Raw genomic sequence first — 144,179 nt, 5'->3', positions numbered from 1 at the left:
AGCTACAACTCCAAAACGCCCGTAAAAATAGCTCGATCTAGACAAGCAGGATTGCAAGGCTCGAGTCTGACCTTTTGGAGATGAAAGCGAGGTCATGGATGCCCAAGCTGAAGCCGAAGAGATTCGGGCTAAAACTGACAGGAAAGTGGCCATCTATTTAAACACACGCTGCTGATGCTCGATCTAAGTTAAGAGGGGCTTCCGATCGGGAAGGCAGAAGCAATGAGTATGCTCGATGTAAATCCCGGAGGGAAACCCTTGAGGAAATCTATGCCAAGGGCTTCGATCTCTCAGAAGAGATTGAGCAGGCCAAGGCGGATGAATATGATGTCAAGTTCCTCGTATCTGATGCCGAAGATAATGAGGGAGAGGCCAACGAGGCCGCAATCCCCAAGGAGAAAGTAGAATATGCTATTCTTTTCTGATTCTGTGTATAGGGATCTCAGAGAGCATTGCATTATTTCACACATACATATATAAGGAAGCCTTTCGGTTTCATTTTTCATGCATTTCCCTTTGCTTGTGTGTGTCTTTCTTTGTCTTGTATTTCAACATTTGTCAATGATTATCCAGATGAATTACCTTCGAGTATAAAGGCCTGTGATTTTATGGCGACGGTCGGGAGTCCCGAGTCGCATTAGTTTGGCCGGAGCCTTGTGACCGGAGTCATTGTGTTTGGTCTTAGCCTTTTAGTCCCTGAGTGAAGTAGCTTCGTTGTCTATATCGAGGGTATGCCTTTTTAGGGGTCTTACAAGTTCGAATATATAGCCTTGACTTTTAGATCGAGACTATGCCTTTTGTAAGGTCTTATAAATTTGAGCATGCCTTGCTTGAGGTATTACAGATAGGTTACTTAGTATAAGTATAAATCATGCCTAGCTTGAGGTCTTAATGATTTTGGCATGCCCGGATGTCTTATAGCATTGAAGATGCCTCATGGAGGACTTACGTTGTTGATAATGCTTCATGGAGGTCTTATATTGTTGATAAAGCCTCATGGAGGTCTTACATTTTTAGGCATCTCCAGATGGAGGGCTTTCGAGCTCGAGGTTTCCTGCTTGGGGTCTTATGGCCTCAAGTTTTTGATAGTTCGATGGGGCAGCAGTCCCCGAGACATCGAGAGTTCTTGGCTCTAGAGCGGTTTTTTGACGTTACCTTATTGAGGGCTTTCGAGCTCAAGGTTTCTCGCTTGGGGTCTTATAGCTTCGAACTTTTGATGTCAGTTCCCGAGAGTTTGGGAATTTTCTGGCCCTAGGGCCGTTACTTGTAAAAATAGCAATCTTCGCTCGGAGCGCAAAGAGTTCTGATGGTAAAAGTCAAAATGTACTCCTTTATTACTTGGCACAAGTATTACATAGTTTTCGCCATTGAGGGTTAAATTGTTCTATTGCGGACACGGTTTTTTCGATCGTTTGGCCCGATACATCATTTTTCTATTGAGACCCTCTTTGGCTTGTCTTGATTTCTTCAGGGAGATGACCTCCCGGGGGGATGCCCCCCAGTATTCGAGGTTGATTGAAGAGAAGCCTCAAATACTTGTTGAGTTCTCCTTAGGTAGCATATAGATATTTCCTCGTTAAAAACCTTGCCGGTAAAACCTTTCTTAGGATAAAATCTGATAGAAAGAAAAGAGTGAAACACATGCTTTAAAACCTAAGGTCTTCAAGCTGGAAGGTACTTTGATTCTTCTAACTGGACGCCTTCACACAGGTTAGTGTAAGATGTAAATAAAAAAAGGGGGTGGTTATACCTTAGTTGTGATGGCATTTCGAGCCTCGACATGCTTCCACTGCTTGCTCTGGGGATGCGGTACAGTCCCTTATTTGTTCACTCGGGTGCAATCGAGGATGTAGCTTGTGATCGCTACTTCGTTGTTGTTTATCTTTTGGCTCCTTTGATGCTGAAGGTGCTGATACTGGTGCCACGTCATGCACCGCGAACATCTCCCTTGCTTCATGCTATTCCCCATATACCATTTTTATTCCATCCTTTGTTGGAAATTTCATCATTTGATGAAGGGTTGATGATACTGCTCTCATGCAGTGTATCCATGGCCTTTCGAGCAAGGCATTGTATCTCATGTCCCCTTCGATGACATGAAACTTGGCACTTTGGGTTATTCCGACCATGTTGACTGGGAGGGTGATTTCCCCTTTAGTTATCTCGCTCGCCATGTTGAATCCGTTGAGGACTCGAGAGGCGGGCATGATATGGTCGAGTAGTCCGAGCTGCTCCACCACCCTCGACCTGATAATGTTGGCCAAGCTACCTGGATCTACAAGTACACATTTAATTTAAAATTTATTCACAAGAAAACAAATTACCATTGCATCGTTATGAGGCTGAGATAGGGTCTCGATGTCCTCATCACTGAATGTAAGAGCATCCTCGGGTATGTAACCTCGAGTTTGCTCTTCCTTGATGATGTATATTTTTGTTCTTTTGATAGTGGGTTCCTGTGGGATGTCAACTTCCCCCATAATCATGTGGATGACATGTTGTGGTTCTTCTGTCTCATTTTTCCTGTTCGCCTCTCTTTCCTGGAATTGACTTTTGGCTCGGTCACTAAGGAACTCTTGGAGGTGCCCTTTGTTGGTTATTCGGGCTACTTCTTCTCAGAGTTGTCTGCAATCTTCGTTTCTATGACCGTGTGTGCCGTGGAATTCGCACACTAGGTTAGGGTTCCTCTACGATGGATCTGATTGTACTGGCCTTGGTCACCTAGTGTCTTTGATTTTACCTATGGCTGATACAATGTCCGAAACATCGACGTTGAAGTTGAACTCAGATAATCGGGGTGCCTCAGTCGACCCTGTATATCTGTCGAATCTAGCTCTATTTACGAGTCCCCGAGGATTTTGACCTCAATCTATCCTTTGGTCGTTTCGAGGTATATTATGCCTTGGGGCATTTCTTCGATCTTCAGTGTTTCCTTATTTTATTTTGGATCCTTTGCCAGGAGCCTTCAAGGATATACTGAGCTCGATGGGGCTCCCAGTTGGTCAACCTCGACCCTAATCTTTGACTGATATCGGTTGTGGACATCCGACAAAGTCACGACGAGATATTCAACCAAGTTCTGCTTTAGTTGCTTCGAAGCTACCGAGCTTCGTTCATTCAAACCTTGGGTGAAAACCTGCACTGCCCAGTCGTCGGAGACTGGTGGTAATTCCATACGCTCCATTTGAAAGCGAGATACAAACTCCCACAACATCTCGTTTTCACTCTGTTTGATTTTGAAGATGTCAGACTTTTTTGTATCGACCTTGATGGCACCGGCATGTGCCTTTATAAAAGAATTTGCTAGCATGGCGAATGAGTCTATCGAATTTGGGGATAGGTTGTGATACCACATCATGGCCTCTTTCGAAAGTGTTTCCCCGAATTTCTTCAATAGGACGGATTCAATTTCGTCGTCCTTCAGGTCATTTCCCTTTGTGGTGCAAGTGTAGGCGGTGATGTGCTCGTTGAGATTCGAGGTTCCGTTGTACTTCGGGAGATCAACCATTCTGAATTTCTTCGGGATGGGCTTTGGAGCCGCACTTGATGGGAATGGCTTTTGTATGAATTTCTTTGAATTGACACCCTTCAGGATTGGGGGTGCGCCCGGGATGTGATCGACCCTTGAATTGTAGGTCTCCACCTTTTATCATTAGCTTCTATCTTCTTATCGCCCGATTCAATCCTCTTTACGATATCCTCGAGTATCTTCATAATAGCGGGGTCGGTTGCTAACCCGTTGTTGCTCGATCTTTTAGGCACTTGTTCGGCTTGATGGGCCGTTTTCGGTGCTGCTATGCTTGGGGTTTTTGGGTGACTTTGCAGTTGAGCAATCACCAAATGTTGTGCCTGTAAGATTTCAAAATTTACGTGAAGGCTAACTTCTTATTCCCCCCGAGCTGGGGTTTTCTGAGCTTCTTGTTGATTTTCTTGGCTTATACTCCTGTTAGTGTGGGAGCTTATATCTACATGTTGGGCATTGCGCGAGATCACATCTACGGGAATTGGTTCTGGTGCATCCTCAAGGTTTTGTGGTGGTACACCAATAGCTGGAACAACTACACCATTCTCCCCATGGTCCTCAAGACCGTTGTTTTCATGTGCGTTCACTGAGTTAGACATTTTGACCTGAAATCAAAGATTCTTGGGCAAGAAAAAGTGTAAAGAATAACTTGCGTTATTTAGTAAACCAGCATGAAAACAATCACTATTATTTTTAGCCCCACGGTAGGCGCCAAACTATTTACCTTGAAAATGGTAATTACAATTAGATTTGATTTATTTTTATGCTAGTTGTTAGGCAATAAATGCTAAGTGGGAGTCAAGAAAATGAGATAAGAGCTTGAGAATAGTATGTTGTGCAAATCGAGTGGTCGAGAGTCGGGGTCTCAAGCCGGACTATACGGGGCCTCGGGGCCAAGCTAAGAGTTAGGCTGTGGATAGCCGATGAAGGACTAGCGGCTCCAAGAGCTTTAATGAGGGCTCTTTATGATCAATGATGAGTAATAAATGAAGAACAATCAATGAAATACAATAAATGTATGCAATGTAGTAAATACGAGCAATAAAATCAAGGGAGAATATGTTTAAGTTAGGGAGCAGAGAATGTTCTTGTTCTTGTATTAAATATCATGTGTGCAAAAAATAATAAGGATTCCCTTTATATATGAGGGGGAATCCTAACATAGTATATATATATTTATTACAAAGATATGCGGCTGGTACAATCATTTAATGCCACGATACGGACTTGTACTATTCTTATGGACTTGGTCAGCTCTAACCACTCGCCTTGGGAATCTCCCACTTGTTCATCATAGCCACCGATTTGTACTGCCCCGAGGTTGAGCTGTGCCTCAAGCCTTCTGGTTCATCAAACCTCGAGTTGTGCCTCGAGCCTTCTGGCAACGAGCTATGGAATGCTATGATAACCCCAAAATCGGACTCTCCGATTTCAGCTGTATACATATATTATTTATGCGATTTTGGAAAGGAAGATGATTCGTCAAGGTTGTGATGCCTATCTTTCTCATACAGTCGATACACGATTGGGGATCCCAAGTCTTAAGGACATACCAACCGTGTGCGACTTTCCTGATGTATTTACTAATGATCAAACTAGGTTGACTCTAGAAAGGGAGATTGAATTTCCTATAGAGCTTGTCCCTAGAACTACTCCTATTTCTATCGCTCCTTATAGAATGGCTCCAGCTGAACTAAAAGAGTTAAAGGCTCAATGGCAAGAACTTCTTGAGAAAGGTTTTATCCGTCCTAATATTTCACCATGGGGAGCTCCTGTTTTATTTGTGAAAAAGAAATATGGCACTCTTAGGCTTTGCATTGATTACCGATAGATGAACAAGGTAACAATCAAGAACAGATAGCCACTGCCTAGAATGGATGACTTGTTTGACCAACTGAAGAGTGCTAGCTTGTTCTCAAAAATTGACTTGAGGTCTGGATATTATCAGGTGCGAGTGAGGAGCAAGATGTTCCTAAAACTGCTTTTAGGACCAGGTATGACCAGAATTTTTGATAATGCCATTTCGTTTGACAAATGCTCCTACTGCATTTATGAATCTAATGAACCATGTATTCAAGCCTTACCTTGATCAATTTGTGGTGGTCTTTGTTAATGACATTTTAGTCTATTCCAAGAATAGAGAAGATCATGATAAGCATCTCCGAATTGTCATGCAAATTCTGAAGGAGAGGCAACTCAATGCGTAGCTTTCCAAATGTGAATTTTGGCTGAGTGAAGTGGCTTTTTTGGGGCATATTGTATCTGCTGAAGGCGTGAAGGTTAATCCTAGAATTTCAAGCTATTATTGATTGGAAACCCCTAAAACTCCAACCGAGATCAGAAGTTTCTTGGGTTTAGCAGGATACTATAGGAGGTTCGTGAAGGGCTTCTCTCTTATAGCTTCTCCTTTGACCAAATTTTTGGGGAAAGACGCCAAGTTTGTGTGGGATGACAAGTGTCAAGAGAGTTTTGAAAAGCTCAAATCCTTGTTGACACAAGCTCCAATACTTTCTTTTCCAGTTAAAGGGAAATATTATGTGATATACAATGATGCATCTTAACGTTGCTTGGGTTGTGTTTTGATACAAGAAAGGAAAGTAATTTATGATGTCTCTCGAAAGTTGAAATCGCATAAGTTGAACTATCCCACTCACAATATTGAACTTCCTGCCATTGTTTTTGCCTTAAAAATTTGGAGGCATTACTTGTACAGGGAGAAGTTTTATATATTTACTGATCACAAGAGTTTGAAGTACTTGGGTACACAAAAGAGTTAAACTTGAGACAATGTAGATGGCTTGAACTCATCAAAGATTATATTTGCACGATTGATTATCATCCCGGTAAAGCCAATGTGGTTGCAGATGCGTTGAGTCGCAACTCCCTTTCAAGTTTAACTTTAAGTCCTTTGCCTTTGCTTTTTGAATTAAGAGTCATGAATGCTTGTCTTTCATTTAATTCTGATGGTTCTATCATTGCTAATTTGCAAGTTAACCAATCTTACTTGAGCAGGTCCAAGAAGCGCAGAAATTAAATTTGTTTCGTAAGTAGCACCCTCCCAAAGAGGTTGCTACAGGGTCGGGGAAACGACAGCGGATCTGGTAACAACAACAGGAATAATTCCTTTAAAATCGAGCTCATGCGATTTATGAGGGAAATAAACGCCCAAATGGACCAAATTCCAGGCGCACTGCCCGTGTTAAAAGGACCAGACTCAAAGAATTACACCCAATTGCCATTCAAATAGAGCACGATACCAGAGTTAATCCCGAAACGGTTCAAACATGTCCTCCCATAACTTGTTTTGAGTGTGATGACATACACCATATGGTGAGGGATTGCCCTAGACTTGGAAGGAGTGCACCTCCACAGACTTCTCAGCCACAACATGCCCCGCAGAGTTCTCAGGCTATGATTACAGCTCCAGTTGCTACCCTACCTACTCAACCAGCTAGAGGTAGAGGTTGGGGATGTAGAGGTCACTGTAGAGGGGGAGGCCAGGACAGATACTATGCCATTCCTTCTCGTAATGAGGCTGATGGTATATACGACGATGTTGCGTCCACCTAGCACGTTCGCATCCAATTCTTGCCGACCCTTGTTGACCCTTGTCACACCTCCTTTTTCCGCCCCCGCGAGGGTAGCAGAGGGAGTTCTCTCATAGGGCAAAAATCACGTGATTACAACCCTTATCGAGGTTGTTCCTTTTGTCTGCTTAAGGGCATCTGCGAGAGAGGTATTAGGGGTCTCGAACGGTGTCTCTGGTGGGCATAAAGGAGACTGGTGATTGAATGAAGTGGTCCAAGGTAAAGTGGAAGCGAAGAAGGTAGCATACATGAAGCTAGTGGGGAGCATATGTGAGGAGGAGAGGCTAAGGTAGCTAGGAAGGAAGCTAAACTGTCAGTCACAGAGGCTAAAACTGCGGTTTATGGTCATCTGTACAAGGAACTAGGGGAAAAGGGCGGTGAGAAGAAGTTATTCCGGCTGGACAAGTTGAGAGAGAGGAAGGCTCTGGATTTGGACCAAGTGAGATGCATCAAGGACGAAGATGGTAGGATACTGATGGAAGATGCCCAGATTAAGAGGAGATGACAAACTTACTTCCATAAACTTCTGAATGAAAAAGGGGAACAGGATATTGTGCTAGGTGAATTGGAGCATTCCGAGAGTCACCATGACTTCGGGCATTGCAGGCGTATCGAGGTTGAGGAGGTTGTGGGGGCTATGCGTAAGATGAGTAGGGACAAATCAACCGAGCTAGACGAGATTCCGGTGGAATTTTGGAAGTGTGTAGGGAGAGCGGGTTTGGAGTGGTTGACTAGGTTGTTTAAAGTTATTTTTAAGGCGAAGAGGATGTCGGATGAGTGGAGGTGGAGTACAGTGGTTCCATTGTATAAGAACAAAGGTGATATCCAAAGTTGTAACAATTATAGGGGTATTAAATTACTGAGTAATACCATGAAAGTATGGGAGGGAGTCATTGAAGCGAGGGTGAGGAGGACAGTGTCTATATTCGACAACCAGTTCGGGTTTATACCAGGTCATTCTACCACAGAAGCTATACACCTTGTTAGGAGATTGGTGGAACTGTACAGAGAGAGAAAGAAGGATCTTCACATGGTGTTTATTGACCTAGAGAATGTGGGCCTATTGAGGAGGTTAAACGACGCTTCTAGGAGGGGATAGATGAGATTGTGCGCCAGGTACCACCTACCGAGAAGCTATTCATAGGAGGGGACTTAAATGGTCATATTGGGGCGACCGCAGGTGGTTATGGCGAGGTGCATAGAGGCTTTGGTTTTGGGGAGAGGAACGGTGGAGGTACTATGCTGTTGGACTTTGCTAAGGCTTTCGGGTTGGTGATTGCGAACTCTAGATTTCCGAAGAGGAATAAGCATTTGGTTACTTTTCAGAATGCAGTAGCGAAGACTCAGATTGACTATATCCTCCTCAGGAGGTGTGACAGCGGGTTGTGCAAGGACTGCAAGGTGATTCCGCGTGAGACACTCGTGATGCAGCATAGACTATTGGTGATAGACGTTGGTATTAGGTTAAAGAGGAGGAAACAGACTGCTCGGGGAACACCGAGAATCAAGTGGGGAGCTTTGACTAAGGATAAAGCCCAAGAGTTGGAGTGGCAGCTGTCGGCTATGGGTTCTTGGAGGAGAAGTGGGGACACAAACACTATGTGGGCAGCAACAACAGACTTTACCCGTTCAATTGTGTTCTCCTTCCTGATGTTGTTTAAATCTTCCATTTTGCCTTTGTTCTTGCCTTTGATAGGACTAAGAGAAAGAGTGGGTGGAGGGGCCCTGGATCTTGTGAAATAAGATGATGATGCCAGAGTGCACGAACTAACCTTTGGGGAGGGAAATAATAAAAATAAAAAATAAAAACAAAAGGTAATCAAGTTAGTGAGGATTATAAAAAGTATTGCTATATTTAAACACATAGTGCGGGAATGTAAATCATATCCTAATTTGGGAACCTCTTTTTGCCCAAGGTAGGACTAGCGACAAATAGATTTGGAGAACTTTGAATGCCAATAAATGCTTCATTTCATAATATAAGAATAGACGAGTCCGAAAACGATACTAAGATAATAACAAATCACTACTGGCACTTGGCCTTATTACATTTTGGAAAGCGAGTAAACCTAATCTATTTGGCCTCAGAAGGACCTTCCTCAGGTTGAATTCTCTCGTTGATAAAGTCCTCCAGCTCGCGTAGGTTCACCTGTAAAAATGCCTTTGCCAGGTGTTCTCCTTCGTTTCCCTCAGTGTTCTGGCAGTCGGTGACTCTCTTCCTCACTTTTCCTTCCAATTCCAGCAGATTGTATTCCAGATATTCCAGCTTTTTGCTAGCTTTGGCATATGATGGGACTTCAGATCCTCAGGAGCACATTACCACCTACACAATGGTGGTGAAAGGAACGACTTAGCTCTGCACGAGATTGAGTCTGTCCTACTGAAGAAGTTCGGGAAAACCATCACGAAGGGGGCCCTAACATGGTATTCACTTTTACTGGAGCACTCAATAGATTTCTTTGAGATGCTCGCGGATTCTTTCATAAAGGCTCATGCCGGGGCCAGGAAGATACAGGTCCGAAAGGCTGACATATTCAGAATTGCACAAGGAGAGTCCGAGTTGCTACGAGAGTTCGAGACTAGATTTCATAAGGAAAAGATGATGCTACTGGTCGTGCTATATGAATGGGTAGCTGAGGTATTTAGGGGCTAAACCCGAGGAGTTCCGATGCTTCCCAAAAACTGAAAGAAAGTCTGCTCTAGTTTCAGGCAACTACATGGGCAGATGTCCACAACCGCTATGAAACAAAGATAAGAATAGAAGATGACCTGCTCGGTTTCCCTGCATCAACTAAGTACTTGGATTGAGAAAAGAATAAGTTGAATGATGATTTTGATGCAGATCGACGATCTTCTAAAGGTCAATTTTTGCCCTACAAAAGGGCCGAAGAACGAGGAAGAGGTTTCCTGTCAGCAGATAGGTTCGTTATCGATAGGATAACACCGTGGCCGGAATAAAGATCATTGTAGGACAAAGAGATATCAGGCTCCCAGGATTCCACCTACCCCAGACTGTCCGAATATAATTTCAACGTTAGCGTGGTGGAGCTGGTATCGACAATGAGGAATATTAAGGAAGCACGGTTCCCAAGGCCGACGAGATCCGATCCTAGTCCTAGAGATCATAACCTATAGTGTGATTATCATAGGACTAATGTCCACTGAATTGGGGACTGCCGATGTTTGCGAGAGGAGGTGGTAATATTATTGAAAAATTGCCATCTCGGTGAGTTCTTAAGTGACCGGGCCAAAAATAACTATGGCCGCAATCGGGATAACACAGAGCCCTCAAAGATAGGAGAAGATCCTCCTCTACTAACGATCAACATGATTTTTGGAGGGAACGAGATTAATGGTGTAACCTTTTCGATAACAAAAAAACAAAAATATCGCTAACTCATAGCAAGAGACTCATAGAAGTCACCGAGGACGATATTACCTTCACAGAGGAGGACCCCAATGGCCTCCTACTACCGCACTCCGGGAATTCCTAATTTCTCTTTGTGTTTTAGATTTTAAAATTAAACATGTTTTGGTGGACATAGGAAATTCAACCAATATTATTCAATGGAGAGTGCTGGAGCAACCCAAGCTAATCGAAAGCATCATTCTGGCACAAAGCTCCTCGTCGAGTTCAACTTAGCAAGTGTGACTACCCGAGTGGCGATCCTGCTGCCTACAAATACTGAAGGGGTCATGAAGACTACCTTGTTTGAAGTAGTAGACGGTAACATGAGCTACTTATTATTCTTGGCAGACCATGGATACACGAGATGAAGGATGTTCCATCAATATACCATCAACTTCTGAAATTCCTAAAATCCAGAGGGGATTAAATAAATAAGAAAAGATCAATTGGCAGCAAGGGAGATGAACACAATCTTGATTTCCAACAGTACATGCGGTATAGCAATTACAAGAACTGACGTCCGTTCCCGAACCAAACGAAGTCGACAAAGAAGAGGAGTCATAGAAATCTTATCAGGTACTAGAAGAAAAGGACGCAACCAAATCCACAATGGAAGAACTCGAACAAGTCACATTGTTCAAGAAGTCTTAGAGAGGAAGTTCTACTTGGGGACAAAATTAAACCCCGAGCTCAGGTTAGGATTTATAGAATTTCTTAAAATTAATGTTGATTGTTTTGCATGGTTGCATGCAGATATGACAGGTATTTTGCTAGAGATGGTCGTGTACAAGTTAATCTAGGACCCCAATAGCCCTCCAATAATGCAGAAGAAGCACTTGATTACCGAGGTCACAAATATGTTTGTCAAAGAAAAAGTAACTCGATTGCTTGATATCGGTTCAATCCGGGAGGTAAAGTATCCCGATTGGCTGGCTAACGTAGTGGCGTGCCCAAAAACTCATTCCCATTGCCAAATATTGATCAAATGATTAATGCAAAGGCCGCACGAGTTGATGATTTTCCTCGATGTCTATTCTGGGTACAACCAAATCAAAATGAACCCGGAGGATCAGGAAAAGACTTCGTTCATAATGAACTTTGGCACATATTGCTACAATGTAATACCTTTTGGGCTTAAAACTGCTGGATCCACTTACCAGAGGCTCGTGAACAAAATATCGAAAAGCAAATAGGGAAAACAAGGGAAGTTTACATAGGTAATATGTTGGTTAAGTCTTTGAACGCATGTGACCATCTGAAAACACCTCCAAGAAATCTTTGATATCCTAAGGAAGCACAACATGAAGCTTAATCCCGAAAAGTGTGCATTCATAGTCAGCTACAATAAATTTTTGGGTTTCTTGATGTCACAAAAGTGGATCGAAGTCAATTCCGATAAAATTAAATCCATCGAGGACATTCCCGACCAGCTGACAAATGTGAAGGAAGTCCAAAGTTTAACTAAGAGGTTGGCCGCTCTAAGCAGGTTATTCCTCGTCTTCAGAAAATGCCATTATTTCTTCTCAATTTTGAAGAAGAACAACAACTTTGAATGGACTTTGGAATGCCAACATGCCCTAAAACACCTGAAAAGGTACTTATCAAGCCCTCCGTTACTATCAAAACTAGAAGAAGGTGAATAATTGCTAATTTACTTAGCAGTCTCGGAGGTAGCGGTAAGTGCCGTTCTAGTCCGGGAAGACGAAGCTACGCAATATCCTATCTATTACGTTAACAAAATTTTAACAGGAGAGAAAACTCGCTACTCGTACCTCGAAAATTGGCTTTAGCTCTCGTAGTCCTCACTCGAAAACTTAGGCCGTATTTTTGATGCCACCCAATAGCAGTGGTGAAAACTATTCCCATATGGAATATTTTTCACAAACCTAAATTGTCAGGTCGACTGGCCAAGTGGGAAGTTGAAATGAGTAAAATTTAACATCGAGTATAAACCTAAAACTACGATCAAATCACAAGTTTTGACCAACTTCATGGCCGATTTTAGTCCTCGACTGCTGACTTTGGCCTCTAAAGAAGCGGTGATGGTGTCAGAAATGACATCAAGAGTCTGTACCTTGTTCACGGACGGGGCTTCCAACGTGAAATGATCAGCGCCCGGGGTAGTATTAATTACGCCTTCGGGAGAGACATTGAGGCGGGCCATAAAAATTGTTCCTTTGGCTAACAATGAAGCCGAGTATGAGGCTTTGATTGCAGGACTTGAATTTGCCCCGGGACTAGACTCCGAGGTCATGGAAATCAAATACTATTCTCAACTAGTGGTAAATTAGGTATACAAGATCTTCAACACCAAAGAGGAACACATGCAACAATATATGGTAAAAATTCAGACTTTGCTTGCACGGTTCAGGAAATGGTCAATCACCCACATCCCGAGAGAAGAAAGCGCAAAAGCAGACGCACTGGTCAATCTAGGCTCGTCTACAAAAATTAAAGGATTAGATTCCAGTACGATCATACTGCTAATGCATTCGGTATTGGATGTGGACGGTTATTATGAAGTAAATGCGATCAATTCGGTCTGGGACTGGAGAAATGAAATAATCGACTATCTTGAGTAGGGGTGGACATCGGTCGATTCATTCGGTTAGTATAAAAGTACGATTCGGTTTATCAATTTTTGATTTTTTAATAGTAATAACCAAACCAAACCAAAGTATTTACTGTTTGGTATGATTTTTCTAGGTTCGGTTTGATTATTTTCGGTTTAGTTTTTCTGTAATTAACGGTGCAAGATTTTTATGTGTTGACTCATGACTGCTCGTTTTCTTTTACATTATAACATTAGAATAAGCTATGATACATTGAAGATTTGGAATAATTCTTTTGGTTCCTCATTACCCATTATGCAAAAGCAGGCATCAACTAAAATCTTGCATACTAACACACATTATACGAACACACAAACCTCATGACAAAATGCAATCGAACAACAAAAAAGTAACCTTTTTCCTCATTTTAGTTATAATGTTGAGTTGTCCTTTGGAGCTTTGTCACTTCAATTTATATAACCTACATAATAGATTTATGTGTTTGCCCACAGTTTCATCACTCAATCATTGCATGTTTAAAATGTAGGCACCATATGTTGTATTCTACTCACTTAATAAAAATTTAGCTTTATATTAGTCTAATGCCTGCACAATTACCTGCTATCTCTCACTGCAAATGAGAAAACACCCTAGCTTTTTAAAAAATAATGTCAAACATAACATCGACCCACAACTACTGATATTGCCCCATTATACAGAAGCGAGCAGCAGCTACTCTATGCCTCCACACTCCATAGTCCACTCAATAAGAACATTTAAAGATGGGAAGCTGAAACTATCAGCAGACACCTACCCCTAAATGCACAGGCTAGACATTTCTGATTCAACATAGCAACTAGTAACTAGCAACTAGCAAGGCCTTTTACATTAAAGTCGAAAACAATAATATGCAAACCTAGTTTGGAAACTAGGAAAACATCAAAACAAGATCATGTAGAATTCAAGAGATAGCAAAAATAAGTCTAGAAATACCATCACCAAACAACAAAACAATGAAAAACTAATCACAACCCATACACCACAAAGCAAGTCTAGAAAAGGATACGTAAAGTCTTAAATACGAATCACTGGATGAGACATAAGACACTTCTTGATATGCTTCACTAAGCCAAAAGTGTCATTAGACTTCGGATGACAATTATAAACTCGCCCACAATGAACACACTTTGCTTTGCGAACTTCTTCATTTTTTTCAACTACCTCAAAATATTCCCAAATAGGCGATTTAGGACCACGAGGCATAGTTGAACCTGCTAAATAAGAAAAGATCACAAGTTAAATAAAATATTTTTAATTATAAATAACAAAAGGATATCATAAAACAAGCAAATCCTTAAACTTACCACTTGTTCAAACTATGCATCAACAATGCTAGTATCTCTTTCAATAATGCAAGTTTCTCTTCCACTCTTTGCCATATCTAAATATAATTTGATAAAGTGTGTCATATAAACTTACAAAGTAAATTAATTTTCACTAAAACACTCATAAACTGCAAAATCTTACCAAGTTCAATTTGCTCAAGAAACTCCAAATCCTTCTTCAACCTTAATAGGAGTACCCTTATATCTAAACCAATCTTGAACACAAACAAGACTTTGCACCAACCGAGGAGTCAATGAACTCCTAAATGAATCAAGAATGCGGCCTCTAGTGCTAAAGGTACATTCCGATGCAACACTAGAAAATGGAATGGCCAATACATCACGAGCTAGCTCAGATAGAACAGGAAATCTAGGCACATTAATTTTCTACCAATCTAAGATTTTAAAGTCATCAGAATCATCAGACACTAGCTCTTGTCCTTCACCAATATATCTTTCCAACTCAGATTTAGCACATCCACTTCCAAAGTCTTACTTTTGCCTTTTCAATTGAAACTTTTTTCTTACAAATTTTGTTCTCACATTTCCGCTAGATGAATCAGATGTGTCATAAGATGAAGTAGATCTTGATGGAGATGATTGAAGATAACATCTTCTTGAATATTTTTTTTTTTAGGGAAAAAGGTCTGATTTACCTCTCTACTTTAGAAAATAATACTATATTAGCCCTCGTTATACTATCAGTCCATTTGAACCCCTAACGTTAGTAAAATAATTGTATTCGCCCCTATTTTTAATAGATTTCCATAGTGGAAAGGGACCGGTTATTAAGTCCAACGTGGCCTGACATTTTGGATGAGGTGTACGATATGTGACATGCCACCTTACCAACTCTTAATTTTTCCTTATTTTTTCTTTTGCTTTTTCTTATTCGCGGACTCATATTTTAAATTGACACGGAGGACTGAGTATCAGTATACCTAGTACTAAACTCATATCCTACGAAATAACCCATTACCAAAAACCCATAACCCATTTAGCCCGTCAAATATATAAGAGGCAACCCAAATAATTTAAATTTCAGAACAAATTCTTTTGGAGGCTTCGAAATTGATCAAAGCAGAAACTGGGTTTTTAACCTCTACCATATATGTACGAGTCTAAGGCTTAGAAATCTAAGGTCTAAACCACTTAATCCTTCATTAGTATCTCTCTCTTGGTGTCTTCCTTTGCTTTCAAATTTATTTGTTTCAATTCTTAATTTCAATTTTCAACTTCATAATTCTTTAGTTTTAATTGGAACTCTTGAGATAGTTATGGATATGGGTCTTTCATAGTTTGCTATTTTATGCCAAAAGGCAACAAATTTTCGCAAGAGCATTGAGTCGCTTTACCGGATTTTTTTACTAGGCTCAATGAATAAGATTCTATCAAATTATTCAGTATCTTTGTATTTTTCGACATCTTCTATGTATTCTCTTTTTTTCCTATTGTAATTGAAGAGCTTCAAATTTTTGTTGCTTGAAAAGAACTTTCTTTTCTATGATGTTGTTTTGAAAGAAACTTTAGGTCCCGTCATGGAGTAAGCCAAATTTAGGGAAGACACAATGGTACATTAATAATAAAAAAATATATGGCTAAAAAAGTAGCCATGTCAGCAAAATATAATTTTTTAAAGTTTTTTCGCCCTGATTGGAAATCTATTAAAATTAGGGGCTAATGCGACTACTTCACTAACGGTAGGGGTTTAAATGGCGTGATAGTATATCGGGGGCTAATATAGTACTATATTTCAAAGTAAAGGGGTAAATCATGCCCCTTCCTCTTTTTTTGATACTCCCCAAACAAAAAATTCAAATAAGCATCCACTTCGACAGTTATTTTCTTCCCTGGTTCCTCCCCGAACATTTACTCAAGTGCCAGACCAATATACTCTAATTTGTTGTGAGGATCCAATATAGAAGCAATGAGTATCATCTTATTCATTTTTTTCAGGTTCAACTTAATATTTTTTAAACTTTTCTTTCATCTTCTCAGCCATCTTACTCAAATTAGTGTCATCACTAGCTAAACATACCTTCAAATAACTATCAAGCTCACATATATGACATAACGTGAACCTGAAACTTTTTCTATGAGCTCATAAAATCTTTCAAGAAACTTTATCATGTTTCTCACATTCACCCAATCATCACATACAAATGGACCTGCAACATCCCATCCTCAGAAACATGCGTACAAAGATGAGCAGAAATGTCATGCCCTGAACTTGGGGGCGAGATTGGCACCCCGTGCCTTACTTAACCTAGCGTACCAACTTATGACTGAGGGATTCTGAACATACAATGTCATACTTTGGCCATGAGGCCACATTGCAAGACAATTTACAAAGCAAAATATAAAACTGAATGGATACTAGCTTTGACTAAACATCAATAGAAAGTTGGGTCGACAAGGCCGTCATAACTACTACAACTGATAAACTAACAAAATATACATACAAGGCCTACAAGGCCAGCATACTGCACTAACTGACAGGATATATCTACAAGCCTCTACTGATGGATGTAGTATGATCGGAACATGGATCTAACCTACCCATAACATATATACACAATATGTACACAAAACCCTAGACTCGACAACACCGAAGGATGTAGAGCTTACTGATCAAGATAAACTCGGGCAACACCTACTGAGGAGGTCTACCTGTTTGTCTATCTAAACCTGCACGTATGAAATGTAGCGTCCCCAGAAAAGGGACGTCAGTACAAAATAATGTACCGAGTATGTAAGGCAATAAGATAACTGAAAGATGAAACTGAACTGATAATATAATAACTGAAAGTAACTGGGAGTCACAGATGATATGGAGATATACTTACTTACTGATACTGACTCAACTCTCTCAATATAGTAAGTAAAATAAATGCCCGGCCCTATAAGGCCCGATATGTGTAACTGCTCAACTGTAGAAGGCTAGCTCATAGGCGCTCGACCATACTAAGCTAGGTATCTCTGCCATCCTGGGCTCACTCATAGGCGCTCGGCCACAATAGGCTCGGTATATAACTTACCATCTATCTGAGGTTGCCCAATAGGGACCTGTCCACCGATTATATCTCGATGGTGGTGAAAATACTGTAATACTGTGAAATACTACAATACTTAACTGAATATAAAGTCCTGATAAGGAGAATAATATAACTTATGAGACTATGATAATGTACATAAGTTCAGGAATACGAACTTCTCTTTATGCTTCGTTATCAAATTCATGTAGTTACGGGATCATGCCAAAATGAAGAAAGATTTAGCCTTAACATACCTTATCACAATATTTCCATTCACCAAGTTGAACTTACCTCTTTGCACCTTAATCTACACAACGATAATAATACTATCATTAAGTCGCGAAAGGTACAACTATCGCACTACGAACGACAAGATTATTTTGTATTAAAATGGGCAGCATCTCCTCTATAATTCTTATTTCCTCCAAATTCAAGATAACACTAACACAAGAACACAACAATATCAACATATATACATTATTTTCCAACCTTATATACACCACAAAATACTACAAAATATCCCAACACACCCCAATCTCTTCATGCACAAAACGACCACTGTAGTATTGTCAAACAACCCAAAAATGTTATGACGAACGACCAGCCCACCATCCTGCATTTATGTGGTGTTTATCCATACCCTTACTCATCAAAAAATCCATAAAATAGCAGTAAAACATGCAATCCAATAACAACACAAAACAATCTACAAAATAGTCTGGTATAAGTGAATAACTCGAATCACGACTTTCGATCACCGTCTGGTATGTTCTTACAATTATATAAAGACTTTCCATAAATCTCCAACAGAAAAAATGGATGAAAGAGAGCAGTAAACTTACCTTATTTGTTGAATAACTCAACTCCTATCTTTGTTCTTCAAACTCTAGGTTTTACCTCCAACTAGAACTTGAAAAGGAGAGAAAATCAATTAGGGTTTGTGGGCAATTTTTGGTAGGATGTTTGTAGGGTTTAGGTATGGTTATTTTGTTATGTAATATGTGTTATATTGCAGGAGATAAGCTCTTAAATTGGTCTCTTTGACAGACCCGAAATATCCCCTTTTGGACTCTCATTTAAGCAAGTAGGTGACACACCTATTTGTCACCTAACAGCCTGTGCAGTCTCGCAAAAATGCATATATCTCTCTACTCCGATGTCATATTAACAAACAATATGCATTAGAAAATAGACTCATAGATCTTCAATTTGATGGGTGGAACACCCTGTAACTCTAAGTATATTGAGAGAAAATCACAGTTTCATTTGACACAAATTTCAGTAAAACTTATGAACGTAACTTGTGATGACTTTCATCGACTTTTGTTCCACAACCCACTTGACTTTAAAACACAAAACACGACTATCATACGACTAACATAACTCATAACATAACCTTCTTATCATGTTAAGCACCCTAGTCTCACCCCAAAATTACATGTTATAACATTCCTAACTTGTCAAATTTTGATGAAATATTATTTTCTTTAATTCCTTTAGCTTCTGAACCTTCCAACCCTCTTTGTACTTGTTGTTCATGATCTTCAATATTTGTAACCTCCGAGGTAACATGGTTAACTTACTTTATATTCTTTCAAAGATGATCTCATTTTTGGTCCTTCATTAGTTTTCTTATAACTCACTTTTAAGTTTGAAAATATAGGGTGTAACAAGAAAATCCATCATAAAAAAGATGAAGCTTGTCAAAGGCCTTCTCAAAGTTTTGTGCCGTTTCCAACATCAAGTAGGTGGAATTCCACCTAGTAGGAACATCCAAATATAATATTTTGCTACATTCTATCTCTTGATGTGCACAATATTCCCTAAACTTTAAGGTAGATCTCACATACCTCACAACTTGTCTAATACGTTTTTACAGAAATATCAATTTCTTTCAAATCATCTTGCACAATTAGATTAAGCATGTGGGCCATGCATATCACGTGAAGAAGCTTACCACTCATCGAATTTGTTTTCCACATATCTAAATTTTTAGATAATTCTTTGACCGTGACATCATTCGAAGAAGAATTATTAACAGTAACATTGAATACCTTATCCAATTTCCATTCAAGCAAACAGTTACCAATAACTTTTGCCATCTTGTCACCCTTATCACTAGAGATAGGGCAAAAATTTAGTATTTTATTTATGAAATAACCAATCTCTATCAATAAAATGATCCGTCAAATACATATAGCTAATTCGTTGTAACGAAGTCCATGTGTTTGTGGTAAGACAAATTTTTGGTTTTAATTCTCTGAAATTTTTCATTAGTTTAAGTCTCTCTTCACTGTAAACTTGAAAACAATCCCTTGTAATTGTCCTATGAGAAGGAACATTAAATAGAGGTTGGGCTACACTCATAAACTTCTTAAAGCCTTTTTTTATCAATAAAGCTAAAATGTAATTCCTCCGCAATTACAATCTCAATTAAATCCCTCCTAACTAGTTCTTGATCAAATTTCCAAAACACCCCACATAAGAAGCATTAGATTAGGTTTGAGCATAGAAGGATGGAGGAGATTCACATGGCGGCTATGATTCAAATGGTGCATCCTGGTTACTAGTAACTACCAAGATGTCCCCTTGAAAGCTCAATCGGATAATAATGTTTCATTTGGGCTAAACGCGATACAAACTTATCTTTTATGGGGATCTATACCCATTTTTGGGTCACGTTTTAACTTGTGCCTGCTTTGCAAAAAAATTTACAAACGTACCCACTTTTTCACGTAACTTCAGCATACGGGCATGAAGTAGAAAAGGCAATCACGCAAAACTTCATCATTCTAGTAGACGGGCCTAAAGTAGCAAAAATTGCTGAACCAAGTATGCTGAAGTTTTTGTTTGTAATTGCTGAACTTAAGCATAGTAGCTGAAGTTTTGTTCTCTATTTGATGAAGTTTTTGTTTGTAATTGTTGAACTTAAGCATAGTAGCTGAAGTTTTGTTCTCTATTTGCTGAAGTTTTTGTTTGTAATTGCTGAACTTAAGCATTCTAGTAGCTAGGGGTGTGCATTCGAATCGGTTTATCGATAAATCAAATCGATTATTTGTTATCGGTTTATCGATTTTTCGATTTCGAAATTTTCCTTATTGAGTTATCGATTTTGATTTTGATTTTTTCCTCTTCGGTTATTGGTTTATCGATAAACCGATAAGATATACTAAAAAGACAAATATGCCCTTATTTTATAATACTACCCTTTCTCTTCACTTAAGTCCCTAACTGGCTAACCCTATTTTCCTCCCTTCTTCAGCGCCACATCTCTTCAGTATTCACTGTGCGTAGACCCAAAACTAGGTGACTCTTCAGTCTTCACTTTCTGCTTACAAAGTACAAACCTAGCTCTGTTCTATCGCCACTCGCCATTGTCGCCGTTTCCGGAAAGCTCTTGGCAGGTACCATGTAGAAATTAGTTTTTGTTTTTGGTTAAGAATGATTTATTCTAGTCAGTTCACGCTACTCCTAATTGATTATATTACCTTCTTATTAGTCATTACTAGTTTTATGATTCATCAATTGAATATAGTACTCTACTTTGCCAGTATTGTTCTTCAGTTCTTGTACTTGTAAGAAATCTCCAATGTCTCCAACTACAATGAGACATGACATTAAAGTGAAGAGAAGAAGAAGAGTTAAAAGTGGAAAGCCATGACATTAAAGAAAGCCCTTCTTGATTTAAACCAGAAATGGCAGTAGGGAATAAAGATATGTTCAGAAACAAGATGAATAAGGTGAGTGTTAGTTTGATTTACATGATTATAATGCTGATGAGAGTGTGTATGTACTCTACTCTACTGGGATAGAGAAGTATTATTGTAGTGATGGTTTGGAAGATTTTTTTTGTACAAATATACCTTGTTGCTGTTTATTGTCTATATGTAATGTGATAAGTTGTTGTCTCCACACATGGCTACCTTTTGCTATTATACCCTTCAGTTCTCTCTACACTAATATCTTTATGAGACAAAAACATTGACCTTGACAATGGAGTATATAAATTGTCTCGACTTCAACTTCTACTAGTTTCGATCAAATTTGAAAGCCTGAAACTTTTAGTTCTTAATGTTTTTCTAAGTGGATAGAAACCAAATTTGACAGTGGAGTATATAAATTCCTTTTTAATTCTTAGTGTTCTTCTAAGTGGATACAAACCAAAGCTGAAAGCCTGAAACTTTTACTTGCAGTTGCGCTCACTTGATAGCTCTAAGACGAGATTCAATTGCGAGGAGTGCTGACTTCGCCTTGCTTTGCTTCATTCAACTCGTTTAAGACTGTAAGTTATATTCTTCATTCACTTCATATGGCTGAAAATGATAAAATTAATCAAGTGGTTGATGAAAGTAGAGGTTCTGAGTCTACTGCTGCAACCAGTCACTCGATAGTTACAAAACAAAGGAAAAACGATCTCGGGCATGAGATTTTTTTGAAGAAAAAGTTGACGCTAAAGGAAATAATAAATATGCATGTAGATTTTGTGGACAAGAATATTTTGAGACAAAAGGCAAAAGTACGACACAAATGAATAATCATATCAGTAAATGTCCAAGGAATCCTTATAAAGTTGAAAAAGGTCAAAAACTATTATCATATCAAACAGTGTCGGGGGGTAATAAAGGTGATCTTATTCCATGAAAATTTGATCAAGAAGAGTGTAGGATGGCTTTGTGTTGTATGGTGATTGTTGATGAACTTCCATTTAGTTTTGTTGAGAAGGAAGGCTTTAGAAACTTTATGAAAGTGACACAACCTTGTTTTCATATTCCTTCCCGTACTACTGTTACACGGGATTGTTTTGCTCTTTTTAATATGGAAAAAAATAAATTAATGAAGTTTCTTAAAGGAACAAGTCAAAGAGTAAGTCTTATCACTGATACATGAACTTCTATTCCAAAAATTAACTATATGTGCATCACAGCCCATTGGATTGATAGTGAATGGATTATGCACAAAAGAATTATTAACTTTTCTCCAATTACTAGTCATAAAGGTGAAGATATGACAAGGTGTATTATTGATTATTTGCGTGAGTAGGGTTTGCAAAAGATTTTCACTGTCACAGTTAATAATGCTAGTTCAAATGATGTGACCGTGGAGAAGTTGTCTGACAAATTAGATGATTGGGGAACCAATTCCATGAATGGTCAACACCTTCACATGAGATGCATGGCTCATATTGTAAATCTTATTGTGAAAGATGGTTTAAAAGAGTCAGATATTTCTATTGCTCGTGTTAGATGTGCAGTCAGATACAGTAGACAGTCTTCTGCTAGGTTGAGGAAGTTTCAGGAATGTTGTGAAAGTGAAAATATTGTCAAGAAGTCTTTATACTTAGGTGTTCCTACAAGGTGGAATTTCACCTACTTGATGTTGCGCAGGGCTATTGAATATGAGAGTGCAATTAAAGAATATTCTGATCGTGATGCCGACTTGTCACGTTATCTTATGTTTGATGCTATTTCAGATGGAAAGCCTGTAGGTTTTTTTACAAGAACCGATTGGGATGATGTAAAGAGAATTGCACAATTTCTTGAAATATTTTATAATCTCACTTTGAAGGTGTCCGGATCACTTTATGTAACATCAAATTCTCATTTTCTTGAAATTGGTCAAGTTGTTGTTTACTTAAATCAATTAATAACAACTGAAGATGTACTTTTGAGTGAGATGGCATCAAGTATGTGGAAAAAATTTGAGAAGTATTGGGGTGAACCAACAAAAATGAACAAAATGATTTTCATTGCTTGTGTTTTGGATCCTCGCTACAAGTTTACTATTGTTAGCTTTGTACTTAAGAAGATGTTTGGAGATGAAGGGACAATTATTGAAAAAGAGGTTCATAGTTATATGAGTTCATTGTTTAGTGAGTATGTCTCTAAGTTGGTTTCAAAAGATACTGGTGATAAAGTTTCTACCTCTTTGCCAAGCTCTTCATTCAGCATAATGGAAACTTCAACTCCTGGTTTAGGTGAACTTTTAGATGAAATAAGGAAACATAAAGTTGCAAGTGGAGGTGTAGATTCTAAAACAGAATTGGAAAAGTATCTTGCAGAAGATCCTGAAATTGAAAGACCGGACTTTGATATCTTGGCTTGGTGGAAGGTGAACTCACCTAGATTTCCTATTCTTGCTAAGATGGCTCGAGATGTGCTTGCTATTCCTATTCCAAGTGTGGCATCTGAAAGTGCATTTAGTACCGGAGGGCGTATTCTTGACCAATTTAGGAGTTCATTAACTCCTAAATTGGTTAAAACTCTAGTGTGCCTTCAAGATTGGCTTCGGAGTGAATCGCTTCCTGTAAATGTTGAGGAAGATTTAGATTTTCTCGAGACACTCGAGGAAGGTATGTATATTTTAGTTAATTTTATTGTATTGCTTAAGATAGTTAAATAATATATTAATTGTTTGACTTGCTAATATATATTCTTTTTAGATTTTACTAATCTTGGCAAAGAAGCTTCCACCGACGATGTTTGCTAGAGTTTGTTAGCTGATATGTAAGTTCTCCATTTTAAATAATATACTTGTAAAAGAATGTGATGTATTACAAAGTTCTTAATTTTTTTTTAATTTCTTCTAGGTTTAAAGCTTGGTAGAAACTATGCAATTAGTTGCATAGGGGTACCTTTATTTCTTGTGGTTCAATTCAAGCATACTTGCTCGATAGAGTGGTAAAAATTGCAACTTTGGAGCTGATTTTGTTCATTAGAGTTGTTTTGAGCTATTTCTTCTGTTCGACTTTGCTTCTACTTGTTTGTAGTATTTCTGAGCTTGTCTTTGTCAAGTTTCTTCTTTGAAAAGGATATGAGGTAACTCACCCTTTTGAGATTTAATTAAGAATTTATTTTGGTTCTGGTTGACTTGTTGTAGTATTGAAATTCCGGCCTCGCTGCTTCACTAAATTACTTTGAAGTGTTTGAAACCAGTTGGTACTTGGAATAAGCACTCCAATGTCAAAATATGTAATTTTGGGCTTTCAAAAATAATGACAGATGCAATTAGGAGAGATTCTACATCAGTTGGCACTTCTGAAGAAGTATCGATGGCTGCAAAATTGATTCCAAATGAACCTTTTAAAAATGTGACCTTTTAAGCTGGAACTCTATCTTTTTCTTTCTCTGAGTTTCTTTTAACTTTCTTCTGTTGATTTTGTTCCTTCTGTTTTAACCTATGAAACTATAAAACTCCCTAAACTTTGAGCAAGTCTAATCTACCTCTTTTACTATTGTTGCAGATTATAACGGAAGAAAACTGTCATTTGAGTATTGTAGTTACGATATACTTTCCATGAAATTCCGCAAATTTTCTTATTGGTGTAATCGATAACCGAATCGATAAGTCCCAAAAATCGATAAATCGAAACCTTATTGAAACGATAACGATAAACATATGTACAAATCGATAATCGATAAGGGTCAAAATCGAATCGATAAATCGAAAGCACACCCCTACTAGTAGCTGAAGTTTTGTTCTCTATTTGCTGAACTTCAGCATGTTTTAGCTGAAGTTTTGTTCTGTATTTGCTGAACTTCAACATGTTTTATGCTATCATGTAATTGATTTTTTGTACAAATAATAAGTTTATCATAAGTAGAATTAGTAACTTAAAAAGCTAGATAATGATTTAGCCCAACATGTTAAAATGCATTGATAATGTACAAAGCTGAATCCAAAAAAAATAATAGAATATGAATTAAAGGAAATGGACTTATATTTACATACATGTACGTACTTACTTTAGAAAGTTATTTATAATTTATTTTTAAATAATCTGATAAACATACTTATGGCAACATCATCCCTATGAACTGAAATTTCACAGCAGCACCAACAACATCCGAAGAAAGAAGAAGAAGAAGAAAACGAAGGAGGAGGAGAAAGGGGACTGAAGTTGTTTAAAAAGTGGATACAAGTTAAAACTTTAAAAAAAATGAGTATAAGTTAAATGAGGGCGACCAAATAGAGCGCCCGTGCAATTTTTACCTCTTTTACCTAAAGAAGAAAAAATAATACAAATTTAATCCGAATGATACAAGTTAATGCAATACAGGTCGTACCATTACTTTGAGTTAGGTTTCAACTTTCAACTAGGCAAAAGGAGAGCAAAATTATTGCGCTTAGCTGCACTAATTTCACATATAATCTTCCGATCAAAATCATAAAACTAAAATTTGTATATACATAAATAATTTAATATTGCTTATATATAAAAATATATAACAAAATAAAAAATATTAAACTCGATTAAAAATCATATATAAGCTGTCACATGTAAAAAGTTATTATGTAAAATATTAGTAATCACGTTTCTAATTCATCTCAGATAATAATTTACGAAAATGGGCCAGATATTTATTCAATTGGTAAGGCAGACACAGAAGTTTAACGTAAAAATAGCACGGTATAGCCAGTTTTCGGACTAGTCATTCAAAAATAACCAGCGTTTACGAAGTCAATGAAAAATAGCCACTATTTTGCTGCAATAGAGACCGATCCAGCATAATATACTGGAGTTCCGTGCACCTGTATACGAACTCCAACATATTATGCTGGATCGGTATACTTTGCTTACTCGATTATACTGGACAATTATATTTGCTAGAACTCCAGTATAATATGCTAGAATTCAAGCATACTTATGCTGGAACTCCAGTATAATATACTGGCGTATTTTTCGGGTTTTAAACAGTATTTTCGCTCAAATTTATCTTGGCTAAATTTCGATTATTTTTAAAACTGGACTATTTTTGAACGACTATTAAATGTTGTTGCCCTTTAACAGCGAACCACTATTGAAGCCTAGTGGTATAACTGCAGATAGCCGATAGGTGGGTATTCTCGAAACCCCTTTTCCTCTCTCGTCTCTTCGGAGCCTCATCTTCCGCTCTTTCCAGAAGCATAACTTCTCAATTACTGCTCTCAAGTCTCAACCACCACACTATCGCCGCCGTCTCCGTTGCCGCAGCGGCCACTCGCTGCACGTATTTATCACAGAGCTCCGGCCAAATAGCTCAGTCACAGGTCCGCTACCGAGTTCAGTCTTGTGTAGGTTATTGTACTCTAATTGTATTGAGTAAAGCCGTAGATAAAGGAACACACTATGCGTATTTGCTTTCTTTTTTTATGGTTGACAATTGGTGTTCTGTTTACGACGCTCTGCTTTAAAAAGCTGAACTTTATCCTAATTGCTTACTATATTATGCGTTTAATTTTGTGGTTTTTCTTTTCTTTTTTTCATTTAAGTCTGTGTTAATACCAGTTCTTTAGACGTCTTGTATTTGTTAGTAAATATATATACCAATGTGGAAAGTGTTTATATCCAAACCATGGGGTATGATAAATGACATCTAATTTCGATTTTCCCACAAATAACCATGAATTGGTGCAGAGTAATGTTTTACTTTAGGGAGTGGGGGTGGGGAAGGGCTGCTCTTCTATATCAAATTGTTCTTTGCTTAGGGGATTACTATCTGTATTTACATTATTCGTTAAATGGTGTTAGCAAATCGACTGTGCTAGTGTTACTGTGCGTGGCTATAGAATCTCAATCACTTCCACTTATTGTAAATTAAGGTGGATCTTTCCCCCTTTGCGGCTTTGCCTATCTTCTTGTGGATTAGCAGAAAAAAATCTGTCCTTTTTATTCTATTACCAGTTTACCACCTCTATCAGAAATTCAGAATGCTTTAAGTGTTGTACTTTAACTTGCAATGTGTTCCTCAATGAAACTTATTGGATGTTATGCTTGATGTACTTGCAGTAAATTGGATGGCAATCATACCTTGTGGAAGCACATGGGTCGCCCAGTGGGGAGTTCAGCCTCAGTTTCTGCCAAAATCTTATGTTACCAATAAATTAACAGCATCTCCATTTTGGTGCGTCGTGCTAGGGCATTCTTGAATGCAATCACTTATTTGTTGTATAAGAACTGTGCTTTCTTTCGAAATTTTATGGATTTTCTGGAAATGTTTCTGCTTTAGCTGTGACAACTGATATTTGTTATTTTTTGTGTATCTACCTGTTAAACCCCACACCTTTTTGCCGAATGTTCTCATTTCAACATTTTAAAACTCTCATACTCAAGTCATTCTTGCGCTGATCTTTTTATAATGCCTGGTTAACGTTACAGCCTATTCCCTAATGAATTATGCATGAAAGACAAATGAATCATGGATCCAGCCCAATCCCACGGCTGATCCAAAAAGTAAGGAGAAGTATGTCGTTCATGTGTTCTCGTTTGGAGGATGCCCCTCTGTAATTTGATCAGCCATGCTCGTTAGAACTTGACTTGTCTTTTTACGCACATAAGCGCATACTTGCTATTTTGGCCTTTATGACATAAGAGAGATGATTGAACATTGATTCTCACCTATTGTTAGGCGCAAGTTCAAATTCTTTTCCTAAATTGTACCTTTTCTACTTAAGAAGTTTATGGATAATTGGCATGTTTTCTACCTCAAGAGATGACTCCCGTATCTACCTGGTAAGTGTCCACACTTATTGACCTTGTTATCGTCTATGCAGTTTCTCAAGCAAGATAAGGGCATTGGCATCCCCAAGTTCAACCCTTTTTTGTCAAGATTCCCTGCAAGCACTTTTCAGTTCAGTGTCAAGCAAGAATCAATATCAACGGAGGGGGACCCGATTAGTTGTTAGAGCTGAAAAAGTAAGATGCTATGCAGTATGCAAAACCCATTCGTAGATTGTGATTCTGTGATCAGAATATGAGTTACATTTATGTGTGTGTGCGACTTGGTAAATAAATATGCATAGTAAAGCTGGTTGAATGTTGTTACATCTTTCACAGGATTACTATGATGTCCTTGGTGTATCTAAAAATGCTAGCAAGTCAGAAATAAAAAGTGGTGAGTACCACCTTCATTTACATACTCAAACTATTTTCTGCTTGTCACTTGTATCTTTGAATTGTGACTGTAGTTTAGAACTATTTATAGGTTGCTCTTAGAACCAAGTAGTTGAAAAACGTACATTGTTGGCTGTCATGTTATGTTCCTAATTCTCCCTTTTTTTCTTGTTTTAGCATATCGAAAGCTTGCAAGGAGTTATCATCCTGATGTGAACAAGTGAGTATAGTTCCTGGAATTCTGTTGTGATGCCTTTTACTGTGGTTTGTTGAAAGATGGTATAAAGTAGTACATATTTGGCCTTTTCTCTAGCTTTCACTTTACTTCTGTATCTTGTTGAAGAGTCATGTTTACCTATTCAAGATCAGTTGATTGAATTCTTTCATGGATTTTGCTTATAGTTCCTGTAAATCTGAGATGTGATGCCTTCTACTGTGGTCTTGTTGTTGAAAGATGATATGGAGTAGTTCATACTTAGCTTTTTCTCTAGCTTTAAATTTTACTTCTGTATCTTGTCGAAGGATCACATTTACCCGCTCAAGATCAGATGATTGACCTCTTTACAACTTTGTTTTTTCCCTTCTTTTGTGCGGAAAATAATAGTAGAAAGTGAAGGTTCAGAAATTAAGGTATAGTTATGGGGGAAGATGGACTTCATTGAGATTTTCTTAGGTTGGTCATTTTGGAGTGGACATGTGAATTTACCGTAAATTAGCAGATCTTGTCTAGAGAGAAGATCCAGGTTGTGTTTTTATCTTTGAGAGGGTAAATACTGAAATGCTGCAAGTTGCCGCTGCGAGGTATTGCCATGGTATTTGTCTCATCTTTATTTGAAAAACCACAATATTGTGTCCTTTCACTAATTGTTTGTCTCTATACATGAAAAGCCACTAATTGTTTTTTACTAGCATGCTTTTTACAATTTACCTGTATGGATTTTCCTCTTCCATTATGTACTATCTTTAACTAAGTCTGCATTGATTCCAAGGATTTGTAGGTCTTTTGACCTAGCTAAGTCTGCAGTGATTCCAAGGATTTGTAGGTCGCACAATTGAAGAGGAAAACCTATATAGGTGATACTTACTAGTTGGGAACTATGTTGCTCGGACTCTCCGAAAATGTAGCCGGATACGTGTCGGATCCTCCAAAAGTATGCATTTTTGAAGGATCCAACACGGGTGCGGCTACATTTTGGAGAGTCCGCGCAACATAGGTTGGGAATAGGTTTTAGACATGGTAGAGAACTTCTATTATTACTGTTGTTATTATTATCATTATTATTATTTTTATATATATTTTCTTTTTTTACGTGCACTTTATTTTAGTTTGGCGATGATGATGATATGAGTCGAGCTTAATGAAAGGCATGAAGATTCATATGGCCGACCCCAACTTGTTTGGGACTTAGGCATGCTTGTTGTTGTTGCTTCTGCAATATGTTTGAAATCCACGGAAATTAGCAGAACATATTCATATGATTCCAACCATGAAATCTAAGGGTTATTTTTTCGATTAGTAAAAAGAAAGGCAGGGCTGCAATAACAATTGAAGTATTTGGTCATTGATCACTGTAACTGACCAAAGAAATGAAATTGCTATGGAGCATTTTACTGGAAAGGTCACACCAGCTAGTGAAATGTATCTTCTGAAAAAGAATAAAAGTGAGACGTTCAAGATTACTATTAAGTGTTATTTGTTGTAAGTTACAAGCTTTAGTTTCCTATTGACATGTGTAAGTATATATTCATATGAAGGTGCACAGTTATTTTTAATGTAGTATTTTATTTTTACGGTATGTAAGATCCTTATGTGCATTCATGTTTATCGTGTTGTAGAGAAGCTGGAGCTGAACAGAAATTTAAGGAGATCAGCAATGCTTATGAGGTAGTTTTATTTCTCTTGATGCCTTGTGTGCTTTTAAAAGGTAACTGAATAGTGACGACCATGATGGAAGAATATTGCAATCACTTCTTATGGCATATATTATTTTGCTATAGGTTTTGTCCGATGATGAGAAACGTTCCATATATGACAAATACGGGGAGGCTGGCCTTAAAGGAGCTGGCATGGCTGGCATGGGGGTGAGAATTTCTTGTTTTATGGGAAAATTTAGCAATAGTAGCAGATGGTTATATTGCCCATGTAATCTTGACGTATTGTTCCTTATTCATAGGATTTTAGCAATGCCTTTGATTTGTTCGAGTCCTTGTTCGACGGCTTTGGTGGTATGGGTGGCATGGGTATGGGAGGCAGAGGTTCACGGAACCGAGCCACCGAAGGTGAAGACCAGGGCTATAATCTGGTGTTGAATTTCAAAGACGCTGTATTTGGTGTTGAGAAGGAGATCGAAATAAGCAGGCTTGAAACCTGTGGCACCTGTGATGGATCAGGTGCAAAACCTGGGACTAAACCATCGACATGTAATACTTGTGGTGGACAAGGGCAGGTTGTTTCGTCAGCAAGAACCCCACTGGGTGTTTTCCAGCAGGTGACAACATGCTCTGCTTGTGGAGGGACTGGAGAAATCTCTACTCCTTGCAGCACCTGCAATGGTGATGGCCGAGTGAGGAAGTCAAAGCGCATTAGTTTGAAAGTTCCACCTGGTGTAGATTCAGGTAGCCGTTTAAGGGTTCGTTCAGAAGGTAATGCAGGAAGGAGAGGTGGACCCCCTGGAGATCTTTTTGTCATGATTGAAGTTCTCCCAGATCCTGTACTAAAACGGGATGACACCAATATTCTCTATAATTGCAAAGTTTCTTACATTGATGCGATCTTGGGTACAACTATGAAGGTTCCTACAGTAGATGGGATGGTTGATCTAAAGATTCCATCAGGTACTCAGCCAGGGACGACATTGGTGATGGCCAAAAAAGGGGTGCCATACCTCAGCAAACCGAATATGAGGGGCGATCAATTGGTGAGAGTGCAAGTAGAGATTCCCAAACGGTTGAGCAGTGAAGAGAGAAAGCTCATAGAAGAACTTGCCAATCTAAACAAGGCTAAAACTCCCAACAGTGTGAGATAGCTCGTAGCTGAAGCAACTACTGAGTTGTTTTCACTTTTTGATACTCTTCCAAAATATTCTTGTGCTTTGGGTTTCAGATACTTCTGCTGTTTGCTCTACGTACATGCACGGACGATATGAGCTTTGATTCCTCAATGATTCTATGTAGCATAGTTGTAGTCATAGGCAATTTTGAGGGTTGATTATGTATAATGTACTATGTCAACACCCAGCGAAATGCGGGGTAAGAACAAGAGGGACAAATAATGATGTTCCAATATTTATTCTAGATTTAACCATTTGCTTCTCCATCAAAACTGATTTGAGGTTGAATTGTAATTCGTCTTCTGCAATAACTATCCAATTTCTGCATGTTACCTTGAAACTTCTCCTCAACTCCTAGCCCCATGTGGCTGTAATTTAACATTGCTGCTTGTCTTTGTATTGCCAGTTTTCGTTTCCAGTACAACCTATATAGGGACAATTGTCAACACTAAACTACTTGGAATTAGTAACGAGTGCGCAACGCTGTACGATGAAGAATCCCACATATGGGCAAGAGTTGGATTGAAATCTCATTATTTTCAGATCTCAACCTCATCATTGAAGGCAAAAGCAGAAGACAGCCATTTATCGGAATAAAAAGAATAAGGTATGGGAGGAAATTGAAAAAGATAAAAAAGGAAAAGGTGAAGCACTTTTAAGCAAAATAAAAAAAGGAATGGGGTGAGAGAGGCTTGAACTCTCGACCTCAGGATTACTCAGAAGCTATGAGACCTACGCGCTAGCCAACTGCGCCACCACCCCTACTGTTGCATTTTCTACATGATGAAATATAATTAATTAGTACAAGAACATATCTAGGTGTTCTTCCCTGTTTTGGAGATTCAACAATTCAGGGTAAGCGGAACAAGCCACGGATTTTAAAAGGCAAAGATTGTTGGAGACAAATAACATAGAATCTTGAAGATCTTCGATTATTTAAATATAGAGCAACTAAAGATGATGGTGTCTCGCTCACGTGCAAAAGACAGTAGCCAGGTCTTGAATGGATCATCCCTAACTAATGGGGGGGAAAACAAATTCCGAAATAGCCACATTTATAAGAGCCCGGAACCAAAATGTGGTTTTTTTTGACTCAAACTATACAAATAGGTGGTAAAAAAAAATGACATTTTTACCTGACGCTATGTACTAACAGTAACGGAACCGTTAAGGTATAACGCCAGGTATTGTGGCGCTATACTGTAAAAGCTGACATGGCCAGGTATAGCGCCACAATACCTGGCGCTATATATACAACATTAATGTATAGCGCTAGGTATAGTGGCGCTATACATAGATTTCCTGGCCCCACCAATAATTCGTGACTTCAATAATTCAAAAGCGTATAGTGCCAACCTTTTGGGCACTTCAACTTAGATATTGACTTGATTTCTCTTGTACTTATTCCGCATATCGAAGCGTCCATAAGGTATACAATCAAAGAGTGCATTACATCGGTCCACCAGGAATATGGCCATACCATTACGAAAAGAAAGGCATTTCTCAGGCGCAAACGAGCGTTTGAAATTGTCTACGGTAATTGGGATAAGTCATTTGCATCTCTGCCAAAGTACATGGCCGCACTGCAGCACTTTAACCCCGGGATAGTTGTTGAATGGAAGCTTGAGCAGAGTCCGGGAACACCAGAATACATATTCAATTACGTGTTCTGGGCGTTTAAGCCAGCAATTGATGGTTTTTCGCATTGCCGGCCAGTAATATCCATAAACGGAACTCATGTCTATGGAAAGTACGATATCAAGCTATTGATAGCTGTGGCAGTAGATGCTAATGGACAGATATTTCCTCTAGCTTTTGCTGTTTGTGCCAAAGAAAGCACAAAGACGTGGGCGCTGTTTTTGAACCACATGAAAGAGCACGTTGTCAAACAGCGTTCAGGTATTTGTCTAATATCTGATCGGCACGGTGGTATATTAAGTTCTGTGGAGTACTTGCCTGCATGGCAAGAACCTTATGCATACCACCGTTACTGTGTGAGGCACTTTAAGTCCAATTTCTAGAAGGCACATCCCAACAAGTATCTATATGATTTGATGTGGATGGCAGCAACAGACCACCACCAACATAAATTTCGGAGGCATATGGATTCTATCAGGCAAGAAGACAAGGCAGCCTATCGTTGGTTAATGCGACATGACCCTGAAAAGTGGACGTTGCATGCGGATGGTGGCAGATGATGGGGAATTCTTACTACAAACGTATCAGAGTCCTTCAACGGGTTATTGAAGTCGGCAAGAGGATTGCCCGTCACAGCCATGGTGCGGATGTCATTCAAGCAGATGTCGGAGAGGTTTGTTCAACGGTCTGCAACTGCAACAAAATTGATGGAGAGGGGTGTTGAATTTATGCCAGTGCCTATGAAGAGATTTGAGAAATACAGACGGCGAGCATATTGACATTCATTTTTGCAGTATGATAACGAAAGAGGTATTTTTGAAATTCGCACCGCTATCCATAATAATCGGGGTAATAATGTACATACTGTAAATGAATCTGTAAGGTTATGCTCCTGTGGGAAATGGTCCATCTACCACATGCCTTGCTCACATGCCATCAAGTGTTTTCAACGTGTTGGTTATGCGGAGACCAACTATGTTGATCAACAATATAGTGTTTCCAAGTACCTAAACACATATAGTTGTCACACCTCCTTTTTCCGTACCCGCGAGGGTACAAGGGAGTTTTTCCAATTAAAGGACAATCGAAACGGGATTTGTTTATTTATTTCAGAGTCGCCACTTGGGAGATTTAGGGTGTCCCAAGTCACCAATTTTAATCCCGAATCGAGGAAAAGAATGACTCCATATTACAGTCTGCGTACCAGAAATCCGGATAAGGAATTCTGTTAACCCGGGAGAAGGTGTTAGGCATTCCCGAGTTCCGTGGTTCTAGCACGGTCGCTCAACTGTTATATTCGGCTTGATTATCTGATTTTTTACAAATATGAACTTATGTGCAAATTTTATCTTTTAACCGCTTTATTATTATTGTTTTTTTTAAAAGAAATGTGAACATCGCTTAAAACACGTCTTTGGACTGCGTCACATGAAATGCACCCACAATCCGGAACACGTTTTATTTGGTGGTTTGGGATTTGGATACGGGTCACATGAAATGCACACCCAGGCTTTAGAAAGTAAAATATTAAACACGCGCCTAAAGAGACTATCGCGTTATTATTTTGGGAAGACCGTGAAATTCGCTAAACGGTCCTTCCGAATTCTAATTAAACCATACATTTTGTGAGGGCCCCGCAATCTATACGTTTTATTTGGCGAGGCTCGTCTCATTTTTATTTTAAAGAATAAACCTACAATGACTATATTTTCTATTAAGTTCGTCTCTAAAATAAAAGAAAATCTCTTAATTATCTACATGCTGAAAAACGTAACTTATTAGTTATTAGTTTACGACTAATGCGAATGGGAAAATTGCGATCGAATTTGTACAAAGAAAAACTGCTTTCATTTTATATTCTGTTATTCAATAATACTAGAACATGAGATTGACCATAATATCAAAACAAATTAATTATTCTCCGATTAATTTAAACTAACATTATTAGATGAAGAAAGTATACATATGCAACCTCATTATTCATTAATCATTCAACTACATCTTTATACGAAGAAAGAAAAATTATATTCAACCACAAATCTAAACAGGAGGAATTCAACAGGAACAAAGCCTGATTAATATTTCATTTTTGATTCAAGCCGAGATTGTACAAATGTGTACCTGGAAACAGCAGTACAAGAACAAAAGAAGTAGGAGTCAGCAGCAATAATACCACAGCAACAGCAGATTCGGCAACACCGCAAAACCAGTAACAACCAGTAGAATAACTCAGCAACAGATTGAAAACTCAGCAATACCAAAGTGCAATCACAATCAAAGCAGAGGAGAGAAAAGATACAAGATGCAGTAATTTCGGATTTTTGAATAACACCCGAGAAAAGCAAACGGAAATTATTCGAGTGAAAGTTCAAATTGTCTTTCTCTTTTACTCTCAAAATGTTTCAAGTCTGTCCGCTCTTAAGTGTAAAAATCTGTCAATAATCTCCACCCTTTTTGTCTCAATGTTCAAGTCCTAAAAACTCTCTCCAAAAATCCTCTCTATTTCAAGTCAAGAATGACTCTATATATAGCAAGACAAGTCTTCCATTCCCAACCCCAAAAATTATTCCCCCAATGGCATGCTTTGGCCCACTATTAAATGTCTTCTTTATTTTAAATTTTATCCCTCATGCCTACATTAAATAAATACCACATTCCCAACCCATTACAATATGTCCCTCATGCTTACATTAAATAAATACCACATTCCCAACCCATTACAATATGTCCCCCATGCCTACATTAAACAAGTACAAGATTCCTTCCCATTATGTTTTGTCTTATCCCCCATTATATTAAACAAGTACATCAAAAACCCCACCCCATTATATTTGTCCCCCATGTTTAACATAAAGAATCAAAATAATGTTCAATTACCAAACTACCCCTCCGACCTTATTGCAATTACAAATCTACCCCCGAATGCAATGCAATTTACCAAATTACCCCTCTGCTCTAAACAATCAATTAATCATAACTTGACCAAAATATAGTCAAGATGACCAATTTCTCAACAATCTTCAACAACAACTCACATGAACACGATGAACAACACAACTCAAAATTAACGGAATGAATTAACCATATCGGGAACCAATCCTGGTTAATTTAGACCATGAATGTATGAGCAAGGATACAACAATACAAACAACAATATGCATGATTCAAATTAAATCAACAAATCACAAACAAAACATAAACTCACATTAAATCACTGGATTTAAACATGAACTTCAAACCAAGACGAACATGAATTAAATCTATTTTTAAGCAACAAACATGACAGATTCATATGACTCAACCAACACTAATAATTTCTGGAAAATACATAACAACATGAAACAAATTGAAGAAATAATTAATTAAATTTCAATTTGAATCTAACAAACATTAAACTAACAAATATTCACTTAAACAATAATACAAACATGAAATAAACATGAAAAATAACTAATTAACTTCCATTTGAAATCTGAAAATTAATTCAACAAAAACACATGAACATGAACAAATCCAAAAATCAAATATCTAAACATAGACATGAACAAAACAAACATTTGCCGATTTTAGATTTGAAAATATCAAAACAAAATACGGACAAAATAAAACTCAAAAACTACCAACCGGAGATGAACAACGACGAACTCGATTGTATGAACTGTTTTGACGAACCTCAAATGGACGTAAATCTGTCCGGACTGAACGACGAACTCAACGACGAACTCGAACAGTGGTCGACGACATCGACCAAAGCTCGTCCATGTGCGCGAGGCAGAAGTGAAGAGGACGAAGGCAGTTGGGCCACCAGTAGACTTCTCCTTTATCGAAACGGAGCATCAGCTTCTGCGTAACTGAGGTCCATGGCGGAGCACCAGCATCAACTCCTGCTGGGTCCATGGCGGGACTGAGTTGCAGCGGCGAAACGGAGGAGCTGGAGACTGGCCATGGTTGTTCGATGAGGCAGCAGCAGTCGACGCAGCAGCGTGGAGAAGATGGCGACGGGGTTGTCGACTGAGTTTGGACGCCATGGTCGTGAAGCAAACGACGAAGGGCTGGATCTTGGAAGGAAACAAAAGTAGCGCGACAAAGCCGACGGGGAGGTCGACGGATAGCTGCTCGTCATTGAGGCGATGCCATGGTAGCCATGTCCATGCCGAAGCTGGAGCAACGACATCCGTTCGGAGCAGCCATGGTTGCTCGTCGTGACTGGACGCGGGCAGCAGGAAGGTAGTCGACGCAGAGGTCGTTCACGATGCAACTCGGATAAAATGAAGCGTTTGGATGGTGAAGCTAAGGGCAGCCATGGATGGAGTGGTTCTTGAGTTTTTGGGAAGAAGAAGATGGAGGGGGGAGGCAGATGTGTTTTTAGGTTTTTTAGGGTTTTGGTTTGTGTTTTGTTTTGTGTTGGATGAAAAAATGAAGGACGGGTGTTGGGTAAATGGGTTAGTGGGGCGGATCGGGTCGACCCAGTCTGAAGTGGACTGGGTCATGGGGAAGATTGGACAATTATTTGGGCCTGAGTTTGAAATTTGAAGAAGTGGCCCAGTCCGATTTTTCTTCGTATTTTTGTTATCTTTTCTTCTTTTATTTTCTAAAACTAAATTATAAAAATACTTAAATTATTATTAAGAAATAAATTAAGTTATAAAAGCGCAAATTAATTCCCAATAACAATTGACGCACAATTAAGTAATAATTAAGCATAAAATTGTATATTTGGACATTAAATGCTAAAGATGCAAAAGATGCCTATTTTTGTAAAATTTTTAATTTTTGTAAAACTAATTTAATTGCTAACAATTGTAGAATTAAATACTACATGCAAATGCGACATATTTTTATATTTTTTATTAATTTAACAAATAAGCAAACACAGACAAATACAAATAATTATCCAAAAATATCACAAAAATACTCAAAACTGCACACCAAGAAAAATCATTTTATTTTGAATTTTTTGGGAGTATTTCTCATATAGGGCAAAAATCACGTGCTTACAGCTGCCCCTCTTTGCCCGAAGACACGAAGGGTTTTCGTGCAAAGATAAAGCGAGCGATTTTTGCCCATCCGAGTACTCCGTGTGAAGCATTTTTTGAAAAAGATTTAACCGAACCTTTGCTTCAAAGGTTTCCTACATATCCCTGGCTAAAGGGGAATCAGGTTAATGTAGTTCGGGAAGTTTTGGTAGCTGGGACTACCGTGGGACTGCAATGTTACTGCTGTTGCATGCTGTTATCACTGCTTACCGATCTCCTTGTTACACCGTGCTTAAAAGAAAACAAGAAGCTAGGCTAGACTGAAATTTGTTCTTGTTGCCTTGCTTTCTTGTCGGCTTGTGTTTCCTCCGGTGCTTTTCTTCTGTGGACTTGGGAATGACATTAGCCCTTTGCTTTTCTGAATACCAGTTTTCGTCATTTTGCTTGGGTCCGCTAGGGACATGGCTTTCTTCATCAAGCTTTCGGCGGTTCCTCTGGTGGGTACAGCTCTCTTCATCAGACTTGTTATGCTGGGCATGATTTAATGTTCACCAGCTGCTTCTTTGAAGACGCGTCTTTTCTTCCTTTTGACTCATGCGCCTGAATTTGTGCTGGGACCTCTTGTTGCAACCTTCTGTTTCTTGGTGCTGGGGATTTTATTGTTTCCTGCTTGGGGATCTCTGTTGTAACCTTCCGCATTTTACTGGTGGGCGACCTAGAACATAAAGTATTCCCGCATTTTACTGGTGGGCGACCTAGAACATAAAGTATTCCCGCATTTTACTGGTGGGCGACCTAGAACATAAAGTATTCCCGCATTTTACTGGTGGGCGACCTAGAACATAAAGTATTCCCGCATTTTACTGGTGGGCGACCTAGAACATAAAGTATTCCCGCATTTTACTGGTGGGCGACCTAGAACATAAAGTATTCCCGCATTTTACTGGTGGGCGACCTAGAACATAAAGTATTCCCGCATTTTACTGGTGGGCGACCTAGAACATAAAGTATTCCCGCATTTTACTGGTGGGCGACCTAGAACATAAAGTATTCCCGCATTTTACTGGTGGGCGACCTAGAACATAAAGTATTCCCGCATTTTACTGGTGGGCGACCTAGAACATAAAGTATTCCCGCATTTTACTGGTGGGCGACCTAGAACATAAAGTATTCCCGCATTTTACTGGTGGGCGACCTAGAACATAAAGTATTCCCGCATTTTACTGGTGGGCGACCTAGAACATAAAGTATTCCCGCATTTTACTGGTGGGCGACCTAGAACATAAAGTATTCCCGCATTTTACTGGTGGGCGACCTAGAACATAAAGTATTCCCGCATTTTACTGGTGGGCGACCTAGAACATAATGTATTCCCGCATTTTACTGGTGGGCGACCTAGAACAGAATGTATTCCCGCATTTTACTGGTGGGCGACCTAGAACATAATGTATTCCCGCATTTTACTGGTGGGCGACCTAGAACAGAAAGTATTCCCGCATTTTACTGGTGGGCGACCTAGAACAGAAAGTATTCCCGCATTTTACTGGTGGGCGACCTAGAACTGAAATGTATTCCCGCATTTTACTGGTGGGCGACCTAGAACTGAAAGTATTGACTGAAAAGTATGCCTATGGGTAAAAGTAAACTTAGGAGGAAATGCGTCTCCTGTGGGTAAAAGTAAACTTAGGAGGAAATGCACCTCCTATGGGTAAAATGAACTTAGGAAGTGCTTCTCCTATCGGTAAAACTAAACTTAGGAGGAAATGCATCTCCTATGGGTAAAACTAAACTTTAGGAGGGAATGCATCTCCTATGGGTAAAAATAAACTTAGGAAGTGCGTCTCCTATTGGTAAAGGCGTGGAATGTATTCCCTTGTTATACAGGTGGGCGCCTAATATGTGAAATGAACAGACAAAAAAGTATTCCTCTCGTTATTCAGGTGGGCGCCTGTCTTCAACAACAATTTGAACCCGAAATATCCTATTCGAGGGCGGATGAACCCGAAATATCCTATTCGAGGGCGGATGAACCCGAAATATCCTATTCGAGGGCGGATGAACCCGAAATATCCTATTCGAGGGCGGATGAACCCGAAATATCCTATTCGAGGGCGGATGAACCCGAAATATCCTATTCGAGGGCGGATGAACCCGAAATATCCTATTCGAGGGCGGATGAACCCGAAATATCCTATTCGAGGGCGGATGAACCCGAAATATCCTATTCGAGGGCGGATGAACCCAAAATATCCTATTCGAGGGCGGATGAACCCAAAATATCCTATTCGAGGGCGGATGAACCCAAAATATCCTATTCGAGGGCGGATGAACCCAAAATATCCTATTCGAGGGCGGATGAACCCAAAATATTCTATTCGAGGGCGGATGAACCCAAAATATCCTATTCGAGGGCGGATGAACCCAAAATATCATATTCGAGGGCGGATGAACCCAAAATATCCTATTCGAGGGCGGATGAACCCAAAATATCCTATTCGAGGGCGGATGAACCCAAAATATCCTATTCGAGGGCGGATGAACCCAAAATATCCTATTCGAGGGCGGATGAACCCAAAATATCCTTAAGACTTGAAAATGTCTTACCTCGAATACTTGCTGGGGATAACACTGTTGGGGAATTATTTACTTACCTGTTGGGGGGGTAAAATGTTATCAGCTGGGGATAACGCTGTCGAGGATAACTCTGCTGAGTAAATATGTTATCTTACTCTTTCCAGAACTACTTCCTTTTGAGTAGGATATTTCATTCCTCTGCGAACTACTTCCTTATATATATATATATATATATATATATATATATATATATATATATATATATATTATTTATTATTATTATTGTTAGCTTCTTCCTTTGAAGACTAACTCCCTTAAGACTCGTTTTGCGTTTCCCCGAAAGGAACCGCTGAGAACACCGATTTTCACCAACTTGTGTTGGACTCCTCGAAACTGCTAGGGATAACACTGTTGGGGAATTATTTACTTACCTGTTGGGGGGGTAAAATGTTATCAGCTGGGGATAACGCTGTCGAGGATAACACTGCTGGGGGATTCTGATTCCTTCAGAACTAGTGTTTCACTCTTCGGAAGGCTGTTGGGAATGATGCTGGCCTCTTGCTTTTTCTGAGCTCAAGTTTCATCCCTTTGCTGGGGAACAACTTCCTCCATTGAAATTTATTATGTTGGGGCAACACTGGTTCTAAGACCACTTCCCTTGAGATTGGTGTTATCCTTATTTTACCCCGAACGAGTACATGACTTCCAGAAAATTTTCTAAATGAAAAGAAAATTTTCTGCCCCAGTTTGATAATATCCCTTGTGGCATGCAGTTCTAGAATCAATGCCATTTCCGTTACCTACTTCAAATCAAACAAAATTTGTTAGTTTAAAACATGGTGGTTGGTTGTGATACTCCTACTGGGATGGCTTTTCCTTTTCTCCTTCCTTGCTCTGCGTTCTACAGCCTGTTGGGGATGATATCATTTGCTGGGGATAATCCCTTTCTGCTGGGGATATCCCTCTTCTTTTGTGGCATAGCTCGGAAACTGGCATTTCCGAGGCCTTTTAGTCTAGCATGAATTTCCCCAAATCATGCTCACTGCTTTCCTTGCTTTGTTCATGGGCCTTGGCTTTGAGGTTTATAACCTTGGTTTTGGCAAGGATATCCCTCTTGACACTCGTCAATCCTTTTGTCAACTCCCTTTTGCTGGGGATATCTTTTTGATACTGGCCTTGCGCTTGTTCCTCGCTGACTATACCACTTGGATGTACTAGTCAGATCTTATCTTGCATAATTGGAAAGCTGATGGCATATTTTGAAGTCAATTCACACTTGTTCTGACCAGACAGACTCTATTAGGGAGTTTTTCTATGAAAGGACAAAGATAAAAGGGAACAAAATAAAAGGACAAAGGAAAAAGATGACTCTTTAACAAAAAAAACTATAAATAAAAATCTATCAAACGCAGATACCGACTCTAATGGCCATGACATGCGTATGTGGCCTATCCTCTACCGTCAATCATCTTTCAAGATCTTCAATTGGCGATTCCCCATCTGATTCTTAATCTTATTCGACTTGTAGTGCCCGAAGGGTTTTCACTATCAAGTCTCTCTCATTTTTGGTTCTTCTCTCAGCTTTCATCGCCTTATGGTACCTGTGAAGGTTTTCACCGATAAGACTCTCTCATTTGCATCACTTTCCGGCTGGGGATTTGGAGTGTTGCCGGTATGACTCTCTCTGCTGGAGATTAGAGTCCTTTTTGCTGTGGAACAGAATGTTATGTTCGCCGGTAAGACTCTCATTTGTCTAACTTGGCATCTTTTGAAGACTGGTCAGAAGGTCTTTCTTTGGACCGTAATGTGGGTTTTGGATAGGGCTAGAAAGAAAAGGGTATTAAAGGCTCAAAAGTGCATCGATTTTGGGTTATTAATTACAACCTTCAGAACCAGATTTATTTACAACGAACGCAACCTCTGCCCCAATTTCTTGCTTGGGGATATTTTAATTGATTTTTTTTATTTTTCAAAACTATGACCGAGCCGTGAAGCGCCTACGTATCCTCTTTGAGGAATCAGGTCAAACGTAGTTCCCAATTCCTCTTTTTCATTTGACTTTCCTTTGTTTTTTTTTGTTATCATTTTTCTCTTCTTTTTTTTTCGTTTTGTTGTTTTTTTTCTTTTTTCTTTTTTTTTTCTTCGTTTACCTGCCTCGCTTGTGTTTTCTAGTCGTTGCTACTGATTCCGAACGAGGGGTATGAAAGAAAAATAAGTAAGGCTCAAAAGGGGTAACGAAGGATAAAGTGTTTAGGTAGCAGAACAAAATGCCTTCGTCATTCCAGTCTTCAAAACATGCCAAATGCAAATAACACAATTTAAACAAGGATTTGTAGCCTCTTCCGATGGTGCTGGACTTGACAATTATATTCAACATTTGTTCATTGGTCCTTTCTAAAGCACCGTTGGGCGACACTCTCATTATCATGAACGACCCTCATGCCAATTTGGCGAATCTTGCTTTTAACGGTTTTCTTCATATTTTTCTTGCCCCAGTTCCATATGACTCGAGCTCTGAATAATCTCAACCGTCCTTATTTTCTTTAAATGGTCTGATCACCTTTTCGGGGTTTTATGATTAACTTTTAAGATTAGACCCAAACTGTGTGCGCATGTCATGTCACTAGCATCAGCGCTGAACAAAAATGATAAAAGGACTAAACAAACAGATGAATGGAAATAATAAAAGATCGGATTTTGCATGAGATTACCGGTGAAATGGTTTGAAAAAAAACAAAAACAAACCGGAATAAAATCCTAAACAACATGGACAAAACTTAAACAAACCGCTATGACAAAACAAATGGAAAGATAAGAAGGTTTGACAAAGGACAAAATCCGAATTACAATCCTAATAATCCGAACAACAGATATGACAACAAAATAAGCCACCACAAGCTTCTCTCTTGCTAACCAAGGAACGAAGCGTCCTCCCACTTTATCAAAACTGGCATCTTAGCCACTGAACTTCGCATCAATACTGCCAAGACCATTACCAGCTTCAATATCATCAACCTCCGTCAGCAAGTTCCCAATAGGATTCGAGTGCTTCTATTATCAGGCCTGATCCCAGCGGAGTGTGTATCATGAGGTGCAAGTAAAGGATTCTGAGTGTCATTGTCCGGCTTACCACAAACCAACCACCTTAACTTTATTGCGAAACAAACAGGTTAGAATGGACTCAGTCGGTCCTCATTATTAACAACATCTTTTTCCCTTTTCTCTTTTTTTCGATGTTTTTTTCTTTTTTTTTTCATTCTCTTTTTGCTTTTTTTTTGTTGTGGTCGAATCTTATAGAGATTGCCTACGTATCATGACCCTGCATGAATCAGACCTTGCGTAGTTCGGACAACAATGATAAACAATAATAAATATTTTTTCAATTTTCATATTAGAACAACCTGGGTTTCAAAGGTTTGAAGATGACCTACAAACTGGGAAAAAAAATCAAACAACCCGCATATTCTAATAAAAAGATTTACAAACTCAAAAACAAACGGCCAGCTTCCTTTCCCCGTTTGACAAATGCAACTGAACGATTATTTTTTGCAAGCGTGGCCCCCTCCAAATTTCACATGAATTTGAGGCCGGGGAGGATTATTTTGACACTTTACAAACTTGTCCATTCTTTTACGAAAATAACCTTTCGACAACTGAAAGATACTCTAAGGCTATTTCGGTAAGAACGGTTTAAGACGCGGCCGAAGCTGGCTCGGCTTATTTTGATTAAAAAAAAATTCAAACGGTATTCATCTAACCGCTGACTTTTTTTTTTAAATTATAGTGAAAACGTGGTGTTGCAAACACGGCCCTTCAGCGCCTCGGGGACGAAGATTTATAGGGTTGTGTGGGTCAACTAGACCAAAAATCCTAAACATGACCCAAAAGGTGGCTGTTTATGCAAAGTCAGCCTTCCGGCGTCTCTTTCGGGAACATTCGGCTATTTATGACAAAACAGCATCACCTGACTTATTTATGACTCTTTTGTTTTTTCGTTTTTCAAATTAGAAAACTCAATATTGCAAACACGACCTTTCAACATCTCGAGGACGAAGATTTTTAAGGCTGTGTGGGTCAACTGGACCAAATCTTAAAAAATGACCCAAAGGTGGCTGTTTATGCAAAGTCAGCCTTCCGGCGTCCCTTTCGGGAACATTCGGCTATTTATGACAAAACAGAATCACCTGGATTATTTATGACTCTTTTTATCGTTTTTCAAATTAGAAAACTCAATATTGCAAACACGGCCTTTCAACGTCTCGGGGACGAAGATTTTTTAAGGCTGTGGGGGTCAACTGGACCAAGTCTTAAAAAATGACCCAAAGGTGGCTGTTTATGCAAAGTCAGCCTTCCGGCGTCCCTGTCGGGAACATTCGGCTATGTTTTGACAAAACAGCGTCACCCGACTTCTTTATGACAAAAATAAAATTTGACATATTATTTTTATTTTTTATTTTTTATTGTTTTTGGCTTTTAGCAAAAGGTGGGGTTCGACCCGATGAGGGTTGCCTACGTATCTCACATCCGGTGAGAATCAAACCCGTGTAGTTCGGGCAAATAAACTATTTTTGAGAAGACCATTTTCTATTTTCTGTTTTTTTTTATTACTATTTTTTATTACAGCAAGTAAACAAACTATTATTTTTCATTCATATTTTCATTCATAACGAACAAACAAACTAACGTAAAACATAAAACATTCATTCTTTTTTTTTTTTTCAAAATTTTGGCAGAGTTTCACCACTTACTTGGACATTTTTTTTTCTTTTAAAAATAAGTAGTTAGATCTCTACACTGTTATTTTCTCATCTTTTTCACTATTTTCTAATTTGTGGAAAATGATGACAACATACAAAATCTTTTTTGAATTTTCATGCTTTTTTTCATTTTTTTTTATATATATTTTTAATTTATTATTATTTTCAAAAATGTGGCATGGGAGACATAGAGATTTCCAAGACTTCTTGGATTCCACAAATGTTCCACATGTGCTTTTCCCAAAATATGAAGCATGGGGGACATAGGGAATTCCAAGACTTCTTGGATTCCATAAATGTTCCCCATGTGCTTTTTCCCAAAAATGAAGCGTGGGGGACATATGAAATACCAAGGCTTCTTGAATTCCACAATGTTCCCCATGTGCTTAATTAACATAATAGTATGCTTACCTAAAAAATCGTGCAACTTTCTTATTTAACGTGATCAGCATGATAAGGAGTGTCATTTGTCTGCAAATATCATTGGTCCGCCAAATGACCCATTCACCCTTGAATAAATACAACATGTAGCACATAGGATGCCAAAAGATGGTCTATTATTTTCAGGTTGCTTGTCCTAGACGGACCCAACCTCTGTGTTGAGTCCCCTAAGTCAAATGCAAATGATGCAAATAAACGTTCCTACTAGGGATCCGGCATGAAGCTGAGTTATTCTAGGTTCAAAACCTGGGTGTTTGTTCTAGACCTGGCTTACCCGAGCGGACAGCTCGAGCCGGGGGGGGGGGGCAGCGTACCGGGAATACAGAAGCTTCACCGGCTTAGCAACTTGTCCGAACCTCGTTCTAAATTGGGATTTGACACTACACAGAAAAGAAGTCGTACGAAGTACGCCCTTCTTCATGATTTAGAAGACTCAGAAAAGATAGGGGTTTCGACACAGTTTATATACAGTTCACGTAATATCAAAGCGGTAAAAGTAGCATTTAGCACATTAGGCTCAAACATGTAAAAATCAGATAAAACCAAATATAACAATTTATCTAAGCTCGAATTTCTAACCCTGAACCAGTGGTTCTGGGTTTATCCCCAGTGGAGTCGCCAGAGCTGTCACACCTCCTTTTTTCGTACCCGCGAGGGTACAAGGGAGTTTTTCCAATTAAAGGACAATCGAAACGGGATTTGTTTATATATTTCAGAGTCGCCACTTGGGAGATTTAGGGTGTCCCAAGTCACCAATTTTAATCCCGAATCAAGGAAAAGAATGACTCCATATTACAGTCTGCGTACCAGAAATCCGGATAAGGAATTCTGTTAACCCGGGAGAAGGTGTTAGGCATTCCCGAGTTCCGTGGTTCTAGCACGGTCGCTCAACTGTTATATTCGGCTTGATTATCTAATTTTTTTACAAATATAAACTTATGTGCAAATTTTATCTTTTAACCGCTTTATTATTAGTGTTTTTTTTAAAAGAAATGTGAACATCGCTTAAAACACGTCTTTGGACTGCGTCACATGAAATGCACCCACAATCCGGAACACGTTTTATTTGGTGTTTTGGGATTTGGATACGGGTCGCATGAAATGCACACCCAGGCTTAAGAAAGTAAAATATTAAACACGCGCCTAAAGAGACTATCGCGTTATTATTTTGGGAAGACCGTGAAATTCGCTAAACGGTCCTTCCGAATTCTAATTAAACCATACATTTTGTGAGGGCCCCGCAATCTATACGTTTTATTTGGCGAGGCTCGTCTCATTTTTATTTTAAAGAATAAACCTACAATGACTATATTTTCTATTAAGTTCGTCTCTAAAATAAAAGAAAATCTCTTAATTATCTACATGCTGAAAAACGTAACTTATTAGTTATTAGTTTACGGCTAATGCGAATGGGAAAATTGCGATCGAATTTGTACAAAGAAAAACTGCTTTCATTTTATATTCTGTTATTCAATAATACTAGAACATGAGATTGGCCATAATATCAAAACAGATTAATTATTCTCCGATTAATTTAAACTAACATTATTAGATGAAGAAAGTATACATATGCAACCTCATTATTCATTAATCATTCAACTACATCTTTATGCGAAGAAAGAAAAATTATATTCAACCACAAATCTAAACAGGAGGAATTCAACAGGAACAAAGCCTGATTAATATTTCATTTTTGCTTCAAGCCGATATTGTACAAATGTGTACCTGGAAACAGCAGTGCAAGAACAAAAGAAGTAGGAGTCAGCAGCAATAATACCACAGCAACAGCAGATTCGACAACACCGCAAAACCAGTAATAACCAGTAGAATAACACAACAACAGATTGAAAACTCAGCAATACCAAAGTGCAATCACAATCAAAGCAGATGAGAGAAAAGATACAAGATGCAGTAATTTCGGATTTTTGAATAACACTCGAGAAAAGCAAACGGAAATTATTCGAGTGAAAGTTCAAATTGTCTTTCTCTTTTACTCTCAAAATGTTTCAAGTCTGTCCGCTCTTAAGTGTAAAAATCCGTCAATAATCTCCACCCTTTTTCTCTTAATGTTCAAGTCCTAAAAACTCTCTCCAAAAATCCTCCCTATTTCAAGTCAAGAATGACTCTATATATAGCAAGACAAGTCTTCCATTCCCAACCCCAAAATTATTCCCCCAATGGCATGCTTTGACCCACTATTAAATGTCTTCTTTATTTTAAATTTTGTCCCCCATGCCTACATTAAATAAATACCACATTCCCAACCCATTACAATATGTCCCCCATGCCTACATTAAACAAGTACAAGATTCCTCCCCATTATGTTTTGTCTTGTCCCCCATTATATTAAACAAGTACATCAAAAACCCCACCCCATTATATTTGTCCCCCATGCTTAACATAAAGAATCAAAATAATGTTCAATTACCAAACTACCCCTCCGACCTTATTGCAATTACAAATCTACCCCCGAATGCAATGCAATTTACCAAATTACCCATCTGCTCTAAACAATCAATTAATCATAACTTGACCAAAATATAGTCAAGATGACCAATTTCTCAACAACTCACATGAACACGATGAACAACACAACTCAAAATTAATGGAATGAATTAACCATATCGGGAACCAATCCTGGTTAATTTAGACCATGAATGTATGAGCAAGGATACAACAATACAAACAACAATATGCATGATTCAAATTAAATCAACAAATCACAAACAAAACATAAACTCACATTAAATCACTGGATTTAAACATGAACTTCAAACCAAGACGAACATGAATTAAATCTATTTTTAAGCAACAAACATGACAGATTCATATGACTCAAACAACACTAATAATTTCTGGAAAATACATAACAACATGAAACAAATTGAAGAAATAATTAATTAAATTTCAATTTGAATCTAACAAACATTAAACTAACAAATATTCACTTAAACAATAATACAAACATGAAATAAACATGAAAAATAACTAATTAACTTCCATTTGAAATCTGAAAATTAATTCAACAAAAACACATGAACATGAACAAATCCAAAAATCAAATATCTAAACATAGACATGAACAAAACAAACATTTGCCGATTTTAGATTTGAAAATATCAAAACAAAATACGGACAAAATAAAACTCAAAAACTACTAACCGGAGATGAACAACGACGAACTCGATTGTATGGACTATTTCGACGAACCTCAAATGGACGTAAATCTGTCCGGACTCAACGACGAACTCGGACAGTGGTCGACGACATCGACCAAAGGTCGTCCATGTGCGCGAGGCAGAAGTGAAGAGGACGAAGGTAGCTGGGCCACCAGTAGCCTTCTCCTTCATCGAAACGGAGCATCAGCTTCTGCGTAACTGAGGTCCATGGTGGAGCACCAGCATCAACTCCTGCTGGGTCCATGGCGGGACTGAGTTGCAGCGGCGAAACGGAGGAGCTGGAGACTGGCCATGGTTGTTCGATGAGGCAGCAGCAGTCAACGCAGCAGTGCGAGCAGTCGACGCAGCAGCGTGGAGAAGATGGCGACGGGGTTGTCGACTGAGTTTGGACGCCATGGTCGTGAAGCAAACGACGAAGGGCTGGATCTTGGAAGGAAACAAAAGCAGCGCGACAAAGCCGACGGGGAGGTCGACGGATAGCTGCTCTTCATTGAGGCGATGCCATGGTAGCCATGTCCATGCCGAAGCTGGAGCAACGACATCCGTTCGGAGCAGCCATGGTTGCTCGTCGTGACTGGACGCGGGCAGCAGGAAGGTAGTCGACGCAGAGGTCGTTCACGATGCAACTCGGAGAAAATGAAGCGTTTGGATGGTGAAGCTAAGGGCAGCCATGGATGGAGTGGTTCTTGAGTTTTTGGGAAGAAGAAGATGGAGGGGGGAGGCAGATGTGTTTTTAGGTTTTTTAGGGTTTTGGTTTGTGTTTTGTTTTGTGTTGGATGAAAAAATGAAGGATGGGTGTTGGGTAAATGGGTTAGTGGGGCGGACCGGGTCGACCCAGTCTGAAGTGGACTGGGTCATGGGGAAGATTGGGCAATTATTTGGGCCTGAGTTTGAAATTTGAAGAAGTGGCCCAGTTCGATTTTTCTTCGTATTTTTGTTATCTTTTCTTCTTTTATTTTCTAAAACTAAATTATAAAAATACTTAAATTATTATTAAGAAATAAATTAAGTTATAAAAGCGCAAATTAATTCCCAATAACAATTGACGCACAATTAAGTAATAATTAAGCATAAAATTATATATTTGGACATTAAATGCTAAAGATGCAAAAGATGCCTATTTTTGTAATTTTTAATTTTTGTAAAACTAATTTAATTGCTAACAATTGTAGAATTATATCCTACATGCAAATGCGACATATTTTTGTATTTTTTATTAATTTAACAAATAAGCAAACACAGACAAATACAAATAATTATCCAAAAATATCACAAAAATACTCAAAATTGCACACCAAGAAAAATCATTTTATTTTGCATTTTTTGGGAGTATTTCTCATATAGGGCAAAAATCACGTGCTTACAATAGTGGTCAGTTGCAGCCAGTGGATGCTGAGCATTATTGGCCCCCGGAATCCTTTAAAATGGTGTGTAAAAAGTCCTATTTTCGTAAAAGACAGGTGCAGAAGAGAACACGTATACGGAACCAAATGGATGTTAGTGACACCGTTTATGCACGCAAATGTGGTAGATGCTCGCAAACAGGACACAACCGTAGTAAATGTCCTTCAGCTGGTTTGGGTGACAAAACTAATCAAGCTCGTGGTGGGTGTTCTTCTAGTGTACCTAACTACCCATGAGTTGATGTTGTAATAATTAGTTGTTATATCTATGTTGCAAGATTTATGAAATAAAATTATGCTTGTTAACTATTATTTGTACTTTCCTATTTTACCTATTTAAATAATAATTTAATAAAATTATATGTATATTTATTATGTGTGTGTTGTCTTGTCGAACTGAAAAAGCTGACCAGCTGACATAAAGTTGTCTTGTCAACATCATGATATTTAACACGCAAAGTATAGTGCCATTAGATAGTCCGTTATGTGTGTGTTGTCTTGTCGAACTGAAAAAGCTGACCAGCTGACATAAAGTTGTCTTGTTAACATCATGATATTTAACACGCAAAGTATAGCGCCATTAGATAGTACGTTATGTGTGTGTTGTCTTGTCGAACTGAAAAAGCCGACCAACTAACATAAAGTTGTCTTGTCAACATCATGATATTTAACACGCAAAGTATAGCGCCATTAGATAGTACGTTATGTGTGTATTGTCTCGCCTATAAATAACGGGCTCATTGTAGTTATGTTGTGTGCTCAAAATTTACTAAAAGCAAATATTTTATTAAAGGTAAGGTTTTTTTACTAAAAGCAAATATTACACAAATGGCTCAACCTCTTCATCCACCAAAGTGCAACTGTGGAAAAGCATTCTTGATGCAAAATTGTTGGGAAGGTGGTGAAGTTGGACGCCACTACTGGCACTGTATGAACCAGTTTTACAAGGTTCCCGGCGAACCTATTTGTGATTTTCAAGAATGGGTTGATGAACCATGTTATCAGGAATGTTACAGAGAACAACTCCAGTTTCTTCATAATATGTATTTAAGACAACAGGAACATGAAAAAGAAAGCAATAAAATTATTGTAAACTTGAGGGCGAACCTGAAGGAGGTGGGAGAAGAAAAATGGAAAACACAATGGAATTGTGAAGCACAAAAGGATTGAAAAAAAATATAAACTGGAACTTGCGGAGGTGAAGGCGAAACTGAAGAGGTAGAAGAAGAAAAAGAACAACTGGAAGAACGATTTAAGTGGTTGGAGCGGAGAATAAATAGCAACCGGGGCTAAACATTGGCATGTATGTGTTTAGTGTATTTTTCATATTTCATGTATTTTTATTATGTTGGCCTGCTATATTTGTGTTTGTGATTGTGTTTGTACTGTAGTAATATTTTCCTTGTGTGTTCTACTAAATTTTATTTTAATTGAAGTAGAAGTTAAGTTTAAGTGCTTGTGTTGTACTAAATTTTATTTTATGAAACTATCAAACGAATGGAGAACTAAAAAAAGTAATGCACATATTAAATAATATTGTTAATGTATACAAAAATATTATTTATACCATGTCAATGTGTCCCGCATCCGGTGTGTCTCAATGCAGCCGCTGGACTGAGGCGCATCCCCTCCCGCCCGGGTACGCTATCAGGATCATCATCATCAAGTCGTCTCCTTATAGCTGGATGCGGCGCAGGATGACATGTATCGGTGGTGCTGTCAGCTCCAGTAGAAGGCTACATAATAATATGAAACTTAGTATAGAAAACTACATAACAATTCACAACAATTTATATTGTCTTACCATTATCGTCTCTAGATCCTGAATGTAATCATCTGTCGCTGCATCGCATGAAGCCTTAAAAAGGAAATTAATAAAGTTAAAGAAAATAAATAAGTTACAGTTGACACAAATTCATATTCAATACTAATAAACTCATACCTACGCATGTGATGTGGAGCCATAACTCAGTCGGCACCCACTATAAAAATCTCGGGTCGGTCGATCCTCAACAGTGGTAGACGGGCCTGGGAAGTATCTACACCAATCCACTCCTTGAATATCCGAGCCCATGATCAATAACTGACCTGATGGGGTCACCTGCGATGGCACTGGAGTGCGATAAATTCCAAGGCTGTAAGACGGCATGTCCGTCTCATGCATGCCACCTGCCATATCAGCAGCAACATCATCAGCAGGAGCCTCAACGCCCCTTTGCTGGGGACCACCTCCTCTTCGCCCACGACCACGTCATCCGGCACCACTAGCTCGTCGGGCACCACCAGCTTGTGGGATACCACGACCTCGCTGGTACGTTGTTGGGTCCATATAATCAGCATCGTGTGCCAAACGCTGATTTGATCGAGCTCGCTGCAGTGTCTGCGCAGCCACATCCATGAATCGACTATACTCCTGCATGGCCACAGGATCGTGGACATAACTCTGCATCTGCTGCCCCATATGATAGACGGTATGCAATCCAATCGCCTGCACAAAGTAAATAATATAAACAACATATTTGGCACTAAATTATAGCTATATAACTAATAATAACAGAAAACATACCAGGGCCTCGTGTCTCCCGGCGTATGGGACGTACCGACCGTGTGCCTGATGAACTGGGTTCCCGATAAAATGCCGGGAAACAGTGTGGTACCATGCCATATAACATGGAATAGGAAAGTGCTGCGGAGGTGGGGTCAAGTCCCCTCGCCGGTCCCAGGTACCCAACTGCTCGTTAAACCATGCCATAAATGTGTCGTCTGCCCTGGACCGATCATCCCTCTCATAATGTAAAGCATGCCATGCAGGCAGAGTCGGTATAGGCTGCAGCATGCCAAACTGACGAAATACCCGCTCGGAGGCATGGTGCTCGACAATATCGGGCATATGAGCGGGACAGAAGCCCTCCAAATATGTCGGCCAAACCTGAAATACGCTGGCAGGGTACCTATCACCTCATCGGTGTACGACGTCCAGATGAACTATCAAATAAGAACACAAACCGTTAGTGCGCATCACTAAGTTAATGTATAATAGGTAAGTTTAGTTAGATATTCACCTGTGCGTCTTCCAGCAGATCCAACACATCCCTGCAGAGGGGGAGATTATGATGGGCATCATACTCTCGTGCAAGAGTACGACGCATAACCCACCTACAGGCTAGAGGGAGTTGCGGAATTTCTACATTAGCCGGTAGCTGTGGTAGAGGTGGCTGAAACTGCAGAAATCGCTCCCAGACCCAAACCTAACATACAAAGTTGACGTAAAGTATAAGATTAACTATAACTTGGTAGAATTGTAACTAATGGACATATTATTTGAATATGTTGTCACCTATAGAAGCGGCAGAAAGCCACCAACGTCTCTCTGTGTGCCGATGCAAGCCCGACACTTCTGCCTGTACAAATATGTGATGACAACACCACCCCAGCTGTACAACGATGTATCCTCGAACCGGGAAATATGATGCAGAAAACGGAGGCTCACTAGGTTCCCCGAAGTGTTCGGGAACAAGACCCCCAAATAGAAGGAGCAACAACAGCCTCGTATATCGCTGTACATCCACCTCCGCAGACTCATCGATGATAGTATGGTGGATCTGCACCAGGTGGTCTCTAATGGGGACCAACTATATACGACTGGACCTAGACGCTACCGCCTCGTCCTCCGACATGAAACCCGTGAGCATGTGCAGCATATCCCAATATGCCTGCCGCGAATAATATCTCATGGTCGCAGGTAGTAAAACTGGCAACCCATCAGCGGACATGCCATATAAAATCTCAGCGTCCTGGAGTGTGATGGTGGCCTCGCCGATGGGCAAATGGAAAGTGTGCGTCTCCGGTCGCCACCACTCAATCAAGGCCGTGATCAAAGCATAGTCGAGCTGTATCCGGCCAATCCTAATAATCCTATAAAATCCCATCTCCTCCAAGTAATGGACCACGTGGGGAGGACTTAAAAACTCCCACAATAGATCCACTCTCCTAGCCCGGAAAGTCTGCGTAAGCAACTGTCCGTCCCATATATACTCGAATCTATGCTGGGGCTGTAGGGCTAATAGATCCAACGTCCGGGGGCCGGGATGTATAGTCGCGTCCATGTCGTCAACTGTAAACTATCATTAATAATTATGTGTTTTTTATTATAATTTAAATTCATATTTTTAATAACTTAATTGTACAAATTATATATATATATATATATATATATATATTTTTATTATAATTTAAATTCATATTTTATAATAACTTAATTGTACAAATTATATATATATATATATATATATATGTATTTTTATTATAATTTAAACTCATATTTTTTAATAACTTAATTGTACAAATATATATATATATATATATATATATATATATATATATATATATATATATATATATATATATAATGTGTTTTTATTATAATTTAAACTCATATTTTTTAATAACTTAATTGTACAAATTATATATATATATATATATATATATATATATATATATATATAATTATGTGTTTTTATTATAATTTAAATTCATATTTTATAATAACTTAATTGTACAAATTATATATATATATAATGTGTTTTTATTATATATATATATATATAATAATGTGTTTTTATTATAATTTAAACTCATATTTTTTAATAACTTAATTGTACAAATTATATATATATATATATATATATATATATATATATATATATATATATATATATATATATAATGTATTTTTATTATAATTTAAATTCATATTTTTTAATAACTTACTTGTACAAATTATATATATATATATATATATATATATATATATATATATATATATATATAATGTGTACAAAATAATGTGTTTTTATTATAATTTAAATTCATATTTTTAATAACTTAATTGTACAAATTACTAATTATGTGTGTTGATACAATTATTAACTTAATTGTACAAAGTTTGCATTTTCAACTACAAGTATAAGATACTTAAACAAAAGGAATTCTAAGCTAAAATACTACACATTACTATGCTCTCTAAATTTTACTACGCTATAAGGGTCTACGTTTTACTACGCTAAAAAGGTCTGGATTTTACTACGCTAAAAGATAATCTAAACTAAGCATAAACAACAAATAAATTTAATTGCAAATAAATTACAAAATGGAATGAAAAAACATATATATAAATCAGGATATTAACAGACAAATTTATTTTACTAATTTATATTTTATTAGAAAACACTAATATTATATTCGGATAAATTTAACATGCTAGTTTCGAAAAAAAAACACAAACCGAAATAGAACACATACAAATCAAATAATATACATTATTATAAATGTTTCAACTTAAAATAAATTGAAATACCTCGATTTAGAATTTTGGCAAAGCAAAAAGATTGAAATTTTGACTCCGAAATTGTGAATCAACAATAGTACGAAACTCTACTCGAATGTGGGACCTTTTTTCTTCGAGTTTTATGTGTCGGGGGGACCCAATTTTTTTTTTTTTTAAGAAACGGGCAGAATCGGTGGGGGACCAAGAAGAGGGGAAGAGTTTTAAAATAATGGTGGATGGATGAATTGGAGAAGAAGACGGAGGGGTATAAAATATCTATGTATAGCGCCACTATACCTGGCGCTATACATTAATGATGTATATATAGCGCCAGGTATTGTGGCGCTATACCTGGCCATGTCAGCTTTTACAGTATAGCGCCACAATACCTGGCGCTATACCTTAACGGTTCCGTTACTGTTAGTATATAGCGCCAGGTATTATGGCGCTATATATAAAAAGGTCATTTTTCTTACCACCTATTTGTGTAGTATGAGTAAAAAAAATCACATTTTGGTTCCGGACTCCATTTATAATTGGTAATTGAAAAATAACCACAAATTTAAAAGTAATCAAAATTTAGTCACTTTAAAATCTGAACAAAAATATTGTTGAAAATCTGGAAAAATTCCAACATAATATGCTGGAGTTCGAATTTTTTACATACGAGATTCCAACATAATACGTTGAAATTTTGTAATGTGCTGGAGTTCCAACATAATATGTTGGAAGTTTATACACAGGAGGTCCATAATCCAGATTCCAGCATAATATGCTAGAAGTTTATACGTCGGAGCTCCATAGTCCATATTATGCTAGAACTTTTTGTGTTTCAGTAAAATAGTAGTTATTTCTTAATAATTTTGCAAACGCCGATTATTTTTCAATTACTAATCCAAAAACTATATAGTCCGTGCTATTTTTACCCAACTAATTTAATTAACCAAATAATGATACGTATGATTGGTCTGGAGTTTGGCTCTGTTTGGTTTGGCATAATGCATCATCACATAAAGGTATCTGTTGAAAATATTACCGGAAAGAAAAATCATATTTTTGAGCCATTTTCCGGAACATTCATTTAGAATTTTGATAGCATGTGATAATTATAGATGTAGGAGCAAAAGTATGACAAAATGTCAGGTGATAACAGTGAGAGGAAATATTTCTTGTTGATAAGGTTCAACCCAAAATGGCCGGATATAAGTATAGCGGCACAACATAGTTCTCTTACGTCTGGTTTTGTCTATTCTCTTGGTTTCTTTCACTTGTTCTAATTGTTCACGATAACCCACGTCTGTTACTCAGGAGCGGCACAGCCGAGTAGGAAAAATAATACTGTATAGTTACTTTTAAAATAATAATTAATTTTTTTTTGTATATTTTTAGTATATATATTCTGTATATTATACACAAAAATTATATAAACTTTATATATTTTTTCGGCCACTAAATATAAATAGTTTCTTACGCAGGCTAAAACTGATAATTGTGATGACCTTTGGGTCATCACTTGTTTTAAAAATAAATTTTGCGTTCCGAGGCCTCAAAACCCTCTTTCGGCATCACCTCAATTTGCGTGCGCAGTTCTGGCGCGTAACCGAAAAGCCATTATGTAAAAATCTGTGAAAAATGATGAATTTTGACTTTAAAATAGATTTAAGTTGACTTCGGTCAATATTTTGGGTAAACGGACCCGGACCAATGATTTGACTGTCCTGGAGGGTCCGTAGGAAAATATGGGACTTGGGCGTATGCCCGGAATCGAATTCCGAGGTGCCAAGCCCGAGAAATGAATTTTTAAAAAAAATTATTTTCTGGAATATTTATGAGTTTTTGAAAGTGAAATGCGTTTAAAACTTGATGGTATCGGGACCGTATTTTGGTTCCGGTGCCCGCTACAGGTCTTATATGTGATTTAAGATAAGTCTGTGAAATTTGGTAATAAACGGACTTGAGATTACGCGAATCGAGTCGTATTTGAGAAAATTGGAAAATTTGGAGTTCTTAAGAAATTTCATGATTTTGATGCTAAATTCATAGTTGTTGATGTTATTTTTGTGATTTGAATGCACGAGCGAGTCCGTATGATGTTTTTAGGTTGGTGTGCATGTTTGGTTTGGAGCGCCGAGGGCTCGGGTGAGTTTTGGATAGGCCACGGGGTGGATTTTGGACTTGAGGAATTTCAGATTTCAGCTGTTGCATTGCAGGCCTGCAGCCTGGCTCGCAAATGCGAGTTCGCAAATGCGAAGGCTGAGTCGCAAATGCGAAACAGCCCAGGCCAGCCCTTCCTCGCAAATGCGAGATTTTCCTTCGCAAATGCGATACACTCCTTTTGGGCCTGTTATCGCGAATGCGATAGTTTGTTCGCAATTCCGACCTCACAAATGCGAGGGTCACTTCGCAAATGCAAACTTAGCAGAAGTCTGGGTTCGCAATTGCGAACCCTGGTCGCAATTGCGATATCCGCAACCTGCAATTTTATAACTTAGCCGAAAATCTTTCATTTTTCACACTCTTTCAAAACCAAAACACTCTTGGGCGATTTTTCAAAGACAACTACTCTTCCAAATCGATTGTAAGTCAATTTTAACTTGTTTTCTTCAATCATTAACATCTTTTCACATGATTTCCACTCAAAATCAATGATTTTCATGGGGGAAATTAGGTGTTTTGGGTAGAACCTAGGTTTTTCAAAAATTGGGGATTTGGATCTCGATTTGAGGTCCGATTTCAAAACAAATTATATATTTGGGTTCGTGGGGGAATGGATAATCGGGTTTTGGTTCGAACCTCGGATTTTGACCATGTGGGTCCGAGGGCGATTTTTGACTTTTTGAGTAAAACTTTGGAAAACTTATTTTTATGCATTAGAATTGATTTATTTAGCGTTTATTGATGTAATTAAGTAACTTGTGGCTAGATACGAGTGAGTTGGTGGTGGAATCACGAGGTAAAGCGATAGTTGAGGCTTGAATTGTGTTCGTGGCATCGAAGTAAGTGTTTGGTCTAACCTTAGCTTGAGGGATTAAGAGTCGTGTCTTATTTGCTACGTGGTAACTGTGGAGTACGATGTATAGGCATGGTGACGAGTATCTATAGGTCGGTGTCAAGCATGCCCGTGAGTCTTGTATTGTAATTGTTATGACACGTTGTGGTCTATTGCGTTTCATATGAGGATTATCATTATTGTTCCCTTGCCGGGATGTTATTGTCATATTATTGTTCCCTTGCCGGGATGTCTGTTTTGATATTATTGTTCTCTTGCCAGGATGTTGTTGAGATATTATTGTTCCCTTGCTGGGATGTTATTATATTGCTCTCGGTCCTTTGCTGGGATTATTTTGTGATTGTTGTTGATTTTTAAATAGGATTAGGTGGCACGCCGCCAAGGAAATATATAAAATGAGAGCGGGTTGCACGCCTGCAACGAGATATATGAAATGGGAGCGGGTTACACACCAGCAATGATATATATGAAATGGGAGCGGGTTGCACGCCTGCAACGAGATATATGAAATAGGAGCGGGTTGCAAGCTTGCAACGAGATATGTGAAATGGGATCGGGTTGCATGCCTACAACGAGATATATAAAATAGGACCGGGTTGCACGCGTGCAACAAGATGTGAAATGAAAGTGAATTCTGCATTTGTTTTCCTTATCCCTGTTAGTAATTGGATTTGGTTTCTTTATATTCCTCTTGATATTCTTTATTATCTGTTATTCCCCGAAGCATGTTTCCCCTACCCAATTTTAATTGTAATTATCTGCTTCTATTTCCGTTGTATATGATATAACTGCACAGGTTTATTTGGTAGTCTGGTCCTAGCCTCGTCACTATTTCGCCGAGGTTAGGCTAGACACTTACCAGCACATGTGGTCGGTTGTGCTGATACTACACTCTGCACTGTGTGCAGGTACTGATATCGGAGCGCTTTGACCGTAGTGAGGGTGTTGTTTTCAGTCCACACAGGCGACCCAAGGTAGTCTTGCATACGTCCGCGGGACTTGGCGTCACCTCCGATCTTTCCTTTATCCTGTTTCCTTTACTTTTTCAGAAACAATGTATCTTTTATCTTTCGAACTTTGTATGTAGTATTCTTAGACCGTCTGTGAAACTGTGACACCAAATTCTAGGTAGAGCTGTATTTAGACTTCCGCAATTTGTATTAAGATAAATTATCAGATTTTGTCTTCCGCTTAATTATTTTCGCTATTTGCATGATATCTACTCATCACTGATAATGGTTTAAAACTGGAAAATGTTAAGTAATTAGAATAATTTGGCTTGCCTTGCTTTCACCAGTAGGCGCCATCACGGCTCTCGAGGGTAGAAAATCCGGATCGTGACAATAATACCCATGGAGTAGGAGGGCTAAAGCAAAATCTTAATTAGAGGTCTTAAAATATTTAATAAATTTTTTAGGCATATTTTATTTTATTTTTATTTTTATTCTTCTAGCTCTTCAACAACAACAATCCTAGTATGTTTTCAAATATACTAATTAACTTTTACAACAAACTCTTCTAATATTTTCTTCCTATCTATTTAAATTTCTTAAGATATAACTTTATTTTCGAAAAACATATTTCAGCTAAAGGAACTACCAATTTTCTAAAATTTTCTACGAGCAATTAGATATGTGAGAAACAATCAAGTTTTTTATATCTTTGAATTGAGTATGTTAATTATAGAGTAATATTTTCTACTTATACAATTCTTTCTAGTACTTCTATTTCAAGAAAAATTCGAAAATATTAATATGGGGCTAATTAGCTTAAAGTGTATGCAGAAGCCATTGTAAAAGTGAAAATTAATTCAAAATCGAGTAAATAAGAGGACTGAAACAAGTAGTAGTTTTGACTTCATCTGTTGTAGTTCAACCAAATCCGTTCTAAAAAATAGCATAACATTATATTTGGAACTATGCCAATAATGATTATTGAGAAGTTGATAGTAAATGGTTCATTGAAAGATTTACTGAATTAGTACCTCTGTCTAAGGGTGCCAATAGATCTTTAAAAAACTGAATAGATCAATCGAATCGAACCGAGTCATACCGAATTGACATTAAGGTTTTTTCAATAAAATTGTAGGGTTTAATATAAATTTATACTAGTACCGAATAATAGGGTCGATTTTAATTTTTATAAAATTAAACCGAAAAAATACTGAACCATGCCAAATAAATTTACATAAAAAAAGGGCAGCCCGATGTACTAAGCTTCCTCTATGCGCGGGGTCCAGGGAACAGCCAAATAAATTTACAAATAAAACATATATTTTATATATTTGTCACACCTCCTTTTTCCGAGGAATATGGAGTTTTTCCAATTAAAGTGACATTATTCGAAATGGAAATATTTATTTAATTAGAGCGCCACTTGGAATAATTATTATGGCATCACAAGTCACCAATTTATTTTAAATCCCAAATTCGAAGAAATTGACTCTATTTTATGGTCCGCGAACACAGAAGATTGTGTTAGAAATTTTGTTAAACCGGGAGAAGGTGTGAGGTGATCTCGTACAAATTCACACCTCAAATCAAGGATATGAAACGATCGATTGCAATAGTAATATCCAACAAGGAGTCGGGGTCGATTTTCCACAGGGAGCTATGTATGGGAGTTAGGAGTATATATTGTAGTACTTGAGTTTGAACTATCTCAATTTACACTTTCACAAATTGGGGTTGTTTCTATGGCTATTTTAAACTAAGATTGCAAAGTTAAGAAATGAAACTAGGAAATTATTTTTGTTGTTTTTCAAGTTTTGTAAAAAGCCTAGGGCTATGACCATCACCTAGATGTTTGCCTAATTGGATATAAACATCAATGCTTGTTTTATTTATCGGGGTATATTATAGCTATCAACACTCAATTACCCACTCAATACCTCTCGGTCAGAGAGTGATTTTGCCCAATCTTAAGTCCAAATGGGTATTGCACAAAACGGTTGATAAAATCTCAAGCCGGGTAATTGGGATTATCAATCTCTCGATTGACCCAGTTTCTTGTTAGTCAAGTTTTCCTAGACTAAGTCTCTCTTTCTCAAGTAAAGACTAAGTCAAATGGGCATGAACTAATGTTTGCAACTATTAATTTCACAAATTAAAGCATGAACAAGGCTAAATAATAAACACCCAACCATAAACAAGCACTAAATCAAACACCCATAAGGTTTACACACTAGAGTTGGGTCACAACCCTAGTAATAATCTAGCTACTCATGCTTGAAATAGAAGAAATAGAAGAAGAGATGCTAATTAAACTCATATTGTAAAATCAAAATGATAAAAATCTATGTTAATATAACCCAAAATATGAAAAACTACTAAAAGAAACATAGAGAAACGACTACTGTAACTGCTGATATCAAAAGTTGACCTAAAAATGTAAAACTCGTCCATTTATACAGGACTATAAATTTCGGACAAAAATGCCCTTCGGGAGGTTCTGCGGCCGCAGTATTCCATGTGCAGTCCGCAGAATTCTTCAACTTGTCAGGACCGTAAGTTTGCGGCCACAAGGCACTCTTTTTGCGGTCCGCAAATTTGTAACTGTGGCCGCATCTTGCTTTTTTTGTAGCTGCACAATTCTTATGCGGTCCGCACTTTTGTTGGACTTGGAATGCACATTCTCCGAACTTTGCTCCTAGCCCAGCTTTTACGGCCGCACAAATCATGTGCGGACCGCACTTTGCACCAAACTCTACTAACTTGTCCTTCATAATCTGCGGCAGTAGATGATATTCTACGGTTCGTACTTCTGAGCTTTTGTGCCTTTTATGTCCTTGAGTTCAGATTACTCCTTCTTGAGTTGGATTTAATCTTCTAATATTCCTGCAATTAAGCACATTTCATCACTTTTCGGGAACAAAGTTAAACGTATTTGGACTAAAATAAAAGCAAAAAGAGGCTAATAAGTAGTCAAAATCCACACTTATCAACTCCCCCAAACTTAAGTCTTTGCTTGTCCTCAAGCAAACAAAATAGTTCCCACCTCCAAAAGTTAAAGGACATTATAGCCAGCCACGGGTGAATCATTCACACCTCAGTTGGGACCAACAATTACCCATACTACTCATGCATTATTGACAAGTCAGCAAGTTAAATATGCACATATAGCTCTAATATGACATGCGAGCATCAAGGACTTTCGCTCTATCTTGTAGGTCATGGTGGATCCCAAACTCCTCCTCATCTACTCCTCATTTGCCAAGCTCACTCAAGAATTTAGCACTCAATTCAAAAATTTACGAAAGGTTCACTCATCTCTCTCAAAAGAATGCTGCAAGTACGGCTTCCGGTACCAGAAGCTTGCCCCTCATGTAAATTACTACTAATATAGCTCACTCGACTCGAAATCAAGTAGGACTTCTTTAGGGATGTAATGAAGGCTTTTGGATTAGGGATTCATACAATGTGGATAAGTGGTTACACCTTCCTTAAGCACTCCATCTTTCAATTCTCGGCTCACACTTTACCAATTCCTTTGAGGCACTTTCTTTTCCTTGGGAGACTAGAGAGACTTAACATCACTATTTATTGATCATTTCATTCATATTTTACCATGTTTGGGGCCATTGCCTTTCTTTAAATCCCTTCAACTCTTTCATTTATTCACTTTTTGCATTTTTTTTTCTTTTTGTTCTTTTCCTTTCTTTGCCTTTCCTTCTCGTCATTTCTTTCTCTTTTGTTCCTTGATACTTTTTTTTTCAATTTCCTCATCTCTTCCCCAAGCTTACATTTTTAGCCAATTATTTTACATGAATATTAAGGAAAGCTCATGTGTCAAGAAGAGGTCACTATAGAATGGGTAAAGGCTTGTAACATGATTTCCAAATGAGAAAGGCTAAAGGATCGAAGGGGTTGACTAGGGATGACATCATTGGTAAGCAACAGAAAACTCAAGCGGATCAAGGAAATCCTACAATCACTTCTCAAGCCAAGAAAAAAATAATTTCCCCTTAAAACACATTCGGGGAAAGTTCTAGACCTTCCGCACAAGTACTCGGACTACCAACAATGTATCTCACCCCTCACACAACTAGATTGTTAAAGAGGATAGAGTCGAGGGCCCACAACGACCACATTCAAGATTGAAGATCACAATGGTCTAATTAGACCAATTGATTGTATCAAAGTCAACATAAGAGTCACAAAGTCACTAACTAGAGCTATTTCCTTTTAAAAATCCTTGTGTCTAACCATAAGCACATAGTGAAATGTGTTGGTGCCAAATGAAACATGTTTGACTCTTCGAGTTTTACTTAATCAGGTCTTTTTATTCATTATTTCTACTATTATCATCTAAACACAAAACGGGCTCATTTTCATAAGAAGGTTGTCATGCCATCTATCGTTGGGACGAGTCACCCGGTTCACACCAAAACTACCTTTGAAAAGAATCGTAACATTAAGAAAATGAAAGGCTTATTATCCATCAAAACATAAAAAGAAGCTACTAAATAAAAAAGAAGCTATTAAATAAAAAAGAAGCTACTAAATTAAACATTAACTAATAAGAAAACAAAATAAAGAAGTTATAAAGCAAAAGTACTTAAAGCGTAACAAATATACATAATGAGAGAGGAAAAGAGAGAATATATACAGAATAAGGAGAAAGAAGAAAATAATGTCAGTTATTACAAACCTATTGTCTCAGAATCATCAAAATAGCTTAAATAAACTCCACCCCCCAAATAAAAAAAAGCATTGTCCTCAATGTTGCCAAAGTAAGAGTGAAGAAGACTCCCTATGTCGCCTTGGACATCTCTATTTCCACAGCAGCGTCACCGCCCTCAGTCTCCTCTAACTAGATCTCATCATCCTCAACTCTAGGAGTGGATGGGTTGGTGAGCATTTGGTGCAACGCCTCATCAGTGTTGGCAGCCAGGTCTGGCTCCTCATACTGGACAATTGGTGCCATTGAAGCTGCTCGTGCTGAGAAAGCTGGATCCATCAGCATGTCATATGGAAGATTTCCAGTTGTTGCAGTCTTGGATACCTCTTTCCAAAGCCTATCAACTGACTTCTTGGAAGCCTAAGACTTTCTCATTTTCTTGACTTGCTTCCCCAGCTCCTTAATCATTGATCCATGCTCTACCAAAGTGTGCATTATGGTGGTTTGGTTCTCCAAGAGCTTCTTCAATATCTCCTCTAGTGTTAGAGAAATTTGGGGTGCCGGGATGGATGATTGTACTGTAACAGTACCTGATATGTCAGACAACTTTGCAGTGGCTATCTGTATCTAGTTGTTGAGGATCACCAGTGTCTAGGATACTCGTAGTGCAGATAGTGGAGCAGTAGGCATAGGCACCAGCTTCAAAGCTGAGGTGGAGGGCATCGAAGTTGAAGGTGGGGGCATGGCAGTTGCATTGTCTGAAGGCTCTACTGAAGTGGATGGCATATAGGCTATCATTGCAGGTACCATCAATAGCTCATCAGACTGGCCAATGGTAGTCGGCTGGCCCTTTCTCTTAGGGTTATGTGCACCCATTAGAGAATACCATGAAAAGGGCTTCTTAGCCCTAACCTTCGTGTCAAAATATTTCGGCTCCACCTGTGCATCCTTAAGGTACTCAGTGATGGTGTCGGGATAAAGTAAGAGGTATCAGCTCGTCTGGCGACCACAAACATGTTAGTCGACATCATGGCACCCACATTGATCGGGTACCCAGCCATAATGGAGGCGACTAGAACTGCCCGCGGGATAGGAAGGTTTGTTTCATTCTGGCACGGGTCTAGTATGTTGCATACAAAAGCCTGCCATCCATTTGCCTCGAAGTTCAGGGTGTTCCACTAAATAAGAATCCCTGCTGTGATACATGGTGGTGGTGGCCTCAGGGCTGTAAAAATCTCAGCTAGCCATGGGCGAGCTGCATCTCCCATTGCCAGCTTCTCCAAGTACTGTGTAGGCTCAACATCCTCAAACCCCAAGTAGGTGTTTAGTGTGTGCTGGTCAAACCTCACCTTTAGATTTCTCACTTTGGTCCCTTTCTTTATATGTACCACATTGGCGTAGAACTCCCTGACCAGATACTCCTTTGCGTCACTAAACTCTGGGTGAACCACATCCACCCTTTCCGCTCTCGGAACTGTCTCAAGACTACTAGATTGTACTTGTCAAGGTCTTTCAGTTGGAACTGTCGCTCAAGAATGAGAAATCTCACTAGCCACCACTCTTGTAAGCTAGTGAAGGAATCTAGACTAACAAACCGGTCCTCCCAAACCTCTTTATTCTTCCACCTCTAAAGGCCAACAACTATAGTATCTCCCCCTCGGCCATCATCCGGAATCTCATCAACTGTAGTTGCTGGTGTCTCATGGGTAGGTGTAGAGGAGGGCTCCAAAGCCTGGCTGGCACTCTACGAACCCTCAAAGGTGCTATGTGATGTGAAAGGCTCATTGTAGAGTAGATACCTCCTCGGTGTCTTTGATTGGACAACTGGATGATCTTCAACCGAGTTTCCCTCCGATGCTTCCTAGATGGGGCATAAGAACTGGATTCGATGGGCTCTACATTTCTTCCTCGGCCGGTTGTAGCCTTCCATGTTATAGTCTTTTGGAGGGCGATGGGTAAAGTACTTTTGCCTCGGCCTCTAGAAGGTTCATCCCTCTCCTTAGAAGTATCTCCATGTCCTTAAGATCTAACCATTATCTGTAACAAGAAACAACAAAAGTCAGTTGTAAATTAAGTGAAAACAGACAGTGAACACACTGTGGAAAATATGCTTGTAGGGTGAGGGAGTGCGATCCACACAATTGTAGGTGTAGCCGCAGGCAGAACATTACGGACTACACAATTTGATCTTGCAACCACAGAACTGGATCTGTGGTTTATACAATTATTAGTGCGACTGCAGAACTTGAGTGCGGTCTGCATATTTTCTATTGTGACCGCACATCAAACTCATCAAACTTCTAACTCTCTAAAGACAGAGATTAGACTGTTTTACGGCTGCGCTCACTTTTCTGTGGCCGTGATGGGATTTCTGCGGTCCACACAATTTCAAGTGCGGCCGCAGAATTTTGCTTGACCAATGTTCCCTAATCTCAACTTCTACGGACCGCACAATTTCTTCTGCAACCGCAAATTTCAAAACTTACACGAGCAGAGTTCTAGGGTTAGCAATTTTTGCAATAATTTGACATGGTATTAACATTGAAGCATGAGCATCAAGCTACCCATTCCCCATAGAGCAATTATCAATTGACCCAACACAGTTTAAACCCCACATGGTTTTAAAATTGAATTCTACTGACAAATGGCCTAAATTAACTAACAAATTGTAAATTAAATTACATTGAAGAATTCTACAAGTAATTGGAGCATTCCAGATATGAAGTAATGCAAATGAGTGATCAAAGATGTTGAATTGTATGTGGAAGATGATGCATCAGACGCTTTCAATGTTTTAGCTTTTTGAGTGTCAGAGAGGGGAAAAAATGCACAGTAAACCTAGGTTCACTATTTATACAGGATTGGTCTGGCTAAGGGATAAAGGGTTGAGTGCGGCCAACAGAATTATTTCTGCGGTTCGCACTCTGTTACCTGGGGCTCAAAAGCCCTTGCTAATCTGCGATCCGCATAATATGTGGTGCAGCCACAGATTTTTGTTGCGGATCGCATATTTTGTTATACAGTCACACTTTGGCCATTTCTCTGACAAACCAAACTTCAGAGAGTTTACATTTTACTTCTTTAACTTGTGCGTTCCGCACTGCAATTGTGCGGTCACATTTCCCTTTTTGCTTTAGCAATCACAATTGTACGGTCTATACAATATACATGCGGTCCGAACTTCTTTCCATACTTAGCCAATTTTCTGAGCACAGTTCCTGTAAAGCTCATTCATCCCTGCAACACACTTCAAATCCAGTTAGCAAAAAAATAACACCTATCTACAAAAGAAGAAAAGAAAAAGAAAAAGAAAAAGAAACATGGGTTGCCTCCCAAGAAGCGCTTGATTTAATATTGCGACACGATGAAAATTACCATCATTTGAAATGAATCACCGCCACAACATGGCCATCATCAAATTTTCCCAAATAATGCTTCACCTAGTGACCATTGACTCAGAACACCTCATCATTTTGATTCTTCAAGTCCAATGCACCAAAGGGTTTCACTCCCACAACTTCAAAAAGGCCACTCCATTTAGACTTTAACTTTCCGGGAAACATCCTCAACTGTGAATTGAACAATAACATAAGACCACCCTCTTTGAAATCTTTGATCCAAATGTATTTGTCGTGAAGATATTTCATCTTCTCTTTGTATAAGGACGAACTTGTGTGTGCATGGTACCAGAACTCATCCAACTCATTCGAATGTGCCACCCTCAAGTTAGCGGTGACATCCCAGTCAAGATTCAACTTCTTTAAAGCCCACATGGCTTTGTGCTCAAGTTCCACTGAAAGATGACAAGCTTTTCTGAAGGCCAACCGATATGGAGATATTCCGATAGGTGTTTTGTAAGCCGTCCTATAAGCCCATAAAGTATCAAGTATCTTTGACCAATCCGTCCAGTTAGCATTCACTGTTTTGGACAAAATACTCTTTATCTCCCGATTGAAGACTCCACTTGACTGCTTGCTTATGGATGATAGGGGGTCATGATTTTATAAGTGACACCATACTTGGTGAGTAAGGTGTCGAAGGCTTTGTTGCAAAAATGTGACCCCCCATCACTTATGATAGCCCGTAAAGTACCAAACCTAGTGAAAATATTCTTCTTCAAGAAGGCCACCACACTTCTTGCCTCATTGTTGGGCAGAGAAACGACCTCAACCCATTTGGACACATATTCAACCACGACCAAGATGTAGGTGTTTCTATAAGAACTCACAAAAGGACCCATGAAGTCAATACTCCACACATCGAAAATATCAATCTCCAAAATGGTGGTGAGGGGCATTTCATTTTTCTTTGAGATTCCACCGGCCCTTTGACATTCCTCACAACACTTGACTAGATCACTTGCATCCTTGTAAAGAGTGGGCCAATAGAAACCGCAACTTCGCACTTTGGCTGCCGTTCTCACTCCACCATGGTGACCACCATATGACGAAGAATGACAAGCCCCAAGAATTTCACATTGCTCCTCCTCTGGTACGCATCTTGTAATCACCCCATCCATACAAATCCGAAAAAGGTATTGTTCATCCCAATAATAGTCTTGACAATCCCGTTTGAGCTTCTTCCTTTGGTTTGAAGATAACTCATCCAGGATGATACCATTTACAAGAAAATTTGCTAGATCCGCGAACCATGGCACCTATTTCATTGAAATAGCCAAAATTTGATCATCAGGGAAAGAGTCATTGATTTCAAGGCCATCATGCGGTCTCCCCTCCTCCTATAAATAAATAAAGTGATCCGCCACTTGATTTTCACTTCCTTTTCAATCTTCGATGTCAATATCAAACTCTTGCAACAAAATCACCCATCTCATCAACCAGGCTTTGGAATTTTTCTTGATCATAAGATAACGAAGTGCCGCATGATCCATGTGGACAATCACTTTTGCACGTATCAAGTATGGGTAGAACTTCTCAATAGCAAATACAATAGCAATGAGCTCTTTCCCTGTAACAGTATAATTGACTTGGGCACTATTCATGGTATTACTAGCATTATAGATTGGATGAAAAATCTTATTGATGTGTTTCCCCAAAATAGCCCCAACAGCTACATCACTTGTATCGTACATGAACTCAAAAGGAACACCCCAATTTGGAGTAGTGATAATGGGAGTAGTAGTCAACTTGAAATTTAACAATTCAAAGGCTCTCATGCAATCATCATTGAAGTGGAACTTAGCATCTTTATCCAAAAGCTTCCACAATGGGTTCACCACTTTAGAAAAATCCTTGATGAAACGCCGATAAAATCCCGCGTGGCCTAAGAAAATCCGCACGCCTTTCACCAAAGTTGGAGGTGGAAGTTAGAAATCACCTCAATCTTTGCCTTGTCGACTTCAGTGTCATTCTTTGAGATCTTGTAGACAAGGACACTGTCTTCCTCGACCATGAAATGGCATTTCTCCCAGTTGAGCACCAAATTTATTTCTTCTCATCTTGCCAACACTTTATCCAAGTTTGCGAGACAATCATCAAAGGAATTCCCGGCCACCGAGAAGTCATCTATGAAGACTGCAAGATAATCCCCCACCATGTCCGTAAAGATTGCCATCATACACCATTGAAAAGTCGCTGGTGCATTGCACAACCCAAATGGCATCCGCTTGAAGGCGAAAGTACCATAAGGACATATAAAGGTAGATTCTCTTGATCCTCCAGAGCAATAAGAATTTGGTTGTAGCCGAAATACCCATCAAGGAAACAATAGAAAGCACACCCAGCCAATCTATCAAGCATTTCATCAAGGAAGGGAAGTGGAAAATGATCCTTCCTTGTGACTATGTCGAGCTTACGATACTCCATACACACTCTCCACCCAATCACCGTTCTTGTAAAAATAAACTCATTCTTATCTTTGGTGACCACCTTCATGTCCCCTTTCTTTCGGACATATTGAATTGGAGAAGTCCACAAACTATCGAAAATGGGGTAGACATCCCCGACATCCAACCACTTGATGATCTCCTTTTGACAAGTTCATGGCTTCATTGAGTCTTCTTTGATGTTCAATAGATGGTTTGGAACCTTCTTCCAAGTTAATCTTGTGCATGCAAAATGCGGGGCTTATCCCCCGATTATCTGCCAATGTCTATCCAATAGCCTTCTTCCTCTTTTGTAGCACCGCCAATGTACAGTCTACCTACACGTTAGTGAAACAAGAGGAAAGAATAACTGGCAAAGTAGATGAAGAGCCAAGAAATTCATATAGAAGATGTGGAGGCAATGGCTTTAACTCCAAGATAGGAGGTTCTTCAATTGAAGGCTTTGTAGGAGGAGTTGTCCTATTTTCATGATCCAAGGACAATTTGCAGGGTTCATAGCGTACGACCCTATTCCTTGCGAAGAATTCAAACATTCCATGAATGTATCCATCTCGTCATCATCAAAGTTGAGCAAGACGACCTGCAACGTATCACCAATATTTATCGCATCACTTGTTTCATCCACAATCACATCGGTCACCAAGTCCAGGAAAGAGCACACCTCATTGCTATTGGGTTGCCTCATGAACTTACACACATGGAAAACCACTTTTTCATCACCAACCTGGAAGGTAAATTCTTCGGCTTCCAAATCAATAAGAGCCTTCCCCGTAGTAAGGAAAGGTCTACCAAGAATAATTGGCATCTCATAGTTAACCTCACAATCAAGAATGACAAAATCCGCTGGGCGAATGAATTTATCAACACGAACCAAAACATCCTCAATCACTCTCAAAGGTCTCTTTATAGTTCGATCGGACATTTGCAATCTCATATAGGTGGGCCTTGGTTGCCCAATTCCCAATGTCTTGAAAACCGAATAGGGCATCAAATTAATACTTGCCCCATGATCACAAAAAGCTTTTGTAAACTCGGCACTTCCAATGGTACAAGGGATTGTGAAAGCACCAAGATCTTCCAATTTAGGAGCCATTGAATACAAATTTCACTCACTTGATGAGTGACTTTTATAGTTTTAAAATTCATCGACTGCATCTTTGTCACCAAATCCTTCATAAAATTTGCATAACCGAGCATTTGCTCCAAAGCTTCAACCAATGGCACATTGATCGATAGACTCTTCATCATGTCAATGAACTTTTTGAATTGATTCTTGCCATTTTGCTTGGCAAGCCTTTGAGGATATGGAGGATGAGGCTTAGGAAATGGTGACTTGGCCTTTTTCACTATTGTTTCCAGTATGTTAACAACATGATCCCTAGACGGGTTCACTTCCTCTTGAGTCTCTTCCACATTGTCATCAATATCAATCCGCACTTCATAATTTGCTTGCACTACATTGTTCGGGGTCTCATCTTCTTGTACCACTTGATCATCATCCACAAGTTTCCTTTGACTTGAGGTGGGTGCATTCCCACCTTTTCCACTCCTTGTAGTAACGGTCATGGTATGCCCCGTGTTGTTCCCACTCTTTAGGTTCAATACCATATCACTTGGTAGTGCCCCCTTAGAACGAATATTTAGAGCTTGAGAGATTTGCCCCATCTGAACTTTCAAGTTATGGATTGATGTATTGTGAGAGGCAAGTTGGGCATCAGAATCAACATTCTTCTCCATTATTTGCTTGAACATATTTTCAATACGCCCAATTTCATTGTTGGAAGAACTTGGACCATGTGAAGGATAAAGAGGCGGGTTGCTCGATTTTTGATATATATGGGGCCTTTGAAAATCCGACCACCGATTGCCTTGGTTATTGTTCCATCCCCCTTGATTTTTACCTCCCCAATATCTTTGATTGTTGCCACTCCAATTACCTTGTTTATTTGAACCACTCCAATTTCCTTGATTGTTGTTATTATGCCAATTTCCTTGATTGTTGCCACCACCCCAATTACCTTGGTTGTTAGAATTCCAATTACCTTGATTATCTTGAGGTCGCCATTGTTGTTGATTTAGGCCTTGAGATTTGTTTCTTTGCCGTTGAAAGTGGTTCGCATATTGCACTTTCTCCTCTTTTTCATTGTAAGATTCATCTTGATCAAACCCACTATTTTCTTGCACATAACTCTCCACTCGGTTTTACACTTGTAGTCCCTTGGTCCTTCATTTGTTAACCATTATGCTTACTCCCTCCATGGCATTGACTTGATTAGGACTTTGCACTTATTAAAGTTGAACCCTTGCTAATTGATTCATTGTGGTGGTCAATTCGGCAATAGCTTGCCCATGATCACGCAACTCTTTATGGAGGTGAATCACGTTCGGATCACCTTGAGGAACATTTGCCCTAGATTTCCATGTCGATGAGGTATCCTCCATTTCATCTAAAATCCCACAAGCTTCCGCATACAACATTGTTATGAAATTTCTACCGGCAAGTTGATTTACCACGCACTGATTGGTCATATTGATCCCCCGATAGAAAGCTTTTTGAATCATAGCTTTTGTCATGTCATTATTGGGTCACTCTTTGACCATTGTCCTATACCGCTCCCATATCTCATGTAACGGCTCATTGGGATTTTGTTTGAATGCTAGGATCTTGTCTCTAAGAGTAGTCATATGCCTAGTGTTGATACCTAATTTTTTTCTATATATTTTTAATATGCAAAATACCTTCAAAATAGCATATATATGCATAAATAAGCATATCCAAAGGTTTTCTTATTTTTTTCATAATTTTAAAGGTTTAAACTGATTTATTTTCTCCCTTTTTATCCATAAAATCCCCAATAATTCTTTCCAAAATTATTGTTTTGATAATTTATCTATTGTATTTTTATAATTATGCCAAAATATGGCTAAAGTAATTTTTACATATTTATTTAGTATTTTTAAAGCTAAATTGCACATAATTGCAATACTAGCCTTTTTTAGATTTAATTATATTTTATACGCATAAAATTGGATCCTATATTTTTAAAATTGTTAATTATGTATTATAAATCATTTTACCCCTTTAAATTAGTTTTCATAAACTATTTACTATTTTCTATAAATTAAATAGGGAAAAGTGGCTATTTCAAATATAGCCAAATTGGCTTTCAATTGTAGCCCAAAATTGGACCCCAATTTTCCAACCCAATTCTAATTAAAACCCAACCCACACCCTCTTTATCCATGCCCAAACCCGGAACCCCACCTACCCGTCTCATCCTGGCCGTTGATCTCTAAGACCAACGACCCCTATTTCCCCTTACCTTTTTTAACCCAAATGACCCCTTAACCTAACTCATTTATTACAATTCGTTGCCCCTGAATCCCCTTTCCTCTCGAATTCTCTCAAACCTAACTTAAACCCTAGCCACCGCCACCTAAAACTAGCCCAATCCCCTTTGATCCTCACTCAATCCATGGATTCCCATGGCTGTTTGAGGCGTATACTTGTCTCATACGTCTCCCGATTGCCTGGCTTTGTGATTTCGTAGAAAGACCTCAAAGAGATCTAGTCCAGATCTTGTTCAACTCCCATCTATGCTCTTTTATGCTACGTTTCGGCCATCCATGGCTGTTCGAGTAAGATCCATGGCCTTTCCGGCTAAAACCAGTAACGATCTAATGTTTTCTCACCTTCTTTGGGTTCTCTGAAACCCTTGATCTTGAGATTTTCCACTTTTCTTTAGATTTGTCTTAGATCTAAGTGTATCCATGAGTTTCTAACCGATTTTTCTTCACCTTTATATTTTTCGAAACCCTAGACTCACTACTGTTCGATTCTTCTCAGATATTTATAGATCTGAGATGATTCTAGTGTTATTAAACGTTTTCCTTTAAAAGTCTCCTGTTTTGAGTAACTATTTCGATTTTAGTTGCTCTTTTCTAAACTAGGGTTTACTGAAACTCATCTTCTCAAACTTTTCATGATTTTCGAGTGTTAATCATATGTTTTAGGTATTATTGACTGATTTCTACTAAAATTGTCTGGACCCTAACTAGTTGTGTTAAAGCCCTAATTTTCTTATGTTTTGTTTCGATTCTGAGTATTTCCGAGCTACTTGTTGCATTGTTGGTGTTGTGCTTTGACCTTCATGATTTTCCTTTTTATCCTAATTCAGTGTCTTGTGACTCTTACCCTAGTTCATCTCTACTAGGGTTTCTGAGTCGATCCCTTGGCAAGTTTATGCATGTTTATGAATTTTTTTTGCCTATTTGTCTATTTATGGAAAACTGATATTTTTCCTCTCTTCAAATCAGCATTAGTTTGAATCTCGATTGACTAATTTGCTTATTTAAAATTATATGCTGATTATGGATTCATTCCTTGTTTATAACTCTGATTATTCTTATTACCTTATTGTTCGTAATGTTACTGACTCTTCACGATTACTTCCTTAATTAAACTTTTGTTTGCTTACCTCTTTACTTGGGTTTGATTTGATTTCTTCCCTTAAGTGACTCATGTCCTTTAACCGTTGGGTATTTATCCTTAATTGAAGGAAGACTGCTAATTTCATATGTAATTTCCTTGATTGTTGAATTATGATTTCTTTACCTTATTCTGTCCCACTCCTAAACTACTATATATACTCTCCTCCACTCTCAATTCAAGACATGAACTATAGTTCCGAACACACACATACACACCCAATCTCTTCTTTCTCTACTACTTGTGCTACTGCTTTGTCCAGTCGGCTGAAAGCCAAGGATAGATTGTGGGACTCTAATTGTTTTACTTTTTCTGCACTTTGCTTCTTTAACTGGTATGTTCCTAGTTCAATTTTGAAACTCAACTCTATGTGCCCCTAATTGTTTGTCAATCCATGTCTCTTTCTGCATTAACTTAGTGGCTCATGTTGTTTAATTGCACTTTTTGTTCACTGCTTTACTCAGCATGTTTAAGTTCTGCCCTCTTTTGTTCAAATGTAACCAACATATCTACTTGAGTTTTTGGTTATGTCCCTCAACTAGTAAGTTTCCTAATGTACTTTACTAACACTAAGTCATGACTAATTATATGTAATAGATCCATGTATGATTACTCCCATACCCTGTCCATATGTCTTATTATAATTCTACTTTCAAGCACGATTCCCTTGTTAACTCTTTGAAGTAATTGCTTGTGTTCTAAAGGCCAATTAGTCCATACTTGTTCTTTGCACTTGCTGGTCTATATGCACCTCTTCTCAGTCATGTTTATGTATTTTTTTATTAGGGTTCTCTATGTCCCCAACCCCTTACTCCCCTGCCTGTGAATACCGAAATGATACTGTTCTTTGAATTTGTTCTCTGTGTGTGCTGTTGTTCCAAGTTGTTGCTTCTCCTGTCCCTTTCTCCTTTCAAATCTGTTTTTCCCTAAGCAACTATCCTGTTGTTTTGCAAACTTATTTCAAACATGTTGTTTCAAAACTGTTTTCCAACTCAACACCTTTAAATCTATGTCAAGCACTCCCACTCTACTCCTAGGCCACTAGGTTCTGCCTCTTTTGTGTGATCCTTGCTTTGGGACCCTTGAGCTCCCTCTAAACTTGGACACACAAAAGCTGGCCTTTCCACACTGCACTTACTCTGTCTTGCCTATACAATCTGGGTGTGAGCACTACCCAGGATCCTTGAGGTCCTTAGGGAACTCTGACACACCCGGATATGAGAAAGGCTTTGGAACAATCTTGGCACTTGAGGTGATTGATTATATAACTCAAAGAGGAAGTCCTAATCAGGCTTCCTATAGTATAACTTCCTATTTTCATTTCTACTTATGTAATTCATTTCATGTTGGCCTGTAATAATTTGTTGTAAACCAGTATTGGGGTTGGCTAGTGAAAAGGGATAGGGTAAATGTGCATGCTATAGTTGTTAAGGGTAGAAAACATGTTATTAGGTTTATGTTCCTAATTCCGCAATAGAAACCATACTTAGGGATCATACATGCATTAGAAATCATGCCCTTAGGTCTCATGTTCATGTTTCAGCATGTGTACCTTTACAAAATCATGTGTTAAAATATGCTAATAATTAACAAGTTACTATTATCTTCTACGCTGCCATGTGCATTTAGAAATCCTACTCTTAGGAAATTCTGCAGTCCTTCCATATGCATTTAGAAATTCTGCTCTAGGAATTCTGCATCATGAGTTTTATACATACTTTTTAGATATCATGTTTTAGGATCTTATTCGTACCTACATTCACACTTAGTGTAAACTGCTAAAAACAGCTTCACACTTGATTATCCCGTTTAAAATAACTGGTAATAATCTCTGCATTCGTATCAACTAGAACAACATTCTCTTAGGGTAAAATAATTTCCAAACTGTGTTTTAATAATCCTGAATAACTGTTGTACACTATTTTACGCCTAGACAAGCCTTAGGTAATCAACTTTAAATAAAACCAGAATTGCCTTTGTTTAACTGTCAACCTGTTAAAATCAGTAGGTAAGCCCGATTCCGACTTCTTTTCTGAGTCATGTAATAAATCTGGTTATGCTGTTATCACTTAGATACCATGCTTTAGAATTTAAATTCAGACCTTAATTGTGTATATGTCATGCTGTCTATGTGCATTATTTGTGGAGGTATACCTGAGCCTTCTACTTGCTTCTGTCTTTTCCCCTAAATGTAGTCCTATATATTGTTGTTTGTCGCTTAGTATTTTGCCTTTAAACCTGAGGGTCTGCCTAGAACCCCCTCTTTTAGGATAGGAGTCCTAAATTCCTCCGAGACTCATAGGAATGGACGGGTAGACAGCATGCAATAGAGGTCGAGACCAACTTTCGCTTTAATTACATTCATGGGGCGGGAAAGGGTAGATATGGATATGATGACCGGTGCGTTAATACCACGTGTATCCCCTCTTCGAGGAGTGTCATATCGAGTATTGCATTGATGTGAACCATATTACAAACAAACCTAGGAAACCCCCTTTACATTCATAAGCATGCTTTAGATTGTAACTTTTTTCAAAATTTTGCCTTTCACTAATTGTTTTCAAATACTTGTGTATTTAAACTCAAATACCCTACTATTTGAGTCATACTTGTTTATTTGCTAATTGCACGAATTCACAAAAATTGTTTGGCCGGGAACCACACTAGTGGATCCTGAGGGGTGCCTAATACATTCCCCTTAGGATAATTTCAAGCCCTTACCCTATCTCTGGTTACCAAAAGGTAGTTGTAGATGAACCTTATAGGTGCCCTAACGCACCATAAAATTGTTAGGTGGCGACTCTTCAAAATTGCAAAACCCCTTCCCAAAAGGAAAGAGTTGTCCCAACTAAATGTCATGAACCCAATTCTGCGGAGAGAAAAAAGGGGGCGCGACAACATGGCGACTCTGCTGGGGATATTTAGGCTTTCATCATTTCATACTGTTTTTGTGAATTTGTACCCCCCATGTGCAATTACTTGTTTAATTTCTTTAAGTATTTAATTTCTCCTCCAAAATCAAAACTGACATATCTTTCTTGTTTCTTTCCTTTACTGTTGCTTTAAATTATAAAATGCTATATTTATCGCTTTCTTAACGTGCAAATACATGTCAACATGCCTTTAATTATTGCATAATCATGATCAACATCATACTCCACTCGTGCCAAACAAATACTATAGCAATGCTTGATGAGTGGTCGCGCCCTTCCTATATCATTAACCCCCTAAATTCGGAAAGGCTTATTTGCTGTAAAACTAGTCGATCGACGGTGCAGTCGATAGTTCCGTGCCTTCCCCCTTGAGTTGTCCATTCAAGGGTACCAGTCTAAAACCCTAGCCGGGTCAATTATGTTGTACGCATAATGATCCCTTAAGATAGACTTGTCCAAAAGTCCACTGGGTTTTCCTAAACCCAAACGGACATCATCACGTTCTGTGCATTTATTTGGAGAACTAAATACTTCATGCTAATTGTTGATATTAAATAGTTGAGTCTGGTGGGGGTAAGGGCCTAACCTTATTTGTCTTGCAGAAATATGAGACACAAAGTCCTCAAATTCGGCATGGTCACCAACATCCACCCAAGATTGCTAAGCTGGTGGAAAGATTTACATTGTAGTGACAAAACTCTCGTTAGAAAATATCTAGGCAATCTACCATCCCTCCTGGAGATCCAGCCTAACAACATGATAATATAAGTTGCTACCTTATTTTGGGATTGTGAAAGAGCCGTGTTCCACTTTTGGGACATCGAAATGACACCTTTGCTAGAAGAGATAGGAGGACTAGCCGGTCTAGCATGGGAAACTCTGGGTTTGTTGATGCTTGAGAATCGCACAGGCAAGGGTTTCCTTAAAATGATGGGTTTTAAGAAGAATGCATAATTGGTATGCCTGAAGGAATCGTACCTCCCTTTTAACTACCTGTATGAAAGGTATAGTCACAGAAAATCCTACCGTACCTACCCCGATGAGTTTGACATCACGTTCTTGGGACATATTCATCATAGGGTATTAGTATTCATGTTTTACTTCTTGGGTCTAATCGTGTTTCCAATGAAGAAAGGGAGAATCCATACTAGGCTGGCTGTGGTAACCAAGACCCTAATGGAGGGGATTGATGGGCAGACATTCAGCATTGTGCCCATGATCATCGCAAACATATATCGAGCCCTAGAGAAGTGTCAACGAGGAGTGAGACACTTCGAAGGCTGCAATCTACTACTTCAACTTTGGCTCATGGAACATCTCCAAAAGGGTGAATACCGACAAGAAATTCAGCGAAGGGCTTAGGATGATCACATCGCTTTTCACCATCCAAAGCGAATGAATTACATCCCCGACATGTTCGCTCATCCTGAGAATGCCAAAGGATGGGTTGAGCTCTTTGATAATCTAACTGAAGAATAGGTTCAATAGATGTTCGAGTGGTTTCCGACAAAGGAGTTCATTGCCCGATCCAGAGATGCACCTTTCCTGATACTGATTGGTCTAAGAGGAACATATCCTTATGTCCCTCTTCGAGTTATAAGGCAAGCAGGAAGGAAGCAAGTCATGCCCAGGGTCGACAAGATGAGCCATTTTCGAGCTGACTTCCAAAATGATGATAGTCCCTACAAGTGCCAAGCCCAACACATGTGGCATTGCAAGATCGTAATGGGGAAAGACACCATCGAGCCAGACAGATATCATGTCGGTTGTACTCCTTTCTATTCGGGTTGGCTGGAAGACAATCATGATGGTTTGGGTCAGCCATGGTTCGTTCGAGGTCATAGAATTATAGATGAAAAGGTCGAGGCGCAAGTCAAGTACAACCAATTATGCAAAAGGATCCGTGAATGTGAGAGTGAACACCGCGAGATACAAAAGTCCAACTAGAAGCTAATTGAGGAATGGAAAGACATGGCAATCAGTGCCAACAAAAGGCTAGGATACTTGGAGCGAGGCATAGTAGAACTAGAGAGAAAATTTCTCAAAAAGTTTGAAGACTGTCAAAAGGCTGAAGGGACCGAAGGTGGACATCTAGCCAGAGCATACATGTTGCTAGGACTTCGTGAATTGGGGAAGCTATTTGAAGGATCCAGAGATGCCGAGTCTAGGGAAGGTCCTTCTGGGACCAAAATAAATAGGAATTTACTTTTTCGCTTTATGGATGTAATAAGGCCAATGGCTATTAGTGACTTTTATTTCTTGTTTATTTAGTGTCGTTTTGGGATTCGTCTATTTCTATCAATAAAATGAGACATTTTGCATTCTAAGTTCTCCAAATCAATTTGTCGCTAGGCCTACCTCGGGCACAAAGAGGTTCCAAAATTAGGACACACTTTACATTCCCCCACTATGTGTTTAAATATTGCAATACTTTTTATAATCCTCGATGACTTGATTACCTTTTGTTTTTATTTTTTGTTTTATTATCCCCCCCAAAGGTTAGTTCATGCATTCTGGCATCATTATCTTATTTCACAAGATCCAGGAGCCCTCCACCCACTCCTCATTTTAGTCCTGTTAAAAGCAAGAATAAAGGCAAAAATGGAAGATTTAAACAACATCAGGATGGAGAACGCATCTGAAAGGGTAAAGGCCACTGATGTCCAAGGTATTCGAGTTCCTAACGAGAATGTTCACAACTTGAACAGAAGCTGTTGCAATTTCAGGAAGAGCTCGATCAGGTTCGGAATCTGGCAAGCCTGTCATTTTCCCTCAGCACCCTAAATATCAACTTCCCCAACACTCAAAACCCTTCACCTCCTCAAAATATCCCAAAACAGCAGAATCATTCCACTCCTCACCATCACGCTGCTCCACCAAAGAACCAATGTAACACCTGCTATACCCCCAAACAACATCCACTGCTCATTCGAGAACCTCAAAACTCCACAAACGACCATTTCCACACCCATACACCAGGCCATCATAACACTCCCATCTACGTGGAGACCATGCCACACTCCACCCAACATATCTCATGCACAACTGAGTCTGATGAAAAAGATTTGCTTATCAGGAACTTGGTCGAGGAACTTAAGAAATTGACTACCCGGATGCAGGGCGTTGAGGGAAGCAAAGAATCAAGGGACTGAACTATGAGGATCTTTGCATACAGCCTGATGTCGAACTGCCTGAGAGGTACAAACCTCCTAAGTTCGAAATGTTTGATAGTACAGGTGATCCAAAGGCCCATCTGAGGACATATTGCGACAAACTGGTTGGAGTAGGGAAGGATAAAAGAATCCGCACGAAGCTGTTCATGAGGAGTTTGAAAGGAGATGCATTATTTTGGTACATCATCCAAGATCCCAAGAAATGGTTAAGTTGGGTAGGCATGACATCTAACTTTATGGATAGATTCAGGTTTAATACAGAGAATGCATTAGACGTGTTCTATATCCAGAATTTAAAAAAGAAGCCCACAGAGACGTTTTATGAGTATTCTACTCACTAGAGGTCTGAAGTTGCTAAGGTTAGACCTGCCTTAGAAGAGGAGCAAATGAACAAGTTCTTTGTCCGGGCACAGGATCCATAGTACTATGAGCGGCTGATGATGATTGGGAACCACAAGTTCTCCGACATTATCAAATTAGGTGAAAGAAATGAAGAAGGTATTAAAAGCAGTATGTTACAAACTTCGAGGCCTTGCAAGCTACAAATAAGGATTTACAGTCCGGTAGTGTATCCAAGAAAAGGGACGTAGGGGCCGTGATGGTTGCACAGAGGACCAAATCTCCCCTCAAATATCAAACTTATTTAACACCTCCACTCACATACCAACCAACCCCAATTACCAAGCTCCGCCACCCACTTATCAGTCATCTCCACCTCTTACATATCAACCTACCTCACCCAGATACTCCCAACCCGCTCATGTCTACCAAACTTATAATTCTCAACCATCCCATTATAAATCACCCCTTGCACGCCAAAATTTCCCTAGACCCCGACCTAATTTTGATCGCAGACCTCCAAAATAATATACAGTCATCGCTGAACCCATCGACCAGCTATATGAGAGGCTCAAAGCTGCTGGTTATATCACCCCCATCCCTGCTATAACCCCTGAGAATCCTTCTTAATGGGTTAACCCTAACAAGTCCTGTGCATACCACTCCGGCATGAAAAGGCACACCATCGATGAATGTCGCTCCTTGAAAGACAAGATACAGTCCTTGATTGATAACAAGATCATTGTGGCAAAGGAGACCGCTCCAAACGTCCGCAACAACCATCTACCAGACCATAAGGGTGGAGGTATCCACATGATTGAATTAGAAGATGACTAGGATCCCGGGGGATCGATTGGGTTGATCGTAGAAGGTGACGACCCGAAGAAACCTAAAATTACCCTCAATCCAATCAAAGTCCAGATCCAACCGTCCGAGGATGCTGAGGTGAATATGTCTATACCCCTTGATATTGAAACAACGCCATCCGCAAAGACACCAGCACCAATTGAGGGTGAATTCGTGTCTCCGGCAAATGCGCCCGCCATTTGAGGTTGCAGTATTGCCACCCAAGGCACATGTTCCATTCAAAGTAAGGATAGCTGCACCGGTCCCAGTGGTGATGTCAACCATTCTACCATTTTATACAAATGTTGTACCTTGGGACTATACAGCCGAGGCAAGAAGGAAAGGCAAGGTCATGAGTGAAGAAACTATCGCAGCACAGGGTATGAAAAGAACTGGTAGAGTTTATACCCCTGAACATCTAGCCGAATCAAGCAAGCAGGCCAATTGGCCACCCTTCATTGAGACAGGTCCGGACGACCTTTGAGGTAAAATACAAGCCAAGGAATATTCGGTCATCGACCAGTTAAACAAGACACCAGCATAAATATCCATTCTCTCTTTGCTGCAAAATTCTGAGGCGCACAAGAATGCTCTTTTGAAGGTGCTAAATGAAGCATACGTACCAAGAAACATCACTAGAGGGGAAGTGGCTAATATGGTAGAACAAATGCTGGAAAGCGATCACCTTTTATGAGGACGAGCTGCCACCTGAAGGATTGGGGCACAATTAGGCACTGCACATCACCGTGCAATGCAAAGATTATTTCATCACCAGAATCCTAATTGATGGAGGTTCCAGTCTTAACATTTGTCCACTAGTAACATTCAAGAAGTTGGGTAAAGGGCTGCATGAGATAAAAGACGGAGCAATCAATGTGAAAGCATTCGATGGTTCTCAAAGATCCATCATTGGTGAGATTATTCTATGCTAGCAGATGGGACCAACCTGGTTCGAGGTCAATTTACAGGTGATAGATGTACCATCATCTTACAACTTTCTGCTGGGACGGCCATGGATTCATGCTACTGGGGCCGTAGCATCAACACTGCATCAGACAGTGAAGTTCGAATTGAATCACTAGGAAGTGATCATTCACGGCAATGGTAGCAACCCTATATATAGTCGCTAGACCATTCCGATGATCGAGGGAAGAAGGAAGCTGGATGGAGAAATTTACCACCACAATGAGCGGGTCAATGCTATTGACAAAGACAAATGGTGGAATAGCAAAATTGAGAGTATACTGTGTTGGAGTGGGTACGAACCTGGCAAGGCGCTCGACAAGAACCTCCAAGGAATATCTAAACCCATAAAACTCAAAAAACATGGCACTACCTTCGGTTTGGGATATGAATACACCTGAGAAGAATTCAATAACTGGTCGCCACTATGGCACGATCCTTACTATCCACTAGATCAGCCAATACCTTATCTAGAACAGACCTTCCAACATGCCACATTATTTATGGGTTAGATGAAGAAGAAGAAGCATTTGCAACAGTGAAGAACTTGTTTTTAGAGGACAATGATATGGACTGTTGTGTTATTCTCGAGGAGAAGGGGGAGGAAGTCCCTTCCATACAGGCTATAAGCAGAGGGGCACATCTCAAGAATTGGACTGTTAGGACAACCAAAGCCTGACGAGCCTCAGGGTAGTAAGGCTAAAACAAGCATTATTCACTGTTTTATTTACTAAATAATTTTCTTTTTGCACTTTTCAGTTCCCGCAATATGATCTTCGGTGTTCAAAATAGTTATTCAATTTATCAAAAGCATGTTTGATTTTTCTTATGAATTAGTATTTATTGCTATATCTCCTTACTTTGCCTATTTAATATTACTATTACTTATCTTGATGAACCAATGACTGCGACGTGTAATGAGACAACGCAACAAACAGACATGGATTCAGAGGAAGATGACATACCTAACGAGATTGTCAAAGAAGTTGAGAATTTTGAGAACAGACCTAAGTCCAACCTGGACAAGACCGAAATTGTCAACCTGGGAAATGCAGAAAACGTTAAGGAAACACGAATCAGTATTCACCTATCGCCATCAGAAAAGAAAGAATACACAGAATTTCTGAAAGAGTATGAGGACATATTCGCTTGGTCTTATGATGACATGATTGGTCTAAGTACGTCCATTGTGGCTCATAAGCTGCCAACCAATCCAATGTGTCCACCAAAAAAGCAAAAGCTCAGAAAGTTCAAGTCTGATATGAGTCTGAAAATCAAGGAAGAAGTCAACAAGTAGATCAAAGCTAAGGTTCTCAGGGTAGTAGAATATCCGACATGGTTAGACAACATTGTGCCAGTACCAAAAAAGTATGGGAAGGTTAGAGTCTTTGTCGACTACCGGGATCTCAATCGGGCCAGTCCGAAAGATGACTTCCCTTTGCCAAATATACACATCCTGATTGATAATTGCGCCAAGCATGAGCTACAGTCATTCATAGATTGCTTCGCTGGTTATCATAAAATCTTGATGGATGAGGAAGATGCTGAGAAAACGACTTTCATTACGCCGTAAATAGTGTACTATTACAAGATGATGCCGTTCGGCCTGAAGAATGGAGAGGCCACCTACATGAGGGCCATGACTACCATCTTCCATGATATGATACACAAGGAGATAGAGGTATATGTCGATGATGTTATTATCAAATCCAAGAAGGTCACTGACCACATAGAAGATCTGAGAAAGTTCTTCAATATACTGCGGAGATACAACCTGAAACTAAACCCCGCAAAATGCGCATTTGGGGTTCCCGTTAGTAAATTGCTTGGGTTTATTGTGAGCCGCCAAGGAATAGAATTGGATCCATCAAAAGTCAAAGCCATTCAAGAACTACCACCACCAAAGAACAAGAAGGATGTGATGAGTTTCTTGGAAAGGCTTAACTATATCAGCCGATTCATAACACAGTCTACAGTTATCTGTAAGCCAATCTTTAAGATGTTGAAGAAGGACACCGCTACCAAATGGACCGATGACTGCCAAAAGGCCTTCGACAAAATTAAAGAGTATATGTTAACACCACCGGTCTTAGTCCCGCCTGAGGCAGGTAAACCTTTATTACTCTACCTTGCAGTGTTGGATGGAGCTTTTGGCTGCGTTCTGGGGCAGCATGATGAAATGGGAAGGAAGGAACAAGCCATTTATTACCTCAATGAGAAGTTCACACCGTACGAGGCTCGATATTCTCTATGCCCGATATTCTCTATTGGAATGCACCTGTTGTGCTTTGACTTGGGTAGCTCAGAAACTGAGACATTACTTTTGTGCCTATACTACATATCTCATATCGAGGATGGATCCCTTGAAGTACATCTTTCAGAAGCCCATGCCCACTAGCAAGCTAGCCAAGTGACAAATCCTGTTGAGTGAGTTCGACATTGTTTACGTAACATAGAAAGAGGTCAAGGGACAGACACTAGCAGACCACCTTGCTGAAAACCTTGTGGATGGAGGATACAAACCCCTGAAAACATATTTTTCTAATGAAGAGGTATCATTCATAGGAGAAGATACTGTGGAATCCTATGACGGTTGAAGAATGTTCTTCGATGGAGCGACAAACTTCAAAGGAGATGGCATAGGAGCAGTCCTAATATCAGAAACCGGTCAGCATTATCCGGTGTCTGCCAAACTCAGGTTCCCATGTGTATATATGTGATTTTTGACCCTCCCAGAGATTTCACCCATTTTTAGCATAAAATATTTAGCTTAGGCCCAATATCGCTATTTTAATTAGTTTTGACCCTTTTACTTTATTTTCTCACAAAAGAATAAAAATTACAAAAAAATAGTTTCATTAAGGTTTTTAGTCATTTTTAATCTTGAAAAAAATACCAAAAATAGGTTTGTTTTAAACGGTTAGTGTTATTTTAATAGTTATCTTCTTAAGTAAGATTTAGTAGTATTTTTAATAGTTTATCTTGTTTGCTATTGTATTTTAAATACAAAAAGGAGGAGGGAATCGAATTAAATTTTTTGGACTAATTTAGCCTTGCTTGTAGCCCAGCCCAATTAAAACAATCTCTTAGCCCATTAACTAAAAAGTGCAAACCTAGACACTCCTTTAGCATAATATGCAAGAAAAATAAAAACCTAGACCGAGAAGAGAGGGTTCAGCCGTTTTGACACAAGGGAAGGGGACCCTTCATATTCAAGATACAAAAAACCAAAGAACCCTAGAGGACCTAAGAGAGATAACAATCAGTTGTTACACCCATGGAGGGGATTTTCTTCTTCTTCATGAAGATTGAACCTAAGACAAAACCCTAGACATCAAACAAGCAGCCGCAAGACACCAAAATCAGAATCCCTTGTTCATCTTCTTTAGCCAGCGTTTACCCACTGGAGAGACAGCCCCACATTGTCTTCTCCATGAAGACCAAAAGAATGACCCCTTCTACTTAAAACCTAAGAGCAGCAGCGGCTGAACAATAATGACCCCACCTCATCAGTCTTCTTCTTCATCATCACGTCCACCAACGACCAATCTCATGCCAGCTTGAACCAAATATCCATGTCCACCTTTCCCTTTCAACCATAACACACCCAAGACTTAGAAAAAGCTTTGGCCGTTTAGACCCTTTGTCTCTAACAGAAAACAGATCCTAAGATATCAAGAGCTAGAGCCGTTTGGTTTCGATCTTCTGGACACCCTAGATAAGCCCTTCTTCCTCTCTCAAAGAACAGATCGAGTAACAGAAAAATCGAGTAGGGAACGGAAACTGAGGTTCGAGGTTCAGGTTAGTTGCCGGTTTAAGTTCGGGGTCCGACAAGATCATCCGTTCGTTAATTCCGTTTGTGGTTCGAATGTCTATTTGTTGATCTTTGGTTATGATTATCCTGCTTATGAGTGCTTTAAAAAGTGGAAATGAATACACCTAATATTCAGGAACTTCATTTTTTTTTGTGCTAGTATTGGATCATAGTTGTTGTATTGATAGTTTGTGAAATGTTTGGTGACGCTTTTGTTTCGTGGATTTCAATGTACAGCGAAGCTAAGTTGACATTTTTCATATACTTGTGGTGTCCCGAAACTAAGAGCGAATTTTGATTAAAATTTGGGTTTGAATCCATGCTTGGTTGAGTTTCCGGTGACGATTCGAGATTCCGTCCGTTTTTCAGCTTTTCGGTGTTAATTCGAGTCTCGTCCGTGGTTCGTTACATCTCGAGTTTAAAGTAGTGAAATAATCAATTGTCCATCTCTATTGAGCGAAGCTAAGTTGACATTTTTCATATACTTGTGGTACCCCAAAACTAGGGAGAATTTTGATTAAAATGTGGGTTTGAATCCGTGCTTGGTTGAGTTTCCGGTGACGATTCGAGATTCCGTCCGTTTTTCAGCTTTTCAGTGTTAATTCGAGTCTCATCCGTGGTTCGCTACATTTCGAGTTCAAAGTAGTGAAATAATCAATTGTCCGGCTCTATTGAGCGAAGCTAAGTTGACATTTTTCATATACTTGTGGTGCCCCGAAACTAAGGGCGGATTTTGATTAAAATATGGGTTTGAATCCGTGCTTGGTTGAGTTTCCGGTAACAATTCGAGATTCCATCCGTTTTTCAGCTTTCCGGTGTTAATTCGAGTCTCGTCCGTGGTTAATTACATCTCGAGTTCAAAGTAGTGAAATAATCGATTGTCCGGCTCTATTGAGGTTCAACTCTTTCATCCTCTATTCATTTTATGCAAGCTTAATATTAATTATTTGTTTGGTGATATGATCACGTTGATTTTGTAACTGTTCTCCGTGGTTTTGAATTTGCTCGCTCGATTATCTGGTCGTGTTTACTTGAATTAGTTATAGCTGAACATGATTTTGTCACAACATAGAAATTGGGTTGCTATTCATCAACTGAACTACGTCAAATTAGATAAAAGGGGCTCGGGTGTGTATTTCATGTTACCCTGCCATAATTTTGAATAATAATAAAAAAAAACATGTTATAAATCCGGGTGTGCATTTCATGTGATCCGATTCTAATTTCCATCAAGGTTAAATAGAACGTGTCGTGAACCGCGGGTGCATTTCACGGCTTATGATGTGTTTTAAATAACCTTAAATTTTTCCGAAATATTAAAAGCGGCTAAAAAGTTAAAAAGCACACTGGGTTTAAAACGTGTAAAAAGTTAGATAATTAGGCTAATAATAATAGTTGAGTGACCGTGCTAAAACCACGGAACCCGGGAATGCCTAACACCTTCTCCCGGGTTAACAGAATTCCTCACCCGGATTTCTGTGTTCGCAGACCGTAAATAGATTCAAATTTCCTCGATTTGGGATTTTAAACCGGTGACTTGGGACACCATAAACTATCCCAAGTGGGAACTTTGAATTTTAAATAAAATAATCTCATTTCGATTGTCACTTAAATTGGAAAAAAACTCCTTTATACCCTTTTGGGGGTGGTAAAAAGGAGGTGTGATAGCTCTGGCGACTCACGGGTGCATTTCATGTAGCGTGGCTTGCGACTTGTTTTAAATATGCACCAATAATATGGCCTATTATGAAGCCTGCATCTTAGGGCTCAAAATGACCATTGACATGAACGTTCAAGAGCTGTCAGTGATTGGAGATTCACACTTGCTTGTACATCAGGTACGGGGAGAATGGACAACCAAGAACTCCAAGATACTCTCGTATCTGCATCATGTACATGAATTGAGAAAGAGATTCACGAAGACGGAATTCCAGCATGTTCCCAGAATCCAGAATGAGTTCACCAATGCATTGGCTACCCTATCATCTATGATACAGCATCCAGACAAGAATTTCATTGATCCCATTCCGGTGAAAATCCATAATCAGCCAACTTATTGTGCCCATATTGAAGAGGAAGCAGACGGAAAGCCTTGGTTTCATGATATCAAGGAATATTTGGCAAAAGGAGAGTACCCAGAGCTTACAAATCCTACTCAGAAATGCACACTTCGGAGATTGTCCAACAACTTTTTTCACAGCGGAGGAATCCTATATAGGAGGACTCCTGATTTAGGATTATTAAGATGTGTCGACGCAAAGGAAGCATCTAGTCTACTAGAGGAAATTCATGCTAGGACCTACGGTCCACATATCAACGGTTTTATCTTAGCAAAGAAGATACTCCGTGCTGGTTACTTTTGGATGACTATGGAAATAGATTGCATCTAGTATGTTCGAAAATGTCACCACTATCAGATACATGCAGACATGATAAAGGTACCTCCAAGCGAGCTTAACGCAACAAGCTCACCGTGGTCGTTCGCCGCCTGGGGAATGGACATTATTGGATCAATTGAGCCTGCTGCTTCCAACGGACACATGTTTATCCTGGTAGCCATCGACTATTTTGCCAAATGGGTTGAACAGTATCTTAAAAAGCAGTGACTAAGAATCGTGGCAGACTTTGTCCGTGACCGGATTGTTTGTCGATTCGGGATTCCAGAGTCAATCATTAATAATAATGGCTCCAACCTCAACAGCGACTTGATGAAAGCTATGTGTGAAACTTTCAAGATCACTCACAATAATTCCACAGCCTACATGCCTTAGATGAATGGAGCTGTATAAGCCGCCAATAAGAATATCAAGAAGATATTGAGGAAAATGATAGAGAAGCATAAGCAGGTATCGCACCACAGTCTGCACATCAACCAGGGCAACCCCCTATATGTTGGTTTACGGTACAGAGGCTATCATTCCCGCTGAGGTAGAAATTCCTTCCCTAAGGATCATACAAGAAGCTGAGCTCGACAACACAGAGTGGGTAAAATGTCGTTATGAGCAACTAGCCCGTATAGACAGAAAGAGAATGAATGCAGTTTGTCATGGTCAACTCTACCAGAACAGAATGTCTAAAGCCTTCAATAAGAGAGTTAAGCCAAAACAGTTCACATTGTGGCAGCTGGTGTTAAAGAAAATTTTTCCACATCAAGATGAAGCCAAAGGGAAGTTCTCTCCCAATTGGCAGGGTCCATACATGGTTTACCGGGTTTTGACAGGGGGAGCCCTCATACTTGTAGAAATGGACGGAGAAGTCCGGCCAAAGACGATAAATTCAGATGCAGTCAAGCGTTACTATGTATAATCTTTATGCTTTCCTTATATGATGTAAATTGAACTACGCCTGACCTGATTCCCGTTTAGGAGGGGATGCGTAGGCAGCCCTATGGGTTCGGTCACAATTTAATAAAAATTCCATTTCCCCCGCAGTTGGAAACTAGGGAAGAATTTTGAGGACGACCCTCAAAATTTCGAAGTAATTTCAGTCGATCGCCGCACGAGCAGCAGTCAGAAGCGTCAACTCATCAAACTAGGGCAGAATTTTGAGGAGGACCCTCAAATTTCCGTAGCAAGAGAGGTTGCAACGTCCTGAACCACGTCACAATCGTCGGTTCATCTAAAAGCTATTTTTTATGTCATACTTTTACAAAATCATGCACGATTATTATTGAAGCTGCTTTGTTTAGCAATACTACCCCAATGATATAGACGGTATCACCAGATCAAAGCCGACGAGTCAAGCAAGTCCAGCGGGGATATGAACTAACCTTCCCCCTTACAAAACTCACGATATTTCTTTGGATGCAGGCACTAGGATTGCGAAATCATCAAATATATTGTACGCCCATGGAACAAACATTGTTCAAGAATACGACTCTCCGCACCGTTACACTTACGAACATTTGCTATCAGTACACACCAATGATGTTCTGTATGCCACAATGCTCCCAGCTAAGAAAACTCTACTGTCAGTTGTTATCTTATTTCTTGCATAAGGCTACCATTCTTCCTTCCGAGACTAAACGCTATCTCCATCTGCATCCGCATTGCATAAGGCTACTATTTCGCCTTCCAATCTACATAAGGCTACCATTCTACCTTCCGAGATTAAGCTCTATCTCCATCTACATTTGCATTGCATAAGGCTACTGTTATGCCTTTCAATTTGCATAAGGATACCATTCTTCCTTCCGAGATTAAACGTTGTCCCTATCTGCATTGCATTGCATAAGGCTACCATTCTGCCTTCCTATTTGCATAAGGCTATCATTCTGCCTTCCGAGGTTAAGCTCTACCTCCATCTGCATTCGCATCTTTGCATAAGGCTGCCATTCTGCCTTCCTACTTGCATAAGGCTACCATTCTGCCTTCTGAGGTTAAGCTCTACCTCCATCTTCATTCATATCTTTGTGTAAGGCTATCATTCTGCCTTCCGAGGCTAAGCTCTGCCTCCAATTTTCTTCGAAACTAAGCGCTATCCTAAGCACTATTTATCTCATTTCTCTTACGGGCTAAGCTTTTCCCTTCAATTTGCAAGACTAAGCTCTGTCTTGTCCGCATCATATTACTGCATCCTCATGGGTTGAAATATCGCCAATTCATCCAAAGGCGTCATCATTCGGAGGCACCATATTCATAGCCCGAGAACACCATGTCATGGCTTGAGGATCTCTTTCAATCTTTTGCATATCATTATTCAAAGGCATCATGGTTCGGAGGCACCATCCTCATAGCCCGAGAACATCATTTCATGGCCTGCGAATCCTTTATCATACGCTTCATGGCCCAGGACATCATGGTCTAAGGACGTCATTCCAAACCGTCCAAAGACAATATTCATGGTCCAACAGGAATTTGTATCATGTTTAAATTTATGCACAGTATATACTTGTATTGCTTATTTGTAGGTCAGGAGGTGAGCAACAGCCATCCCGACAGGAGCGATCCCGCTTCGGTGCCAGCAGCCATATCAAACCTAGCCATTCCCGTAAACTGTCCACTCACCCGACCTTATGTATTGCGTCCGTTCTTGAAATGTCTTCATCGGTATACTCCGTCGGTGAATCCTGAACTACATACGACCTGATTCCTGTAAAATCAGGGATATGTAGGCAACTCAAAAGCCAGAGTGCAGCCTAAACCTCTTCAAACCATTTCGCTCGGTCAAAATTGGCCCATCATTTCTTTACCCGGAAACTCTTTCATTCTTCCCGGGTAAAGAGGGGCAGTTGTTGATACTCAATTTTTCCCTATATATTTTCAATATGCAAAATACCTTCAAAATAGCATATATATATGCATATATAAGCATATCCAAAGTTTTTATTATTTTTTTCATAATTTTAAAGGTTTAAACTGATTTATTTTCTCCCTTCTTATCCATAAAATCCCCAATAATTATTTTTAAAATTATTGTTTTGATAATTCATCTATTGTATTTCTATACTTATGCCAAAATATGGCTAAAGTAATTTTTACATATTTTTACAATTTTATTTAGTATTTTTAAAGCTAAATTGCACATAATTGCAATACTAGCCTTTTTAGATTTAATTATGTTTTATAAGCACAAAATTGGATCCTATATTTTTAAAATTGTTAATTATGTATTATAAAACATTTTATCCTTTTAAATTAGTTTTCATAAACTATTTACTATTTTTTATAATTAAATAGAGAAAAAGTGGCTATTTAAAATAGCCAAACTGGCTTTCAATTGTAGCCCAAAATTGGACCCCAATTTCCCAACCCAATTCTAATTAAAACCTGACCCACACCATCTTTACCCATGCCCAAACCCGGAACCCCACCTACCCATCTCATCTTGGTCGTTGATCTCTAAGATCAACGACCCCTATTTCCCCTTACCTTTTTTAACCCAAACGACCCCCTAACCTAACTCATTTGTTACAATCTGTCGCCCTTGAATCCCCTTTCCTCTCTAATTCTCTCTGAAACCTAACTCAAACCCTAGGCCCTGCCACCTAAAACCAGCCCAATCCCCTTTGATCCTCACTCAATCCATGGATTCCCATGGCTGTTTGAGGCGTATACTTGTCTCCTACGTCTCCTGGTTGCCCCTTTTTGTGTTTTCCTGGAAAGATCTCGAAGAGAGCTAGTCCAAATCTTGTTCAACTCCTATCCATGGTCTTTTATGCAACTTTTCGGCCATCTATGGCTGTTCGAGTAAGATCCATGGCCTTTCCGGCTAAAACCGGTAACAATCTAATGTTTTCTCACCTTATTTGGGTTCTCTGAAACCCTAGCTCTTGAGATTTTCCACTTTTCTTTATATATATCTTAGATCTAAGTGTATCCATGAGTTTTTAACCGATTTTTCTTCATCTTTACTATTTTTCGAAACCTTAGACTCACTACTATTCGATTCTTTATAGATCTGAGATGATTCCAGTGTTATTAAATGTTTTCCTTTAAAAATCTCTTGTTTTGAGTAACTATTTCGATTTTAGTTGCTCTTTTCTAAACTAGGGTTTACTGAAACTCGTCTTCTCAAAGTTTTCATGATTTTCGAGTGTTAATCATATGTTCTTAGGTATTATTGACTGATTTCTACTAAAATTGTCTCAATCCTAACTAGTTTGTGTTAAAGCCCTAATTTTCTTATGTTTTGTTTCGATTCTAAGTATTTCCGAGCTACTTGTTGCATTGTTGGTGTTATGCTTTGACTTTCATGATTTTCTCCTTTAGCCTAATTCAGTATATTGTGACTCTTACCCTAGTTCATCTCTACTAGGGTTTCTGAGTCGATCCTTTGGCAAGTTTATGCATGTTTATGAAATTCTATTTTTTTGCCTATTTATCTATTTATGGAAAACTGGTATTTTCCCTCTCTTCAAATCAGCATTATTTTGAATCTCGATTGACTGATTTGCTTGTTTAAAATTATGTGCTGATTATTAATTTATTCCCTTGTTTATAACTCTGATTATTCTTATTACCTTATTGTCAGTAATGTTACTAATTCTTCATGATTACTTCCTTAATTAAACTTCTATTTGCTTACCTCTATACTTGGGTCTGATTTGATTTTCTTTCCTTAAGTGACTCATGTCCTTTAACTGTTGGGTATTTGTCCTTAATTGAAGGAAGACCGCTAATTTCATATGTAATTTCCTTGATTGCTGAATTATGATTTCTTTACCTTATTCTGCCCCACTCCTAAACTACTATATATACTCTCATCTACTCTCAATTCAAGACACGAACAATAGTTCAGAGCACACACATATATACCCAAACTCTCTCTTCTTTCTCTACTACTTGTGTTACTACTTTGTCTACCCGGCTGAAAGCCAAGGCTAGACTGTGGGACTCTAATTGCTTTGCTTTTTCTGCACTTTGCTTCTTTAACTAGTATGTTCCTAGTTCAATTTTGAAACTTAACTCTATGTGCCCCCCATTGTTTGTCAATCCCTGTCTCTTTCTGTATTAACTTAGTGGCTCATGTTGTTTAATTGTACTTTTTGTTCACTGCTTTACTCAACATGTTTAAGTTCTGCCCTCTTTTGTTCAAATGTAACCAGCATGTCTACTTGAGTTTTTGGTTTCTCCTTTCAAAACTATTTTTCCCTAAGCAACTATCATGTTGTTTTGCAAACTTATTTCAAACATGTTGTTTCAAAACCATTTTCCAACTCAACTCCTTTAAATCTATGTCAAGCACTCCCACTCTACTCCTAGGCTATTAGGTTCTGCCCCTTTTGTGTGAGCCTTGCTTTGGGACCCTTGAGCTCCCTCTGAACTTGGACACATAAAAGCTGGCCCTTCCACACTACACTTACTCTGTCTTGGTTATACAATTTGGGTGTGAGCATTGTCTGGGATCCCTTGAGGTCCTTAGGGAACTCCGACACACCCGGATATGAGAAAGGCTATGGAACAATCTTGGCACTTGAGGTGATTGATTATATAACTCAGAGAGGAAGTCTTAATCAGGCTTCTTATAGTATAACTTCCTATTTTCATTTCTACTTATGTAATTCATTTCATGTTGGCCTGTAATAATTTGTTGTAAACCAGTATTGGGGTTGGCTAGTGAAAAGGGATGGTGTAAATGTGCATGCTATAGTTGTTAAGGGTAGAAAATATGTTATTAGGCTTATGTTCCTAATTACGCAATAGAAACCATGCTTAGGGTTCATACATGCATTAGAAATCATGCCTTTAGGTCTCATGTTCATTGTTTTAGCATGTGCAACTTTACAAAATCATGTGTTAAAATTTGCTGATAATTAGCACTTTACTATTATATTCTATGCTGCCACGTGCATTTAGAAATCCCACTCTTAGGAAATTCTGCAATCCTGCCATATGCATTTAGAAATCCTGCTATAGAAATTCTACATCATGAGTTTATATATACATCTTAGATACCATGTTTTAGGATCTTATTCGTACTTGTATTCACACTTAGTGTAAACTGCTAAAAATAGCTTCACACTTGATTATCCCATTTAAAATAACTGGTAATAATCTCTGCATTTGTATCAACTAGAACATCATGCTCTTAGGGTAAAATAATTTCCAAATTGTCTTTTAATAATCCTGAATAACTATTATACACTATTTTACGCCTAGGCAAGCCTTAGGTAATCAACTTTAAATAAAACCAGATTTGCCTTTGTTTAACTGTCAACCTGTTAAAATCAGTAGGTAATCTCGATTCGGACTTCTTTTCTGAGTCATGTAATAAATCTGGTTCTGTTGTTATCACTCAGATACTATGCTTTAGAATGCAAATTCAGGCCTTTATTGTGTATAAGTCATGTTGTCTATGTGCATTATTTGTGGAGGTATACCTGAGCGTTCTACTTGTTTCTGTCTTTTCCCCTAAATGCAGTCCTATATGTTCTTGTTTGTTGCTTAACATTTTGACTTTAAACCTGAGGGTCTGCCTAGAACCCCCCCCCCCCTTTTATGATAGGAGTCTTAAATTCCTCCGGTACTGATAGGAAGGGACGGGTAGACAACATTCAGTAGGGGTCGAGACTAACCTTCCCTTTATATACCTTCATGGGACGGGAAAGGGTAGATATGGATATGATGACCAGTGCGTTAATACCACGTGTAGCCCCTCTTCGAGGAGTGTCATACCGGGTATTGCATTGATGTGATCCATGTTACAAACAAACCTAGGACACCCCCTTTACATTCATAAGCATGCTTTAGATTATAACTCTTTTCAAAATTTTGCCTTTCACTAATTGTTTTCAAACACTTGTGTATTTAAACTCAAATCCCCTACTATTTGAGCCATACTTGTTTATTTGCTAATTGCACGAATTCACAAAAATTGTTTGGCCGGGAACCACACTAGTGGATCCTGAGGGGTGTCTAACACCTTCCCTTAGGATAATTTCAAGCCCTTACCCTATCTCTGGTTACCAAAAGGTAGTTGTAGATGAACCTTATAGGTGCCCGAACGCACCTTAAAATCGTTAGGTGGCGACTCTTCAAAATTGCAAAACCCTTTCCCAAAAGGAAAGAGTTATCCCAACCAAATGTCATGAACCCGATTCTGTGGAGAGAAAAAAGGGGGCGCGACACCCAGGAGAAAAGAACTTGGTAATAAATTTCTCCGCCAACTCATCCCACGTATGGATGGAATGGTTTGACAGTTTTTCCAACTAATCTGAGGCTTTCCCCCATAGAGAGAAGGGAAATATCCTTAACCTTAAAACATCCTTGGAGACGTTTGTCTGTTTACTCCCCTAACAAGTGTCCACAAACCCCTTCAAGTGTTTGTATGCATTTTGACTCGGAGCCCCAGTGAAGAATCCTCGTTGCTCTAGCAATGAAAGCATTACGTTTGTGATTTGAAAGTTGCCCACCTTAATACAGGGCGGGACTATGGCACTTGCATACCCTTCATTCAGCAACACCCGGTGTAGAGCCGATCTTGGTAGAGGTGGGGTTGAACCGGGGTGTTGTCTTGAGGTGCTCAATCTCTTCTATTTGCTTGAGGTTTAAGCAACACCTCTTCAATTTGGTCATCCTCAACGTCCACATCTTCTAAAGGCAAGTTTTCGAGTTGATCATTGTTGTTTGCTATTGTTGCACTTACAACTAATTCACAAAAATTAGTAACACGGAAGGAAAAGAAGACAATCCACACAAAAAACCAAACATATAGCTAAATCTGTTTTTTAGCTCCCCGACAACAGTTCCAAAAATTGATCTCGTCCAAATTCACCTCAAATCAAGGTTATGAGACAGTCGATTGCAATAGTAATACCCAACAAGGAGTCGGGGTCGATTTTTCATAGGAAGCTATGTAAGGGAGTTAGGAGTATATATTGTAGTACTTGAGTTTGAACTATCTCAATTTACACTTTCACAAATTGAGATTGTTTATATGGCTATTTTAAACTAAGATTAAAAAGTTAAGAAATGAAACTAGGAAATTATTTTTGTTATTTTTCAAGTTTTGTAAAAAGCCTAGAGGGCTATGACCATCACCTAAGTGTTTGTCTAATGGGATATAAATATTAATGCTTGTTTTGTTGATCGGGTTGTATTATAGCTATCAATACTCAATTACCCACTCAATACATCTCGGTCAGGGAGTGATTTTGCCCGATTTGGCTTTCTCAAGTCCAAATGGGTATTGCCCAAAATGGTTGATAAAAGCTAAAGTTGGATTATTACTATCTCTAGGTTGAACCCTTTAATTGGGATTATCAATCTCTCGATTGACCCACTTTTTTGTTAGCCAAGTTTTCCTAGACTAATTCTCTCTTTCTCAAGTAGACACTAAGTCAAATAGCATAACTAATGTTTGAAACCATTAATTCCACAAATTAAAGCATGAACAAGGCTAAATAATAAACACCCAACCATAAACAAACACTAAATCAAACACCCATAAGGTTTACACACTAGGGTTGGGTAACAACTCTAGTAAAAATCTAGATATTCATGCTTAAAATTGAAGAAATAGAAGAAGAGATGATAATTAAACTCATATTATAAAACCAAAATGATAAAATCTATGTTAATATATCCCAAAATATGAAAAAATACTAAAAGAAGCAAAGAGAAACAACTACTGTAGCTGCTGATGTCAAAAATTGACCTAAAAATGTGAAGATCATCTATTTATACAGGGTTGGAAATTTTAGACAAAAATGCCCTTCGGGAGGTTCTGTGGATGCACAATTCCATGTGTGGTCCGCATAATTCTTCAACTTGCCAGGACTGGAAGTCTGCGCCTGCATGATTCTGATCTGGGGTTGCAAGGCACAATTTCTACGGTCCGCAGATTTGTAACTGCAGTCGCATCTTGCTTTTTCTACGGCCACACAATTCTTGTGCGATCCGCACTTTTGTTAGACTTGGAATGCACATTCTCTGAACTTTGCTCCTAGCCCAGCTTTTGCGGCCGCACAATTCATGTGCGAACAACACTTTGCACCAAACTCTGCTAACTTTTCCTTCATAATCTGCGACTACAGATGATATTTTTCTATCCACAATTCCGAGCTTTTGTGCCTTTTATGTCCTTGAGTTCAGATTACTCCTTCTTGAGTTAGATTTTATCTTCCAATATTCCTGCAATTAAGCATATTTCATCAGTTTTTGGGAACACAATTAAACGCTTTTGGACTAAAACAAAAGCAAAAAGGGGCTAATAAGTAGTCAAAATCCCCACTTATCATGAGTCACTCCCGAGTTTCGTGATTTTAGCATGGTCGCTCAACTATTAATATCTGGCCTAATTATCTGATTTATTGCATGCTTTAAACCTATTGTGCATTTTTACCTTCTAGCCGCTTTTAATTATTTTAATTTCTTTTAGGATTTATGAAATTTGTTTAAATAAGTCGCGATGTTGCGCATTTATTATTTTTATACACATTGTGAATTGCGTCACGTGAGGCACACTTGCAATTTACAATATATTTATTATTATTATTATTATTTGAAGTAATGGTCGAGTCACACGATATGCACACTCGAATTGGGATTATGTAGCATGACTATGCCATGGGAACCGTACACATAGTCGCGATGATATATTATTGAACGCGCCTAAAACAAACTACAATGTTTATGAGTTAATTAATTCTTGCTAAATTTGAGATTTGCATGTAGCTTCCCATGAGTTATGGAATGTTATTGAGGAAACTACGGCTGTCTATAAAGCAGACGTACATGAATTCATAAGGGCCTAAACTTACTCGTCCTTGATCATTGGAAGTCTTATATATACAAAAAAGAAAAGGATTTGATAAGTTATGATAATAGATCAACGAAATTATTGGAGGGAATTACTGACAAAATTATCAAGGCTTAAATGGAGCATATGACCTTTAAGAGGTCATGTGGGCCAATTTCGAGGCCCAATGACCTCTAATATCGAGACCTACTCATCAATGCCCTCAATGGGCTAACACAACAGGTCTGGCCCATTATATATCCAACTGGATCAAGTTAAATTATGTTCAGACTAAATTCTCATACCAACATTTTGTAAACTACTACTAAAACAAGATCAATCATTACAATCCTTAATAATTTGAAACAAAGTACAAAAGAGTCAGTCACTACTGAATTACACATGATCGTCGTGATAAAATCCTTTTCGTGTCCACTGGCCATTCTATCACAATTATTAATAGGGGTAATAGAGATGAATGTTTTTCTAATACATATAGAATAATTTACACTAATAGCCAACTCAAAACAAAATACGACTAAATCTTCAACTTAAACTTCTTTCCACCAATGACTTCAAATTCACTCCTTAACATTGGAATTTACTGATCTGACCAACTAGTGGTTAGATCTGCAAACTACAACCATATAATCAGTGATAACAACTCTTTGTATCCCAAAATTAGCACAAATTTACATACAGAACAATATAGTGAAGCTTCTGTTTGAACTATTGCCAAATCTGTAGGATTTGAACACAAGCATGTTTGGTCATTCGATAAAAATGTAATACAAAGATGCTTGGAACTGACCTAGTTAAGCAGAGAAAATACTAAGCAAGACAAATGAAGGTGATAGATGTGAGAAGTGAAGTTCAGCCCCACACGAATAGTGAAATCGATAGCTTTTTTTGACCAAACAGCTTTAGAACACCCAGAAATGTGAGGAATAAAACAGTTGCTTCTTCAAAAGTTTTTTAGAAACCAATTTTGTAGCTTACTTTCTGTATGAACTTGTTCAGGATTTATGAACTTTTGTTTTAGAACTTAGGATCCTTTTTTTTTGAATTCTCGGAATACTTTTATGTTGCTCTATCAGCGTGTGCAAGTGTATGAATGAGAGTTTTTATGAAATGAGTGTGTGTAAATGAGGAAATGTAAGGTTTTATAGAGAAAAGGATAAGGGAATAATCTAAGGAATGTGAAGTCCCTAAAAATAAGGAAAAGGGCATCTTTTTGAATAGATTTTGAGAGTTGTTGTTTTCAGATATTCTTTTTCTTATTTACCAACCCCTTAACTTCTGAAATTAACCCTTTTCACCTAAATCTGACCTAATTTTCTTAGTCTTATTGCATTTTAGTCCCTCACTGTATCTCTAGAACCTTCTCAAGCAGTTACAGATAAGATTCCCTCAAATTCAATTCCTAAACTACCCTATAAGACCACTATATTTAAACCTTTGTAATCAATCTTGGTTGGGCCTCGATTTAAACCCTAAATCAACACAATTTGTCAAATTACTTAGTTAATCAATTAATTAGAAAATGAAGACGAGAAAGAAGAAATTACCGACACTGAAATTGAAATAAAATTGGAAAATTCGGGCTCATGAGTAATTTTGACCAGTTAGGGGTAAATTGACCAGATTCCGACGACTTTGGCATGACCCAAAACTAACGTCAATGGATTGGTCCTATCAAGAGCAATTGACCAGCATGAGTTGCGATCCAAATAGAATAAAATTAGTTAAGAAATTAGAAGAGGAGTAAAAACTAAGTTTTCTGGGTGAATTCGGGTGGGTTTTGCAGGCTAAAACTAAGAGATTGAGAGTGAGGGGAAGATGAGGATTGCTGGGTGTGGATTTGGGCGGTTTGGAGTGGTGTTTAGGGTGGAGCCACCGGGATGGCGGATAGGGTTTGAAGGAGAGGGGTGAGGGTGAAGAAGATGAAGAAAATGAGGGAGATCATTTGGGGGGGGGGGTTAGTCTATTCAGACAATTAAAAGGGAAAGGGTAAGGTGTTCTGTTCTATTGGATCTGTAAGCAATCAACGGTTGAGATTAGACGAGGGTAAAATGGGGTCGTTTTATTTTAAAATGGGGATTGGACTGGGTCAGGCTTTGGGATGGACTGGGAGACTTAAGGCAACTAGGACGTTTAGAATTGGCCCAGCCCATTTTTGAAGCTGAAAATGTCCGTTTTTCCTTTCTTTCTTTCTTTTTCTTTGATTTTAAATCCTAATCAAATTAATTGAAAATATAAATTAAATCCTAAATCAAATCTAATTTGCAGAATTAAACTCAATTATCTATTTTGAACGTTTAAACAATTAATTAACTTAACACTAATGAAAGGAAAATATTAATTTAACACTAAAAGCCAAAAATGTAAAACAAATGACCATTATATTTTGTGATTTTCATTTAATAATGTATTTAATTAATATAATTAAATCCTAAATATAATTAAAATATAAATATTATGCAATGAAGATTTGAACATTTTAGTAATTTTAAGATATTAAATATTCATAAAAATGCAACTAAATGCAAACAAACTATTTAAAAGGAATTCTTAAAATTCTATAGAATTAAAAAACAATTGGAAAAATTATTTTTTATGGATTTTGTAGGAGAATTCTTGTAGGAAAAAATTACATGCTCAGAAACAACTACCCCTCTTTGCTCAGAAACATAAAGAATTTTCGGGAAAAGATAAAGTGAGCAATTACGAGCAATATTTACCAGTATGACACTCTAATTGGAAGTATTTTGAAAAAGTATGACCGGACCTTGCTTCGGAGGCTGCCTACATATCCTTGGCTATAAAGAAATTAGTTCAGTGTAGTTCCGGGGACTTTGGTAGCTGGGACTACCGAGAAGCTGTGATTTCACTGTTGTTACTGCTTGCTGAACTTATTACACCAAAATGAAAATGAAAAGAAACTAGACAAGCCTATCAGTTATGACTTACAAAATTCTTATCTATAGGCCTTCTGAAACTTGATCTTGAGTCTTGACTGGTCCGTCATGCAGACCCTGATCTGAACCTTAATGCTCGCTAGCTGCAGGTGCTAGTTCACTCTTTGATGGCTTTTTCTGATCAAAACGGGAAATTTGATGCTCATGACTTCAGTCATGTCTTGAGCAGCCCACGTCTTTTCCGTCGCTTCTGCATTTTGGATTCACATTTTTTTTTGTTTATTTTGGATTGAGACGTCTTCTTTGGTCATCTCGAACCCTGTGCCTCGAGGTAAAAATTCAGTCAGATACCAAAATAAACGAACAAATGAACATAATTTTTCTGCCCCAATTTTCATTAGGAAAATTTCATGAGTTATTTATATCAAAACTCTATACTACTTCATTACTAAAAGTAATAAAAGGTCAAGATTGGTGTACCTTGAGAAACAGAGACTAGGGAGTGGAGACCCTATGTCTAAAATGAGAGCAACTAGGGAGTGGAAACCCTATGTTTAAAAATAAAATCAACTAGGGAGTGGAGACCCTACGTTGGAAAACAGACTAGGGAGTGAAGACCCTATGTCTAAAATAAAATCAATTAGGGAGTAGAGACCCTATGTTGGAAAAGAGACAACGGAGTGGAGATCTTATGTCTAAAATAAAATCAACAAGGGAGTGAAGATCCTATGTTGGAAAAAAGACTAGGGAGTGGAGACCCTATGTCTAAAATAACTTCAACTAGGTAGTGTAGACCCTGTGTTGGAAACGAGACTAGGGAGTGGAAACCTATATCTAAAAATAAAATAAACTAGAGAGTAGAGACCCTGTGTTGGAAAAGAGACTAGGGAGTGGAGACCCTTTGTCTAAAATAAAGTCAACTAGGGAATGGAGATCCTATGTTGGAAAAGAGACTAGGGAGTGGAGACCTTATGTCTAAAATAACTTCAACTAGGGAGTGGAGACCCTACGTTAGAAAAGAGACTAGGGAGTTGAGACTCTATGTCTAAAATAACTTCAACTAGGGAGTGGAGACACTATGTTGGAAAAGAGACTAGGGAGTGAAGACCCTATGTCTAAAATAACTTTAACTAAGGACTGGAGACCCTATGTTGGAAACGAGACTAGGAAATGGAGACCTTATGTCTAAAAATAAAATCAACTAGGGAGTTGAGACCTTATATTGGAAAAGAGACTAGGGAGTGGAGACCATATGTCTAAAATAACTTCAACTAAGGAGTGGAGACCCTATGTTGGAAAAGAGACGAGGGGATGGAGACCCTATATCTAAAATAACTTCAACTAGGGAGTGGAGACCCTATGTTGGAAAAACAAACTAGGGAATGAGGACCCTATGTCTAAAAATGACTTCAACTAGGGAGTGGAGACCCTATGTTGGAAAATGTAGCTAGGGATTGGAGACTCTATACTACCATGATTTCGAACTTTCTTTCTTTTCTTTTTTATTTTATTTTGAGGATGAGTAAAATAAACAACAACAACAACAACAATAACCCAGCAAAATCCCATTAATGGGGTCTGGGGAGGGCAGTGTGTACGCAGACCTTACCCCTACCCCAAAGGGGTAGAGAGGCTGTTTCCGAAAGACCCTCAGCTTTGAGGATGAGTAAAATGCTGGAAAGAATTTGGAGAAGACTTCCCTTTTGGTAATTGTTGTCGCCAAAGAGCTATTTTTAGCCTCCACACAACTTCTTTTTGGTTGCATCGTCTTTGTATAGGGTCGTTTTTGGATTGCACATGTTTTCTATTTTCAAACAAAGAACAATTGTTAGTTTGAAACGGTGGTTGACTTTGCGGCCTTGAGTGTTTCAACCACTTGATCTTGGCCGGCTAATTTGATGATAATTTCACCTGCAATTAGTTGCTTCCTGAATACGGATGGCATTTTTGGCCCTAGAGAACCTTTAGTTTTTCCAAAACTTTACCATGACAGTTAGTCGCATGAGACTTAACCTTTTCAACTTTATTTTTCCTTTGTGGGCATTTGACTTTCTTTCTTCCAATTTTTAACTTCAAATAATTAGAAAATCCTTGGCTTTTCAAACCTTGCCAAGATGGTTAGTCACGTCGACTCAACCTTTTCAACTTCATTTTGCCTTTATAGACACTTCATTTGATTTCCTTCTTTCGAGAGTTTTTGATTTCAAAGCATCGACCAACATGATCAGTCGAGGTCAACTTGATGCCTTTGCCGAGGCTGGGTGCCCTTTTTGCATATTAGCTTGTATCAAATGAGAACCCTGTAAATTAGTCTCACCATCCACCTTTGTCTTAGTTTCAGAACAGAGTTAGACAGAAAGAGATTCAAATAAAAACAAACAATGGAAATGGACAATGAATTTAGACAAAAAGTATCCTTTTCGGGGGAAAGAGAGAAGGACTTATCTCAAAGACATACCGACTTCAATGAACATGACATGCCATTTGGACTAGATGTATAATCCATGTAAAGCGTCAAACTCTCAGAAATTCGTCACAACTTTTGCCTCGAAACTGAGAAACCTTGCCCAGGACTGTGCCGATGCCAGTGACCGTGGGGATCCTCTTTTTTGATCAGTGGCGCCCTTTCCGGGTTTTCACCAATTGACCTCTCTCATTTCTCTTCTCAACATCGTCTTATAGCGCTCTTTGCGAGTTTTCACTAACAAGACTCTCTCATTTTTAATTTCTCAGCGTACCATTGTCTTACGGTGCCTGTGAGAATTTTCACCAATAAGACTCTCTCATTTTATTTCTCTCATTTGGTTGTATCAGATCCAACTAGTTGTATCCTCCAATTCTTGAACATTCCCATTGATTGATCAGAATGACTTAAAAAAGGATTAGGCTGAAAAGGATTTGGATTGAATTACAATTTTGGAACCTTTCAGGCAAAACCATCGCTGAACCATTATAACATCTGCCCAGTTTCACTTTTGGGGGAATTTGAATTTTTGTTTTGGTATGACTAAAACCAAGAGAGAGGCTGCCTACGTATCCTTTTGGAATCAAGTCGAACATAGTTCAAGGAACTTTGTTTTAATTTTCTTTTGTTTTTGTTTTTCTTTTCATTTTTTGTTTTTTCTTCTTTTTTTCATTTTTCTCTCCTTCTTTTTTTCATAAAACTTTCAGGTTCCAAAGAGGGTAATCAAAAAAAGGGAACCAGCTCAACGAGTTTGCAAAGGGTTGGTAGTGTTTGGATAGCAAAAAAGAAAGAATTCTTCATTCCAATCGGAGCGTGTTAAAGATGTGAAAAAGGGTCAAATGTAATACCTTTTAACCGCATCTGCATTGGCAATTGTCTCAGGGCCATTTCCTTAGATGTCTCCCAAATACAATGCTCCCTTTGGTAACACTCTTCTTATAATATACAGACATTTCCAATTTAGAACATATTTTCCTTTGGCTTCTTCATGATGCGGGAGAATATGTCTCAGAACAAGTTGCCCCACTCTGAATGTTCTGGGTAACACTTCCTTGTTGTAGGCACGGGCCATTCTTTGTTGGTACAACTACCCGTGGTAGGTATTAACAATGATTCACAGCAAGGGAATCTCAACTTTTGTAGGTATTACGGATTCAGTACCGTAACTCAATAAGTAGGGCACAACCCCAACTGATGTGTGCACGGTTGTGCGATATCCCAATAATGCAAATGGCAACTTTTCGTGCCACTGTCTAGAACCTTGAATCATTTCCCTGAGTATCTTCTTGATATTCTTATTTGTAGCTTCAACAATGCCGTTAGCTTTAGGCCGATAAGGGTTAGAATTACGATGAATAATTTTAAATTGTTCGCATATCTCCCTCATCAAGTGGTTGTTTAGATTTGCAACATTGTCTGTAAGGATAGTTTTAGGAATACCAAAAGCGACAAATGATGTTGGAATGCACGAAGTCCACCACTGCTTTCTTGTTGACGCCTTTGAAAGTGACTGCTTCGAGCCACTTTGTGAAATAATCAATGGCAACCAAGATGAATCTGTGCCCATTTGAAGCTTTTGGCTTGATCGGCCCAATAACATCCATACCCCAGGCAACGAACGGCCAATGTGCTGACATAGGATATAACTCTGAAGACGATGCATGAATCAGGTCACCGTGTATCTACCACTGATGGCATTTCGGACGAAGCTGAAACAATCCTTTTCCATGGTCGTCCAGTAATAACCTGCTTGGGGGATTTTCTTTGCAAGGACATACCCGTTTAGGTGAGGCCCACGTACTCCCAAATGCGCTTCATTCATGATCTGTTCAGCTTTTTGGGAATCTACGCACCTCAAAAGATTCAGAGTGCTTTTGTATAGGACCTCTCCACTCAAAAAGAAACTGCTTGCAAGCCTCTTGATGGTTCTCTTTTGATCTCCACTGGCCTACTCGGAATATTCTTTTATTTTCAAAAACCTTTTAATATCATGATACCATGGCTGAACATTTGGCTCCATTTCAATTGTGTTACAATAACCATGCCTTTCTCGAATTTGGATTTCCCACGGGTCAATATGGATATTACTCGGGTACGACAACATTAAGGATAAAGTAGCAAGTGCACCAACTAGCTCATTATGGAATTGCGGAATATGCCTAAAATCAATGGACTTGAACCGTTTGCTGAGATCTTCCACATGTTGACTATACAGAATGAGTTTGATGTCTCGAGTTTCCCATTCACCCTGGGATTGCTTAATGATCAAATCAGAATCGCCCATGATTAATAATTCCTCTATATCTAGATCAACTGCCATATTCATGCCCATAATGCAGGCTTCATACTCAGCAGTGTTATTTATACAGAAGAAATGAAGCCGAGCTGTGGCCGGATAGTGCTGACTTGTAGGAGAAATCAGGATGGCTCCAATCCCTGTTACCTTTTGCATTTACAGCTCCATCAAAGAACATTTTCCAAGCATTGGTGTTCTCTGGAATTACTTCAATGGAATTTACTTCCTCATCCGGAAAGTAAGTGCTTAGGGGTTGATATTCATCATCGACCAGGTTCTCAGCTAGATGATCCGCTAAGGCTTGGGCTTTCATCGTTGTGCAAGTGACATAGGCAATGTCAAACTCGGTAAGCAGGATCTGCCATTTTGCTAATCTTCCGGTGGGCATTGGCTTCTGAAATATGTACTTCAAAGGATCCATCATGGTTATGAGATATTTTGTACAAGCCAGCAAATAATATCTGAGCTTCTGGGCGACCCAAGTTAGGGCGCAACAAGTTCTTTCCAATAATGTGTACTTGGCTTCATAACTAGTGAACTTCTTGCTCAGATAACATATGGCTTGCTCTCTCTTCCCGGTCACATCGTGTTTCCCCAGGACCCAGCCAAAAGAATTTTCCAGGACTGTCAGGTACAAGAACAAAGGTCTTCCTAGCTCGGGTGGAACCAAAATTGGCGGATTTGATAAATATTCTTTGATTTTGTCAAAAGCTTCCTGACACTCATCTGTCCATTTGATTGCTGCGTGTTTCTTTAGCAGTTTGAATATAGGCTCACAAGTGGTGGTAAGCTGAGGAATAAATCTTCTAATGTAATTCAATCTCCCTAGCAGACTCATGAACTCTTTCTTGGTTTTCGGAGGTGGAAAATCTCGAATAGACTTTATCTTTGTTGGATCTAACTTGATACCCCTCTGACTGACTATAAGCCCCAAAATTTTCCTAGACGGAACTCTAAATGCACATTTAACTGGATTCAATTTCAAATCATACCTGCACAGACGCTCAAAAAGCATCCTTAAATCTCACACATGGTCTTCCGACATTCTGGATTTAATGATTACATCATCCACATACACCTCAATTTCTTGGTGAATCGTGTCATGGAAGATGACAGTCATAACTCTCGTGTAGGTTGCCTCGACGTTTTTCAGACCAAATAGCATGACCCTGCAACAGTAAGTGCCCCAAGGCATGGTGAAAGCCGTCTTTTCTGCGTCTTCTTCATCCATTAGAACCTGGTGATACCCAGCATAACAATCCACGAATGACTATATCTTATGTTTGGCACAATTGTCAACAAGAATGTGGATGTTGGCAATGGAAAGTTATCCTAGGGGCTTGCTTTATTCAAATCCCGGTAATCAATGCACACTCGGGTTTTCCATCTTTCTTCGGCACTAGAATCACATTATCCAACCAAGTGGTGTATCGAACCACTCGAAGTACACCAGCTTTCAATTGTTTCGTAACTTCTTATTTGATCTTATCACTGATGTCCGTTTTGAATTTTTTTTTGCTTCTATTGAACGGGCGGATAGGTAGGCAGTTTATGTACCACCAAATCAACACTCAGCCCTTGTATATCATCATAAGACTATGCAAACACGTCTTTGAATTCAAATAAAAGTTTGATCAAATCATCCCTAGTTCTTTCATCAACGCGAATGCTTATCATTATTTCCTGGACCTCTTCTAGACTACCCAAATTAAATGGCTTGGCTTCATTTAAGTTTGGCTTAGGCTTGTTCTCAAATTGTTCCGATTCTCGATTTATTTCCCTAAAAGCCTCATTTTCATCATATTCTGATTCTTGATTCATTATTTCAAAGTTAGACAGCATTTTAGGATCTCGGAATGAAGTCCACAAGCATGTCATGTTATTTAAGTCCTCATTATTAGAACTGAAAAGAAAAAGATAAGAAAAATAGCAAAAAATAAGAATAAAGAAAAGAGACATCACGGACGATGAAATATTGATTTCATTTCATTGAATTGAAGATATGAGGGCTTACATCAAAATTAAAAGATAATAAAGTAAATACATTCGAGTTACACCCTAGAATAACTCGTAATGTATATGAGATGGCAAGACTAGACTACCGGGACTCCCGTTTGACAGGGAATGGTGTAGCTTTCCAATTCTGGAGCTTGGCATCCAGTCCCATATACTGCACCTCGGCATTGCTTGTGCCTTCCCATGGCTGGACCATGTGAGACTCATACAACATTTATTTCAGGGCTTCACAAATATCATCAATTTCTTCGGCCGTGAAGGCCTCCATTTCTTCTTCCACATATTTTACAAATGATTTGTTGAGATGTGGAATGGGCTGGGGAAGGATCCTCCCTTTTTCATTGCGCTCATCGGCCCATTTTCTATTGGCCCTATAGCTCTGAAACCCGCGCCGAAAAACTTCTCATTGGAAATTGAAATAATACGCTCAGTGATGCCCTACAGAGATACCCTGAGCCCATTTTTGGGCTTGTACCAATGTCTAATCATTTGAGTGGTGACCATGACTGAGGCATTATGTCACGACCCAAACTAATTTTCCGCGACGGGTGCCTGATTCCTACCTGTCAAACACCTCTAAGCATGTGTTTAAGATATGAACCTGAATAACATTTGTTGCATTACGAAAATAACATACATGAAGGAAACCTGCCATCAAGGCATATGTACGTATACATACAGAATACAGTGGGCGAGCCGACAAGGCTGCTATAGACAACTATACATCCAAAACTGAAAGCCGACAAGGCCATATACAACCCAACTAGACACACTGTCTACAGACCTCTAATAGAAATATAACTGTACAAAGACAGGACTGAGCCACGTCATACGATATATATATATATATATATATATATATATATATATATATATATATATATATATATATATATCTACAAACATATTGTACCAAAATCAAAAGTAGCTCCGGATCAAGTGGAGCACGCCAACTCTCGTTGATCAAAGATCCTAAGAAGGGGGACCGTCAACTTGCTTACTTGCACCTGCGAGCATGAAACATAGGACCCGTGAAATAGGGTGTCAGTACGAAAAATGTACTGAGTATGTAAGGCATGAAAATTAGTACGTAAAAGACATAGATGAAATATGGAATATAGAAACACGTCTTTAAATCTGAATAACTTTGTAAATTCTAAAACATTTATAATGTCATGCACGTGCATATAAATATTGTGTCATGCATAGGTATGGGTGTACATTATATCATCAAGCCACTGAGGGCATCCCATCATATCGTCTTGGCCACTGTGGCAACATCATCAACATACCCAGCTGATCAGGTGGTGGTATGTATATAACGCCATACCCTTTTCCCGTATCCCATATACATATATTTACATATATACGCGTATATAACACCATTTGGTCATGGGTCAATGCACATGTATAAATGGGTGAAATGCATGAAAATACGTAAAAATCTCAATATTTCTTCCGGATAAACTTTTTCAATTGCGTATTATTTTGAGACCCATTTACAGAAGATAATAATAATTCTCATGGGGAATCAAGAATATAGACACCCCTAGTATCTCTATGAATAGAGTAATTTATGGAAATTGTGCGTTTGCTCATTTCTTCAATATAATTTGGACCATACCAAAAGAAAGAAGGGATGACCTAAACATACCTGGAGTAGAAAAAAATCCATATAATATTCCGTTGGAAACCTTCGTGGATTGAACTTAGAACCCAAAAGTCAGATTAAGCTTCTGCGTTTTGAAAATTGATGAGCAAAATCTTATTTTGATTCTTTGAAATTCAAGCAAAATTGCTTCTGATGAAGCTTTGTTTTTGAAACGAAATGCTTCTGCTTCAACGTTTTTGGTTTTAAACCATAGATAAATTGTATTTTGGATATTTTACAAGGAATTGATACCAAGTCTCATGGATAAGGTTTACAAGTCTTATTAAGACTTAAACTTAAGTCATGACTTGGTTATATCCCATAAGTAGCCATCTGACAAAAGTGACCAAGAGTCATTTTTTGCCATTGTGGCTTTATGCCACGTGGGGGATATAATTTATAAATTTTGTTTATCCACTTATTAGTTAACTGGGTAATGTCCTATTATCCGGTAATTAATTAATTACCCGTATAATGTAAAAATTTCCATAAATTATTTAAAATTTTACTTATTTTTAATATACTATATATATATATACTCTATACATTATACTATCGTGGTCATATGGTACCTTCATGGTACTAGTTCATAATCATCGGGTATTATCGCCTCGACCCGTATTTTATTCCAAATTGGTCACTTTCAATGAAACTCGTTTTCTTTAATTTGTGTACCCTTTTATCCTTCATAACACTTATTTATTGCTTGTTATAAATAACATAAATGCATTAATGTCTAGATGATCTCATGCCCGAGTCTACGTCAATTAACCGAAGACGAAACGTTTTTTTAACGTACAAAAACGCGAGATGTTACACATTAGACAAGCAAGGTTGAGGTAATGGGGCCCCTTCTTCACATTGATCGGCGACCACAATTTCAAAAGCTAGGTATACAATATACTCATTGCCTTCCCTAGCCTCCAGGCATAGGACTGAAGGGCCCCGGTAGTTGGATTGCTCGTCCTCTTCATGGACAACAATTTCTTGATAATCATATTCAAATTTGATCATTTGGTGGAGAGTGAAGAGGACAGTTCCTGCGACATGAATTCATGGTCTTCCCAAGAGGAAATTGTATGAGGTGTCCATGTCCAAATCAGATAGTCAAAATCAGATCGATTTCTCCTATTGTGTCTCTCTTAAACCCATCAAAATTCCCCACACAAACATGGTTAGCTCGTATTATTTCCGTTCCAATCTCCATTCTATGGAGTGTTGAGAGAGGTCAAATATCAACCCTGGGAACCACTCTCTAGCATCACTCTCTTCACATAATATCCCTCACATTTGACAGTCAGGTAAAAAGGGCTACATTTGACAGTCAGGTAAAAAGGGCTTTGTTGTGGGCGGCTCCCTCTAGGGGGAAATCATAGCGATTGAAAGAAATCCTATTGACCTCAAAATTTCCAATTGTTCAACTGAAGTGTCAACTAGGATACATGCCTCATTCAGTGTTTTAAGGGGCACTTTCTGGTGTTCATTCAAACTCAGCAACAAAGATAAGAGTGAGACCTAGGAAGGAGTCTTCCAGAGTTGGTCGACTATTGTATATTCTGAAGTTTTTATCTTTCTGAAGAACTCTTCTGCTTCCTTGCTGCTTACAAGCTTCTTGGATGGCAACCGTTTATCCCTGTTCAGTTTGGATTTCTTTAACTCTTCTGGGTTGTGGTATTTCCAGGACTGATTCATTTCATTCACTTCTCCCATGACCTCTTTCCCCTTGTAAGTAACCACCATTCTGTTGTAATTCCAGGGAACTGCGGTGGGATTTCTTATAGGGCTCTGTGGTTCACAACTGATAACCACAAGCTCAGTAAGCCTTGGTCGAATTATCGGCCCTCGCGCCATATAGATCCCTTTCGATGCATACAATCTCGGCACATTCAGCGTAGCCTTCCTTTGCTCGATTTCTTGGGAGTGTTCAAGATGAGCTGTTTTTTTCTTGGGGCCTTAGGAACATAGAGAATCACATTCTTAGCAGGCGTGCTGTCCCAATCTTTATATCTACAGCTTGAGGAACCAGAGTGATTTTCTTCTCAGTTTTGGATTGTTTCACTGCCGCTTTGGGTCTTGCCTCTGAATCGGCGATGGAAATGATGGATTTCAATGATGGATTAAATTCCTTGTCATCACAAATCATTCTAATGACCAGCCCATTGTTGTAAGCCGGTAATGGTTTGTTGGTCACATTAGGTACTTCCTTGTCCCTCAATACAACTCTTTTTTGTTCTATCAAGATTTTAATCGCCCTTTTGAGGGTCCAACAGTCTTCTGTGTCATGACCCTCTACTCACGAATGGTAAGAACACCTGGTACTGACTCGATATGATGGGGATTCAGGATTTTGCCGATTGGGGTACTGGTTGCCACCGACCCAATTGGATCAACTTCTGAAGCAAGCTAGAGTAAGATTCACCAATAGGGGTGAAATTGTTTCCCCTGGGAGGCTCATAAAGGAGTGTATTATGTTGGTGGGTGTCTTGTGGTGGACGGGTTTATACGGAGCTTGGTAGGGATGGTTATTTCTGGGAGGTAGATCTCGGGCTTGGTTGTACTGCTGTTGTGCCCGTGTATAGGGTTGGGCATTCATCACCGCATAGTGAGGAAGTGCCACGACATAGGCTGCATATTGGTATGGATAGTAGTGTTGCTGGGTTCTTGGCGGCATGTAAGAGTGATCACATGATCGGCGGGGCCCTCTTGAACCCGAAACCATCATGGCTCTATTGTCCCTCATTTTATGACTAGCTAAATCCCCATGAGCTGTTCTGGATCTCTTGGGGTAGCTTTCAAAGCAGATTGACTCAATATCCAGCCAGTTTTCAGACTGTTCTTTATCATTTCCTTGATTTTGCAAATGGTTTGCCCATAACGGACATCATATTCTGAAAATAATCGACCTCTTGGGCCTGTAAGAAAACTGTAACCATTTATGTCTCGTCCATGGGCAGTTTTACTCTAGCGGCCTGCTCGCTCCATTTGATAGCATACCCGCGGAAACTTTCTGTGGTTTTCTTCTTCAATTTAGAAAAGGAGTTTCTTTCTGGAGTTATGTCGACGTTATACTGGAACTGTCGGACAAAATCATAGGCTAAATTATCCCATATGTGCTAGTAGGAGATTTCCTGATCCATATACCATTCCGAGGCAATTCTTGTTAGGCTTTCCCTAAAATAAGCCATCAACAAATCTTCTTTCCAACCAGCCCCTCGCAGCTGGTTGCAGTACCTCTCAAGGTCAGCAATTGGGTCTCTATGCCCATCATACTTCTAGAACTTCGGAATTTTGAAGCTGACTGGTAGATGGACATTTAGGACATGCACAAGTCTGAATAGGAAACTCTTTTTTGGCCACTCAAGCCTTGCATGTTTTTTAAGCTTTGTTCCAAGCTTCTCATCTTCCGAGCCATTTCTTCTTGCTTGGGGTTCCTAACTGCTCTTTCCTGTTTCATTGGGGACTCATATTGTGGATGCTAAGCGTATGAATCTGGAGTAACATGAGTTATGTCTGGCTAAAATTGTGGGGCCTGGAAGGTGAAGGTTGTAGGTTCAAAATATGGCATGGGTACGGTTGGTTGTGCCATGGTAAAGACTGGTGGTGTGGTGAAAAATGTTGAAGGTACCCCTGAAAATGGTGTCGAAGGGCAGATCTCAGAAGGCATACCGTTAAAGTTGGATGATATGGCAGGGTATCCAAACGGAACAAATGGGTTGGACATGGGGATGGGGATGTTGGTGGTTTCGCCCGTCCTGGGGATTAACTCGGGAAATCCAAGGACTGTACTTGATGGTTCTCTACCATTGGATCAGGCATTCCACATTTCCAACATACGGAGATGTAACCTCTTGTTTTCTTCGATGGTGGCCGATTCAGGTTGTGACATGACCGGTGCAGCATTATCCTCAGGATCAATGATGCGGAGACTACCTTCTAAAGACATTGGGACTTTTCCTTTTGATCTGTTAAAGTAGGGGTGAGAAGCCAGATTATCGTCAAAACTAACACCTGAACAAAACCTGTCTAATTTGCACGCACAACTCCCTTGTCAGTTTTGAGACATTTAATAGATAAGGAATCGTATATTGGGGATGCAATGCACTTGAATAGTTAAATGTTTCTAAAATGTCTTTGCAACGGATGCGTGTTTCATCCTGGCTTTTGCTATCTCTTTTCTCATTCTGTAGCTCTTTTTTCATCATTTTTTCATATATTGATTTCTTTTCTTTCTCTTTTTGTTGTTTTTCGCTCTTTGTTTTTCTCTGTTATTTTGTCACTCTTTTATTTCATTTTCAATCTTATCTCTTTTTTACTCAGTTTAATTAATGGCAATGATCGAATCCGATGAGGATTACCTACGTATCATGATGTCACATGAATCATACCATTACATAGTTTAGGGAAATAAATGCAAAATGAAAGTAAGAAAATTTTTTTGGGTTTTCAATATTTCATTAATAAATTTTTTTTGGTTTTATCCTGTTACAAGGACTCGAAGATATTGATGACTAAAAAAAAGGAAACATATAGACTCAATTCAAAACAACAAACAGACTCAACATGGACGAAAAGACAAAAAAGCTCGAGAAAAAGTAAAATACAGACTCAAAAGCCGGAAAAAATCAAGAATACATAAGGGCCTCAAATGCTATTCTGGGGCCCGCGGGACATCAGTTGGTCTCGACGCGGGCTTGCGTGCAATCTCTTCCTGGAGGAGCTCTTGATCGGCCACTACCTAGAGAGCGAAGGATAGCATTGAAGCAAAAAATATAGATCCAGTAATACCCTCACATTCATTGCACTTCATTGCGGCGTAATTGGCTATTTCTTTGATTCTCATTCTAATGGCACCCTTTTCTTGGAGCAAGCGTCCAATTTGTTGTGCACAGGATTCCAACACCTACATAGATGTGTTGTTTGGGTCTTGCAACTTCTGCACGTTCTCTTCTAAATTGGTATATCAGTGCATAACAATGTTCTCTTTCTGTTTTGAAATCCTTTTTCTGCTGAACCATTTCATTTTTTAGGGTGGCCAGCTTTTCCCTAAAAATCGTGACTCCTCTATCATATCTTTGTTTTAATTGGTGGGCTGACCTTGCCTATTCTTCTGCACCTTTTGCCAACTGTGCTCAAGCTTTTGCCAAGTCTTCCTCGGTATTTGCCAGATCAGCCGCGTAATCATGCACTTTTCGCCTCAAATTGCTTATGATTCTTTCATCCCTCTCACTTCTTATTGGCGTTTAGGATACTAATTGCATTTTTCAGATCTGAGCTCGGAGGGCTTCATTTTTCCGGGCCAACCTTTTCTTTTCTCCTTCATCCTCAGCGGCTTGCAACCCACTATTAAATTGGATGGTTCTGACTTGATCCTCTAGTTTGTTTATGGTGGCCCGGTATTTCTTCTCTTTTGCTAACCAAACCCACTATTCTTGTGTTGCGTCAACAAACTCTTGGATATAAGGACTTTTAATCGGCCTTCCAGATGCATTATTTGTTGTGACTCTCTTTCGATACCAAGCAACATAACCAGGTAGGACCTCTCCATTAGACAAATCACATACTCGGGTGTTTGCCCCTAAATACTGGCATTCACTTCGAATTTGGCGAATCTCTTCTTCAGGAAATTGGGCATCGGAGCGGATTTCAACCACATGAGTGCTAAGATCTTCATCTTAGGGAACTGTCTGGCATATTCCAAGTTATCTCAAAACCCAGTACGGGGCATACGGCTGGATTCTTTGGAGACACATTAGAAGGAAGTAGGGACCAGTGGCAGGCATATAAATAATATCATCAACAGGGAGCCAACCTAATGTCCACTCTATCTGATCTGTGGTTATAGAACGAAGGCGGATGATTCAATCTTTGACCCCTTCTGGCATTTCGAATCCAGTCACTCGTGTACCAAACTCTTCAATGCAGTTTTTCCCAGTAGAACCGTAATTTATGTATCGGGAATGGTGACAAAGGTGCTCGATCATCCATATTTGTAATAATAAATTGCACCCCTCGAAAAACCTGACTCCGACCTTACAGAATGTGAGAGCTCAGTATCTTATATGATCATGGGTGCGAGGGTACTCTTGTCCTGAGTATTCAGAACATGGAAAACTTCTGCTACACGTAAATCAATGTGCATGTCCATCCTCAGAAACACCAAAAGGCCTAAAAATGCCACCATGAAAGCAAAGCATCTATGCGTCTCCCACTTTGACCGGTTTCGTTTACTACAGAGTCCAATTTCTGGGTCTTCGAATCCCCTTAAACGCCCGTACCGCTGGTATAGAAAGTGAAAAATGCAAGCTCCACTGGCTAGACTCTCTGCCTTGATCTGTTTACTTATTTTCAGTAAGTCTAGAAACTTGTAGAGAGTAACAGTTTTTGGAAATACCAGGTACTTGTGTCTTAATCGCTCCGTACTCCCAGCATAACCTGTCATTTCTTCTAAAGTAGGTGTAAGCTCAAAATCCGAGAAGTGCAAAACATTCTGAGTGTGGTCCCAGAATGACACAAGTGCCTCTATTAGATCACTTCTATGTCGAATCTTTAATAGTCCAGTGAGTGCCCCCAAGTATTGATTGACCATGTCTCGTCCTTGTTTTCCCAAATCTTCACACGACATGTGGAGTGCTAGTGGAATCTGATCCATAACTTCACCGGTAAATTCTGAACAATGCTCATTCTGCACATTTTAAAATTAGGGTGACTGGGTTAAAACATGTGAATTTTGTTTAAAACTGACCATGAAAAGATTATTTTTACAAAATCCAACTTAAAAGAAATCGCGGCTATTTTTGCAAATACGGACCTTCACTTCGAAAGGGAAGATTTTAGGGCTGTATTTTCTACGTGGCCTAAAAAAATTTTAAAAAAGGACCATAGATGGCTATTCTTGCAAAAACAGCCTTCCAGCGTCCCGTCGGGATATTTCTGGCTATTTAGATAAAACGGCATCACCTGACTTAATTTATGACAAAATGGAAGCATTTCATATTTTTTGGTTATTTTTGCAAAAGCGGGGTTGAACCTGATGAAGGTTGCCTATTTATCTCACATCCGATAAGAATCAAACCCGCGTAGTTCTATAAGTTTTGACACAACAAGAAAATATGACTTATTTTGAAATGACCTTTTATTTTTTATTTTTCGGTAAAGTTTTGGGATATTTCAAACATTGGGATTTTCAAAACCGGGTGAATTTTCTCTCCTACCTTACTCTTGGTTTTTCTTGATTTTCTTTCTCTATTCTAGAAGCTAGTCAACATGCAAGTCAAAACAAATAAATGCATTAGTAAAACGTAACATGCATCAGGATGGCCTTTTAATTTGGGTGCAGCTGTCCTAGACGAACCCAACCCATGTGTTAAGTCCTCAAAGTCAAATGCACATGATGCAAACAAACGTACCTACTAGGGATCCAGCATGAGGTTATGTCATTCTAGGTTTGAATCCCGAGGTGTGTTGTTCTAGACCTCGCTTACGCGAGCGGACAACTCGAGCCGAGGGCAACGTACCGGGAACCAAAAGACCATCCGGCTTTATAACTGATCTGATCCTCGTTCTAAATTAGGGTACGACACTAACAGAAAAGAAGTCACGCCAGCGTGCACTTCCCAAAAGATTTAGAAGACTCAGAGCGAAGAAGCAGTTCGTAACAGTTTTATATACAATTCAAGCTATATCAAAGCAGTAAAAAGCGTCATTTAGCACATTAGGCTCAAATACGTAAAATATTAGATAATAAACAAAAACCAAGTATAATAGTTATTCTATGCTCGAATTTTGAACCCTGAACCAGAGATTCTGGCTTCGATCCCCAACAGAGTCGCCAAAGTTGTCACACCTCTTTTTCTGAGGAATAGGGAATTTTTCCAATTAAAGTGACATTATTCAAAATGAAATTATTTATTTAATTAGTGTTGCCACTTGGAATAATTATTATGATATTCAAGGTCACCGATTTATTTTAAAATCTCAAATTTGAGAAAATTGGCTCTATTTTATGGTCCGCGAACACAGATGGCCGGGTAAGGAATTCTGTTAACCCCGGAGAAGGTGTGAGGCATCCCGAGTTCTATGGTTTTAGCATGGTCGCTCAACTATTAACAACTAGCTAATTATCTGATTTATTGCATTCTTTAAACCTATTGCACATTTTTACCTTCTAACCACTTTTAATTATTTTTATTGCTTTTAGGATTTATAAAATTTGTTTAAATAAGTCGCGATGTCGCGCACTTATTGTTTTTATACAAATTGGGAATCGTGTCATGTAAGGCGAACCCGCAATTTACAACATGTTTATTATTATTATTATTATTATTATTATTATTATTATTATTATTATTATTTGAAGTTATGGTCAAGTCACATGAAACGCACACTCGAATTGGGATTATGTATTATGACTATGCCACGGGAACCGTACCTATAGTCACGATAATTTATTATTGAACGCACCTAAAGCAAACTACGATGTTTATGAGTTAATTAATTCTTGCTAAATTTGAGATTTGCATATATTTGCCCACGAGTTATGGAATGTTATTGAGGGAACTTCGACAGTCTGTAAAGCAGACATACAGGAATTCAAAAGGGCTTAAGCTTACTCGTCCTTGATCATTGGAAGTATTATATAAAAAAAAGATTTGATAAGTTATGATAATAGATCAAAGAAATTGTTGGAGGGAATTACTGTCGAAATTATCAAATCTTAAATGGAGCAGATGACCTTTAAGAGGTCGTGTGGGCCAATTTCGAGGCCTAATGATCTCTAAAATCCAAACCAACTCATCAATGCCCGCAATGGGCTAACACTGCAGGCTTGCCCATTATATGTCCAACTAGATCAAGTTAAAATTATGTTCAGACTAAATTCTCATACAAGCTATAGACATCAAAATTTTATCGGATTAAATCCATATAAAATTTGGGCAAAATCCTAAATTTAAGAAACTACATGTAGAGTCCATCGAGGTTTCTTGGAGGCTACTCTATCTGAAATACTAACTTGGAGGCTACTCTACCCGAAACCCCAGCTTGGAGGGTACTCTACCTAAAACCCTAGCTACACCTATAAAAGGGGGCCACACATACCCTTTGAAAGCATCTCGAAATTCCATAAAGATTAATGGAATATTCACAAAGAGATCAAAGACATCGAATATTGTTTTTCTAAAAGTCACCGAAGTGATCAAGGTTGTTCTTCCTTTTCCTGGAAATCAAATACATCCTAAGGAAGTTCGCGTCATCCTACGTTCGAGAAATACGCTAGTTAAGCCCTCAAATCACGGAGAACGATCTAGAGAGAAGAATCAAGGGAACAAACAGAATTTATACACCCGCATCATTTTATCAATAAAATTATATTTTTCATATTTATATTGTGGTTGGAATTTATTTTTGTACCACAAATAATTTGTTGCAAACAAATTGGCACGCCCAGTGGGACCAAATCTGCCCTTCATCTCTTCTCTCACGATGAAAAGAATACGGTGTCTTCTTTGCTGGTACTTCAAGCCTCGTCTATGACGATCTTGTAAATCTACACACCGAAAAGCCTTTAAGTAGGGGGCATTTGTAGACATTAAAATTTTATCAGATTAAATCCATATAAAATTTGGGCAAAATCCTAAATTTAAGTTACTACATGTAGAGTCCATCGAGGTTTCTTGGAGGCTACTCTATTTGAAATACTAACTTGGAGGCTACTCTACTCGAAACCCTAACTTGGAGGGTACTCTACCCAAAATCCTAGCTACACCTATAAAAGGGGGCCACACATTCCCTTTTAAAGCATCTCGAAATTCCATAAAAATTAATGGAATATTCACAAAGGGATCAAAGACATCGAATATTGTCTTTCTCAAAGCCGCCGAAGTGATCAATGGTTGTTCTTCCTTTTCCTGGAAATCAAATACATTCTAAGGAAGTTCACATCATCCTACGTTCGGGAAATATGCTGGTTAAGCCCTCGAATCACGGAGAACGATCTAAAGAGAAGAATCAAGGGAACAAACAGAATTGTACCCACATTATTTTATCAATAAAATTATATTTTTTCATATTTATATTATGATTGCAATTTATTTTTGTATCACAAGTAATTTGTTGCAAAAACCAGCATTTTGCAAACTACTACTAAAACAAGATCAATCAGTACAATCCTTAAGATTTTGAAACAAAGTACAAATACAAGAGCTATACAAATAGTCAATCACTATTGAATTACACATGAACGTCGGGATAAAATTCTTTTCGTGTCCACTGATTATTCAATCACAATTCTCAACAGGGGTAATAGACATGAATATTTTCTAATACATACAGAATCATTTACACTAATAGCCAACTCAAAACAAAATACGGCTAAATCTTCAACTTAAACTTCTTTCCACCAATGACTTCAAATTCACTCCTTAACCTTGAAATTTACTGATCTGACCAACTAGTGGTTAGATCTGCAAACTACAGCCATATAATTAGTGATAATAGCTATTTGTATCCCAAAATTAACACAAATTTACATACATAACACAATAGTGAAGCTTCTATTTGAACTCGTGATGTTCTGACCAGTTAGGGATAAATTAACCGGATTTCGACGACTTCAACATGACCCAAAACTAACATCAATGGATTGCTCATGTCAAGAGCAATTGACCAGCGTGAGTTGCGAGCCAAATCGAATAAAATCATTGAAGAAATCAGAAGAGGAGTAAAAACTAAGTTTTATGGGGTAAATGGGTGGGTTTTAGAGGCTAAAACTAAGAGATTGGGAGTGAGGGAAAAGTGAGGATTGCTGGGGGTGGATTTGAGGTGGTTTGTGGTGGTGTTTGGGGTGGCGCCGCTGGGGTGGACCTTGTGGCGGCTAGGGTTTGAAGGAGAGTGAGGGTGAAGAAGATGAAGGAAATGATGGAGATCATTTTTTTTGGTGGATGGGTGGGTGGGGGGGTTTAGTCTCGTTCAGACAATTAAAAGGGAAAGGGTGAGGAGTTCATGTCCGTTGGATCTGTAAGCAATCAACAGTTGTAATTAGAAGAGGGTAAAACGGGGTCGTTTTATTTTAGAGTGGGGATTAGACTGGCTCGGGCTTTGGGATGGACCGGGGAGACTTAAGGCAACTGGGCCGTTTAGAATTGGCCTAGTCCATGCCTTTTTTCCTTTCTTTTTCTTTGATTTTAAAATCCTAATCAAATTAATTAATAACCTAAATTAAATCCTAAATCAAATCTAATTTGCAGAATTAAACCTAATTTTCTATATCTAACATTTAAATAATTAATTAACTTAACACTAATGAAAGAAAATTATTAATTAAATGCTAAAAGCTAAAAACGTAAAAAAAATGACCATTATATTTTGTGAATTTCATTTAATAGTGTATTTAATTAATGTAATTAAATCCTAAATGCAATTAAGATCTAAATGTTATGCAATGAAAATTTGAATATTTTTATGATTTTAAGATATTAAATATGCACAAAAATGTAACTAAATGCAAACAAACAATTTAAAAGGAATTCCTAAAATTCTACATAAATAAAAAATAATTAGAAAATTATTTTTATGAATTTTGTAGGAGTATTCTTGTAGGGCAAAAATTACGTGCTCACAGTTAAAACTAACAAGGCATTTAATTTTTTCCTTTGGGCCCTTGGTGTTGTGGAAATGGCTTAAGTGACCAAGTAATTAACACCCAAAAGTCACAACTTTTAAATATGTTATGCTACTCTTATTGAAACTAAATTAGTTCTAATATTTTGAGTATCAAACCACAAGGTATTGGATACCTTTCCACTCATATGATTACGATTTCTCTTGTTGGATGTTAATTTTCTAATAAACTTTATTTTTGGGTCCCAACATGATTAGTATCTTTCCACTCGTGTGAGTATATTTCTTTTATTTTTGCTTAATTTATTTTATGCTATTTCTTTTATTTTTACTTAATTTATTTTATGCTACCATAAAATAGTGGGACAAATCTTTATTATGGACATCTTGATTCATCAATTTTTTAAATAGTAAAAATATTTAGAGAGTTTTGCAAAAGTCCTATGCAAGTATCGCGTTCTAACTTTGCCATATGACGTTTTAAAAAAATATCGAAAAATTAATCAAATCGTACCAATATCGCATAGAAATCGAGATGATTGAGACGGTTCCGAAAAGTGTAATTTTGGCTATATAAAATTAAAAAAATTGAAAATAGATATGGTACAAATTTTATAAATATAACCGGCTTCACCGAATCTTTGACACCCCTGCCTCTGCCTCATATACTTTGAGGACTAAAGCAATGGATTTAGCTGCCTTGGGGTTGAGCGGCCCTGCTATTAGCGCGAGGGAAATCATTTTATAGGTAATTGTTTTCGATGATATATTTTCTAGTATTTAGTTATCAGAAATTGAAAATATTTTCTATCGAAAGAGGAAAAAAGCAAAACTCGTTTTTCTACAACTATCTTAATTCTTAATTTCATATAACTTGTTCCAAAAAAAAAGGTACAAAGAGAAACAGTGACCTATATAAATTCTACTAGACAGTTATTTAGCCAGGAAACCCAGAAAGCCACAAACTCATTAGCAGAAACATAGAAAAATGAGTTCTCTTAAAGGAAAGAAACCTCATGCTGTGTGCATACCATTTCCATCTCAAGGCCACATAAATCCTATGCTAAAAATTTCCATACTTCTTCACTCCAAAGGCTTTCACATAACATTTGTCAACTCTGAATATAATCACAAGAGATTGCTCAAATCCAGAGGCCCTTCTTCTCTTAAAGGTTTTCAAGATTTTGTCTTTGAAACAATCCCAGATGGACTTCCTCCTATTGATTCCGATACTACTCAACATATTCCTTCTCTTTGTTTCTCTACAAAGGAAACTTGTTTAGCTCCATTTAAAGAGCTTTTAATCAAGATTAACTCATCTAATGATGTTCCTAAAGTGACTTGCATAATATTTGATGGAATTATGACATTTGCTGTTTTGGTTGCTCAAGAAATTGGTGTTCCAAGTGTTAGCTTCAGAACTACAAATGCTTGCAGTTTTATGTGCAATAAACACCTACCTCTCCTCATTGAAAAAGGAATTCTGCCTCTGAAAGGTTAGAAATCTTGAAAATTTGAATCTTATCTTCTTTTCATTATGGGTTCAGGATTACAATTCTTTTAAATTAATGGGTTCTAAATTAATAATTTGTACATATCTATTGATTTTTTTTAATACAAATACAATATTTGAACAAAAGTTACTGGGTTCAGCCGAACCCGCAACCGATATTGTGGCTCCACCCCTGACTACTTATATTAAGTCTAATATTCATCACCAGGGGCAAATTTACTGCCCAAAATATGAGGCATTGAACTCGATCTTTCCGTCAAATTAGGCATTTTATGTACATATTTTATATAATTAATCTAATATGGTCTATTGGGTTATATGCTCCAAAAAGATTGAATGCTATATTATTTATTTAGAGGAACATGGATCAATTCCTCTTAATACTTCTTTGTACTTTTTTCTTTAGTAGTACATTCATGTTCTAATATTCATTACCGTAGTTCTTTAATTGAAGTACAGCCAAAATTTCCATGTAGGTAGCTTAGCTCATCACATTTTGTTAATTATTGTCATCTTATTAATTTAGTCCAATAATCAAAGCAACAGCTTTTAAAATTCACATTAAGCGCGAGATAACCACACAAAAACAAAAACAAAAAGAAAAATCCTTTTGTACAATAAGTTGTCCAAGTTCATCTTCTTGTAATATATATTTATGTAATTCGTTCTCCTTGTTGTTATGCAGATACAAGTGACATAACAAATGGGTATTTGGACACGGTTATAGATTGTATACCAAGTATGAAAAATCTTCGTCTTAGGGAATTTCCAAGCCAAATCAGAACCACAGATATAAATGACAAATTGCTGAATTTCATAATGGGAGAAACTGAAGGAGCTTCAAAAGCATCAGCTATTATTTTTCACACTTTTGATACACTCGAAATTAATGTCTTAAGAGATTTATCCTTAATTTGTCCTCCACTTTATACTATTGGACCTCTTCATTTGCTCACTGATCAACTTCCAGAAAATAGTCTAAAATTCCTTAGAGCCAATTTATGGAAAGAGGATGAGGATTGTATCCAGTGGCTAAATTCAAAGGAGGAAAAATCAGTGGTTTATGTGAATTTTGGTAGCATAACAGTATTGACAAAAACACAACTTATGGAATTTGCATGGGGACTTGCTAATAGTAAGAAAAACTTTTTCTGGGTAATTAGATCTGATGCAGTTGTTGGTGATGATTCTGCAATGTTACCAAATTATTTTGTTGAAGAAACTAAAGAAAGAGGGATAATTTCAAGCTGGTGTTGTCAAGAACAAGTGTTGAAACATTCATCAATTGGTGCATTTTTGACTCATTGTGGGTGGAATGCAGTGATGGAAAGTATAGGAATTGGTGTTCCTATGATTTGTTGGCCATTTTTTGCTGATCAGCACATAAACTGCAGGTATATGTGCATTTTTTGTTTTTTTTTTGTTTTTATTTGTTTCAAAAGATTGTACTTCTTATATATATATATATATATATATATATATATATATATATATATTATCCTCATGGAATCTTCTCAAAGGGGAGCCTTGGAGCAACGGTAAAGTTGTCTCCGTGTGACCTATAGGTCACTGATTCAAATCGTGGAGCAGCCACTAATGCTTGCATTACGGTAGGCTGTCTACGTCATATTTTTTGGGATACGGCCCTTCCTCGAACCTTACGTGAACGCGAGATGCCTTCTGCACCGGATTGCTCTTTTAATCACATGATTTATAGTAACAACAATATCTATGACATATTTTAGACTATAATTTCATAGTCTTTCTTTCTTTTCTAAACTCTGTGTCCAATGTCGGTCACATATATAATTAGAGAGTGAGGAGTGTGTGTATATATATATCCAACGGGACGGGCCGTCCTGTCCTGTCCCACTTCATTTTAAACGGGATGAGCCAATGTTAAACGGGATACGGGATGGGACGGGACGACCATTTCGTCTCGTGTGTTCCGTCTCATTTCGTCCCATTTGTCCCGTCCCGTCCCGCCTGTCCCGTCCCATCTATCCCGCCTGTCGCGCGAGTTTCTATGGTATATTTGTGGAATTTCTGTTATATTTGGTAAGTATAAAACAAATCCAACTTATGCACCGGCCATTAATGAAATTATTGCAAAATTTAAAAAGTATTTTTTCTTTATTCCCCAAGTTTATTTAATTTCTACAATACTTAACCCATATTTAAAATTAAGAGGTGCAAAGGGACTTGTTCGTAAAATTTATCAAAATTTAGCAATTCAAGAAAATGAACAACCATTTTTGAAGATTTCCAAGCTAACATATATTTTTGTGCTAGAATCTAGATCAATGTTTGATAAATATAAATCTATGGAAATAACAGGTGGTGAAACTGCTCCTTCTACTTCTAAGTCTAGAGTAGAAGTTCTATAGGAAGATATGAATTATATAACATGTTTTGATTTCTCTATTAATGATGAACTTGATTCTTAGCATCAGAGAATCTTTTTAGCGCAACAATATTTCAAATCGGAGATCATAGAGGCCTAATTCAAACATAAATCTTCCTAGAAGGTGGCTGCGTAGATTAAGTGCTCTTCAAAAGAATTATATTTGTATATGAGATTTTAAAGTTCTATTAATAAAATAACAGGCTCTAAGCGTTGAATTTTTTTTATGAATTATCTTAGTTACTTAATACTTTGAAATTATATTAAATAAATTATAACTCTATTATAAATTTATAATTACTAGAATATTTCATTACAAGTCTATTGTTTTAATATTTTTACTTAGTTTTCTAATTTCCGTTTTAACATTTAAGTTTATTAAATAAGTCAAAAAACTAGTCATTGCAAACTTTAAAAACTTAGTCATTTTCAAAAAAACTAGACGTTTTTTATATATAAAAAAAATACTACACTTAAGGCCCGCGAACTCGTTCTGTCCCGTCCCATCCCGTTTGTTAGCGGGACGGGATGGGCCGACCGTTTCGTCCCGTTTCGTCCCGTCTCGCTTAAGAAGGGAGGAATTCAAAATAAAAGATCTCTTCATTTTCATGTGCAGGTATGTATGCTGTGAATGGGGTGTTGGCTTGGAAATTGGCAAGAATGTGAAGAGAGATGAAGTGGATAAAATTGTGAGGGAAGTTATGGATGGAGAAAAAGGTAAGAAGGTGAGGAAGAAGATGAGTGATTGGAAAAAATTGGCAGAAGAGGCTACTAGATTAGAGGGTTCATCAAGCTTGAATTTAGATAAATTAGTGAAGGATGTCCTTCTATCCTAGAATTTTGTTCATTAATAGTTATATTGCTTAACTCAAAATGAACAGAAAAAGGTCAAACCTAAAAGTATGAGTTATTTACTTTTAGAAGAAAAAAGAAAATGGCATCAAGTATACAAGCAGTATCAAGTAAACAAACAGCAAACTGGAGGGTAGTAAAACACTACATCTAATTTCCACCTCTATAACTCCTCTCTTTATTCATGTACAATTTCCTTTTTCATGTTTTTTCCTTCTTGTATTTCCTTTGTGAGCCCTTTCCCGAAGTGCACCGGGCTGCCCCTTTTTTATTTCCTTTCTGAACTTCATGTGAATTCATTCTTGGTCCATAATGTGCGATCAATTCAACTTATGGTTTACAAACCAGGAAAAAGGCAAGAAAATGACCAACTAATATAGTACGTAGTTGTTTGGTCCTGCTGACTTAATTCACGGGCGCAAATTGTTGATCAATCAGTCGTTGAGCCCCTTCAACTATCATCTTTATCACTTCACCTGCAGGTAGAATTTCCTTTATAAGACCAATGCTCTGACCAGCATACATCGCCATGCTTTCGATATCTCCAGTAGTTGAGGTATTTGGAACTGTACCAGCAAAGCGACGAACCTCTCCTTCCTGTTCAAGAAAGAATATGAAACTAATTACATTCCTAAGAACAAGGTATAGATACAAGAAATCCACTCATAAAATAAATGCAAATGGAGAACTAGAAAGTTAATAACATTCTAATTCTTTGTACTTAAAAGGTAAAAGACTGATCACAGAGTGGAGATTGACATGTCAGAACATTTTCAAGTTTTTTATTAGGAAGAATATAGCAGGATATTCACCCTGCCGTGTATGATTGTGCGGCCAATGACAGGTTGATTTGTTTCATTCTCATGACTTGGGAGCGCCTTCCATTCCTTGTAGAACGGGGTTGCCAGAACGCGGTGTGGTGCCCCTGGCCACCTTGCGCGACCAAATAAGTCTGTGTATTCTGTTTGCTCAAATTCAATGAGCTTCCTCTTGTATGTTGGGTGCGCATAGCTTTCCTCTGTTGCGAGAAACCTGAAAAGGTGTAAGAAGTTTAAAAGGGAGACCTTCTTCTAAAGAGCAGTAGATCAGCCTGAACAACAGGATATAGATCAAACTGGAAGCAGGTACTGATGACAGATTAAAGACCTTAAAATGTTCGAAGTTAACGTTCAATACCTAGTTCCTAGTGACACACCCTGTGCACCAAGGGCCAGAGCAGCAACATAACCACGCTCATCCACAATTCCTCCAGCAGCAATTACTGCAATGTCATGACCACGAACAAGATCGACAACTCTAGGCAATAAGGTAATTAAACCATCCTAAAAGGAATTCAGCCAAGCAGGTGATACATTAGTATTCAATAAACAACAATAACAACAATACCCAGTGTGATCCCATAAGAGGGGTCTGGGGAGAGTGGGATGTACGAAGACCTTACCCCTACCTTTGTGGGGAAGAGAGGCTATTTCCGATAGACCCTCGACTCTAGAGAAGCGTTTTCAAAATAGGTTTGAACAATACAAGAGTAAAAATGCTATGCTACATTAGTATTCAATAGTAATCTTACATATAATGTAACAAAAAGTGGAATCTGCACGAGCATGAAGGTGGGGGTTTGAAGTGAAATGTTCTTTAGGCAGAACTAGTATCATTATCTTGATAAGAAACTAACGCATCTCATGTATGTGATCACCACTATACCTGGCCAGCAACATGGCCTCCTGCTTCTCGACCTTGGACAATAATTGCATCTACACCAGCATCTGCAGCTTTCTTTGCTTCTTCATAGCTCCCAATCTTTTTATAAAAAAAAGAAATTAAAAAAAAATGAGTGTTATAAGGTACATTTCAGAAAACAATAGATTAGGGTAAACTTCTATTCTTTCACACATGCACCGACTCTAAATCTAAAGCAACAAGCAGAAGCCACTTAACTTGCAGAAGAATTAGTAGTCATGCCGCAGGATAAAATAGGGAAAACAAAAATAGAAAACTTAAAAAGGAATCATCTATATGAATTTTTTAAAATGCGTAATACCATAACATCATTACCTACGAGCTTGCAAATAATAAACAACCCATAATGAAACAGAATAGCAGTATGTGCTAATTGATATTCTTACATAAATCAACTAACAAAATACTGTAAAAAGAGCTACTAGCATTACATAAAACTAACATGAATATAATTGATTTGAACTTCTTGTACTTGTGTCGCACATCAAGTCATTTCTTAGAATTTGTGTATAGTTTTGGTGAAGAGTTACCTTCATTCATGAGGTACTTTCAACTAGAACAAGCAGAGTAAAAGTTTCGGAGCAGTATAGAGGAGTTTAAAGCTAATCCCAACTCTTATCCAACAACAACAAAATAGCTAGAACAGTCCCACAAGTGGGGTCTCGGGAGGATAATGTGTAAGCAGACCTTACCCCTACCTTGTGAAATCCCAACTCTTATCCAGTTAAAGAAAAGGATCGATCATTTTGTAGCGCTACTAATGGTAAAGAATTCATTAAGTTTTGTGATTCCAACAACAAAGTGTTGAAAGTTAAAAAAGATTTGTGTTTAAAACTTACTTGGGGTACAACCTTGACCCCAGCTTTATGAGCTTCAAGAACCAACTCTTTTGAGCATTCACCCCAATAAAGCTGTAATACTGCAACCTTCTCCTCCAATATAGCCTTTAAATTTTCCTTGTGAGGAAATGTAAGAATTACACCTATCCCAAATGGTTTGCTAGTCAAGGTTCTTGTTTTCCTTATAAGTTCCCTCACATGATCAGGATCTTCCTGTCAAACAAAAGTATAATGTTACATTCCTCTTGACTTGTGTCTAGTCAAAGACATCAAAACAAAAGACAGCCAATAACTGAACAGAGTAATTGGAAGTCAACTGTCACTTTGACCTATAAAATGAGTTCACTGCACAACTTCTGTTGCTTATATTTCCTTTCTTTCTTTAATCTGGGGACTACTATTATACACTAACAATTTAAAGAATTTATAATATCAATAGGAACTTAACCAGTAAAAAACATATACTAACAATCTAAGCTTTTGATGAATAGTAGCAACAGACCTGACATTTATAGGGTATTCAGCAGTCTGTTTCTAAAAGGATACATAGGAGTTTTATACATTGACATCATAAAAAAATATGTACACTATAACAACAATAATAACACAAGGGTAGTGTGTATCCAGACCTTGCCCCTACCTTGTGAAGGTAAAGAGGTTGTATCCCTACCCTGTGAAGGTAGAGAGGTTGTTTCTGAATAAACTCAGTTCAAGGATAAAATGAGAAGTAGCAGTAGCAACAAGCAATAACAACAGTAATAATAGTAAAATAACTGAAGCGAAAGGAATAACATATAGACATATAACTCCAGAACAAAAATGCAAGGTTAATACTACTGCCACGGGTATGGCAAAGGAATACACTCAACTTACGCTCACCCTCTCCTGTCAAGGTCCGTAAGCTAAAGGCGTCATAATAGGGTCATCTAAAAACTAAGTACATAAACAATGAATTAGTAACTTTAAAAAATACGATCAATTAACAGGTAAATAAATTAAATTATATTGACAGTATAAACATTCTTTTAAATTAAATCGAAAGGAGGTGTAGGAGACATTACCCAATCAGGGGCTCTAAGAAGACCAAGAGCACCAGCATTAGCAACAGCAGCAACAAGCTCCGGACCTGATATATCTGGTCCTAAGGGTGCTTGCACTATCCCATACTCAAATCCCAATATCCCTCTCCAACCCATAACTCTCTTTCTTCAGATAGATCCGTAACTATTAACTTATGCGGTGAAGTGATGTTTCTGTGCCAAAACTTGGACATTTTTATACTATATTGTCACACATGGCTGCTGTCTTATCTAAATTTTTAAATACGTAAGCCACTACGTCTAAAGCAACCACTTAGGAAAATTTTATTTTGTGTACTAGTCGTATGATATAACTTTTTTATCTCACAATTTTGTGAACCCAAATTTTCGTGGACCCAAAAGTATTAAGATTGAAATCCACAAATTTATAATACAAAAAGGAATCTTATACAGCTAGTATAATACAACTAGCGTAAGTTGCATGAGATACAAAATAAAACTTCTCCCCCTAGTATATAAATAATGAAGACAAGGAAAGGACGAGTGTCAACATACTGGAAAATGTATGAGGTGGGTTATTGACCGGCTTCTACAGCTTTTACCATTCATAGAATTAAGCTGAGAAATTGCTCGGAAGTTGATTACACAAGCAACCAAATGAATTAGTATGTGTCTCTATACCATTGATGCGAAAATCAAACTTTTCTCAACTCACTTTTTGCAATTCAATTTGAAATCTGGTTTCCTACTAATCTTTTCTAGTCAAATTGAACTTTGGTTTCTTCGTTTTCCTTTTCTTTCGATATGACAATGAAATTTGTGTAACAAGATGATTTATGTCTGGGACAAAAACGTTTACGCTACTCCGGTGGTTTCAATTTTTGTTACTGGCAATTTAGCATAGTATAATCATTTCAGATCAACTAACCAGAATTAAGTAATATCCGCAGTTCATATAAAATTGACACAAACACACATAGGTGTCATATTAACTTGGACTCGCATTGCCATGCAGGGGAGAATAACATTGTACAAGCGCTCTCAAAATAATAGTCGAAATATATATATACACACTATATTAAAGGAATTTTTAACTCATATAGTAAAAGTTAACACCTTATTTATTTTAAATAAATATCATTTAAAAAAATTATATTCTATAGATACCTTTTGAAGTTTATAGCAAAATATTTAATTTTGGTTACCTCCTAGCCCTAAGCCACTAAATACGCTAATCAGTTACACTATTTTTTCTCTCTCTCTACTTTGATACATCTCATTCTCTTTCACATCCCATTAAAATTTCCGATCTCCTCCTCCTTCCATCGGATTTGTGCAAAGCCCAAGTTTCCGATCTCCTCCTCCTTCCACCGGAAAATTTCGATTTTGATAAACTCCAAGGCTGTGATTTCTGATGTTTCTAGCGACAAAGACTTTGAAGCAGGAACACATGGGGCTAGTGTCATATCAGAAGAAGTGGAGAATAAACAAGATATAGAAGGCACTTTTAGACTCCATAGACCATTTTTCAGAACATCAAAGAAGCGAAAATAGAGCAGACTTTCATCATGATCAAGCCTGATGGTGTCTAACGTGGCTTGATTGGTGAGATTATCGGAAGATTTGAGATGAAAGGATTCTCTTTGAAAGGCTTGAAGTTCATCACTGTGGATCGTGCCTTTGCTGAAAAGCATTATGCAGACTTGGGAGTGGTGGCATCTTAGAGGACTCTAGAGAGTCCTAGGAAGCTGCCTAGGTCGGCCAAAGGGGCTGCCATACAAGCTACAAGAAGCTAGCATTCTATAGAAGGTTCTGAAGTTTGGGGTCGAGCAATTTGAAGATTCTGTTACTTTTTTTAAGAGCATTTCAATGTATCTCGCTGTATTTCTATGTATTTCATTGTATTCACTATCTTTTATTTCATTGTAATTCAATGTATCTCGTTGAATTTCATTGTATTCAGTGTCTTTTTTTCTCATTGTATTTCAATGTATCCCTCTATATTCTATCTATTTCATTGTATTCATTGTCTCGCTATATGCCATGAATGTATTCATACGTTTTTTTAATTAATATAATTTATGTATTCAGATGTATTATGTAATTTCTCTGAAGATTGCTATATTTTTGGAGTATTTTTCGGTTGAGAATTTTTTTTGTAACTGAAAATACAAAAATTGTGTGTTATAATTGAGTTTGTTGAGTTATATTGGGAGTCTATTATGTTAATTGATTCACTTTTCGTTTTAAAAACAGTGTAATCCCCTATTTCACGCCGTGAATACAGTCGAATACAATAATCTGTCCAGTTGTAATCCCATGTTTCACTCCATGAATACAGTCGAATACACTCGAATACAACAACTGATTAGCTGGACTTCCCTGATTCACGCCTATTTTTGCTATTGTATTCATGAATACAATAGCTTAAATACATCAAATACATCTTATAACCACATAAAAGGTATCTATATTCCATAATATAGCAAATGGTATTTATAGATGACTAATTACTACTAAAAGATAGTGCTTTATGAAAATTTCTTTATATTAAAAGCACAAAGCCCCTTAGCGAAATATCGTTCGCCTTTTTTACCCTTTTAAAATAGTGTCCGTACTAGACAAAATTGTCATTTGATTATTTTCCTAATATTTAGGACATAGTCATTTAATTGTTTTTCTAATATTTAAGACTTTAATTATTTTCTAATATTTAGGACTTCTAAATCAACTAAAATTTCTATATTAAATTTTTTCTTATTAAGATTATGTAACATACCATATTTGCAACCACAAAAAACAAGAAGAAGACCACATTTTTAGGTTTAGAAGCTTTAGAAAATATTGCAAAATCATAGTTACCAAAAATATATATTACAAATTCAACTTAGTTCTAGGGAACATAGGAGAAAAGAAATTTAAAAAAAATCCAAAGAGAAAAAAAAAAGACTAATTAAAAAGGGGATGTTTCATAACTAACAAGCTTTAAAAACGAATGCAAACTCACATTAGGATAGTTTCGAACAGTTTGTATTCCTTTTAAGTTTAGGAATCTTTTTTCTTTCGTTAAATTTATTATAGATTAATTCTTTGGAAATTTATATTTAGAAATTCAATATTAATAATTAACAATTACATAATGCAATTTTATGTGCTTCTAATAAGCTAAGAAAAAATTAACAAATAGTTTATACACCGTAATTCATTACTAAAAGAATGGAGAAAACTATACGAATTGAATAACAACTGAGACCTAACAAACGTTAAAATATAAAGTATTTCCATATGAAAGGTTCTACGAAATCCACTTTCATAACGCGATGTTAGTGTCCTCGACTTTTAAAATACTAGTTTAAGTATACGCGCGTTGCGCGTGTCCTCATGTTAATGAAAGCAGATTTTTAAAAGCAGATTTTTAAACTATGTTTTACATGCCTTAGCTAAAACAATTGAATTATAATTATTACGTCCTAACTGAACTATGAGGGTGTTTGGCTAAGCTTATAAGCTGGTCAAACTGGCTTATAAGCACTTTTTGGCTTATATACGCGTTTGGTAAAATTAAAAGTGCTTATAAGTTAAGTGCTTATAAGCCAAAAATAAGCCAAAAGTCGGAAGTTGGTCACCCCCAACTTATCAAATTTCAGCTTATAAGCACTTTAAGTTTGACCAAAATATTTACTATTATATCCCTAAAATACTTCTTTTTAAAACAAAACTCTTTGTATCCCCAATTCTTCAGTTACTTATTATTAATTTCAGCACTTCTATCCAAACACGTAACTGCTTATTTTTTAAATCAATTTCAGCACCTAAAAGTGCTTTTCAGCACCTAATGCTTATCAACTATTCTAAATCAGCTAAGCCAAACGGGCTCTATATTTTATTATGTCCTAATTGTTAACTTTAATTGAATTATAGATAACAATTTGAATAAGAAAATGACTTATATAAGTAAAAAAATTCTTGATTTTGTATCCCTAAAGAATAGGAGTTCCTACATAATTTAAATATGAAAATAAAATTTTAGTTGATTTCAAAGTCTTAAAAATTAAATAACATTTACTGGTGAATTTGAGCTGTTAATCATTACAAGTTATATAAATGCCTCTCTTTCTCATCTTTGTAAGAAATTCATTAGGTAATTAGAGTATTTTTAGATACAATTCATTTATCTTACTTTAATAAATAGCAATGGTCAAATATATTTATTTTTTAATTTCTCACTTCATGTAAAACATTATTATCAAATCTATTCATTCAAAAATGATCAAACTCATTCTAAAACATAAAAAAGAACTAAATAAAACGTGCATATGTAAACCCTTTTTAATGATTCTTGACGTACATAAAAAGAATAGACAAAAATTTGAATCTAGAAACCTTCCTGAAGATTTCTAATATTTTTAATATTTGAAATAATAACTTTGAAAGAACTTAAATTTATCATGGAGATATGAATCCTTGGCAAACTAATATGGATGTATTATAATTATATCAAATAATTCAAATAAGAAAAAAAATTATATAAAGTAAAATTTAATTGATTTTAAAGTCCTATATATTACGACTTCCTACTTAGTTCAAATAAGAAAAAAAATTAAAAAGTAAAAAAGTAATTAATTTTAAAGTTCTAAATAATAGGAAAATAAATAAATTGAGTTTATCATGTGAAATATATTTTAATAGATTCCACTTAGTCCACCTGCAGAATTCTTCAAAAAAAACAATCTTATAAAACCGAAGCAATACATCAATCCCTAATCACTAAATAAAACAATCTAAACAATGGACAAACGTGAAATAAGAATTTTCATGAATACACATCAACACAGAAAAGAAATATAATCTTTTAGCTAATCCCCACCGATACCGGTTTATATGTGTCTCTGTAATCGATTCCTATTAATTAAATTGGGACCTTTAGCGGCCGGAGGAGTATTTTAGTTAATTTAGGCAAGGAATTTATAAGAATAAAATTTACTCGATTTAAATTCGTAAATATTAGGAGCTCTTACCAAATTTCAATAAGAAAAAGATTTAATATATAGGGCCTAAATATTAGAGAAAATAATTAAATGACTCTTTTGTCTAGTGTGAAATTAATTTTTGAAAGGTAAAAAAGGCGAACGACATTTCGCTAAGGGCTTCGTGCTTTTAATATAATATAGATAATTAATAATTTTAACGAGTCATATGGTTAACAATGAAATTTTTTATGATCTTTAAAGTTTTACCCACTATGGCACAAGAATTGTGGGACGAGCCCATGCTTAAGGCGGTACGCCCATACCAAGTGTTCATTCGTGCGCTTGAGGCATTAGTAAAAATTCACGGGGCGCTCTATTTAGTCGCCCACATTTAATTTATACTCATTTTTTAAAAAAAGTTTTAATTTGTACTCACTTTTTAAACAACTTCAGCCCCCTTTCTCCTCCTTCGTTTTTTTCTTCGTCTTCTTCTTTCTTATGATATTGTTGGTGCTGCTATGAATATACAATAATATAGGTATATGTTGAATCTTGATGACGTTTGACTTTGTATTTTCCTATGATTTCCCTCAGTCCTTAAATTTTATTGAACGAGCTTTGAAAATAGGTGGTATTGTAGTTGTACCACTTAGTAACAATCCAATGGCTGAATTTCCACATCCATCAAATTACAAGATTATCTATGTACGAAAATTTGATTCAACTATTGTAGCCATGAGGAAAACAAAGAATGCCTCTATCAACTCGTTCCCATTTCAAAAATTGCTCAACTCACATTCTCGGTTTTCTTGAAATTGAAACTGATCAACTGGGGAAGGAGCCCAAGAAATTATAGAAGTCTTTTCTTGATCTTGTGATAAACAAGAAATTATAAAAACTTTCACTTTTTATAAAAGCTTCACCACTAAATAAGCCGAAGTTTTTACAAATGAACTAAATAACTTCAGCATCTCTGCTGAAGTTTTTGAAAAAGCTTATCCAGGACAAAAAAAACTTCAGCTTATTTAGTGCTGAAGCTTTTATAAATGAACTAAATAACTTCAACATCTCCTGCTGAAGTTTTTGAAAAAGCTTAATGACAAAACTAATGAATCCAGGACAAAAAATTTCAGCTTATTTAATGCAATTACAAACAAAAACTTCAGCAAATAGAGAACAAAACTTCAACTACTATGCTTAAGTTCAGCAATTACAAACAAAAACTTCAGCAAATAAAGAACAAAATATCAGCTACTATGCTTAAGTTCAGCAATTACAAACAAAAAATTTAGCACACTTGGTTCAGAACAATTGCTACTTCAGGCCCGTGTATTAAAATACTAAAGTTTTGCGTGATTGTCTTTGCTACTTCAGCCCCGTATGCTGAAGTTACGCGAAAACACGGGTACGTTTGTAATTTTTTCTCTAAAGCGGGCACAAGTTAAAACGTGACCCAAAAAACGTGTATAGATGCAAATCCGCTTCCAAAGGCATGAGCCCACGCATAAATTCAAGAACATCTTACGAGTGTCCAATTTTGCCTAACCTCTATTTTGGTAAGTGAAAACAATGAACTATGTTGGAAGTCTTGATACTTAGAATTCTAAAGCAATTGAGATTTTAACTTATATAAATTATTTACTTATTTGAATGTTGTATCATGACCATGATTCTTTTTATATCATAAAATAACTATAATTCATTTAATATTATCTTTAAACTCTTCAATTATCTGCTCAGCTAATATTTTTTACTTTATTAAGTTTTTGTATAATATTTTAAAATAATAATTAACAATCAAAACAAATAACAAACAAATAATTTAGAATATGGAAGAGAATGACAGAGGGAGACAGAGAAAGAAATAAGACAATCAGATAATTCATATTTTTCATTTATCGAGCCAACTAAATAAGATAAATATTTATTATTTTTAGGAATTTATATTTTTATTTTTATTTTATAACATAAACATATTATTTATTAATATTTACATAATTTTTAAAAAAAATTATACTTGCTACATGGGTGCACGCGCAAAGTGCGTACCCTAAGACTAGTATATATATACACACGCACAAAATTAATACACTTTTTTTTACCGGATATAAATGGTTTCGACTCGGGCTAAAAATAATCTTTGCCCATGTAATATGGCCTTATTAGGTTTGCCCATTAATATTCTTGGCCCATGAACACAGCAATCAATTGGGCCATTGGCTCAGCATTGCGGGTAAAAATTGTGTGGGGTAGCCATTTTTTAAAGTGATATTTACTTTTTATCCAGCATTTTTAATGCTGAGCAAAAGTAGTCACTAGTCTATTATTATGAAAGACTTAGTTATCATTTCCTTCTCAAACGAAAATACAGTGGGTTGGATAGATATGCCATTTTCAAATTCTTTCCTTACATCTCATGAACTCTTCTACTTGTTCGTCATTCTTTTTTTTTTAGTCTATGAGTTTTCAATCCCCAAATTAAGTTTTTTGCTTTGCCGAAGCTGCATTTGATGACTAAGTCTCTGACACTCTTGGGCGCGGACCGCGTGGAAAGGAGCGCGGACCGCGCATCTTGACTTGGAAATTGCATGGTCTCTGAACTATCCTGCGCGGCCGCGTGGCAAAGCAGTGCGGACCGCGCAGGTTGACCTTGAAATAACCCAGCCTCTGAACTCTCCTGTGCGGCCGCGTGACACATCAGTGCGGACCGCACAGGTCATTTTGTTCCCCACTTCAGTTGTCTTTTGACACTTGGTAGATTTCACTCCTTTTTGAGCCGATCTTTGGTATTTGTCATCTTGTCGCTCAAACCTGCAATCAAGCGCAACTTGTAAGCATATTGGGACTAATTTATGGCAGTTAATGCACAAAGCTTAGGTAAGAATGAGTATAAAACATGTAGAAATCACAGTTATCAACTCCCCCAAACTTAAACCTTTGCTTGTCCTCAAGCAAATAAAATGAGACCTACCCCTCAATGGAAAACACCCAAGTAATCCTAAAGTAACCTCAACAAGCATTAATTGAGACTAACAATTGCCCTCAATGCGAATGCATCATTAACACATTTAAACTTTGAAAACTTGTGGATCAAGTGTGACACAAGAGCATCAAGAGTTGACACATTTCATCAAGGAACCTTTCTCAATTTCTTTGGTCATTGTGGAACACAAACTCATACATCCTCGACTTTCCCTAAGTGAACCTCACTTTTTTAGAGTATTTGCACACAAATCGAGGTGAATGGACTTCTCTCTCATCTCTCACAAAGAAAAGGCCCTAAGTCCGGCTCTAAGTACCATATGCTTGCCCCTTATGTAAGTATCCACTAATGTAGGCTTCCCTCAACTCAAGATCATATAGGGCTTTTGAGGAGTCATTGTGAAGGCTTTGGGTAAAGGTAGGACATGTTTTTGTTCAAATGGGTTCAATCTTCCCTTAAACACTTCTTTTGATTTATTTTGGCACACTTTTTTGACTCAATTGAGTGATTCACTTCTTTCAAGGGGTTAGAGAGACGCATTATCACTCTTTCTTTTGCAATTCAAACCCTTTCTCCTTTTTACCACTTTTCCACACCTTTTTCACTTTTTTGTTGTCCTTGGATTCCCTTTTTGGTTCTTATTCATTTTTTGTCTTTCTTTTTGTCTTTTTCTCTTTTTCATTGCCTTCCTTTTCTTTTGCTTTTGTGCCTTTTTATCACATTGATGCCTTTCTTGTCTTTCCCCCCCAAACTTAGACATTTGCCATTTACTCAAGGGAAGATTTGGGTGCCAATAGAGGGTCTCATTAAGAACGGGTATAGGCTTGTAGCTTGGTTCATGAAAGAAAAAGGTTTAAGGCTAAAAAGGGGTGAACTAGGGATTATTTCATTGGTAGGTCATGGAAATTGTTCAAATTTTGCATTTTGGATCAAGGAGAGCCTATAATCACGTCTCAAGTCAAGTTCCACCTATGATTTCGCCTCAACAAACATTCTGGGCAAGTTCTAGGCCACCGGCTCGGTACTTGGGCTCACGATTCGAATTCTCACTACACACACTCAAGGATTGCCAAAGACGGAGTCGAGGGCTCACAACGACCTTAGATATGATTCAAGCGCACAATGGCCCAAAATGACCACATGATGATTGTTTGGTCAACACAAGAGTCTCAAGGTCACAACTTTCACCATCCTAAACACAACATAATGTCTTTGACCATAGGATCAAAGGCAAATGTTCTAGGCCCAAGTGAAGCTTTGCCTGAGGTACCCTTAACTACAAAAACTTGAAAATCAAAAAGAAAAATAAAAAACGGACTCAAACCCTTAAGAAGGTTGTCACGCTATCTATCATTGGGAAGAGCCACCCGGTTCGCACAACACTCTACCCTTGGAAAGAACCGTGGCATTAAGAAAACCAAGGGCTTATTGCAAACGCCAAAACAAAACAAAAAGGCTACGAGCCTAACTTTGCAACTAAAACGAAAATTTTTTAACGAAAAATAGAAAACCAAAATGAAAACCGAATGAATATGTACAAAAGGGGAGTAGAATATACAACTAGGGGAAATGAATATATACATAGAGTTTAAGAGCATCTAGAATGAACAGTTATATACAAGCCACTCTACAACTACGAATGTGCTGAAAGTAAAAGAATATATACAGTAATCCAATAGTCAATCAAAATAGTAGGGCCACACTCCCACGAATAAAAGCTAGCATTGTCCCCAATGCTAACTATCAAAATAAGCACCAAAATGAAAGAAAGGATATAGAAAGGCCCATCAAGCCTCATCCGTCACCCTGTGCTGGTCAGTGGCTCCTAAGTCCTCTGTACTGGCTGGGACCTCAGACTGGTCCCCGGCCTGCTGCTGTTGTGCTGCTGGGACAGGTGCCTGCTCAAGAACTGGCTCATCAACTGGTGGGGCAGTGGAGGGACTCTCCTGAACCGGTGCTACCTCAATCACAACTCCCTTAATGCTAGGGAGTTTCCTCTTCTTCCTCGGCCTCTGCTCCTCCTCCTGTACCTATGCTATTGCTGGCTCTACAGCCGGATCCCCAAATAGTAGGTCAATTGGCAACTGATCTACCATGAGCTTGTCCACATCCAAATGTTGACCTCTTTGAACTCTTCACACGCGGTCCGCACTGTTTTGGACCGCAGCCGCGCTGGGCTCACGCAGACCGCACACAAATGGCATGCGGACCGCGCAGAGAGGTTCATCATCTCTTAACTAGAGTCACGCGGACCGTGCACAAATGTTGCGCGGCCGCGTAGGGATAATTTAACTGAGTCGGGTGTTTGTTCAATTATATCCAATTTTTGTTCACCTTTTTGGGTCCTAAGTGTCCCTACTCAGTTATTTAACAAGATTCCATGCCCATGATTAAACTAAAACACACAAAAATCTAAGCTGGCAGTTAAACTAAGAAGAAAAAGATGAAAGTTAGAAGTTACACTAGTAGAGAAAGCAATTAAACGAAACAAAAATTAGACTATGATTGAAATGAATGAGAGTTGTTACCAGGGATTAATGAATGTGCACAATTAGTCTTGATGAACAGTGAAAACAATAGCTCAGGTGTAAATTTGGCGAAAAGGTTAAAATGAGGCCCAAGGCCTCTATTTATAGAAAAGCCTTGGGACCCAGTACCTACATACCAGCGCGGTCGCACAAAAAGGGACGCGGACCGCGCTGGATTTTGCATCCTACACATTAGCTGTTCAATCCATGCGGACCGCACTGTTTTGGTGCGCGGCCGCGTGGAAGTCTTCAGAGACTTGGTACTTTCAGCCATCCTAGCGCGGACCGCACTGCTTTGGTGCGTGGCGGCATGGGAACTTTATCAAAGAGCATGTAATTCTGGGTCCTCCAGCGCGGACCGCACAGAAATGTCACGCGGCCGCGCTGGGTCTTCTTGTCCTTAACCCTTCAGCTGCTCAAACCTACGCGGACCGCACTGTTTTGCTGCGCGGCCGCGTAGGCAATATTCAGAGACTGACCATTTTGCACTTTTGCCCTGCACTGGTTCAACATTATCCCTGCAACACTTCACAAACTATCAGCTCAAAAATCCTACTCTACAACAGAAAAACAAAGAAAAAGAAAAAGACATGGGTTGCCTCCCAAGAAGCGCCTGATTTAACGTCGCGGCACGACGCATGTTACCATCACAATCATTTCAAATGAATGAGTGCCACCACGTGGCTGTCATCAATCTTGCCCAAATAGTGCTTGACACGATGCCCATTGACCCGGAAAACTTCACCATTCTTATTTTTGAGATCAATGGCACCAAAAGGAGTTACACCAACCACTTCAAATGGGCCGTTCCACTTAGACTTCAGCTTGCCCGGAAATAACCTCAATCGGGAGTTGAAAAGAAGAACCATGTCACCAACTTTGAATTCTTTCCCTTGGGAATACTTGTCGTGAAGGTACTTCATCTTGTCCTTATACAAGGACGAGCTGGAGTAAGCATGAAACCTAAACTCATCAAGTTCATTCAATTGCTCAACCCGGAGATTTGCAGCGACATCCCATTCTAAGTTCAACTTTTTCAGGGCCCACATAGCCTTATGTTCCAATTCTACCGGAAGATGACAAGCCTTCCCAAACACCAACCGATACAGCGACATACCAATCGGAGTCTTGAAAGCTGTACGATAAGCCCAAAGAGCATCATCCAATTTCTTTGACCAGTCGGTCCTATTTGCATTGACAGTCTTGGACAAAATACTCTTGATCTCACGGTTGGACACCTCAACTTGGCCACTCGCTTAAGAATGATAAGGAGTGGTTACCTTGTGATTGACCCCATACTTGGCTAGCAAAGAGTCAAAAGCCCGGTTGCAAAAATGAGAACCCCCGTCACTGATGATAGCACGTGGAGTGCCAAACCTCGTGAAGATACTCTTTTTCAAGAACGCCACCACACTTCGAGCTTCATTATTTGGAAAAGCTATGGCCTCAACCCATTTCGACACATAATCAACCGCTACCAAGATGTAGGTGTTGCCACAAGAACTTACGAATGGTCCCATAAAGTCTATCCCCGAAACATCAAAAATGTCAACCTCTAGAATTATGTTAAGGGGCATCTCATCTTTCTTCGAAATCCCTCCGGCACGTTGGCATTCATCACATCTTTTCACAAATTCACCGGCATCCTTGAACAAAGAAGGCCAATAGAAACCTCAACTCAACACTTTAGACGTCGTCCTCGCCCCGTCCATGATGTCCACCATAGGGCGAAGAGTGACAAGCTTCCACAATACTCAATTGCTCTTCTTCGGGCACACACCGGCGAATTACACCATCTGTGCAAATTTTGAAAAGATATGGCTCATCCCAATAGTAGTCCAAACAATCCCGCTTGAGCTTCTTCCTTTGGTTTGAAGAGAGCTCATACGGAACCACACCGGTAACAAGATAATTGGCAATGTCGGCAAACCATGGCATGTCTAGCATTGAAACCTAGAGGAGTTGTTCATCCGGAAAAGCATCATTTATCTCAAGGTCGTCCAAAGGCCTCCCTTCCTCCTCCAATCGAGACAAGTGGTCCGCCACTTGATTTTCACTACCCTTTCTATCAACAATCTCCAAATCAAATTCTTGAAGAAGAATCACCCATCTCATTAACCTCGCTTTTGAATATTTCTTCATCATCAAGTACCTAAGGGCAGCGTGATCGGTATGAATAATCACTTTGGCCCCCATAAGGTATGGGCGAAACTTCTCCATGGCAAAAACAATGGCAAGCAATTCCTTCTCGGTGACCGTGTAGTTCCTTTGAGCTTCATTCATTGTCTTACTTGAGTAGTACACCAGATGGAACATTTTGTTGATTCTTTGGCCCAAGACCGCCCCCACCGCAACATCACTAGCGTCGCACATGAGCTTAAAGGGCAAGCTCCAATTTGGTGCGGTAATGATGGGGGTAGTCGTCAACTTTTGCTTTAGAAGCTCGAAAGCCTCCATACATCTCTCATCGAACACATATTTGGCATCTTTCTCTAGAAATTTACACAACGGGTTAACTACCTTAGAGAAGTCTTTGATGAATCTTCGGTAGAAACCCGCGTGTCCGAGAAAACTCCTCACCCCTTTGACAGAAGTAGGGGGAGGGAGCCTTGAAATAACCTCAATTTTCGCCTTATCAACCTCAATCTCTCTTTTTGAAATTTTGTGACCCAACACAATTCCTTCTTCTACCATAAAAGGACATTTCTCCCAATTAAGAACCAAGTTTGTGTCTTCGCATCGGGCCAACACACGATCCAAGTTTTGCAAGTGTTCAACAAATGAGTCCCCAACCACACTAAAATCATCCATGAAGACCTTCAATATGTCCTCCACCATGTCGGTGAAGATTGTCATCATACATCGTTGGAAGGTCGTCGGTGCATTACATAATCCAAATGGCATTCGAGAGAAAGCGAATGTGCCATAAGGACATGTGAAGGTTGTCTTTTCTTGGTCTTCCGGGGCAATGAGAATTTGGTTATAGCCTGAATACCCATCCAGAAAACAATAAAAAGCCCGGCCCGCAAGACGATCAAGCATTTGGTCCAAGAACGGCAATGGGAAATGATCCATTCTAGTCACCCTGTTCAACTTCCGGTAGTCCATGCATACCCTCCAACCCGTCACAGTACGAGTCGGAATAAGTTCATTGTTGTCATTGGTCACCTCCATCATTCCTCTCTTCTTTGGCACACATTGTACCGGAGAAGTCCATGAACTGTCAGAAATTGGATACACCATACCGGCGTCAAGCCACTTGATGACTTCCTTTTTGACCACCTCTTGCATGGCCTCATTGAGTCTCCTTTGATGTTCAAGAGACGACCTAGCATCCTCCTCCAATATTATCTTGTGCATGCAAAACGCGGGGCTAATACCCCGAATATCCGCCAAGGTCTATCCAATCGCCCGCTTGCGCTTTGGAAGAATC

At 38.3% G+C, this 144,179-nt stretch overlaps 4 protein-coding genes and 1 non-coding gene across 6 annotated transcripts; 2 read left to right on the top strand and 3 right to left on the bottom strand.

Moving 5' to 3' along the window:
- The first annotated feature begins 26,284 nt into the window (after positions 1–26,284).
- On the top strand, positions 26,285–31,683 carry LOC107820445 (chaperone protein dnaJ A6, chloroplastic). 2 transcript variants are annotated; one of them, XM_016646732.2, is made up of 8 exons: positions 26,285–26,542; positions 27,258–27,372; positions 28,022–28,163; positions 28,305–28,362; positions 28,539–28,581; positions 30,198–30,246; positions 30,360–30,443; positions 30,536–31,683. In XM_016646732.2, exons 2-8 carry the CDS (start codon positions 27,266–27,268, stop codon positions 31,385–31,387), a joined length of 1,335 nt encoding a protein of 444 aa, XP_016502218.1. In that variant the 5' UTR covers positions 26,285–26,542; positions 27,258–27,265; the 3' UTR covers positions 31,388–31,683. The 2 variants fall into 2 exon arrangements, with proteins under 2 accessions (XP_016502218.1, XP_016502217.1); XM_016646731.2 differs by having other exon boundaries at positions 26,286–26,518.
- A 405-nt stretch (positions 31,684–32,088) lies between these two features.
- Positions 32,089–32,173, bottom strand: TRNAM-CAU (transfer RNA methionine (anticodon CAU)). The gene is given in 2 exon segments: positions 32,089–32,124; positions 32,136–32,173. It is a non-coding gene; the product is annotated as a tRNA-Met (tRNA).
- Positions 32,174–65,512: 33,339 nt separating this feature from the next.
- Positions 65,513–106,907, bottom strand: LOC142162210 (uncharacterized). Its single transcript, XM_075218532.1, has 3 exons — positions 106,742–106,907; positions 106,296–106,638; positions 65,513–65,819 (listed from the first exon to the last, which is right to left on the bottom strand). The coding sequence occupies exons 1-3, from the start codon at positions 106,905–106,907 to the stop codon at positions 65,513–65,515; spliced, it is 816 nt and encodes a 271-aa protein (XP_075074633.1).
- A 15,897-nt stretch (positions 106,908–122,804) lies between these two features.
- On the top strand, positions 122,805–126,680 carry LOC107783653 (7-deoxyloganetin glucosyltransferase-like). Its single transcript, XM_016604657.2, has 3 exons — positions 122,805–123,373; positions 124,076–124,784; positions 126,411–126,680. Exons 1-3 carry the CDS (start codon positions 122,866–122,868, stop codon positions 126,628–126,630), a joined length of 1,437 nt encoding a protein of 478 aa, XP_016460143.1. The 5' UTR covers positions 122,805–122,865; the 3' UTR covers positions 126,631–126,680.
- Positions 126,681–126,682: 2 nt separating this feature from the next.
- LOC107783654 (uncharacterized) lies at positions 126,683–130,481 on the bottom strand. The gene is made up of 6 exons (XM_016604658.2): positions 130,287–130,481; positions 129,226–129,438; positions 128,351–128,446; positions 127,823–127,968; positions 127,459–127,678; positions 126,683–127,243 (listed from the first exon to the last, which is right to left on the bottom strand). Exons 1-6 carry the CDS (start codon positions 130,419–130,421, stop codon positions 127,052–127,054), a joined length of 1,002 nt encoding a protein of 333 aa, XP_016460144.1. The 5' UTR covers positions 130,422–130,481; the 3' UTR covers positions 126,683–127,051.
- Between the last annotated feature and the right edge of the window lie 13,698 nt (positions 130,482–144,179).

Source organism: Nicotiana tabacum, chromosome 7, assembly GCF_000715075.1.
Source record: "Nicotiana tabacum cultivar K326 chromosome 7, ASM71507v2, whole genome shotgun sequence".
NCBI classification, from domain to species: domain Eukaryota; kingdom Viridiplantae; phylum Streptophyta; class Magnoliopsida; order Solanales; family Solanaceae; genus Nicotiana; species Nicotiana tabacum.
The sequence above is the reverse complement of the archived record's forward strand: the minus strand, read 5'-3'. Positions and strand labels throughout refer to the sequence as shown.

Coding starts and splice junctions, on each gene's coding strand:
- LOC107820445 (XM_016646732.2), top strand. CDS start 27,266: ATGGCAATCATACCTTGTGGAAGCACATGGGTCGCCCAGTGGGGAGTT. Junction 28,363..28,538: donor CAAGTCAGAAATAAAAAGTG/GTGAGTACCACC, acceptor TTCTTGTTTTAG/CATATCGAAAGCTTGCAAGG. Junction 28,582..30,197: donor TATCATCCTGATGTGAACAA/GTGAGTATAGTT, acceptor ATCGTGTTGTAG/AGAAGCTGGAGCTGAACAGA.
- LOC142162210 (XM_075218532.1), bottom strand. CDS start 106,907: ATGAAAGCCCAAGCCTTAGCGGATCATCTAGCTGAGAACCTGGTCGAT. Junction 106,639..106,741: donor TGGAGCTGTAAATGCAAAAG/GTAACAGGGATT, acceptor CTGAGTATGAAG/CCTGCATTATGGGCATGAAT. Junction 65,820..106,295: donor GAGCCAAATGTTCAGCCATG/GTATCATGATAT, acceptor ACAATCTAGTAG/TCTTGAGACAGTTCCGAGAG.
- LOC107783653 (XM_016604657.2), top strand. CDS start 122,866: ATGAGTTCTCTTAAAGGAAAGAAACCTCATGCTGTGTGCATACCATTT. Junction 123,374..124,075: donor AGGAATTCTGCCTCTGAAAG/GTTAGAAATCTT, acceptor GTTGTTATGCAG/ATACAAGTGACATAACAAAT. Junction 124,785..126,410: donor GATCAGCACATAAACTGCAG/GTATATGTGCAT, acceptor TTTCATGTGCAG/GTATGTATGCTGTGAATGGG.
- LOC107783654 (XM_016604658.2), bottom strand. CDS start 130,421: ATGGGTTGGAGAGGGATATTGGGATTTGAGTATGGGATAGTGCAAGCA. Junction 129,439..130,286: donor TTCTTAGAGCCCCTGATTGG/GTAATGTCTCCT, acceptor TTTGTTTGACAG/GAAGATCCTGATCATGTGAG. Junction 128,447..129,225: donor GGGTCAAGGTTGTACCCCAA/GTAAGTTTTAAA, acceptor TTTTATAAAAAG/ATTGGGAGCTATGAAGAAGC.